Source organism: Dreissena polymorpha, chromosome 7 (assembly GCF_020536995.1).
Source record: "Dreissena polymorpha isolate Duluth1 chromosome 7, UMN_Dpol_1.0, whole genome shotgun sequence".
NCBI classification, from domain to species: domain Eukaryota; kingdom Metazoa; phylum Mollusca; class Bivalvia; order Myida; family Dreissenidae; genus Dreissena; species Dreissena polymorpha.
Window position 1 is genome coordinate 55,959,830 of NC_068361.1, and position 138,552 is coordinate 56,098,381.

General features: G+C 35.2%; 5 protein-coding genes across 5 annotated transcripts in view; 3 read left to right on the forward strand and 2 right to left on the reverse strand.

The window, feature by feature from the left end:
• LOC127839720 (uncharacterized) overlaps window positions 1–11,265 on the forward strand; it is a 121,052-nt gene extending 109,787 nt beyond the window's left edge. The window contains exons 3-6 of the mRNA XM_052368104.1: window positions 6,604–6,766; window positions 7,595–7,709; window positions 10,520–10,667; window positions 11,076–11,265. Coding sequence (XP_052224064.1) covers window positions 6,604–6,766; window positions 7,595–7,709; window positions 10,520–10,667; window positions 11,076–11,265 — 616 coding nt within the window. The remainder of the gene's footprint in view (window positions 1–6,603; window positions 6,767–7,594; window positions 7,710–10,519; window positions 10,668–11,075) is intronic.
• A 2,134-nt stretch (window positions 11,266–13,399) lies between these two features.
• On the forward strand, window positions 13,400–18,921 carry LOC127836906 (uncharacterized). Its single transcript, XM_052363554.1, has 6 exons — window positions 13,400–13,696; window positions 14,112–14,271; window positions 15,486–15,630; window positions 16,529–16,691; window positions 17,279–17,457; window positions 18,812–18,921. Exons 2-5 carry the CDS (start codon window positions 14,125–14,127, stop codon window positions 17,403–17,405), a joined length of 582 nt encoding a protein of 193 aa, XP_052219514.1. The 5' UTR covers window positions 13,400–13,696; window positions 14,112–14,124; the 3' UTR covers window positions 17,406–17,457; window positions 18,812–18,921.
• A 6,234-nt stretch (window positions 18,922–25,155) lies between these two features.
• Window positions 25,156–114,277, reverse strand: LOC127839721 (uncharacterized). Its single transcript, XM_052368105.1, has 9 exons — window positions 113,827–114,277; window positions 107,168–107,313; window positions 101,794–102,461; window positions 101,300–101,458; window positions 99,208–99,332; window positions 96,945–97,048; window positions 94,801–94,877; window positions 29,202–30,186; window positions 25,156–28,325 (listed from the first exon to the last, which is right to left on the reverse strand). The coding sequence occupies exons 3-9, from the start codon at window positions 102,322–102,324 to the stop codon at window positions 25,156–25,158; spliced, it is 5,151 nt and encodes a 1,716-aa protein (XP_052224065.1). The 5' UTR covers window positions 102,325–102,461; window positions 107,168–107,313; window positions 113,827–114,277.
• On the reverse strand, window positions 35,140–60,102 carry LOC127836905 (uncharacterized protein CXorf38-like). The gene is made up of 5 exons (XM_052363553.1): window positions 59,973–60,102; window positions 43,262–43,407; window positions 37,720–38,387; window positions 37,226–37,384; window positions 35,140–35,307 (listed from the first exon to the last, which is right to left on the reverse strand). The coding sequence occupies exons 3-5, from the start codon at window positions 38,248–38,250 to the stop codon at window positions 35,299–35,301; spliced, it is 699 nt and encodes a 232-aa protein (XP_052219513.1). The 5' UTR covers window positions 38,251–38,387; window positions 43,262–43,407; window positions 59,973–60,102; the 3' UTR covers window positions 35,140–35,298.
• LOC127836908 (WD repeat-containing protein 37-like) lies at window positions 81,650–87,008 on the forward strand. Its single transcript, XM_052363555.1, has 3 exons — window positions 81,650–81,885; window positions 83,084–83,198; window positions 84,551–87,008. Exons 1-3 carry the CDS (start codon window positions 81,839–81,841, stop codon window positions 84,671–84,673), a joined length of 285 nt encoding a protein of 94 aa, XP_052219515.1. The 5' UTR covers window positions 81,650–81,838; the 3' UTR covers window positions 84,674–87,008.
• Window positions 114,278–138,552: the final 24,275 nt, after the last annotated feature.

Here is a 138,552-nt window from a genome sequence, read left to right on the forward strand (position 1 = left end):
GTGAACAGATTAAAGACCATATGCAAATTGATGTTTGCCTTCTAGTAAATTGAATTAAAGTGTTGTGTTTTAGCGAAAAACGCTTACAAATATTTCTCCACACGAACTGTGGAATTCACATTAAAGAGAAACACTTGTTTCCTTAAGAGTATTTTTATTAGAAATGCATGCACAGTCTTTCACAAGCATACGACATACGAATATTATACGTTGTACATAACTTATAAGTGAATATATAACTATGTGATACTCCTGTAATAGACGTATCTCGGAATATGTTGGAGTTTGGAAACGCCACTTATCCCTCAAAATCCGACGGTAAAAACAAAGGTGACCCATTAAAGACACTTTAAAAATCACGAACAATATAAACCGTTATTTGTTAAGAAATAACCATTTTTACATGAAGTGGGTCAGCATTATTTGTAACTGGGAATGAGTTTTTTTTTTTATTTGCAAATATTAACAGCATTATGGGACAATCCTATTGTAATATTATATATTCATTTTTGAAACTTGCACGATGCATACTACACCGTTACGTCATTTTTAAGTATTGCATATTCATTTTCCAGATCAATTTGGTTGGAATCTATCAGTGACTTGGTATTTAGTTGTCAGATTTATTACCCGACCTCTATCATTGACTTAATATTTATAACTGTGACGCTTAAACCATTATTTTGTATACTCTATTGGCAATGGACTTCTCTATGTCAATTTTATATTTTGTTCTTTCATATTGTATAAATAAATTATGTACTTGGAATGTGCTTTATGTTCCAGATCAATTAGGATGGCATCTATCATTGACTTGCAACTTAAGTCTGCCACGAATTCTTCAACGTGTTTGCTCCTAATGACTCCGACATCAACATAATGCCGGACTTTGGCAAGGATATTTTATTTGATGATACGGCTTTGATTAAATCGGTACGAACTCTGTTGCGTCTGGTTTATTCGCACCGTTTTGTCACGTTCGATTGGTCATTGTCGGCTCGGATATTGTTTAACTGTGCGACGGGTACGGGAAATATTCTCAAACGTACCCGGCAAATTAAGACTGTACCCGAGTTTTTTTCCCGACCGAAATCCGTAGTCGCACAACGCGCTACGGAATACAAATCAAAGAACATTGTGCGTTGTTGTTAAAGAAACCAACATTTTTTTGTAAAATAAATTCATTACGTTTGTTTTAAGCAATGATTGAACAATTGACTTAATACATCGGTAGAAAAATTGGTAAGCATGCGAAGAAGTACCGGTGTTAACGTATTATTAATTGAACATCGTGGGCGTTATGCATTTGCGTGATTGCGTTGTACATTATCATGCGCAATCCGGACAGACTTATCTGGGACGATACTTTTCATCTAAACTGGATTTTCGCAACTAAAATACTTTCTTACAAAGAAAAAAAAAATAAAATGATTTTCATAAGTAAAATATTTTTTTTAAACACAAAATATCATAAAAGTGGAATTTGTTGTCAATGTTAAGCCTATGCGGACTGCACAGGCTTACCTGGGACGACACTTTACGCACATGCAATAAGCCCAGTTTTCCCAGAACGAGGCTCAATAACTTTGTTTGTAGGTATTTTGGGCCCACACGATCGAGGACGAAACGGTGTTTATCCCCAGGATGGGAACCATTCCCAACTACCCAGCAAAGGCGGGCATACTGAAGTTTTACCTCGTTGGATCCGATGGTATACGCTTATTATAAGAAATCAAACATACGCAAAGCAACAAAAATAGTTGATATTAAATGCGTATTATTGCATAAACTATATCTATAATGCCCTCTGGTGGGGTGCAGAAACTTGGCAAAAGGAGAGCTTGAGCGGGAAAAATCGTTTATTAACAAGGAGATTCGCGTGCCGTTCAAGTCCTCGTTATGTGTTTTTCATATCCATAAACTGGTCCACGCGCAGTTACTTCCCTTAGTAATGGCTCACTGTCCATGAATATCCATAAACTTATTATGAACTGTGTTGATAACTCCAGACTTCGACCACTTTCTAAGCATAGAAAAATTAGTTGGAACAAAATAAGATAGACCAGTACGAGTCGAAAGAAACATCTATGAAAACAATGACTTATTCTGACGATATATTTAGCTTTTTAGCTTTTATTGTATATTTCGTGTTTGCGGATTTCACAGGCTTAGCTGGGACGACGCTTTACGAACTTAAGGCACACATTTTGTATTTATATCAAGGCCATGTGCCTAAATCCAACTGATATTAATAAACATTTAAACCAGATTGGGAATATTCATTTGTCTATATTGAACGATTATGATCAAAGGGGGGACAACGAGCTAATCTCACAAAATGTTTGAAGTTTAAATAATTCAAATCTTCCATGAATTGTTGTAGTGTACGTGTCGAACAATAAGGTTCGAGCCCGTGTTGTGCAGCCTAACATCCCGGTACAGGACGGGGTCATCCACGTTATCGACGATCTGCTTTTCTCTGTGTACAGAAACTTGCGGCAAACAATCGAGCATCAGCAAAAGATAAGGTAGTGTATAACCTATCTTAATATAATATATAATTGGGCTGTGTATAACCTTAAAGCGCACATTGCAATTTATTTATAAATGTGCAAAGAAACCGGGTTTACTTACCGAGAATCTCGTTCTGTTAAAATTTGACTAAATGCATATTCGGAAAGAGTCGGCTTAGATCAATCGGGGAAGACACTCTCCGCTTAAAAAATCCATTAAAGCGGGGTGTGTGGCCCCTGAGTAGCCTTTTATAGGCACAGGCTTTTGCACAGGCTAAATAAGGACGATTATTTACGCACATGCATTAAGCCAAGTTTTCCCAAACGCGGCAAATATATGTTATCTAAAAAATATTTGAAACAATCAATATTCATGACTTTGTTAACCAAACGAATCACATTTTTCGTGTGGCGCGTTTAAACCATAGTGAAAAATAACTATTTATGAAAGATTGAAGGTTAAAGGTGCCGTATAGTCTGCTTCGATATTTATCTTTAGTCGACTTCGACATTAAAGTGATATTATGTGCATTTTTAACTATTGAATTGATCTGTAAAGAATTAACAGGTCAAAAGAGTAAGTTAAAATGTGGTAACTGACGAATTATCTGTAACTCATCTTGCTACCAGTTGTTTATTAAAAATATATTTTTTATATTCGATATTTTACATGACTCACCCAGTCTTCTACGGCGAAATGATCCGTAAAACAAAATTGTGTCTTTGTGTCGTATAATCGAATATGCACTAAAATTAAAATCAAACAAAAATACGGTTGAAATTCAAATGCATTGTTTTTCTCTTTCCGGGATATTGTTTAAGTATGTTGATGCTGCATTAACAAATAAACGTGTTTATGAAGTGAAAACAACAAAAATAAACAACGGTTGCGATAGACACCTATAAACTGTTAGATGCCCATAATATCACTTTAACACCGCGATCACTGGGATTTAAGTCGTCCGTTAACATATGCCGCACAAGTCAGCCACGCCACACCTGGATGGAGAGGAGCAAGCGTGGGATTAATTTTTTGCTCAGAAAAATCCAGTGCGGGATTCGAACCAGGGACCTTCCAATCCCAAGACCAGCATCCCACCACTAGACCACTGTCCCCATGATAATATTATATGATTATCAAAAATAAAATCCGCTAAACATTAAAAGATATAAAACAATTTATATTGCAGTTTTATACAAGGCAATCTTCTCAGTCTGGACGCAGAATTCGTGACCAAACTCAAGGATAAAACACGCAAGATGACGCTGTTCCTGCCAACAGACGACGCTTTTGCAAAGCTTCCCCAAAATAAGCAATATTCTATAGACAATAATGGAACTCAAGTTTCTCGGGTGAGTTATGTTAGTTTATATTCCACAAATAGAAAAATGTCATCTTTCATAAAAGTAACGAACAAAACCTTTCATTTAATATGAATTAATGTGGATATATATGCGTTCATGATTGTGAATGACTTTTCATTCTCTTTAGAAATCGTTGTATCAACTTTTTATTCACAATTAACATTTTGTACACAAAAAGAAACATTCAATATTCATGGACCTTTATGCATTAAGCGTTCAAATGTTTAAAGGAACAAGTTCACATATTAAACTGAATTGTATATAACGTCCGCGCTATCTTTTTACATGGTTTTTGATAGATGTCTGATTTATCTAATAGTTTTAGTTTTACTTTAACAGTTGGGTGCAAGTTAATTTGAATGTATTTTAACCTACGGTAGAAAAAGATTGCCAAATGTTAACATTTGTTTTAACGCATACTCACGTGCTATTATATGTATTTAATCAAACAAACGATAAGTGAAAATGCACAACACATTAAGAAACATTGTATGAGCAGAGTGTATACATCTTATTGACATTATATTAACTGACGAATTATCTGATCACACCAAACATTATCGGTATGCTTTTCTTTTAGTTATTCCGGGACCACCTAATTATGTATGCAGAGCGGGACATGGATTCTTTCCAAGACGGGGAAACATTCACGACCGCAGACGGCGCAATATTGACCGTGAAGAAGATTCAAAATGGTATAGTGCTGAGCCTCGTCCTGGGAAAACGGGGCTTATTGCATGAGCGTAAAGTGCCGTCAGAGGTAAGCCTGCGCAGTCGCACTGGCTAATCAGGAACGACACTTTCCGCTTATATGTACTTTTTCTATTAAACAATGTATCTTCTTTAAAAAAATTCAAATTAATACGGAAGTTGTTTCATAGATTATCCTGTGCGGACTGCATGGCTAATCTGGGACGACACTTAACGCACATGCATTAAGCCCATTTCTGTATACACATTATTTCGTATCTAAGAATGTTCACGTATTTTTACAAATTTCCATGTGTAAAGAGCTGTTATTGTCATTGCTTTTGAAAGGATATATTCTGTTTAATTTCGCACAGAACTGTACATTGTATTATAATTGACTGAAGGAAAAACAACACCAGACGCAACAACAGTTACAGCTGATAGAAACGTATTGGGAATTTGATTTGGTTGCAATTAAACTGTTTTCATTTATTATAGTTAGGCATTTCCTACATGAAATAATAAAAGCTTGACGGACTTGTTTACTTACATACTGATTTACGAAGTATTTTTTGAACCGGTATTTAAAAAGAATGCACTGTCTAACAATTAACGTGTGTTGCGTATGCTGAATAAATAGGATCGTCTTAAAACTGTTATCAGATATCATTTTCTTACAAGGATGCCGTTGCGTGGTGGATATTGGTCTCGCCTTGCGACCGGGAAGTCACGAGTATGATCTTCACTTTATAAGCATTATTTAGCTCTCCACTAAAGTCCCCAAACTACTGGATTTATCCAGGAATTTATAAGAGAGCGTTTCAATATTCGTGAGACTTACTAAGCACTCTAGCTAAAATAAATAGGTTAACACTAAAACTCATTATCTCCTCCACTCTCCTAGTCGTGTACGTGGAAGGCGGCGGAGTCCGCGCCAAGGTGACGACGCCGGATATCGGCTGCACCAACGGCGTCATACATCTCGTGAACAGTGTGCTCTTCTAGCGTGACTTCACCATCTGGGACGCAGTCATGGGCAACAACCAGCTGAGGTCAGTGCTTTATTTGCGAAATGAATCGCCCAATTGATGCAAACATGTACCATGTGCCTTCTAATTTCAACGACACATGGTACATTTGTGCACCAATTTGGCGGTATGCGCTGTAAGCATGTGTTACGTTTCCAGTGTTGTACATTTGCGTTCTTATTTGCGTTTAGGTGTACGCTATTAACGCTCGATTGGTTATTGTCGGCTCGGGTACTACTAACAAGTACCCAGGGTACTCTTAAGTATACTACAATGTTCCACTGGTACGGAAAATATACTCAACAGTTCCCGGGAATACTAACAAAAGGTTGTTGTCGGCTCATTTTTTTTAAATTATTATTTTCATATTAATGTCAATATTATGAAAAATGGCCTCTATATTATCGAAGTTTATACTCAATAAAGCATGTCGAGGAATGTTTTTTTTGCGGAATGTTCAACTACATCGGATCGTTTGCGGGAATTAAACTCGGGTGCAGTCTTATATTGACCGGCTACGTTTAAGTATATTTTCCGTACCCGGGGTACATTGGTGTATACTTAAGAGAACCCGGGGAACTTATTAGTAGTACTCGAGCCGACATTGACTAATCGAGCACTATTAACTTGTGTTGTGTTTGTGTGCTGTAATATCCAAGAGAATATCTCGTTGCTAAGTGTTCTGAAATTGTGAGCAGCATAAAAACGTTTGAAACTTCCTAGGGCTTGCATCGACCGTTCCAAGGCGATGACTTCAGTTTTATTCACGTGTTTTTGTGTGTATGGCTTGTTATTGTCCCTTGTCCAAAACATTTATTTGCTGTGTCAGATAGTTTTGAAATCGGTTAATTGCCTTAAATAAAGGAAACCATGTGTCGATATGCTTTTTTTCCTGCTGGTACAGTTTCTTCGAAGCTAAGCATACCGTACGTAAACTAAATATTGAGATTTAGTCACTTAATGTCTATTGATTCCATAGAATAAATAATACTGACTGTGTGTTATAGCAATATGAAGCAATTGATTAGCAAGAACCAGGACCTAATTGCGACCTTAGGCGCTACAAGAAACGGACCAATGACGGTGTTCCTGATAAGCGACGCTGCCTTGAATAATCTCCCCAGCGACACGTTCGAACATTTTACGTCAAACTACAATTTGATAGTCGAAGTAAGAACGCATAGATGTTGTATTGTTTGAGTATTGTATTCCACTGGGCAATATTGCAATCAGTTTTCTGGGTGAACAAGCGTAATTTAAGGTTAAGGTAAAACTGTTCATGAGTGATGCATTTCGCTTACATGTTTTTTTTTTAACCGATTGAAACAATACAACAGTTTTCGAAATATATACTTTTACTTCTGTTGTTTAGTTTATTTGCTATAATATAAATGGAGCACGCCTGTACATTTCTGTACTGCATATTGTCACTTATGATGGGTTACAATAGCAAACATACATTAAAGACGATGCATCTATTTAAATAAAATGGCCACTTATTCAGCCACAGTGCAATCAGTTTGTGTATGGAAGATAAAACATGAGGCATTATAATAATGTTCATCTTTTTGTTACCCAGCCAGAATAATCTCTACAATGGGGTTTCAACCCGAGACCCCCCCCCCCCCTGGTACTAAATCAGGCAGACACTACCGCATCGCTTTAAAGCTAGCTCATATAGCAAGGCAGTTTAAGTTCTCCTTATTCCTGACCCTACTGCACACTCCCCCTCCATTTAAGAAATTCTTCCAAGAATTTCCTACCGCCACGACATCTGAGGGAGATCTGACACACATTGTTGGTTTTTACGTTGGGCACCAATGTAAATCAGCCAGAAAAATCCTAACCACAATCGGAATTGAACCAGGGACATCCCGGTTCTTAATTTGGCAGACACTCTATCACATCTGTATAAAAGCTTGATTATATAGCAAGGCAATATACGCACTCCTTATACCTAATCATACTACAGTTTGACATGTTTTTTCTCTGATTTAGGCGCTGCATGGATCGATTGCACAAGGGGTTATCCTGAGCTTCACCCTAATAACGGGCGAGATTGATGTCTCTACGTTAGCGAGCATAACTATCACACTGCATCATACCGAGACAGGTATTGTCTTAAACATAGCACCATATAAACAGTTTTCCAATACTCAGATATACCATGCAAATTAGCTGGTATATCATTGTAAATGATTTAGGGCATTACATATTAAACACATTTTACATGAGTGTTATAACGTCAAATGGCTTTATTTTGAAAACCTTTGTAGTATTCGAGTCATTTTTCGAAAATAAAGATTTCCAATGTATAAAGTTTGAAAGAAACATCTATTTAGCAAATGTTGTGCTACAAGCAAATCTTAAAATGTATTTGACTCAATGTAACGTTCTTGTCAATTTAAGGTTTGTACATTTTCGGGTTTACTTATTGGATGATACTGACTAACGCACACATCGGCTATTGAGAATGTCATTGAATTTATATCTATTGTCAATGGTATTGATATTATGGTAATTGAAAAATTGAATTGAAATTATTGCTTTTGACCACGTCATGGAAATTATGGCTTTTGAGCGTGTCATTGAAATTATCATGGGTGTTGAGCATGTCATTGAAATTATCATGGCTATTGAGCAGTTCCTTGATTATCAAGGCTATTTAGTATGTCAAAGAAATTATCATGGCTATTTAGCATGTCATTGAAATTATGGCTATTGAGCATGTCATTGAAATTATCATGGCTTTTGAGCATGCCATTGAAATTATCATGGCTATTGAGCATGCCATTGAAATTATTATTGCTATTGAGCATGCAATTGAACTAATGGGAATTTGCAATATCATTTATATTATAACTTTTGACAATGGCATTGAACATATGGCTTTTGCCAATAGAATTGAAGTTATTGCTATTGGGCAGGTCATCGAAATTATGGCTATTGCCCATGTCATTGAAAATACTGATATAACTGAGCATGCATTTGATACTATGGCTATTCAGCATGTCATTGACATTATTGCACTTTTCAATATCATTGGTATTATAGCAATTGACAATGGTATTGAACTTGGCTATTGTCAAGGACATTGAAATTATGGTTATTGACAATCAAATTCGAATTATGGCTATTGACAATGAAATTGAAATTATGGCTATTGACAATTAAACTGAATTATGGCTGTTGGCAATGAAATTGAATTATGGCTATTGACAATGAAATTGAAATTTTGGCTATTGACAATGAAACTGAAATTATGGATATTGACAATAAAATCGAAATTATGGCTATTGAGCCTGCCATTGAAATTTTGGCGATTGAGAATGCCATTGAAAAATTATGGCTATTGAGAATGTCATTGAAATTATGGCCGCTGAGCATGTCATTGAAATAATGGCTATTAGGCATATAATTGAAATTATGGCTGCTGAGCATGTCTTTGAAATTCTGGCTGTTGAGCATGTCATTGAAATTATGGCTATTGAGCATGTCATTGAAATTATGGCTGTTGAGCATGACATTGCAATTATGACTATTGAGCATGTCATTAAAATTATGGCTGTTGAGGATGTTATTGAAATTATGGCTGTTGAGCATGTCATTATAATTATGGCTGTTGAGCATGTCATTGAAATTATGGCTGTTGAGCATGCCATTGAAATTACTGCTGTTGACCATGTCGTTGAAATTATGGCTATTGAGCATGTCATTGAAATAATGGCTGTTGACCATGTCGTTGAAAGTATGGCTATAGAACATTTACAATGTAATTGAAATTATGGCTCATGAACATGTCATTGAAATTATGGCTTTTGGTTATATCATTAAAGCGGGTATATACGATTTTTTATATGTTTTTAATTGTAATATATTGATAAAATATGTTACAATAACATAAAATGGGCAAGAAAAATTATACATTAAAGCCGAATTTCATAAAATGCAGCAAAGACAAATTAGCGCCCCGAGCCGATTGTGACGTAAATATTTTCCTACAATAACCGAAGCATTCGTCTTTGTATTAGGATCGGAGTTAGTGTTCGTGTGTCGTATGAATATATATCGTTGCAGGAATTCAAATAAACCGTTACACTAAGTTTAGATTCACATCGTACATGTATGGTATACATGCTGGCGAATTCGGCTGTACAGCCGTTTTCAATTTCAGAATTAAATATCTGGCTTATTTCGCATTTTTCGACATATGTTCTTCTTAACTTTTATTTTAATTTATATTGTAATATATATATAATAAGTTTTTTACACATTTTATATAAATTCATAAATATTTGACAAAATCGTATATACCCGCTTTAATATTATAGCGATTGGGCATGTTATTGAAATTATGGCTATTGGCAATATCATTGATATTATGGTTTTTAGTAATTTCATTGATATTATAGCTATTGCCAACGGTATTGAAAGTATGGCTATTGAAAAATGGAATTGAAATTATTGCTATTAAGCATGTCATTGAACGTATGTCTTTTTAGCTTGCCATTGAAATTATGGCTATGGGCAATATAATTGATATTATAGCTATTTACAATGACATTGAAAGTATGGCTATTGACAATGGTATTGAAATTATGGCTGTTTACAATGGCAATGACATTATGGCCATTGACAATGGCATTGAAATTATGGCTATTGACACTGTAACTGAAAGTATGGCTATAGGCAATATCATTGATATTATAGCTATCGACAATAGCATTGAAATTATTGCTTTGACAATTTCATTGATAATTTAGCTATTGACAATGGCTTTGAAATTATGGCTATTGACAATAACATTGCAAGTATGGCTGTTAAAAGTGGTATTGCAATTATGGCTGTTGAAAAGGGCATTAAACTTCTATGATCTCATTTTGTCAATTTCAATTGTTGACTGGTTTTCAATTGTCCTTCCAGGTTTGTACATAGTCGGAAGTCGGATTCGCGCTGATGTAGTGATCGAGGACATCTTGTGTTCTAACGGCGTCTTACATATCACCGACAAACTACTACACCTTCCGACCAGGAACATTGTGGACGAAATGGCGGTGCAACCTGGCCTTGGGTAAGCTATCAATGTATAAAACAATAAGAGCAATTGTGACTACAATGTTTTCGATAATCAATGTACAAATATGATGGTAAACAATCCATTTTAAAAACGCACGGGTTACGTATTCATGATCGTGTGATCATTACATCAGTGAGGCTATTGTATCTTATATATTGTATCGAAATGAAACTGTTCTGATTAACTTTGGTAGCGTTTTTGAAGTCAAGTAGTTTAAATGTAGCGTTAGTCAGTAATGATATCTATACTACGGGCGTTATTAATATGGCATTGCCTTAAAACTAAAAATGCGAGTTGATTGTAGTATTACTGAAAGTATCGAAAAGTACCAGTACGCTTTCTTTTAATTTGATAAAAAGTTAAAAACAGAAGTATGTAACAACATTTGGTATTTTTCTTTAGGGTTATGACTGGAATTCTCGATGCCATTCCGTCTCTGAAACAAATTCTGAAGGACACGAGTAAAACATTCACCATGTTCGTGCCCAGTGACGACGCGTTCACACTGCTACCCGCCCATCGGGCTCAGAAGCTGCAAGACCCCTTCTTACTGCAACTATTCGAATACTTATTACATATTTCACTATATTAATCAATGGAATATTTGTGTAATATCTTTGCAAAAGCGTATTGTTGAGCTTAAATTTAGACTTCATAGCTGTAATTATGGATTTTTCACTGCAATTTGTTTTCCAAAACAACTATTTAACCAACATAAAATGATCTGAACAAAATACGAGTGAATATATAAATCTTTGTAATCATACAACGCATCGTAATTACTTCTGCGCATTATGTGTCTGTTAAAACCCATAGACACTCAAACTCAACGAATATTTCGTGAATATATTTCCAAAATGAAAAGTTAACACATACAAAATCAATGTCTCTTATAGCAATTGCCAACATTTCAACGCTAGATGTGGTCTGGTAACATAAATTTAACAAGATACAAAGTGATTTTTTGGGGGGAAAACATATTCAACACCTGTTTCATGAACCATTTTATTGTTCGTGTGTCGTATGAAAACATATCGTAGATGATAAATTTAAAATTTAAAAAATAATAGAAACGCACAGTTTGTATCTCGTTAAATCTATGTTGGCATACCACATCTAGCTTTGAAATGTTAGCTATTGCTATAAAGAAAACTGATTGTGTATGGGTTAACTTTATTTGACGAAATCTTTCGAGGAATATTTGTTGATTATTAGTATTTATGTAACTTTAAATATTTTATATAATATTCAAGTAAGTGAATCATTACATCATCCATAAGAGGTTTATATGTTGGGTTCTCTACAAAAAAGACTCTGTTGCATATAGATGCATTGAGTCTCGCTTTGGGAAAACGGGAGTTAATGCATATGCGTAAAGTATTTTCCCAGATTAGCTCGTGCACAGGCTTATCAGGGAAGACACTTTTCGCTGTTATGCTATTTTTCGTTAAGAGAAGTTTCTTCGTAGAGCGAAAATCAAGTTCAGACGTAAAGTTTCGTGCCTGATAAGCATGTGAGGACTTCAAAGGCTAATATTGGTTGACACTTTACGCACATACATTTAACCCCGTATTATGCTTTTATTTCAGATACTAGTAGTTCGCTCACATGTTATTTTCGGCTCTTCATTATTCCTGGAGCAGTTCCGTGTTTACTCGAAATTTTCATCTCTGACAGGCGATCCGCTCTTTGTTCTACGTGAACAGGAGAAAGGTAATACCATGTGTACGAAATTGTTTATGGCTTATCACCAGTAAAACATTGCATATGTTTCATTAGTTTGAGCTATAGTGCATATACATACAAACATTAATATCAAGTTACTTTATGGATTTTTGTGTTTATCAAGTTTAGTCAGCAACTCAATACCTTAAGTTTGTAAGACTTAAGCTCTTAACCGGACTTGAATTAAGTAACTTGTATATCTGACCTCCCAAATACGGCAACTGAATTTATGGAAATGTCACAAATTTATTGATTAATATAAATATAAGCACATAGCAAATTGCATACTTCATTAGCACAATCACAGAAATGAGTGTAAAAAAGAACATTTATTTTGTCATCATGCAAACACTGGAAAGAGCCAACAACTTACCCTGGTTAAAATAATGTCTGAGTGAGCTATAGGTTTGCCATTTAGGCCAGCATTGGTTTTTAACGAGTGCTTGTATTTCTCATCTTCCAGTTTTCGCGGTCAGTAGCAATGTCCGTGGGGCTGTCATCAGGTCCGACATCCGGTGCAGTAACGGGATCATCCACGTGCTGGACACGCTGCTGCAGTTCCCCTTCTAGACCGTCGCTGAAACAATTGAGATAACCAACAACCTCTTGTACGCCATTTATACTTTAAAGTTTTCTATGTTAGTAAGCTCGATAACACCGGAAGCATATAGCTTATTGAACAAAATATTGAGTCGTTTTCACGGGGTTCACTATTTCTTGGGCTCAATTTGTCGTTGTCGGCTCGGATACTACTTAAAAGTAAACTTGGTACTCTTAAGTATATCACAATGTAGTTACCCGGGTACTTTTAATTCTTCTACTATGTATTAATAAGGCTACTCTTTAGTATACTACAATGTAGTAACCCGGGTTTTGTTGAGTATGCTAGGAAAGACATGTGTCTATCTAGGTTTAATGGTTTAATTACTAAATTCATGGTGTTTACGTTGAAATGAGACTCAAAGTCCTTAGCTATCCGTTATACACCAATCGACTGTAGTTACCCGGGTTTTGTTAAGTATACTACAATGTAGTAACCCCGTTACAGAAATATGCATACAATCATTCGGCAAGACTCCATGGAAATTTGTAGTTAATTTTCCTTACCGCGGGTACTTTGCAGTGTACTTAAGAGTGCCCGGAGTACTCATACGTAGTACCTTTGGCGACTATGACCATTCGAGCATTACTAGGTTTCTTTGAAGAACGCCCCTAGCGCTGAGATCGAACCCGGAAACTTCGGATCGCTAGGTCGACATCACGCCATCGCGATACTTCAGGAGTCTTTTTCTATTTAAGTATGCGTTTTTGATTGTCGAATACTTTTATACAATTATTAAGAAATGCATCGATGGACGGATAATGAGCTTATGAGCTCTGCAAGAACCTAAAAGTTTTTAAAATGTTCCTTCTTCTCAGTCTTACGCCTTAAACCTAAATTTTTATTTAGTCTTACGACAGTTTTCTTCAGATTTATCGGTAGTCTTAAGACCATTATCATTATATATATATATATATATATATATATATATATATATATATATATATATATATATATATATATATATATATATATATATATATATATATATATATATATATATATATATATATAGGTAAACTTAAGTTTTATTTTTACAATTTAGTCTAATTCTTTGTCTCAAGTCTAGAAGTTGGTTGGGGAATACGGGGCATGGTTTGAAATCATTTCAGGCCTTTCCATGACATGATAATGAATGTCGATGACCTCAACACGTGGTCCAACTCGCACGACACGAATCTCACTCTGCTGATTCCCAGTGCGAAATTAATAGCAAGTCTCTCAAACTTCCATAGAAGTTACATAAGCGCGGAACCAGATATGGATAAAAAGGTAGGTTAAAATACACTAGACATTTGCGCGGTTAGTTGAAACATATATTTCAGCTCTGTTTAATCGAAAGCCTTAGAGTTACTAAGACACTTTCGAGTCCGTTTTATTTGTGCATCCAGTACATGATGTCTTTGAGTCGATTTCGATAACACTTTCTGAGTTGGAATCGAAGCCGGGACCCCCTGATCGCTAGGTGGATATCAACCTTCGCGCATAGATTTGACTTGAACCACCATAAGCTTGATCAAATCCCTGCCTTCATAACCAACCACGTGATGATAGCCGAATAACGTGGCTTAATAATTTCCCCGTTGTTATTTTTACTTTTTATATATATTTTTTTAATTAAAATCCTTAATTCTGCACTATTTTCAAACGAAAATGATACTACCTTTTATAATATAATACTTAAAACAATCCACTCGAATCTGGATGGAGTTTCACATGATGTCAGATATTGTATGTGAGAGAATGGAGCGACAACGATGCGTGGAGTTTGGGAGGAAATAACTTCGCGCTGATGAATAGCAAGTTCCAAAGAACCCAATACAAATTACATAAACGCGATATCGGACATAGGCATACTTGAAGTTTACCTACATATATGTACTAAAAAAGAAATAAGTTGATATTTTCTCCAAACGAATGTATTACAAAGGATATGAAAACAATATTTATATGCATGATTTAAAATATGATCTCTCGTGAATTAAAATCGATAATCCACTGAATCCAACAAATATCCTCTATGTCATAACCTTATAGGTATTGGGATCATTGTCGTATAGATTATGTGCATGTTGTGTAATTGCATAGTCACTTATAAATGTATCATTAACTGAATGGTTAAAACTGTTTGAAACCGTTTAAAACTGTTTTTAATCATTCATAAAGCTGTTTTATTCCAGTATATTGAAATATATTGTTGCTGTGTGTCCTTAGGACCATTTCAGATTTGCATAGCGGATTTACCTTAATCCATGTGCGTTGTCTTCCGAGATAAGCCTGTGCAGTCTACATAAGGGATTAGGGACGAATCTTTGCGCTTTAACTGGATTTTCGCTAAGCAGAGAAGTCCTTTAAAAGAAAATTACAAAAAAAAGCGGAAAGTATTGTCCCTGCCTGTGAAAACTGTACAGCCTTATGTGGGACGACATTACTTTACGCAGATGCGAATCGGCAAAATAATATAACGTTATGTTTTGCTTTAACAGTTATTCAACAGCCACGCACTGCCATCTATCACGTTAAATCAAGCGTACATGGACGCTATGTTTAGTGGCAGTCGAGTTTTCTACACAGAGAATCGCTACGATACGACCTTTACCTTTGTAAATGTGGACCCTACCAATAGAACGGGTAAATAGATATGCTTTATACGTGAAAAAGGCAATATGACATTCATTCCACATATAACGCAATATAACAAAATATATAACCGGTTCGTGGTGGGGCATGTTACATCATATGGAAAATTTAAGATACAGCAACATTTTGCTTTGATAATAAAACACGTTCGAAAGCAATTGGAGGTAAAAAAATCTAACCTTTATCTCTCTTAGACCAGAGATTGGGTTCTTTTGGAGAAAAATTGTAAATTATAGTTTAATGACATGGATTAAAAAGTGTAATTTAAAATTTGAAAAGTGTTTTCGAATACGTTTAAAAATTGTATTTTATATGCTCCACATATGAAGATCGGAATACACCCACAAGATGAGTAAACATACACACACACAGTTTATTAAATCTAGGTGACTTAATCAGTATTAAACAATAATACATTTTTTTTAAAGATGTGAATTGTATATTCCTAATGAGAACGCCAAAAATAAAGAAAAATATGTATACATGCATACAATTTAAACGGTAGCCTATACAATTATTTGATATCAAACATAGTTTTCAACTTCAACGATTTTTTGTTATCGTCGTTATAAAACTATTGCTTGTATTTACTTCATGAAGTATTTAGAAAATAAACACTTAGGGTGGTTATTAAGTCAATAAATGTTATGAGTATGTTGTATAATGAGTTTTTTTTTGTTTTTAATAACTTTCGAAACAAATTACTTCTGTTGATATTTACTTCACTACGAACGTGGTTTATATTGTAGTTCTTATATCATAAATAACTTGCACTATGCACACGATTTCACAGAAATTACTTCTTTTGATATCGGCTTCACGAAGAATGTGGTTTATAGTGTAGTTAATGTTTTTTTTTAAATTACTTACCTTTCGTACGCTTTGACAGAAGTTACTTCGGTTGATATCGGGTTCACGAATCTCAGACAGTCTTTCGACCTGGTGCGTGACGGGATCGCGTGCAGTAACGGCATTATCTACGTCATCGACGGCTTCCTGAACTTCCCGCTGAATGACGCTCACTTTGAGTTGACACATCAACCGGATATAAGGTTTTTCCAACAATATTCAGTTAGAGATCTTTCATGCATTCAACCGAGGAATTTTTGGCATTATCGTCATCATCGTCATCGCCATCATCATAAAAAATAAGCTTTATCATGACAAACATCACTTTAATCAGCTAATATATTATTTTCGTCAGGGAGATTAGATAATACTTTTACTACTTATTATAAAAATCATAGCAAAAACCACGCCCATTAACACCATCCGCATCAATAATATAATGAATCCAATCTTTGTATACGTTTCATGCACTCTGATGACATTAGGTAACATCATCGTTTCTATCATTATAAAATGATATCATGTTTTGTGCGCCCGGTTCTGTGATAACGGGGATTAAATGAGGTAAAGTGTAATCCCATATTTAGCCGTGCAAACTGCAGGGACGACACTTTCCTCTAAACTTGATTCTCGCTAATAAGATAATTTGAACGAAAAATACCATAACAGCGGAAAGTTTCCTTCCTGATAAGCCCATGCGGGCTGCACAAGCTAATTTGGGACGATGTTTTACGTACACGCATTAATCCCCGATGTCCGAAATTGAGGCTAATTTATATTTATATTTCAGTCTTGGAAGCGATCAGCTTCTAAAGCTCATACCGAGCGACTCCGGTATCGATCTGACGTCCTTGAAGACTATGTACACGGTGTTCGTTCCCTCGGACTCCTCGCTGGACCCCCCAGCATCTCAGTAGGCCAGAACTGGAGTACATCAACGCGAACCTCACAAAGGAGGCGAAGATGGCTGTAAGATTGTTTTGTTAAACATGCCGCGTCATGCGAAAATGGGTCATATGTCATATGCGGCCAGCGTATCGCCAGACCAATCTGCGCTCTCGCATATGGAAGAAGATCTATTTTCGCAGACGCCATTTGTTTTTTCTTCTTGATAACGTACCCGTAATAGGAACTCTCACTGAGGGCAATTTTTAAAATTCCCAAACGCCGAAAAATTCCCCCCAAAAAGAAGAGAAATTACGTCAGTGTCGTTTCAAAAGCATACTATCTACAAATAAACAGATACGATGAGCACTAAAATTGAACATTTCAGCAACAAGAACATGTATTATTTAGATTGGTTTTTGCAAGCAATTAAGGCGACCCATAATTCCCAAACAAGATTTCACGATGCTAATTGTTCCAAATACAGTTTTTTCACGATATTTTTTCCTAATAGGCTAAAAAACGTTGCTGTAAGAGAGTATCGAAATACGAGGCGCGTCAGGCGATAATGGGTCTTATGGCGTATGCGGCCAGCGCAGCTTCAGGCAATCTGCGACGTCACAAAGGGCAGAATACCCATTTTAGCACGAAGCGGGCTCATATTGTAAAAATGAATATTTCAGAAATAATTTCAGGAGAGTAATTGCTGTAACCGTCGGCTAGTTTTATTGTACGATACTGGTAATAAATAACATAAAATATTTGTTAAATGATTACAGATGAGATCCTGTTGGATCATGTTGATCAAAAATGCCTCGCGTATGGTATTATCTTACCATTCAGGCGCAATATCATCTCAGATAACACAGCATCAAAATGCTTAGCTAGGAATAAAACTTAGTTTGTATGAGCGTTTATTGGCCGATAATTTACTTATTCCCAATCTAACATGACCTGAAACTAGACATTACCTTACCTGGCACTAGATTAAACACTAGACCTAACACTTGACCTGACATTAGACCTGACGCTTGATCTAACACTATACACAGCACCTGATCTTACACTGGACCTTGCACTAGACAATCCGGTAAACCTAGCACAAGACCTGATGACATGATAAAAACTTGACACAAGACATTACACTTAACCTGACATTAGATTTTGCATTTGAATTAAGGACCTTATTAAACTTCAAACGTGTTTTATAGAGCTTGTATTGACTATTGCCAACATACACAATATTTCACCGTTATTCACTATATCGTTTTTCATTTTGTATAGATTTAAAACAATACACTATTTTTCATCGCATCATATTAAAAAGACGAATATTATAAATGTATATCATTTAAAACATATATAACATATAAAGGACAAATACCTTAAACAACATATTATTTGTTTACATGTCATTTTCGTTTTATTGTTTGACCAGATCGTTCGCCGCCATATCGTCCCCAACCAAAAGGTGGATTCCGACAGCATCATCGACGGCTCCTTCAGCGCTTACGCAAGCAGCAGAAATATCACAGTGATAGCCAGAACTGACGGTACGTTGACTTTATATGACACCCATACATGTAGCTAGATCTGACAGTCAGTGACCATATCCCAGTGATAGCTAGAACTGTCGTTGAGTGACCTTAGCCCAGTGATAACTAGAACTGACAGTAAGTTGACTTTACATTGTATATCACATCGATAGCTAGAACTGTCGGTGTGTTGTCTTTAAATCACACCAATACATGTAGCTAGAACTGAAAGTAACTGTTTAAATGATGGTGAGTGGCCATATCACAGTGAAAGCTAGAACTGACGGTGAGTGACCATATCACAGTGATATTTAGAACTGACGGTGAGTGACCACATCCCAGTACTAGCTTAAACTGACGGTGAGTGACCATATTCCAGTGATAGCTAGAACTGATAGTGAGTTACTATCCCAGAGATTGCTGGAACTGACGGTGAATGACCATATAGCAGTGATAGCTAGAACTGACGGTTAGTGACCATATCAAAGTGATAGCTAGAACTGGCGGTCAATGAACATATCACATTTATTGCTAGAACTGATAGTGAGTGACAATATCCCAGTGATTGCTAGAACTGACGTTGAGTGACCATTTCACAGTGATATATAGAACTGATGGTGAGTGACCATATCCCAGTGATTGCTAGAACTGATAGTGAGTGACCATATCCCAGTGATAGCTAGAACTGACAGGGGCTAGGCTTATTGATCGTCGTATGGCATTACATTGATCCACTATTCTGGAAGAACGTACTTAGTACCTACATCCATAATTACTTTATTTCTTTCATTCTTTTAAATTCGTAATACAATTGAAGTCTTTTACTTTAAGAAGACGTATTATAACAAAATCTATATTTGAAGACTAAATTATTTAGTTGTGAACATAAAACTCATGAATTGAAAAAAGGAAATCGGACAAACCTATTTTAGTTGGTTTTATATCCGCATATAAAATCGCCCCCTAGGTGCAAAACGGTGCCATTTAACTAAGAAGGCATATGGTTCCTTTTAGCACCAATTGCGCGAAATGTTATATCGGATATACAATTTATTTAAAGCTATCTACTTTCAGGCTTTTATCTTCGATGGGAGGACATCGAAGCCAAGATCGTCAAACCAAACATTTTAGCCATAAACGCAATAATTCACGTGGTGGATCGTTTCCTCATGACGTCACCGTACCAGACCACCACACTTCCGCCACCGACTACTCAAAAACATATATCATCCGGTCATACTTTCCACGACTCAGTTCACGCCAATTTTACCTCATTAAATAATCAGTGCGCGTATTTTATTTGTCTCGTGTGTTTTCAAGTTGTCGCATATTTGAATGTATGTAGATGATGGCGGTGAAAAACGTTATGATTGTTTTCGTTTTTTTCTTTGAAATATGTTGTGTTATATGATGTATAACTGAGTATGTAAGATACTTAAAACTGTTCACGCGCCCTTTATTTCAATAAACGATTGATTGTTTATTTTTGTTTGCTTGTTTATTTTTATTTGCTGAACACGTGTTCTTAATGTGTTGCGATGAAACCGTCTTCCATTCCCTCGAATAGTTAGGGTTGTGTTTTAATACATGTTTTCAATTACTTAATAACGAGCAATGCATGATCATCATGAATCATTTTTTTCAGATTATTTTTTATTATGACATGTTAAACTGTTGTAACGATTTTAGTTATATAATATTAATGTTATTAACCGATTACCGAATTTTTGGCATTCGCGAACTTCCAAACGAATTCCTCAAAAACCCTTCATTTACCTCTGATATATCGACAATGTACCCCAGACTCACAGTTCCTAAGTGTACGGTAAAGTTTCCTTTATGATGTATCTTCTTGTGTATCTAATACAACTATAATTGAAGATAGCTTTGTAATTTTTCCCACAATTGACCGAATTGTTAACGCGAGAACCAATAATAACGATGGATTGAACACTTGAATGCCTAAACGCTTCAAATAAGTTATTGGCAATCGTCAACAGTCCGACGTCTGTGTACATAAGCATGACACATACTATGATCATAATAGAATGAGGCGTGCTCTGTGAAAAGGGGGTTAAATGCATGCGCGCAAAGTGACGTTCCAGATTAGCTTGTGAGGACTGCACAGGCTAATCAGGGACGACACTTTCCGCCTAATTTAGATTTTTGCTTAGAAGATACTTTCTTAAAACGATAAATATCCTTAAGCGAAAAGTGTCTTCCCTGATTAGCCTGTGCGGACTGCACAGGCTAATCTGGGACGACACTTTACGCACATGCATTAAACGCCATTTTCACAGAGCGAGGCTTATATGTGTAATATTATCTGTATGCAACTATGTGCCGGGCGTCGCTTGAAGTTTGCGAAGTTTGAAGCTCGCATATAATAGAACATATTTCAGCCTATTGGGCTTTGTATGCCCGCGGTAACGCGCTTGAAACCTTTAAGGTAGCGCACCTCTAATGATTTCCCGCGATTTCTTCGAAGGTTGAAGAGCCTACTATTAGGTGCCGTAGCCTAGTGGTTAAGGCGATAGACTAGAAATCTTTTGGGATATTCTCGCGCAGGTTCGAATCCTGCCGACGACGTATACTTTTTTGCGACGCGTTTTATTTATTATCTAACGTAATTTGATTTAATATGGCATATAAGCTATATTTATTGTTAAATATGTTGCAATTTTTATGTACATTCTTCAATTATTAAAATTAAAACAACGTTATGGCGAAATTGGATGATTTACTGTTGAAAATACGAACCATGCATGTTGCATTTTTATTTTTATTTCAAAAAGTAAACGGTAAATCTGTCTAGTTCTTGGTATTTTTGCTGTATATAGTGTTTCTATAAAAGCTAAGTTTAAAATATGACTTAAATGATACTATTTTGAATTTTATGACACTTTGTTTTTAACCGACCCAATTTTTACTTGGCTGAAATCACTTACATTTCATGGCGCTCTTCCATAGATAAAAATTTGTAAAAAATAAATGTCTGTAAAAGAATACTTATTTCATCTTGTTTAAACTTTAAACACCTTTACAGCATCTGTACACACCAACTGCATGCCCATATTTGGAAATTTGAATGAATTATGGAACTTTTATATACGCCAGGGGTGAAAATAAACTGGACAATGCCGAGCGTGGGGGTGGTTTTGAAAAAATCGGTATATTTTTTTTATAAACATGGAAAGCCTACCTACAAATTTGCATGTAGTTCAGTGAAATGATGCTGATTAAGAAATAATTAATTAGATTATATTTGGATATGTGCCCATTAGAGGTGCGCTACCTTAATTGGAAGAAACATTTCGAAGTTCATAGAAATTCACATTTAAACGGCTCTTGGTAACAAATTAATAATGGACCGACAAGCCCTGACGGCAATATTACCGCTACTGACGTAATACCTAATTTACGGTTATTCGGTCTTTAGTGTGATAAACTTCTCATGGTTTCTTTTGTGTCTTCAACATATTTGCCACTTCTATTGTTTTATCGATACCCCAATTTTTACTTCACAGTGAAATGCATTGAAGCCTTTCGATTCAACAGCATACAATATTTAATTGTCTTTTCTTCTATCCCATATGATGCTTACTTACTTGGTCCAGTGATTTATGCTTTAGGCATGATACTATAATATATTAATGTATAAGTAATAACATAGTTATTAGATAGTTGAATACGATCATAACAATTACTTAGATGCTGCAAGAGCAATAACTTCGTTAGTTTTATTTTTTAATTAAGAATCAGCGTTGAGCATTCAATGAACATAAACGATGTTAAGTACCAAATTTTGTTTCTGGAAATTATTTGTTAAATGGAACGTATATAAAGGAACCGACTGCTGAAGTATAAACCTAAATATGCATCGAGCCTCAAATAACTATCTTAACAATAGGGGGAAGAACTCTGTAAAATAGGGATATAGCCCTGTAAAACAGGGGAGAGAACTCTGCTTAATACGCGATATTACTATGTAAAACATGGGATTGAACTCTGTAAGGTAGGGATGTAAATATGTCAATCAAGGGATATTACTGTGTAAAAAAAGTATCCTAAATAATGTAGTATCGCTCGTGTCGAATAATAAATTAACATATTAGGGGTTCGAAAATGAATCACAGAAATATTGCTCTACCTTAAAATGAAAACAGAATCGGACCACACAGACGATCATGAGCTAAGAATAGCAACAGCATAAACAATGATTAATCATTAAATTAAATAGTATCATCATGTATTATCAGGAAGGGTATTATAACAGGCAAAACAAAACTTACAAGTTAGAAGAAGTAAAAAGACGTCATGGCACTGCACTTGTAAAGTATTGTTTTGAAGAATTGCAGATTTTAAGGTGTAATCAAATAAAAAATTATGTACTGAGCAATCTTTCCAGTACAAAAAAGTAAAATTTTGCCTGGATTTGTTCTTTGTTTAAATTGTCCGTAAATTATAAATGTTTAAATAAATAAGACCGTTTGAGAATTAAACATAGTTTAATGTTATAGACATAAAGAGATTAAAGTCTTACACATTATTAAGAATATTTGACGAATCTTACGTAGACTTTTGTATAGTAAGAGTAAAGAAAATTGTGACGTACCCATACATACATACGAATTTAGGGTCGTACAAATTAATTAGAATTCTTGCATTTTTTACCCTGTTTTAATCATTATTAAGAGGAAAAAACTGAGGACGGAAGAAACAAATATGAATATGTGTTTTTGTTTTAAATAGAAATTGATGCATTATTAGAATAAAGACTTTCTTCAGACGAACAAGAGCTGTGTTTGTGAAACACAATGCCCCCTACTGCACCGCTTTGAAGCAATATATTTGACCTTGATGGATGACCTTGACCTTTCACCACACAAAATGCGCAGCTCCATGAGATACACATGCATGCCAAGTATCCAGTTGCTATCTTTAATATTGCAAAAGTTATGACCAAGGTTAAAGTTTTTGGACAGACACACACACAATGACAGACAGACAGGCCCAAAACAATATACCCCCGATCATTCGATCCGGAGGCATACACAGTTTCATAGAAGCAGAACGTGTTGTCCCTTATTAGCCTGTGCGGACAGCACATGCTTACCTGGGACTACACTTTACGCACATGCATTTAGCCTAGTTTTCCCAGAAAGAGGTTCATTAAGTGACAACTTCTATCGATAGCTGGTGTCCCAATATCTAAGGAAACATATTCCTTAAATGTTGGATTTTTTTGTTTCCCAAAGATACTCAAAATTGCAATCAAATTAGATGCTAGCAATTGGTAAACATACGTTGAGGTTTTCAACACTATGTTAATCACTTGATTAAATTCAACTTTGCACGTACAGCAAACAACACGTATTTTCTGGTGATTAAAACAAAATTACTAAGCATTTAATAATTATTGTTGCAACTATATGGATTACAAACGGATATAATTATAGTTTATGCTTAACAAGTAAAGTTAGCATCAGTAGTTTGCGTGTGCTATCTATTGAAAGGTTTTGACAAAGTTTTTGGGGGCGTTGACAGAGTACATTGGAACCATTAATCAAACAAAATACTAGTTCCTTCTTTTTGTCACTGTATTTTAGTTTGGTTACTGATACGTTAACATATGTTCCATACCTTTGGTTTGCAAAGCATGGGTAACGCTGGTGATGACAGCTACAGAATAGTGGACACCGGTGGTGGTTTGGGAACAGGAAGTGGCGACAGACGGATGTTTACTTCATACGTACTTAATCGGTGGCCAACAGCATTTGGGCCAGACTTACCAGACATAAGGATGGTTATCAGGCATCAGTTTAAGGTTTACAAGGCAGACAGGCAGTCATTAGCTCTATTCATTATCATCATAATACAACACACATTTGCGCCAGTATTATCATAATAAACATCATCACCATCACATGCAGCAGCTTCAACAACAGCAACATTGTCATTGTTGCCGTATTCGTTACTGTTGCAATAACATTTGCACAAACTTATTCATCATTTGCCATCAGTATTCTTCTGTTCTTATTAGTATTATCAATCTCAGAAAATCATCGTTAGAGACACAGCAAATATTTAAAACATTCGAAATCATTAAAACATTAAAAACCAAACTTAAAAAAAATATGATTACAATATCCACAATGAACATGTCAATATTATTGTCTTGCACATGTATCACTTACACAAGAACATGTAAATATAAATGTCTTGCCACATGTAACACTTTACTAGGTCAAGGTTGGATCTTAATCTTAAGTCGCATTGATATGCGACTGAGGCCGTCAATCTGACTGCGAGGGAAATGAAGTCGTCCAAGAAAGTCTTTACAAAATTCATTATCAACAATCTCATCAACAAGATCATCATCAACAACACTGCCACGTGCAGACCATTGATTGGCGGAAGGTGCCCAGTCATATATTCGAAATCGTTCCACATCAACATGCTGCATAGTTTCGAGTTCTTGTTGGATGGGTATGTATTCCTCTGATGGAATTTTATGTCTCATATTTGTGTCCTTGAAATGAACACAAACGAATTCCACTCTACACTCAAGTGAGTGAGTCCGTGCAGACAGCTTGTTCACCAGGTGGCGAAGTTCTGATGGATGCAATGTTTCAAAACAGACAGTCACATGATTCAATGACAGAGGAAGCTGTAGGTCGATATATGCTGTCAAATGCAATCTAAGCGTTTCCAGCTGTGAGAGGGTTGCTAGTGACCGTGGCAATGACGATACATGATTAATCTTCAAACCCGAAACCCTACTCGAAATGCTCAGATTCTTGACACTCAGACCGAGCAGAGTCTCCCATAGACCAGGGCTATCGTAATTTAAATTTAATGTACATGTACACGTATTGTTTAAATCCGTTGTTATATATACGGATGTATCAGGTGACTTGCTGACGTTGAGTGAGGTTATGTAACAGGAGAAAATATCACACTTCACACTATGATCGAATTTAAACAGTGTGGTGAGCAGACTGCGTAGCCAGGTGGAGGAACACGTTACATTAATCAAATTAATGCGTTTTATGGAGGGCAGCACTGGAGTATAGTCTGCACACAGCACTGGATCAGCACCGTTTAGAAGACACCATGTATGAATGTCTTTCTTGTCACATCTGTTGAAATCAAATTCATGCAAACCAGTAACCTCAAGTTTTTGATTGTTATTAATGAGTAGTTGCTTCGGTAACACTTGCACTCTTTTGCTGATTGTTCTTGAATTTATGTTTTCAAACATTGACAAATCTAGTTCTTTATAAGCTGTGTTTATTTCAATACATTTCAGATTCTTAAAATGAGTAATAGAATGTGGTAGTAAAGTTACTCCTTCTCCGAGTACAATTGATTCTATGTCAATGTGTTCATAATGTGACATGTCAAGCGCTTCACATTTACAACCCATATCCATTGTTAGATATTTCAACTTCTTCGAACCCGCAAGTGCATTTGGTAGCACGGTTATATCACCATTAAGTTCCAACTGTTCTATGTGTTCATAATGTGACAAGTCAAGCGCTTCACATTTACAATCCTCATCCATTGTTAGATATTTCAACTTCTTCAAACCCACAAGTGCATTTGGTAGCACGGTTATATCACCCTTGAGCTCCAACTGTTCCAGGTTGTGACACGCCGATAAGTCGAATTCCAAACAAGATGCAGACGATATGACTTCTTTCTGCTTCGCTCTGGTAGAGGGGTCGGCATAATCACGTGCAGCTAATGAGACGGATCTAGGTCCCTGACAAAGATAAGTCGACGCGTCTTGTGAACGTATTATTACAGGGCTGTTTATTAAACTGGTAACATGTAAAGATCGAGCCCGTGGAGCGTTCAGTGCAAAGATGTTGATCCAATCTTCAGTATTACTTTCAAAAAAGTCAAAGTGACTCAGATGTACGTCTATTGGAGTGTTCTTGTTTGCCACAGCCTCCCTATAACCTGAGAGGATGACTCTTTGGAAAGCATAGCGATAATACCCATGACCAACATCGTTGGCCTGATTCATCAGTGCAGATAGTTTATTAGCTGCCAAGATGTTGAAACCACAAAGGAATTTGAAAACTTGAGAAATATCCATATAAAAATCCCTATTACTTTTGAGATATTCGTAAATAACGTTATCAATCACGTCAGTATTGTTGGAGATGTGAAGAGCAGCAAAGAACTCTTGAACAGTCTTGTGGACAAACGAGCTTGTATTATCATAACATTTTTTACTTTTTCTTTTGGATATTAATCCTGAATGTAGTGCGAACTGCTTTGTACTTTCAGACAAATGAGCCGAAAGATTAATGTCGCTGAACACTAGTGATATTTCTTTTTCATTTGAAAACAAAAATGAAAACGCAGCTTTGGCTATAACATCTATATGTTCCATGTTTGGTTTAACATACTTCGTGCGAGAAAAGCAGTTTACTGGTGATGGGTAGTATTGATCGAAATAACTCATTTGTGGGTTAGCTTTTTTACATAAGTTTTCAAGCAAGGTGGTAAACAATTCACACCTTGACGATCCGGTAAGACCTTCAGCCATATCATCTACCCAAGTACAGAGGACAAGCGTGTGTAGCATGGGCGAAGATGATATCGACTCAAGGTTACGACTCTCCAGAAAGTTCTGAAACTTCTTCAAAGTTTTGTTAAGATCCTTTATTTCATCAAGAAGATGTCGCAGTATCCTTTCACTGAATCCCTCAGAATCAATTACTCCGTAAACTTCCATCAATATGTCTATTTGAGAATTCTTGATACGTTCGTCCGCGAGTTTCCATGGTCTAGAAGTTGTGAGCAAAATGCAATGATCCTTAGGAATTCCGTCCATAGATGGCAGAGCTTCTTTACCAGCCCACTCATCCAGACCGTCTTGAACGACGAGGTACATCACATTTCTCATTATGTTTAGGACCAGATTATTCGCACTTTCCCATTCGTCTGCCGCGTAGATTTTGTAGATGAGCTGTGTTTGTATCATGTGTGTTACATGTGTCTGTTCTCTCGAATCGCGCAACGAAATGAAAAAGAGAAACTTGAATTCATGAAGGGTTTCAACATCACTGAAAGCCGTTTGTTCTTTTGTAGATTCAGTTGATGGCTCATGCATGTTACACCAATCGTCAACTAATTTGGAAGCAAAAGTTGTCTTGCCGCTGCCTGGCTCGCCTTGTAAATATGTACGTCTAGATAAATGATCACCTCTATGAAAGCAATCTCTGTATGTTAATATTTGTTCTTGTTGTGTGCGTCTCCCATCATTCTCAATCTTCATCTTGTGTATTTTTGGAGTGGCATAGATGTCTTGTACGTGCTTATCAAGACTAGGATCCAAAGTAGACAGAGGCACGTAGCAAACGGTATCACGGTAATGGTTCACCAATCGCAATAGAAGATCTGAAATAGTAATACTTCTTAATAAAAACAAATAACCTGCGTGTTTCTATGCAGTAACCATATACTAATTTTTTTTAAAAGAAAACACCGCATAAAAGGTGCATGTCTATGAATAATACGATATTGTATTTTCAAATATAAGATAATAGTTATTACAATTGTTGAATAAATTTGTCTCCTTTTATAAATGTTTAATAAAAAACTTCTTTGGAATCCCGAATCTAGTTTGTTCTTTCGTGCGCAAAAAAGAACAAGTAGAAAAGTCTTTTTTAAGTTATTTCACATAAAGTACCACGTATAGCATGATCCCTACCAATTTGCTGTAGTGTATATAATAAAATGTAGTACATGTACGTATTTATTTCTATTATTGAGTTCGAAGAGGACAGAAGGCGTGTATCGAAAATGTATCATGCAGTTTAAATTTCTAATTAAAAACGGTCTAATCCGCATAAAAATGTACCCAGATGAATATATTCGTGAACATATATGCATTATTGGAATACATGTACTTTTTTTGCAGAAATACAGATACACATACCCATAAAAAGCACTTTCGCTGGTTTATGCACTCCGTCCTGAGGGTATATCATGAAGGCAATTATCAAAGGAGATCAACTTAATGAAAAGCCTATTCCATGGTAGTTTTGAAGACTGACGGACAGAATGAAGGACAGACTGGCCATATGACAGACAGATCCACTATGAATCCAAGTGACCCATCTCTAGTTATGAGGATGATTTATAAACCCAAGTTCAAACGTTTGAGTGCTAATGTTAGTCTGTTTGGTAATTCATGCTTATTCAAGTGTGCAAATTGGTTATAACGAAAGATTATATATATTTTGCCAAATAAAACTTAATTAAATTACAAACCTGCTACGCCTCGCTCGTATTCGTCTAGCTCCTTTTCATTCGCTGCTTGATTTATGCGGTTGATGCTTTCTTGTGTCTTGTTTTCAATGCTCTGTTCTCCAGCCTGTGTTTTGTTTTCAATGCTTTGTTCTCCAGTCTGTGTTTTGTTTTCAATGCTTTGTTCTCCAGCCAGTGTCTTGTTTTCAATGCTCTGTTCTCCAGCATGTGTCTTGTTTTCAATGCTTTGTTCTCCAGCCTGTGTTATGTTTTCAATGCGTTGTTCTCCAGACTGTGTCTTGTTTTCAATGCTTTGTTCTCCAGCCTGTGTTTTGTGTTCAATGCTTTGTTCTCCAGCCTGTGTCTTGTTTTTGATGCATTGTTCTCCAGTCTGTGTCTTGTTTTCAATGCTTTGTTCTCCAGCCTGTGTCTTGTTTTCAATACTTTGTTCTCCAGCCTGTGTCTTGTTTTCAATGCTTTGTTCTCCAGCCTGTGTCTTGTTTTCAATGCTTTGTTCTCCAGCCTGTGTCTTGTTTTCAATGCTCTGTTCTGCAGCCTGTGTCTTGTTTTCAATGCTCTGTTTTCCAGCCTGTGTCTTGTATTCAATGCTTTGTTCTCCAGTCTGTGTCTTGTTTTCAATGCTTTGTTCTCCAGCCTGTGTCTTGTTTTCAATGCGTTGTTCTCCAGCCTGAGTCTTGTTTTCAATGCTTTGTTCTCCAGCCTGTGTCTGGTTTTCAATGCTTTGTTCTCCAGCCTGTGTCTTGTTTTCAATGCTCTGTTCTCCAGCCTGTGTCTTGTTTTCAATGCTTTGATCTCCAGCCTGTGCCTTGTTTTTAAGGCGTTGTTCTCCAGCCAGTATTTTAGCCTCTAAGGTATTCAAACCTTCTTTCAGGGTCCTTTCAGCATCTTCAGAAAAACGTTCTCCGGCCTCTTTTGCTTGTGTGAGGGTTTGATTGGCTTCTTCTAACAACTTGCCCAAATCATCAAGTGAAAGACGATCATTCTGCAACTACATACAGTATTTGCATTTGTAGACTTTTCAACGCAGATTCGCATTTTTGTGATATCAAAATCCATTATTATATAATCTGTGTTTGTATATTATACAATAGACCAAGTAGAGACAAGTTTGCAGGGCAGAAAAACATATGAACAAGTGTTCCACAGACGGAGACATATGCCCCCCAAATAGGGCTTGAACTAGTGACCCCAATTTCAATAGGGGCCATCTACTGCCCAATGCCAATGCGCATGTGAAGTATCAAGCAAATCGGTCAATTTGTTGATGAGTTATTGATCGGAAACAATTTTCACACTAATTGTGACAGTGACCATGACCTTTGACCTCGTGACCGTAATTTCGATAGGGGTCATCTTCTATCCAAGGCCAATGCGCATGGGAAGTATCAAGCCGGTCGATTTGTTGACAAGTTATTTATCAGAATCGCTTTTCCAATTTTTTGTGCCAGTGACCATGACTTTTGACCTAGTGACCCAAATTTCAGGTTTTCTACTGCCTCTACACAAAAAATTAGGGCAGAAGTAGGGCAAGATTTTAGCAAAAGTAGGGCAAAATAGGGATTTTTACTGTTAAAAGTAGGGCTAAATAAGAAAATTATTACCATTTTTCAGCTGGAATTACCGTTAAATTGATACATAACCTAATCCATCTGATGCTGTGAGAATGCCTTGTTCTGCCCATCCTTGAAATACAGGCACCTGAAATTTTTATTTCTCAATTAACATCAATTTACACAATGAAATACAATAATGAACATGACATTCAAAACATACACTGTTAATCTTATAAAGCAAAGTACAAAAGCCCTTAGTATTAACCCTTTCCTCCATGAATATGTACCAAAATACACCTACTATGAATATATAAGTATTCTTGCTCTAGTACTAAAACAAAGAATTTTCTCATCACAGGCAATAGTGAAGAATTATATTTTTATTATAATTGTATAAGCAAACAGAGACCAAGGTCTATTCCATTTGCAAAGGTGTCTAAATAAGTATACATGGAGTAAAGGGTTAAGTACAGTAGAATTGCAATAACTTGAGCTGGCGATTTCTCGAAAACTGGTGATAACTCGAGCATTATAGGAAGTCCATAACATTTTCCTTTAATTTCTATATAAATACCCGCAATAACTCAAGCATGCAATTTTCGATAACTACATGATGTGTGCTGGTCCCTGAAAGGCATTTCACACCTAATTAATTGGCAATTATTAGAAGACGCTTTTTCGTCTGGTCGGTTCTAAAAATAATCGAGTTGTGAGAACAACGCAATCAAGCAGACAAAAGACGCTTGATTAGGTGTGAAGTTAGTCGCAGTTTGAGAAACATTGCAAATTGTCATCCTTTGAGATGCGCATGTACGTACCTCGTGTGCTATTTTATATATGCTACATTTACATTGAACATTCTTTGATTATATTTGTGCTATGTGAGTATGTTGATTAAATTAAATTAATAAACGATCATTCTTATTGTTTAGTTTAGTATACTGCAACCTTAAGCAATTTATAAAGCCTTTTTTTCCAAGCACGTCTTACATGTAAATAAAGCGTTTGCGGCTAGAAGTTAAGCATAACCAACCGAAACATTGAAAACAAATAATACCATGGATTACTCGAAACCTGCGATTACTCAAGCATCAAGGTCAGTGTTACCTCGAGTTATCGCAGTTTTACTGTAAAATTAGTTTCAAAGCATACATGTTAGTAAGTGTAAGAGCTAAATAGATACTACATAAGCATAAGTATTGGCATGTACCATTGTGTGTTGTATCCATGATCATAAGCAGTTAGAAAACATAATTGATTGCATGGTTACATTTATGCAAAAAGTATGCAAAAAATAACACAAGCTCAGCATTTATTATTTACATAAAAAGCAATCTACAACACAATGAGGTGAAATAGGATATGCACGCTTCAATACACTGGCCAAACATTTAAGTAATATATTCAGTTAGTTATAGGCCTCCAACATTTACATGAACCATATTATATGCCTGAGATACTGCATCTTTGTGTTTCTGGCCCTGGGCATGGTTCAGTGTTTGTGTTGCACCAGTATTTACACACTGTATAGTTTTCTTACAAAGAAAACAGTAACCAGCAAAGTCAGAGGAAGAGTCCTTTTCACATCAAGTATTTAGTTGATGTCCATTAAAAGTCTGTTTTCCAAAGCCAGGAAGCGTTAAATTTTGTTTTTCCATGTGGCATTATGGCTGGTTAGTATTGACTAGCATGCAGGAAAACTAATGGATCTAATACCTGTAAAGACAGTTAGCTAAATAAACATGCACAAGCAGATAAGCTACAAGATGCTAGTGTACTGATGTCAACAACATCTGTTCGCAAGTTGATATTTTTGCTATTAATAGCAAGATCACCTGTTCGCTAATTAATTCAATAAGAAACATACTGGATTAATCAGAAAACCAACCATGATCTTCTGTAAAAATCACAAAATAATCAGTTCCCTAAATCATCTTCATTCAAGTCACTTGAAATAATATTGACAAGTACACTAAGCACCTGCAACAATGATTAAGAGTGGTAATGAGTAATTTTTATGTTAGTGAAACTGACTAGCTATAGTACTAAAATGGACATTGTATGGATCTAAGTTGTTAGTACAGTCCACTCTCGTTATCTCGACATTGGATATCTCGATACTCTCGATATGTCGAAGTAAGCTAAATGTCCCAACTTTTTTCCTTCTTTATCTATATAAATAAACATCGCATATCTTGATGTTCGTTATGTCGAATAATTCGATATCTCAATATAAAATTTTGTCCCGAGTCCTGATTTTACATGTATTTACTGTGGTTAATCTCGAAGTGCGAATAACTGTCCCAGTGTTGGCAAAAGGTTAGACATTTTTTCTTTGATACTTCACCGTCCCACTTCGCCCGGCTGCTCCTGATACTGTGAGGTAGAAAATTGATCCGTTAATTGCATCAATGATCAAACGTGTGTAATGTCCTCAGCCATTAGCAATTGAGTAAGGCCTGTCACTTTAACTGTCACTTTAACATCAATTAACTGCAATTAATACACAGCCTGCCGAAAGGCCGATAGACTAATAATCGATTGAACTTTGCATTTCAAACTACAAAATGTACATGTACATTTCAGTATTCCGGAAAGTGACTTACGCATGTTCAGATAGAAAACCCGCGTCTTGATTGGACGTTAATTGCATCATAACTTTTATAGCAACATTACCGGATGTTTACTTGACAGTTTAGAAAAATTATAACCGCATGTGTTCATGCAATTCTGTAATACTTAAAACGTCATTTTAAGCATTAAAATAGCAAAATTAATCGTGCCTCGTAAAAACGTGTATATATCAGGTAGAGAGTATTATGCCACACGGTGACGGCTTAAGTTAGACCACTTAGCAGGTATTTAGATGTTAAAAACAAGGTAAATTTTCGTCTTTGAAAACGCCTAATCGGATATCTCGAACTCTCGTTATCTTGATATTTTATCTTGTTCCCGCGGACTTCGAGATAACATGAGCGGACTGAATGTCACTGCTGCAACATAGTATTAACACAAAGCAAATCAAGGCTGGTCAAAGCAGTTGGTAAATGCAGTGTCTTATTGAAAACTACAAATGCCACGGTGTTAATCAAATTTGAATCAATTTATTAATTTTAAAGTAGATGTGTGTCCATTGGACACAGATGCCCCTACAATTTGGCTCTGTCACAAAGATTCATATCGTTTGCTTTATTAGGGGCCATAACTTCATAGATATCTGATACACTTGCATCAAAATACTCAGGTGTACAAGTTCACATGCTGACAACTATTTACAGAAGAAAGATGGCTCTAGCAGTTATACTTTTGAGTTCTGCGCCACACAAACTTTGGGCTATGGACAGCCAGATGGATGGACAGACAAACAATGGCAAATCACCAACTCCCTTTTTTGTGGGGTCATACAAAATTATTTATGATTAATATGACACTTAGGACAAGATGTGTTTGTGAAACACAATGTCCCCCTATATGATGTTTGACCTTGTAGGATGACCTTGACCTTGACCCTTCACCACTCGAAATGTGCAGCTCCTTGAGATACACACGCATTTCAAATATAAAATTGCTAGCTTCAATATTGCAGAAGTGACATTACATGCGCAATTTTGACCCATATATTTGACCTTGAAGGATGACCTTGACCTTTCACCACTTAAAATGTGCAGCTCCATGAGATACACATGCATGCCAAATATCAAGTTTCTATCTTCAATATCGCAAAAGTATTCATTAAATAAGCGATTTGGGCCACATATATTTGACCTCTGACCTTGAAGATTGACCTTGACCTTTCACCACTCAAAATGTGCAGCTCCATGAGATACACATGCATGCCAAATATCAAGTTGCTATTTTCAATATTGCAAAAGTATTCATAAAATGAGCGATTTTGGCCACATATATTTGACCTCTGACCTTGAAGGATGACCTTGACCTTTCACCACTCAAAATGTGCAGTTTCATGAGATACACATGCAAGCCAAATATGAAGTTGCTATCTTCAAAATAGCAAAAGTTATTGCAAAATGTTAAAGTTGGCGCAAACAGACATACAGACAGACCAACGAACAGACAGGGAAAAAACAATATGTCCCCCACTACTATATATACTTTTCATATAGACTTACATGTATTTTGTTAGAAAGGAAAGCAGCATCTGCAATTTCGAATTTAACCCATAAGGTTTAAAACACAGCATGGCATTTGTGGGTTCCCTCAGCTAGTAGCATCATTGTGAAAAAAAGAAACTTGGTAGTGAGTGTAAAGTCTAGATGAATCGTGCATATCTTTCACCTCTATTTCAAGAAGCACATATGTTATGATTAAATAGAACATACATGTATTTTCACAGTGTAAAAAGAAATCATCTTACCTAAAGACCAGTATTTCTGTACTGACTAGCCAAGGAGCCATGGTGCTTTCAAGGATGGACATCAAAAGGTGATCCGCCAAACACATCTGAACTGATTCATAATGAATCAAAATTCTGCAAAATATCTAAAGAAGAATCATGTACCCCGGTAAGCCTTCATTTTACATTTTATTTATTTTACCTGCAAAATGAAAAAGTAGGGATAATAGGGCTATTTTTGAAAAAAGTATGGAAAAAAGGGTTAAGAACAAAAAGTAGGGAAAAGTAGGGACCAGTAGAAAGCCTGCAAATTTCAATAGGGGCCATCTACCGTTCAAGGCCAGTGCACATGTGAAGTATCAAGTCAATCGGTGAATCAGTTGACGAGTTATTGATGGGAAACGATGTTCACACTAAGTGTGATAGTGACCTTGACCTTTAACCCAGTGACCCCAATTTCAATAGGGGTCATCTTCTTTTCAAGGCCAATGCACATGTGAAGTATTAAGCCAATCGGTCAATTTGTTGACGAGTTATTGATCTGCAACGATTTTCACACTTAGTGTGATTGTGACCTTAACCTTTGACCTAGTGACCCCAATTTCAATAGGGGTCATCTACTCTCAAAGGCCAATAGCCAATGGGTCAATGCGTTGACGAGTTATGGATCTGAAACGAACTGGTCTACAGAGATTCAGACTGCTCTACCGACAGACAGACCGACCAACATCCAGCAAAACAATAAACCCCTTCTTCTTGGACGAGGGGCATAAAATTCCCATATTGACAATTATTAAATGCATATATGCGTTCGTTTTAATAAAGCCTTAATTTGTTCTATTAATTATTTACTGTCGTGTTATTATATGATTCCAATATCTCCGTTCAATAATGTGATTTTCAATATCTTTGACCAAACAGGTTGAATATTTCAAAGTTGTTAATGTGCTTCATTATATTGATATTTGATGACAGTCAGATTGCCTTGTAGGTCAAATTAATTGGTTCTAGTTCACTCAACGATTTTGATTGTATGTCCAGTGATATTCATTAAAGCAGTGTTTACAGTGCTCCAGCTAGGATTTTAAAAGAGCAGGGGGGCTATTTTGTCACAAGGGCACTTTCGAGTGCGCAGTCCTTTGTCAAAAGGGCACTTTTGAGCGTGCGGTCTTAGCTGGAATGCTCCCTGTTGCATATTAATTTATATATAATGAATAATTGTAAGAATATATAATTTCCATTATTATTAAACCGTGCTTATAAATGTTTACAATGAGAAATAAATTGATAACAATAAAATACGAGTTTATAAATTATAAAAATGTCTAAAAAATTATAAACAAGGGACAAAATTGTCACAAAACCAGGTTTTCATTGTGAAAAAAAAATCTGATAAAGGGAGAAAACTCAAACTGAACTTTTGAAATGAACAAACAAAATTAACCCCCTTTGTAAGTTTGTTTTAAAAAAAATCTATTTTTAGTCGTGGCGACCTTGACATTGGAGATATTGACGTGATTCTTTCGTGCGACACACCGTCCCATGATGGTGAACAAATGGGCCAAATGATTTTAAAATCTCACAATGAATGACATAGTTATGGCCAGGACAAGCTCATTTATGGCCTTTTTTGACCTTTGAACTCAAAGTGAGACCTTGAACTTGGAGATATCGACGTTATTATTTCGCGCGACACACCGTCCAATGATGGTGAACAAATGTGCCAAATGATTTTAAAATCTGACACTGAACGACATAGTTATTGCCCGGACAAGCTTGTTCCGCCCGCCCGCCAGCCCGCCAGCCAGCCAGCCAGCCCGCCCGCATTCGCCAATCTAATAACCAGTTTTTTCCTTCGGAAAACCTGGTTAATAAAAGGGCAAGCCGTTGCCTTCGAAGGGCAGGGCAGGGCTTAGGGAGGGCAGGGCACTCTTCCATTTAGGCCTAGCTGGAGCACTGGTGTTTATATTTCGATTGAAAATAATTCAAGTGCAATTTTCTAATGATACAACCAAACATCTTGTACATGTAGTACACATATTCCTGGGGCCATTGCAAGCATTCTTTATATTATATACGTCTTCATAAAGAGACAAACAACACAAATACAATAAATTTACATCACTGATTTTCCTGCGCGCTTCTGTTGCTGAGGAATCATGCAATAAGCGGACTGGATCAGCAAGTAGGGTGGTCAGTGTCAGAAAGAAGTACTGCAGATCAGCATCTGTAACCTTGCAGTCCGCAGTGTGGCGTACATCTCGGCCTATTTGACGGACCTAGAGGGAAAAAGGATCCCTGTGACGTTAAGGACCCCTACAGTGAGAATGGATCGCTGTGATGTTAAGGACCAAGAAAAGAAGAATTGAGGTAAACCTTTACACACATGGACTGTCAGCGTCGAAGTGAAGACATGTGATTGTAAAAATGCTTAAATATACATAGACTATTTTAACTAAGACTTGTATATTTGATGCATTTAGAAATAATTGCATGACATACATAGCGTCATAACACATAGAAATATACATATGAACAATTCATGAGTTAACAAACTAACTTTGTTAAACTAGACACATATTCAGTCTTTTAGACTGGTACATTTAAAGATTACCTTCTCAAGCGGGCATCGCTTATCAGGTGGAGGTGGACACAGGCATGCGGCGGAGAGACATGTCTGGAAATGCGTGCAGTTCAACATGATGCTTACCACACCATTGAAGTCAGATTCTTGCACAGAGGATACACTGCTATATCCATCCCTTGGGAGGTAGCATTTTCCGATTTCCCACGGATCCATTGCCCATCTTTCAGCTTTAGTGTTTGCCCAACTAGGCCCATTAAATCTGTGTAACAATGTGATATTTTGTTTCACTTTATCACATGTTTGGCATGACTTTGGTTGTTGTGAAATGTGGAAAGAACAATTATTTCTTTTCCTCTTTTTACACACGTCCTGAGTTGGACACGGTATAAGGTTTTGAATAAAGCATTGTCCACAACTTCTACCAACTATTGTTTGGACGTTTAACAATTCCGTCACAACAAAGTCAGTCAATCCATCCTTTGTCAAATTGAGGGCAATGCACGCTTTGAACCAGTTATTGGTCTGCTTATCGGTGAAGATGTTGGTGTCGGCAGCCATCCTCAGGAGACTAAATGAACCATTCAGTAGAGAGTTAGTTTGTGGACAACCGAGGAGAAGATAGTATTATGGCACGTCGTAAATGTTCTTGTATGTGAGCATCCTCTGATCATGTTATCTTGGTTGCTTTATTTGTCCTATAATTTAATAAGTATATTTTACAAAACTTAGATCATCTGTTCAAAGAATCAAACCAACTGAAACGTAAAGCATATCATTCTTAATTTTCTTAACTAGATAAATAACTAAAGTTTAGTTAATAAACAATAATTTCTAACAATAGATGGTATGGGGCACTCTGAGGAAATTGATGTAGTAATCCAGAATAAACAAGTGGGCACTGATGGCCCTGTATCGCTCCACTGCTGAAAAAAGGCTGAAACAAATATTCTCTGCATGTGCAAATACTAAAATATAGGCCCTATTTAAGCACATGTACACTTTTGTGACCCCTGGGCTTGGTCAAAATTAACCCCAGGGGCATAATTTGAGCAAACTTTGTAGAGGACTACTATATCTCACTACATGTGCATACAAAATATGGTAGCCCTAGGTCATAGAGTTAAGGACAAGAATATTTTTAAAGTTTTCACAAAATAACAAGATATAAGCGTATATAATGTTCAATTTTGTGACCCGCGGGTCAGGGTCAAATTTGACCCAAAGGGCATAATTTGAACAACCTTGGTAGAGGACTATAAGATAATACTGCATACCAAATTTGGTAGCCATAGTCTCAATGATTTTCAATAAGAAGATTTTTAAAGATTTCACAAAATAGGCGCTTTTTATGCGTTAATTCAATTTTGTGACCCCCAGGGCAGGATCAAAGTTGACACCAGAGGCATTATTTGAACAAATTTGGTAGAGATTTATTAGATGTTACTTTATACCAAATTTGGTAGCCCTAAGGCCAATGGTTATGGACAAGAATATTTTTAAAGTTTTCACAAAATAGGCCCCGTATAAGCGTATGTTCAGTTTTGTGACCCCCGGGCAGGGTCAAATTTGATCCCAGGGGCAGTATTTAAACAAACTTGGTAGAGAACTGTTAGATGTCACTACATGCCAAATTTGGTAGCCCTCCTTATGGTTAAGGACAAGAGAATTTTTAAAGTTTTCACAAAATAGGCACTATATAAGCATATAATCGATTTTGTGGCCCCCGGGGCAGAGTCAAATTTGACTCCTGGGGCATAATTTGAAGAAACTAAGTGGAGGACTATACAATGTCACTACATACCAAATTGTGTAGCCCTAGGCCTAATGGTTATGGACAAGATTTTTTTTAAGTTTTCACAAAATAGGCAATATATAAGCATATGTTCAGTTTTGTGACCCCTGGAGAAGGTTCAAATTTGACCCCAGGGATAACATTTGAACAAATTTGGTAGAGGACTATAAGATGTCATTGTCACTACATACCAAATTTGATAGCCCTAGGCTGGATGGTTATGCAGGACAGAAAGATTTTTGAAGTTTTCACAAAATAGGCCTTATATAAGCATATGTTCCATTTTTTGATCCCCTGGGGCAGGGTCAAATTTGACCCCAGGGGCATAATTTGACCAAATTTGACCCTAGGGGCATAATTTGAACAAACTTGGTAGAGAAATATAAGATTTCTTTACATACCCAAATTTGGTAGCCCTAGGCACAATGTTTATGGACAAGAAGATTTTGAATGTTTTCACAAAATAGGCCTTATATAAGCGTATGTTCAATATTGTGACCCTCGGGGCAGGGTCAAATTTGACCCCAGGAGCATAATTTGAACGAACTTGGTAGAGAACTAAAAGATGTCACTACATACCAAATTTGGTAGCCCTACACCCAATGGTTATTGAAAAGAAGTTTTTGAAAGTTTAAAAAAAATAAGACCTTTATAAGCATATATTCAATTTTGCGACCCCGGGGCAGTTTCAAATTTGACCCTAGGGGCATAATTTAAACAAACTAAGAAGAGAACTATTACATGTCACTACATACCAAATTTGGTAGCCCTATGCATTACAGTTATGGACAAGAACATTTTAAAAGTTTTCACAAAATAAGCCTTACTTATATTAGCATATGTTCAATTTTGTGACCCTCGGGGCAGGGTCAAATTTAACCCCAGGGGCATAATTTGAAGACATTTGGTAGAGGACTATTAGATGTCTCTACATACTAAATTTGATAGCCCTAGTTCTAATGGTTATGGACGAGACTCAGAGGTTTTTGAAAGTTTTCACAAAATAGGCCTTAAGTAGGCATATGTTCAATTTTGTGACCCCTGGAGCAGGGTCAAATTTGACCCCAGGGGCATAATTTGAAGAAATTTGGTAGAGGACTATTAGATGTCTCTACATACCAAATTTGATAGACCTAGGCCAAATGGTTATGGACGAGAAGATTTTGAAAGTTTTCACAAAATAGGCCTGATATAAGCATGTGTTCAATTTTGTTACACCCGGGGCAGGGTCAAATTTGACCCCAAGGGCATATTTTGAAGAAATTTGGTAGAGGACTATTAGATGTCTCTACATACCAAAATTGATAGCCCTAGGCCCAATGGTTATGGACGAGAAAATTTTGAAAGTTTTCAAAAATAGGCCTTATATAAGCACATGTTAAATTTTGTGACCCCCGGGGAAGGGTCAAATTTGACCCCAGGGGAATAATTTGAACAAACTTGTAGAGAAATATAAGATGTCTCTACATACCAAATTTGATTGACCTAGGCCCAATGGTTATGGACGAGAAGATTTTTAAAGTTTTCAAAAATAGGCCTTATATAAGCATATGTTCAATTTTGTGACCCCGGGGCAGGGTCAAATTTGACCCCAGAGGCATAATTTGAAAAAAATAGGTAGAAGACTATAAGTTGTCTCTACATACCAAATTTGATAGCCCTAGGCACAATGGTTATGGATGAGAAGATTTTGAAAGTTTTCACAAAATAGGCCTTATATAAGCATATGTTCAATGTTGTGACCCCCGGGGCAGTTTCAAATTTGACCCTAGGGGCATAATTTGAATAAATTTGTAGAGGACTATTAGATGTCTTTACCAAATTTGATAGCCCTAGGCCCAATGGTTATGGATGAGGAGATTTTGAAAGTTTTCACAAAAAAGGCCTTATATAAGCATATGTTCAATTTTGTTACCCACGGGGCAGGGTCAAATTTGACCCCAGGGGACTAATTTGAAGAAATTTGGTAGAGGACTATAAATGTCTCTACATACCAAATTTGATAGCCCTAGGCCAAATGGCTATGGACGAGAAGATTTTGAAAGTTTTCACAAAATAGGCCTTATACAAGAATATGTTCAATTTTGTTACCCCGGGGCAGGGTCAAATTTGATCCCAGGGGCAATATTTTAAGAAATTTGGTAGAGGGCTATTAGATGTCTCTACATACCAAATTTGATAGACCTAGACCCAATTGTTATGGACGAGAAGAGTTTGAAGTTTTCACAAAATAGGCCTTATATAACCAGATGTTCAATTTTGTGACCCCCTGGGCAGGGTCAAATTTGACCCCAGGGGCATAATTTGAAGAAATTTGGTAGAGGACTATAAGATGTCTCTACATACCAAAGTTCATAGCGCTAGGTCCAATGGTTATGGAAAAGAAGATTTTGAAAGTTTTCACAAAATAGGCCTTATAATAGCATATGTTCAATTTTGTGACCCCTGGGGCAGGGTCAAATTCCACCCCAGGAGCATTATTTGAAGAAATTTGGTAGAGTATTATTAGATGTCTCTACATACAAAATTTGATAGCCCTAGGCCCAATGGTTACGGACGAGAAGATTTTGAAAGTTTTCACAAAATAAGCCTTTAATAAGCATATGTTCAATTTTGTGACCCACAGGGCAGGGTCAAATTTGACCCCAGAGGCATAATTTGAAGAAATTTGGTTAAGGACTATTAGACGTCTCTACAAACCAAATTTGATAGCCCTAGGCCCAATGATTATGGACGAGAAGATTTTTAAAGTTTTCACAAAATAGGCCTTATATAAGCAAATTTTTATTTTTGTGACCCCCGGGGTAGGGTCAAATTTGATCCCAGGGTCATAATTTGAACAAATTTGAAAAAGGTTCACCCCAGGAACATTCCTGTGAAATTTCATCAGAATTGGACCAGTAGTTTAGGAGAAGAAGATGTTTTGTGGAAAAGTTAATGCACGCACGCACGACGGACACAGGACCATGACATAAGCCCCACTGGCCTCTGGCCAGTGGAGCTAATAAACACGTGGACCAGAAGACTGGCAGGCTTCCAGTGGAGTCCAGGGTGACGTCTTGGCCAGGTGCTAGACCGGTTGCCCCCAAAACTTCTGGATAAAAGCACTTTAAAGGGACAAGAAATGCACTATAATTGTTTCAAATCCGAAAAATATTTTGTTTGCGTCTATCCATTATCCTCTTTTCATATGCTCATTGTTAGAAACAACAACCACAAAAACTAAATACATATCGTCAACCAATCAAAAACCTATGGCCATTATTGTTCACCGTGGCTGAAAACGGGCATATCAGTCCATAGATTAAGAGTGACCCTAGTCTGATTTTAGTAATGAGTAACACGAGCTGATTGTTATTTACTGTTTTCCTAAAGGATCGGATTTAATGTCCGTAAGTTATGCCCAGAAAGTCTTAAAATAGAATTGATTTTAAAATTGCCTCGAAACCAGACGCCAAGGACCAACAAAGGAGTTTATTTTTAGTTATCTGTTAAACAGCTGTTTAACTGGCCCCAATAGTACCCGCAGCTATCTACATGACTAAGCGTTATGTGTTTTAGAGAAGCAAATTTCAAAGATTCTCTAGACTTAAAATAAAAAATCACTTAGCACCCCAACCCCAATTATCTCATCAATTCTGAATGAATTGGGAAATCAAACTCGGTTGCTTAAACAAATCTTGTTTACCAATATTCATAAAAAGAGAGATAATGCCTTACACTTTTGAACACATATCATTTAAATGAATTATATACGTAAAAATTCAAAATATTCACCTTGGAAATAACAATTATGTTCTCGTCGGCAGGTTATTATTTGTTGTTGTTGCGCATGCGGGGACACTTTACAGTTTCTCAGGCCCCCGTATCAGGCTCATGGGTCTCGGTTTGAGATGGCTTGTGTACACCAATAGTGTTAACACCTAAAACCAAACCAAGCACTGTTTCATTTCAATTTAAAGTTTCATTTATATTGCACTAAAATATGACTCGAATGTGTTAACAGTGTTTCACTATGATTTTAATAGCCATATAAGGAAAAATTCCCCGCCCCATGGCTGCCATGTTTTTTTTTACGAACCATAACCGTTTTCAAACTCAGCTGAGCTATCATTAGAACACATGTTCTGACCAAGTTTCATAACGATGCGAAATTAAATGTGATTTTTAGAGTGTCAAAAAGGATTAACTAAAGCCATATGAAAAATGCCCTGCCCCAAGGCAGTCATGTTATCCAACGGAATGGATAGATGTTTTACAAACAACCGAAACAATTTGCAAACTCATCCAAGATATTGTTGGGACACATGGTCTGGCCAAGTTTCATAAAGATTGGACTATCTAGAGTTCTGGAGACAGAGACACATGCCCCCTAAACAGGGCTTGTAACTAGTGACCCAAATTTCGATACGGGTCATTTACTGTCCAAGGCATATGCACATGTGAAGTATCATGCCAAATCGGTCAATGTGTTGACAAGTTATTGATCGGAAACGATTGTCACACTAATTGTAACAGTGATCTTGATCTTTGACCTAGTGACTCCAATGATAGTGACCCATCATTTGAACTACCGTTTTGACTAAGTTTCATGAAGATTGGCCACAAAACATCGAGAGTATTAACAAGGATTTACTATAGCATTATTAGGAAAACTGTCACACCTCCTGACAGTCATGTTTTTCAACCACCTGGAACTGTAATCGAACTTTTCCAAGATATCATTGGGACACATGTTCTGACCATGTTTCATAAAGATAACACAATAAATGTGGCCTCTAGAGTGTTAAAGAAGTTTTGTTAATGACGCAAACGAGACAAAAGGCGATCGCAAAAGCTCACCATGAGCACGTTGTGCTCAGTTGAGCTAATAACTAAACGCCCCGCCAATTTGCGGCCATGTTTTTCACCCACCCAGAACTATTTTGGTACTCATCCAACACATTTTGACGATGCACAACAGACAAATGGTCATTTAATCATGTTTTTTTTATATTGTGACAGTAATGCTTTTATAATTATGTTTTGTTAAATAATTATTATCGTTTTTTTTATCATTTCTGATTTTGCAGAAGCATGGGCTAAGCATTGTACATGTATAGGAAGTGTCAAGCATCTGGGTCCTAGGACAGTGTATGAGAGTCAGGGCGGGGTGAACAATTGCTGCTGTGTAAAACTTTTGCGTCCCCACTACTCCCACCAGCCAACATCCAAGCTGAAATAAACAATCCGGAAAAGTGACAAGCAAGCAACAAGACTCATATTTAACGTATAATCAACTTCATTTGGATAATTTAATAAAGAAATAGATCAGTTTAGGAAACAAAGAGAACAAAAGGAGAATAGTTTAATTTTAATATAAAATAAATTCATAAATTATAGTCAAGCTTTAAGTTCTTTTATATTAACCTTAAATTAATACTTGATTGAGGAGCATAAATAAAATTGCAGTTTAAGGCAAAATATATGAACTTGTAAATAAACAAGAGATGTGTTTGTCAGAAACACAATGCCCCCTATTGCGCCGCTTTAAAGCCATATATTTGACATTTGACCTTGAAGGATGACCTTGACCTTTCACCACTCAAAATGTACAGCTCTATGAGATACAAATGTATGCCAAATATCAAGTTGCTATCTTCAATATTGCAAAAGTTCTGGGCAGTGTTAAAGTTTTCGGACATTTCAAATGCTATATTCCACCCTACCAGAGGCATTAAACTTGTCTATATAAGGGCCTGAAATCTGTCACATTTCTATACTGAATTTCTTCTGAATGGTAGCAGTTGAAATCGACTAATATATTTTCTCTATTAGCTTATTACATAACTTCCCACTTGATATTCAAACATGAAATGTTTATTTAGAAAATGTTAAATTACGGGCAAAGGCCGATATGTACTTTTCAACAAAAAAATCTGCATCGGCCTGAAATGTTACAAAGATTCAATAGTGAATATCTCCGAGACTTTTCACCTTAAAATAAAGAAGTTGTACATTTTTATATTACCTTTAAAATGATATGTAAAATGAGAATAATAAAAAGAAAAAACAATACTGTTTAAGCGAAAGGCAGATATGTCCTTTTCAATAAGAAAATCTGCATTGTTCTGACATGTTACAAAGAATCGCATATGAATACATGCATCTCTCAGACTATGCACGTTAAAATCATTAAGTTGTCTTTGCCTTGTAAATTTGTATATTACCTTTAAACTGATACATACATCAGAAGTATTTATATACAAGCAATAAAGTTTTATGCAAAGTCTGAAATGTACATTTCAATAAATAAATCCAGGGCCCTCGTTTGGCCGTTTATGGGGGCCTAAATTCGACCTCATTCCCCCTAAAAATAGTATACTTTTCCCCCTATTTCAGCTAAAAAAATCCCCCCATTGTTTTTGCTTTTTTACTTATATCCCTATTTCGCCAGCTGGTATCGTGCTATTAACCTTTGGTTAAATTTACATTTATGTAAATTACATTGAAACATAGTAAATAAGTGTTGAATGGTTGGTGAAAAGATTACCACCTTGAAAATAGGTTTTTGTTAAGCCGAGATTTCTGATTGGATATTCCAAATTCAAGATTTGTATACAATAAATAGCCTGAAAACTGTCATTGCAGGGTAGTTCTGGCTAACATAACTTTAAATGTCGCTTATAATGGTTTTTGACTGGCCCGACTATAAAGTATGGACCAACCCCATTAGGTAAGTCAACCAGAAATTCCCGACAAGTTGACAGTTAACAAAGACCGGTTTAAAACAGCTTTTAAATGCAGTTATTTGCCCAAATTAACCACTTGATCGGAAAGATTGATACTTTTCACATTTAACTGATATATTCTTTCACAGAATACTTTCTTAAACATTTGAAATTAATCTTTACTAGTCTAACATATCAAGAAAACCAGCGATGCGACAGACATTTTTTAAATGAGAATCTCCCGCGATTTCACGGTCATATGACATTACTACTATTTTTAGTAACATACCATGTGCTCAAGTGTTTTCAAATTCAGAATGACATTTCCCGGTATTTTCAATTATTCTTGCTTGTTTTGTAAACAAATTGTGGTGTAAATACAAACGCAAAGTAAAAATGATTTTAAATTACCTGATTCACTTTGAAATCAGTCTTTTAATAAACCAGACATTTGTTGTTAATAAAAAATAATAATATATAGTTCAGAAAACAAAAGTAATGTTTACAATTTCAGCAAAAAATGTCAAGGTCGATCTGTAAGTATCCAAATGAAAACTCGTCTACTGAGAAAGCGACAATGGTGTCAAAATTGTATATTACAGGCTGATGAGAGTTATTGTCATCTATTGTAAGATGCATTGAAACATTTGAACCTTAAAATATGCCCCCATGCAGTAATTAATATTCATTCACCAATATATGTAGAAATGTATCCAAGAAAATGAACTGTCTTTGATTTATAGCGTGACATAAATATGTTACGAATTCATATTCTGAATTGATTGCATTTATGTTACCATATATGATATAACATTTAATTTTGATTGGGCAAGTCGTTATATATGTGGGGCGAGTCGTTATATAAGTGGGGCGAATCGTTATAAAACATGAGGTGAGTCTTTATGGGGCGAGTCGTTAAGGGGGTGAGTAATAACATTACCTTTCAATACTATATAAACTGTTCGCTAAAGTTTCTTGATCTATTTGCAGGGGAAATTAATTTCTTGTGAAACAATGTCAACAGACCATGTATGTAGTATGAAACAAAACTTATAAATAAACCATTATGTGTTACATAGGAACACTATATGAACCATTCATAAAGAGAGGAAATATTTGATGAATTACACATGTTTTTGTTGCATTTTTGAGCAGCAAAACGATGGTGACTGTGTCCTACTGTACAAACTTTTTTTCCAGAATAACTGCCTCAAGTGAGATATTTATTACGTTATTTCCTACAATCTCTGCAACCACGGCTCTAAAAGAACCAACGACTCAACAAGAACCTACCATATCTAAAATTATCTTCCACAATCCCCAAGAAGGAAGTTGTTGATAAGATGAAACAATGAGATTGTTTACTCCTTAAGAAAGATTTCATTTGAAGTGATTCAATTGTATGTATCACTGAAGTATAAACTATTTGTGTTTTGCTAATTTTTCAAAGTTAATATATAAATCTAATATAACGAATTATTATTTTACATTACCCCACCCACTACTTTTCATTTCACTTAGTAAAATGTCATCGACTATAAACTCGACTCAGATCCATAGGGACCGTTAAGTAAAAATATTATGTTATACTACATATATATACAAGGGATACAACTGTGAAAATTCCTGCACACAACCATGGTGTAAACAATAGCGAAAATTTTGCTTCCAAATGCAATAAATACACCAATTAAACTGTATTACAACAGCCAAGACATTTATCTTTCAGAAAATAATACACTTGGCAATAAAGTTCAAGCTTTTCATTGAACTAAGAGAGAAAGTTTCATTCAAAATGCTCAAAAATCCTTACTTGGACACAGGTGTGCACAGCTGAAAACTGAGAATTCTAGAAGTAATTTTCGTATTCCTTTGTTATAAAGCTCTTTTGCTGGTACATATTCCTTGGATAGTTTTTTTTCATAGTGAAATAGAACATAGTTACTATTTAGTGAGCATATTTTGCTAGAAATTCATATCAATCTGCTTCAATTTCACAATGACAATGTTTTACTTTCATTTTGGATATTTCACATGTATTTCTAACATGCGATTTGATTGGTTGAAATTCCACTGCAGTAATAAATCCAGCCATTCACGTTCCACGTAACATTACCTGACAAATTGCATACAAATCTTTGAAGATGGTAGAAATGTAAACAAATTTAATATTTACGGTGTTTTACATATATGCAGTTACATGCAATTATGGAAGGTGTCTACTTTGATTAATAAAGTGTCTATGGATAATAAAACAAGGTAAAATTTGCTCAACTTCTCTGTAATTATTAAATTATGAAACAAAATGTGACAAAATGGGTGTGCACACCTGTGTCGCATTTCGAAAATTTTACCGTTTTTCATGAAACTTTCGTTTCAAACACAACTATGAACACTTTTACTGCTATACACGTAGTTATTATCTGATAGATAAATGTCTGAGCTGTTGTTATACAGTTTTTTTTATGTAAGTATTGCTTTTGGAAGCGATTTTTTTGCTATTGTTCAGACCATGATGTTGTGCAGGAAATTTGACAGTTGTATCCCTTGTATATATGTATATAGTATAATAGAGTATTTTTTACCTAACGATCCCTGTGCTCAGATCAAACAAAAACATCTTAAGAAACAAATGCTTCATTTAGAAAGGATTCTACCGTAACCAAACATGTCAAAGTGCGTGTGTTTTGTGTAAAAATGCTAAATAAAACACTTGATAACAAACCCTTGAAAGCGAAAGTTGGAAATTGAAAATGATAGGTTACATTCCACAATTTCGTTAGAGTATGGAGGTTTCATCCTAATACAGTTTTGTACACTGATATTCGTGTTCAAAGGGCGTACTTAGTGATTTCGTCTCAGTTATAATACATAGAATTTGTCGTAGAGGTGTGAATGATAGGTGAAAACTATTAAGCAACGTCAGCATCTGTAAGTGTAAAAGCTTAACACCCAATTAATGTATTTGAAGATTATTTATTCATAATAAGTATACAGTACATGCGTATTTTAATGCATTTCAAGCGATGTTGTATTGAGTTTTTTTTTGTACATTTTATGTTAACTTATTCATGATCCATGTGTTTTTTAAATGCATTTGAAGCGATTTATAACGATTTATCTTACATTTTATATATAATACATTTACAATATTGATAAAAAAACTGACCCACGGACGTAGAATTGTTATATATGCAAACAAATCACTTACAATACATGCAAAAGTGCACAATATTAAAATTTAACGCACAAATATAACGGTTTAAAACAGCATACTATTCACACATATATCTCTTACATTATTGTGATTGTATTTAGGATTTGTCAGAAGACTTTATGGTCGTCATCGAGGATAGGGTCGTGCGTATTCTGGTCCAAGTGGCTATATGTCCGCAGTAATTGTGATTGTTATCTCGTCGTCCTAATACTTTTCGATATTTCAATAATATTGACCATTGGAACACTTCTTCGCAATAAACCACGATTAACATATTTGAACACATGTATATTTATTTGATAGTAACATTAGATTGTAGAGTAAGATTTGTTAGACCGTTGCAAGCTTGTGAATTCAATTTACACTTAATGTATTCATTGTTTTCGTTTTTTTTTGTTTACTTTAAAAGTACAGAATGAGGGTGTTCATAACGAGTTCAAAAACTATTGTTTGTACAATATTGTATTCTGGAAATTAAGGGTGCAAGTTATTATATCAAACAATGAAACGGTCCCAAGTAAAATATGTCTCAAATATTAAATCGCTATTTAAAATTCATGTGCTTAAAAGCCTATTGATAACAATTGCCCATTATTTACTTTGCCAACGTATTAATTCAACTATTTATCATGGTGGTGTCATTTAGTGTTTATGATTATGTAAGAATAATAACATTTAAACAGTGAAAGACCCACTTATCATCTGAAAAAATGATGTTGGTGGTGGAGGTGTTTTATAATCCTCATGACTTGTAAGATTCCTCGTGAATACCTAAAATAATGATGTCCTGTGGCTGTTGTGTCTGAACTTTATCATGGCAAGCTGATACTAATTGCAAGTGCAACTGCAAGACCTACTGATTGACTGAACTAATGATTTTGGTGGTGGTGATGGTAGTGTCGTATAATTGGCATGGCCAGCTGATAATTATTTCCCACGAGAAAGTGGTGTTTTCTAATACTTTGAATGATCAGCTGATACTATTTGCCCATGAACAATGCAAGATCAAGTATTTGTCTGAAATAAAAATGTTTGTGGTTACTGTGTTTGATAATTTGCATGACCAGCGGATACTAAATGCCCGTGAAAAGTTTGAAGAGCAAGAACAATTATTTATCTTATATAATGATGGTGGTGGCGATGATGTATTTTATTTGGCAAGGCCAGTTGATACTTATTGCCGATAAGAAGTACAAGACCAATTATTTGTCTTAAATAATAGTGTTTGTGGTGGTAGTGTCTTATAGGTGGCATGACCAATGGATACAAGGTGACCGGGAGTAGTGAAAGTAGAAGTATATATCTGAAATAATGATGTTGGTGATTTTTGTGTCTTACATTTGGCATGACTACCTGATAATTATTGCCCGTGAGAAGTGCAAGACCAATTTCATGTCCGAAATAATGATGTTGGTAGTGGCTCTCTCTTATATATGACGTGACCAGCTGATACTTATTGCCCACGAGAAGTGTAATACTAATTATGTGTTTAAAATAATGATGGTGATGATTGTCTCTTGTATTTGGCATGTCCAGTTGGTACGTATTGTCAATGAGAAGTGCAATACTAATTATGTGTTTGAAATAATGTTGGTGGTGATTGTCTCTTGTATTGGCATGTTCAGCTGATACGTATTGTCAATGAGAAGTCCAGTCTTCCCAGAACGAGGCTCATATGACATTAAGACATTTATTTGTTCTTGTTCTCTAAACATTAAACGTAATGCTTAAACGAAAGCCTGTGTATTGTGACAATTTTACTGTCAGTGCTTGTTAACTTTTTCAAAGGGGTAAGCATGGAATATTTGAAGATTTTTGTTTTCGATTTTATTTTTGTTATGTTATATATACGTACATGTGTAAACAATACTTATACACACATAATATACACGGTACTCATGAATTGTATGCATACTGATGGATGTTAATAAGCAATGTTGATGGATAACATATTAAATTGTCAATAGCAATATAATATGCTCGTTAAAAATCTTCATGAAATGCCTGGAGAATTGCAAAATATTCAATTTAACGAACTATGTGTTACGGTATCTAGTCACTTCGGCATTTGGCTACTTTGGCATCGTAAAAAAGTGCTACTTCGGGACTTGGGTTTGACCAGTTCGGCATTCACAGTTAGTCACTTCGGCACTGGTATATTATAACATATTTAATTGATGTTCAATCAGTTTGCAAAGTATTTACACAAATCGCGTTGCCAATTAAAGTAGGTGTGATGTATTTTTCCTCAGTTGTCCAGATCAAAGCTTATAATAGCAGTTCATTAAAAGGCCAGTTAATTGATACATACAAGAGTTTGGTATAAATAGATATCAGCACTTCGAAAAATTGCGTGTGTTTTGTGTATAAGATAGATTTTATATGTGATGGAATTCTTTGTATTAGCGTACTTTTTATGTATATATTTTAGTTTGGGTTTATTTTTTTGTTATTCCATAAAATTGTTTTACAATTACTTTTTCTTTCTAACTTATTTGTGACTAGATGTGATTTTAGATATAAATATATTATTATGGTTTTTGCTATATCGAGTATTTATGACTCACTAGTGTTTGCATTCAAAAAGTAAAGACCCATTATATTGTTCTAGTATTTTATGACAAAACAATGTTTAGTGTGTTATGCTGCATGTCTGCCTTTAATAATATTGTAATGGGCCCCCTTAGGATTAGGGTGTGAATAATAGTTGTATTATAAACAAAATTCGTTAATTACGGTCAACACGTCACTCTATCAACTGCTCGCGGCATAGTAATCTCGCTAAGTACCATATTTGGTGTAGTATTTTTTTATCAATTGATCCTTAAATATAAACTGATATAAATATAAATTATGTGTTTCTGCTATAACGATCGACGTAATTTTGCCGACATGTTTTGAATTTTAATTTCAAGACGATTTCACTTCTTTGTGTATCTGTTTTTACTATCAAAAACAATTGCCTAAAATGCTAGTTATTCGTAAATGAGGCTTCTGCTATATTTCCAAGATGTAAATAATATTCCTCTATACGTTATTTGTGTTATTGTTTATGCATCATATGCATTATGCATCGAAAATGCTTCATTGATTTGATAAAAATTGGGAACTGTTTATTTGTATGCAAAATCATTAAAATTCTTAAAAGTGTGTTTTGCTTTATTGTCTGTCCTTTTGAAATATATCTGTTGGTAAGAATATTGCAATGTTCATGCCCATTGTTATCTGTGTTTGCCATGTATGTTTTTAAGTATAAGCTTTGAGCGAGTGCATCGTATTGGCGCAAGGCAATGCGGAAACCAATCACATCCTCGTTCAATTGTCGCCAAATTCTCACTATTTAAGGACAGAGAAACCGTGCGAAAATGTAGCCGGAACCTTAGGGGAACCAAATACTATGTGAGTGACCAGTTTCCAGAGGACGTTGCCGACCGACGCAGAAGCTTGATGCCTGCCTTCCGGAAAGCACGCGCTAATGGCAAGAGGGCTTGGCTCAGCTATGATAAACTGTACATGGACGGTGTTCCGGTGCAGCCTGACAGCGCAACAACCAACAACAGCAACAGCGGTAGCAGCAAGTAGGAACTTCCGGAGGCTGAATTAAAATTTCTCTCTTGGAACGTTCAAGAACTTACAAATATTAAACTTAGTGAATATGACTTTGTAAACTATATTCGTAAATTTGATATTATTTTATTGTTTGAAACATGGGCAAATAACTCTTCTTGTTATGATATTGTTGGCTATAAATGTTACCTTTTTAAAAGTAAATTTCATAACAAAAAATCTAAACGATGTAGTGGCGGAATAGCAATTAATGTTAAGAAATCCATGGGAATTTCTATTGTTAAAAGATATCATGATGGCATTGTGTGGCTTAAATTAGATAAGGTATTTTTTATCTTACCAAATGATATTAATCAACTTCAAAAAAATAGCAAAGTTTGTTTAAGCGGGCGATTGGAACGCTCGAGTAGGAAATAAGCGAGCTTTTATTGTTTGTGACCGCACAGTTAATCCCTTAAATGACCAGTCTAACGCAAGTGACTCTCAACTTCCACGGAATTCAATGGATTCGCAATCTGATTGTTTTGACAAGAAGCTTCTTGACATGTGCATATCGCTCTCATTGGGGACAGCAAACGGTAGATAAAAGAATGATAGTTTAGGAGCTTTTACGTTCGTGAATTAACGTGGTTCTAGTGTCATTGACTACTTGTTACTACGTGAAGAAAACTTAAATCTTATAACATGTTTTAATGTTGACTCTTACTCAGTATGGTCAGATCATTGTCCACTACTATTTAAAGTAATAATTTAATTTAATGCTCGTGTTTATTAATGTTTTGCTTATCTATTCATACGTCAACAATATAAAAACAAAAGATTAAAAGAAATCGTAAGTCTTAGACACTCGAAGCCTAGAGATTGTTGGAAGCTTTTTAGCAAAAATAAAAACAGCATTAGTGATTCATTGTCCGTTGATGATTTTTATAAGTATTTTTCCTCTCTTCAGAACGATTTAAAAGGCGTAAATAATACACAAGCGTAACAATGTTTCAATTTGTATAATTTTAATACTGACAACGGCAGATTTGAAGAGCTAGATTGTCCAATTACTATAGAAGAAGTAGAGAAGGCAGTTCATCGACTCAAACGCAATAAATCGTGTGGCGTTGACTATTTGATAAACGAATATTTCATCGAAAATTTTGATATACTGTCATAACATCTGTTAAGAATCTTTAATTCTATATTGAATTCAGGTCATTTCCCTACAGAGTGGTCCAAAGGTTTCATTGTGCATGTTTTAAGAAGAATGTCCCGGACGACGTGCGTAATTATAGGGGCATAACTCTGGTGAGCTGTCTGTCTTACGAGCATTCTTAATAGTCGAATTAATAATTGGATTTAAATCCCAAAAGAATTGTAAGTTCAAATATGAGATATTTAGGTACAGTCCAACCTGCCCTAGCGACCGCCTGTTAATAGCGACCAACAGTCAATAACGACCACACCGATTTCCTCCCGAACGATTTCACTATATATTGCACCTGCGAATAAAGCCCACCTGTGAACAAAGACCAACGACCACCCTTTTACATTCCCAAATCTCCATTTTGATAGCTTACAACGACCACTGCAATCATAAAAATCAGCAATTTCGCACCTTTCAAAAAACAAAATGACAGCAAGGACGCTGCGTAGTCACGTGATACAGATCTTACTAGTGGACTCGTCGGTCGCTATGGAGATTTTTGCAAGTGACAGTTTATTGCACTCGATAGCAGTTGTTTGTTTATTTAACATGCATTTCTAATTGATAGTCGTCTGCTTCTTTTATGCATTTGACAGTTTGTCAAAAGTGTAAAAATTTGCCTTTGTATTTAAGTGACTCGCGATAAATGTACTAATTGCCGAAAATATCAAAGACAAAATTGGGGCTTTCATAAACTCATTAAGGAAATTAACGGTTTCAAATCATTTACGATGCCTATTAAAGACAAACATTTTGATAGTCATTCTCTTCTTAAATTTCTCCGTAATAAGACGTTCATAGATTATAGAAAAGTTAATTGTCAGTTCAAGTTAACCATCATGGCTTCCAAGCGTGAGTTCTTGACGTTGCAAGAACGCGTTAAGGTCATTAGTTTGTTAGATAAAGGACACAGTTGTAGACGAGTGGCTAGTGATCTTGGTGTAGGAAAAACTCAAATTCAGAGCATTTTAAAGCGCAAACATGAGATTATGGACGAATTCGAAGAGAACGTAAACTGTGAAAGTAAACGCCTTAAGCGTGAGTCGGAATTCGCGTCAGTGAATGACTTAGTGCATAAGTGGTTTGTTGACGATGTTTTCAGTCTTATATAAATATCAGATGTCATTTATTGTCCATTATTGTCAACTTTACTGGTTGTGTAGTAGTGATTCATGTATTTCATGTATAAATGTTTGCTATGTTATGTGTATTTTGTACTTTGTAGAATTACATGTGCATGTGCGTATACATGTATGTCAATAGTTATTTATACAGTGTATGATAAATTAAATAAATAATAAAAACATAAGGGAATAGAAACACAACTTGTAATAAATATACAAATGTAAAACAAAACTGTGTTTTCAATCCTTTATTTCATTATACATGCATAAGTATTCAAACATTTAAACAATAGAGCACATACATAGATAAGGTACCTGTTAAAAAACTACTAGCATATTTTGCAAAGTTTTGATCGACCCTGCGAGTAAAGACCACCTGTGAACAAAGACCACAACGATCAAATCCCTTGAGTGGTCTTTATTGACAGGTTGGACTGTATATAAATCCCATTGAAGGGAGTGCAGTGTCCAAGAACGAAAACGATTGCACCACAACCATTAACTATTGACCTGCGGATAAATGACAAGCAATACAAAATACACAATTGCGGTGATGTAAATTAACTTAAATGAATGCTTATTTATTTTATGCCTTCCGGTGATTTATACAGAAATATCAGTGAAATAAACTGTTATTTCAATGTTTTAAACAGTGAAAAAAAACGGTGAAAATATCGATATGTTTCGCTGTTTTTCTGGGAAATTCGATATTCCACCGAATCCAACAAATATCCTCTATATATCCATCATCTTCAAAAGCATCGTCAAACCAGTACTTTCAGTACTTTGATTTTCACCGCGGCGTTAGCTTTACTCGGCATCGTAACTTGATGATTTTTTGTCTTTTTTATACTTAAAGTAACATTACTACTCAAAATCAACGACAATTTCGTACAATGTTTCTTAAAATAAACTTAACCAATTAAAAATCAGTGTTTATTATGGCAATTTTCGAAATTTCAACGCCAGATGTGATCTGGTCAAAGAGATACGAATGCTCGTTGTTTTTCCATTTTAATTTTCCGCACTAATTTTAACACTAACATGGTGTTCGTGTGTCGTAGGAATAGATATATTCGCAGGATATTCAAGTGGAATTATTTGTGGTCACAAATAACTAAAAGCGAGCATTTTGTATCTACACAAATCTATGTAATCATACCACATCTAGCGTTAATTTGTGGCTATGGCTAAATGAAACACTGTTTGTTTAGGTGTTAACTTTATTTTACGAAATACTTTACGAAATTTTCGTTGATTTTGAGCGTTATAGAGACTTTAATGACGATCAAGCGTGATATTTTGTGTTGTCAGAGCGCAAACATTGGAATACAAAACAAGTGCGGTCACCTTCATTTCCAAAAATAGCGTAAATATTTGGTAAGTAGGTCGGTCAACCTCTTAAAATAAACAGATTTTCTTTTATTTATAAGGTGTTCGATTACATACAGTCTTTCAATTCACCATGCAACATAACTTGAATCTTTATACTTAAAACACATTAAATCTGATATGATCGAATGTTGCAGAAAAGACCAAACACTCATGAAATACCAACACAACTTTAGGGTCGGCAACAATGCATTACCTTTTAAACGTTGTTTGTGTTCATTCATCGTTATACACTATAAAAAATGTTTTGACCATATTTCTAGAGTGTTAACACGCTTTGTGTATTTGACCTCGTCAAATGAGCATATAAAAATGGTTCTTAATTGATAAAACATCTACTTGACATTTGTTAGCTGTTTTTATCATACTACAATAAAAGCTCTCATAGAATCGACAGCATGCTAGCAATATACCAACTTACAGCAAGTTAAGTTTAAATGCATTTTCGTAACAAAGAAACAACAAATATTTGTTTGAATGTTGTTCAATATTTCAGTTTCTGTTAATTTCTTGATCTTTTACAAAAGAAAATTAACACAAACTTGTGTAACAAACACTACCATGGAATATTGCTACATTCTTGTAGACGACCGCATTGATGGAGATCAATTTAATTTAATCACTTCATATTTTTATCATGATAAAAATATGGATACAGTGAGATTCTATTTCAATAATATTTAATTAAACTTACAGATGAGGCTTTCATTCACTTCATATCATTACATGAACAATCAAATTTTGTAAATCACATGACGTGCATAGAAAGGTTAAATGTTAGGACGTCCACAGGACGTTTGGGTTATCGTCCTCATTTATCTTAAATGAGGTCAGATTGATTACATTTTATAATCATCTCAAACTAAGATAGTTACAATAGAGGAATTAATTTATCAGCTAAGTTTCATACATCATCATCAATCATCCTCATCATCATCATCATCATCATCATCATCATCATCATCATCATCATCATCATCATCATCATCATCATCAATATCATCATCATCACCAACAGCACCACCACCAGCACCACCATCATCATCATCATCATCATCATCATCATTATTATCATCATCATCATCATCATCATCATCATCGTCGTCGTCGTCGTCATCATCATCATCATCATCATCAGCATCATCATCATCACCAACACAACCACCAACACCACCATCATCATCATCACCACCACCACAATCATCATTATCATTATCATCATCACTACCACCATCACCATCATCATCATCATCATCATCATCGTAAGCAACAATTATCATCAACAAAAGCAACGTCAATATCACACTAGATTATTTTTTTTGCAATGGTTGTACTCATCCTCATAAAAATGCAACTTCAACCCGTGTTGTTAGTTTGCAATTAAGCCAACATTACACGCTAAACTAATACGAGCTGTATATCCGAAATATTGTTTAATAGACCAGAACCATTTTAGAACTCAATGGAAATATCAATAACATATGACTGGAACCATGTTTGATCTCGGGTCCAATATCATTAACACAATGAGACAGTATTTATCTCGGAAGATATCGTAAGGCAACCGTTCTGATCAAGTTTCATGAACATTGGACTAAAAAGTGATTTGTAGAGTGTTTACATTATTTCACTTTAGCCATTTCAGGAAAACTACCCGCCTTCCTGGTGGCCTTGTTTTTTAACCAACCGGACACATTTTCAAACTCGGTCAATATATAATAATACCAGATCTTGTGACCAAGTGTTTATGAAGATTGGCATAAGTTTGAATTGTAAATTGTTAACACGTTTCTACTGTAGCCATATACAGAAAAGTGCAACATCCGTGTTGGCAATATTTGCAACGTTCCGAAACCATTTTCAAGTTTAGCCTAGATATCATTATATCAAATGATCTGACCAAGTTTTATAAAAAAAAATAACTATAAATGTGACTTAAATAATGTAAGCACCGTTTTACTATAGCCAAATACGGAAAACTACCCCGCCCCCTGACGGCAATATTTTTAATCTAACCGAAACGAAAACGATGTTCAATTTCAGATGAGATATCATTATAACAAATGCCTTGACAAAGGTTCACCAATGTTTTACTATAACAATATAAGGAAAACTGCCACACACACTGGCGGCTTTGTTGTTTTTTTAAATCCACATACCGCCATACTTTGCACCTTCATATTGAATATTCACCACTGAAAGTGACATAGTTTGTGTGATATATATTAAAACGGACTATGATTTTCATGATAGTAGTATTATAATGTAACTCGCTGCGATTAAACAACAGCATATCGTGCAACAAATGGCACATTTATAGATAAGCGTTACTTTTGTTGTACATATGAAGAATGCTGTATTTGATGAATTTATTGGATATAGAATAAACATATATGTTGGTTGTACAATAAATTTTAATATGGCTAAAACAATTGTTAAGGTGATAGACAGAAGGATGAGGTTGTATGGATACGACCATTTAAGTAACACTTCTGTCTTTTTAGTGAAATTAAAAAAGATCAATTTAATAAGGGAATGGCAACCTTAAAGTCGAGCTAATGGTAGTGGTTATGACTCCTATTACAACATTATATATATATATATGACTATTCATTGAATGATAATAGGAAGAGTGATGAAGATATTTTTGATGAGAAAATTGATGAAGACAAATAGGAAAATGCAGATACAGAAACAACAATGCTTTCGGGGAAGCGAAAGTAGGGAAAATGATCATAAATAGTATCAAGCATTCTGGTTTAGTATAATATTCCAGCTTAGGTGGGCTACACTTTATTTTAACACATTGAAACTATATGTATAATTATTATTTCAAAATGTATTGGATTGATTGATTAATTGACTTGATTGATTGTCCTAACTTCTTTCGTGAACAATATTAACAAATCGTGTTTATGATCGATACGAGAATACAATGGTGGCCATGTACTTATGTAGTTAAACCCTACTTTACACGAGATTTGTTTTCCTTTTAGTGGAATCCAGGCATGGCTTTTTCAATTTATAATAAATACATTGTGCGAAATATTCCTTGAATTCCTTGTGAATCCTTTATATAGACAGATGCCGAGTATGAAACAAAAATAAAAACAAAGGAAACAAAAAGAAAAACAAAGTATAAACGCGCCTTAATATAACATCTAAATTGAAGCAAACGCTCTATCTAGCAATATAAAAAGTTGTACATTCATGTATCTGATAATTTAACGGAATACGCATGGTATTCGTTTGACAATAACACATGAATAACTGATTGTATACGTACCTCAGTATTGATCCGTAATGTTACGCTTGTACCAGAAACGCCTCTTAGTCCGTTCAATGTCGTCTTTTTCACGTGACGTGCGAACTTTGACTCCAACAATTGTACCGCGTGAAATGATAACGTTAACAGTAACACGTTCATTAGGCCGATGTATTCGTGATATATCAAATATCTCCGGGAGTCGCCGTAATCTTGATGTACGGTTACATTACACTAAAGCATTTTGTAATCATCCGTGGTCTCTAGGTAGTGCCTATTTCTAAATAGATCATTTTATCTTCTGTCTTAAAAGCAATTTAGCGATAGCACCCATTCTTTTTGCCGGTATTTTCCTGATCCTTTGTGAGTCTGTTACATTTCGATATTTTATTGGGTACTTCATTGAAAGATGAACGTTTCGGGAGCGTTTATTGAAGTACGGGGCTTTTGTCGAAATCTCACTACCGAAATCCTGTTTTCCGATATTGCCTGCAATTAATCGAATTCTACTTTCTTAAATATTGTAAGAAGGTATAATGTTAGTGCAATAATCTGAAGAGGACAGAGTTATCATTATATCAGACTTACACAATTAGATCAATAGGAAAGGCAAGAACAATATTATTTTATTGGTATATGTATAATGGGACCTTATTTGAATCGGAATACGTGTAATCATACCTTATGTAATTAATCGTTTGCTGATCCAGAGTGGTCTATTAATAGTGCTCAATTTATCGTTGTCGGCTCAGGTACTACTTGAAAGTACCCCGGATTCTCTTAAGTTTATTACAATGTACCCCAAGAAAATAAAGGCAATGGCCGAAGTGTGGGGTACTGTTTAGAATATTGCGCAGTAAACGTAAGAATACGCCATGTAGGTATAAATAATACGTGGGCCGACAATGTGAGCCTTAGTTGCAGCTTGGTGTACTTGTTCATTTAAATCATAGAAACTTGAATAGACTATGACACACTTTTAAAATGGCGCAGATTTTGAAATACTTTCAGAAACGAAACATACCCCTTTTATTGAATGTTTCGTTTCAAGGAAGTTTTTTTAGCAAAAATCCAGTTCAGGCGGAAAATGTCACACCCGCATTAAGCCCGGTTTTACCATAAAACTAAAAACATAATATAAATACTACTTATACATTATGATGAAATACTGTTAATAAATTTCACAGTTGTTTGCACTTTGGATCGCTGTAAATTAATATAGCCTAATTACTGGAAAACTGGGTTTATTGCATGTGCTAAGAGTAACGTCCTATATTATCCTATGCACAAGGTGCCTGTACCACGTGACTTTTCTTTGCTATGCGTGGGAAAATCGGATGTCAACAAACCATCACTTCAGGTAACGTTTTTGATAATTTCGGAGTGTGTGCTTAAGAATGCAATAATGCTATGTGTGGGCACGTTTTTGAAATGCTATGTGTGGTACACAAACTAAACTAGAGAATCAAAAGATTGACATAAACATCAATAATATTTTAAGTCTGTCTAATTAACAAAAGTTGGTAAATAAAACATTGTTGGTACTGTTTTGCGTGCTTAAAATATGATAATCACGACGTTCATGTTACTCAAAATTATCATGATTGTCGATAATTTATATTAATATTTTTTACTTGTAGAAAGCCATTTGTTTGGGAACAGTGTGGAAGAGAGGTCAAAACACAGTCGGGAATCTCCAAACACAAAGCCACCAACGCACGGGAAGGAAAAGATTTCTGTTGCGGCAAACCTTTTCTTGTGAGTTTCTATAAAATTGATTGTTACAAAATGTTATATTTTCAGTGAATTTTTACTTCCAACTAAGGCACTTGTTTAATACACAAAATTGTAAGATTGTTTGTGCAAGGTGTCATGTGAATATAATTGTACACAATTACAAAACGTGTTATTGAACTTATGTTAGTGTGCTTTTCATCAGGAATGTGTAAACATATTAGACCGTAACGAGAGTTATTAAATAAGCATAATGAGATAATACAGCATTATTTAAACAAATAGACAAAAGAATCAATAACTAATTTTTCTTATCTTATATATCACGCATGACATTTATTTATTTATTTATTTTTTTAAAGTTTTACAGTTTATTTCATGTGTATTTTGTTCTTTTCAAGGAGATTAAAGTATTTTTGGAAGCACCTTCAAGAGACGTACTGATATATTGATCAATGAAAAGTTGTCATATAAAGTTAATGTTCAAAGGTTAAAAAAACTGTTTGTTTTGTTACCAGATGGTGCAAGTATTGCAGTGAAAGAAAACAATCAAAGTAAACATTAAATACACATTTGACAACTCAACAAATTGAACAACATATATTGTTTATTACTTAGTGGGTGGTAACAAGATCTTGCAGCCCCTTTCATGACCAGGTCGAATTAGTATTTGCATTAAACATATTACACTATTTTCAGTTATTCAGATTTCAGTTGAAATTGAGTTTATGAATTATTAATACATTAAAATATGTTTGTTGGTATAATAAACCCTCAACGCAAAGACTTTTTTGCGATGATCATTTGTTACGTGTTAATTAGATCATTTATATGTTTGTATAGCAAGATTCGTTACTTTGCGAATACTGATGTACTTCTTTATGTACTCGGTTCTTTAATTTCTATTGTAACCTGTACATGCTGGTTATAAAGCAATGTTATTATTAATGAAGTGTTAATTTTGATATACTAAAGATATTCATATGGAGATGCTATTGGAAACTGAATGAACTTAATAGACCACAAACAGTCATCATTGGATTTATATTGTTATTTGTTATGAAACAATTGTTTTATTAACATAAATACTCAGATTTTATATTCATCTTATCAATTGCATTAAAACATATATACAAAACACATTAATATACACAAATATCAATACATACACTTTGTTTTGATTATGCCAAAAAACATAGTAATTCGTATGTTTGCATAGTTAGTTGAAATATCTTTCCGTAAACATCACAGAATGAAGCTGGGTCCGTCTCTGTCACTGTGTTTTTGATAATTAACCTGCCGCATAACACCTTCCGTGTGGTTTGATGGTGTTCATCTAATTATAACACAGCTTCGCGCCTTGAAGCGTTACAAACCTTCGACTAATCCTTGTCAAGTCTGAAAAACAACAGAAGTAAAACCCATTTTAAAGCAAGTGCTTTTACTTTCTGTGTCATTCATTTATAAAAAAGGACCGAATTTAATAATCAGGCAGAAATATCAATCATGATATTTATTTAAAAACAATAAGTAAAAAAAAGAAGAAAATATTATAGTTCAACATAACGTTTGTTAAAAAGACGATTGGTTAGATAACAATAACGCAGTGTATTTTATTTAAAATTTATGTTTAATTAAACATAAATTGTTTAAACATTACACAATTACTTCAGTATTCCATCGTGTAACATTTGGTTAATTTGATATATTTTCAGTACAAACTGAGGTATATGTTTTAGATTCTTACAAAACTGTGTTCAGATTAAATGAAAAACTGACGGGAAAATTCTTGAATACCACACATAGCATTTCAAAAATGTGTCCCACACATAGCATTATTGCATTTTTATACAAAGACTCCGAATCAGATGTATATGCGCAAACATACAAAATATGTAGCTTCTCTTTGAAGAATTACAACGTCCGCCCTATTTTTAAACCTTCAACAATGTTATAATGTACGTTTTTGTTGGTTGAATGACAAATATACTACACATAGCATTTCACTTTGTGTGTTTCAAACACGCGGTTGCACTTTTTGGAAAAAATACTTAATTAATTTTGCGCAAATTCAACACAGTTGTGTATTTTGACAATGACCGGGCTCTCGTCTTTTTTTGTTATAAAAATGGTTTTGAATTGATGAAGAAATTATCAGAAACGTGCCTGAAGCGATGGTTTGTTGACATCCGATTGCCCCACACATAGCCGAAAAAGTCACGTGGTTCAGGCACCTTGATGCAGTTCAAACAGGTTTATCAAGGGCGACATTTGCCGCTTTAATGGAATGTTTCGTTCAAAGCATTGTTTTTAGCAAAATCTAGTTAACGCAGAAATTGTCGTCCCTGATTAGCCAGTATGGACTGCACATACTGTTCAGGGGCGACACTTTATGCACATGTATTCAACCCGGTTTTACCAGAACGGGGCTCAGTGGGAACTCACGGGCCGCCTCACTTAGTTAAAGTCACGTTCATTAACATGCTCGTTGTCGACACATTTTTGGCGACACATAATAACCCCACCTAATGTACAATATAAAGTAAGCTTTATCATATATATCTACATCGAAATTTTGTCGGCTTGTGAGAAAATCCAATTGGTTTATAACCGAATGCTTTTGCCATCTTGAGTTTTGAGTACATGACCCAAATATATCTGGTACATGGCAGAGTTGTAGTAACATAAGCAATTAAAATATTCGCCTGCAAATCCACGTGATTTGATATCGCATGCTTGTGCGATGTAAACATTAGGATCAAGCTATATGTACCTGGCACAAATATATCGGTTTCTTGGCAGAGTAGTAGTTACGCAAGTAATTTAAGTGTGTGTCTTCTTAAAACTCACGTGATCACATGCTTTTGTGACGTTAAACATTAGGTTAAGGTTATACGCACATGACCCAAATATATCGGGTATATGACGGAGTATGAGCTACGTAAGTCATTTTAACAATCGTATTAAACGAAATGCTAAAACTAACATCGGGAAATATTGTACAATACTGTTTGACGTAAAAATAATAAGTCAACACAACGCGTGGACAAATGCACGCAAACACTGTGACAGGTCTGTGAACGTACAAGACTGGTATCATTTCAAAGATGAACCGGTCCTCTTCCGATAACCGCATTAAAAAGGCATGGCATGTGACTTTCAAGAAAATTCAGACACCGGCAACACGGGTTTGATAGGGAAATCCGACCAAACATCATACCAGAATTAAAACGTCCGAAAAGTTGATATCATACATAACCGAAAAGGGCGTTTCTATGGTTGATTCATTGATTTTATACTAGTAAGGGAGGTGGAACTCTTTAGAATCATTGTCGTCATCATCGTCGTCGATGTTGCCCCCACTCGTCGTGTGTGTCACAATGTTTTAGAAGTATTTCAAACATTATGGGAAAACCGGGCTTAATGCAGATGTGACACTTTCTGCCCGAACTGGATTTCTGCTAAGATAAACTTCCTTTTAACGAAAAATCCAATAAAAGCGGAAAGTTTCGTCCCTGAATTGTGTTAAGCCCCGTTTCCCATAGCGAGGCTATTATAAGTTTTGATAGATTTATCAAACAGACACAGAGTTGGACGATTAACATAGAACATTCGAAAATTGTTTAGATGTTCACATTATTTTACAATTACTGCATCTTAATTACGTAATAAGACAATAATATAACGAAGTACATAATTTTCTTTCCGGTAGTTAATAGTATTTTTCGATGACGTGATGTAAGTTGAAGGGTGCATCTCTTTACATTTGCATGTAAATATGAATGATTTAATAACCCAGAATCTGTCTTATAATTATGTTTGGAATTATCCACCTGTTTATATGTGAAGTTGAATGATCTGATGTTGATAATTAACTACCATATACAAAATAAACAAACAAAAATGCGCAACATTGATTTTACGTCCTGCACTTTTCGAAGGGCGCTAATTTTGTAGAAACGACGAAAACACAATCCTCGTCAGTTTTCTCCGTTTTTAAATCGTTTGAATATAGAAAGACCAGTATAACAAAATCACAGGTAACTCATTCCCTTTACAAATTACAAAATATTACTCAAAAGGTTAAATAAAAAGAAATCCCTTAAAGGGAATAACGACATTAAAAGCTTTGAAAAGTATTTTAATAGTGGCTTAAAGACTTGTCAACGTAGAATGCTATCGTGAGGCTGTCCGGTTAGCAAAATAGCCGGTGCACGCGCTTTTCACGTAGGCGACCGAATCAATGCCCTCTTTCGGCGCCGGTGAGTAAATTTGTTACTGATGGGATTCAATTATCACACTTATTGTTATAGTGACCATGACCTTCGCCCTAGTTACCCCAATTTCAATAGGGGTTATCTACTGTCCAAGTCCACTGCACATGGGAAGTATCAAGCCAATTCGTCAATTCGTTGACGAGTTATTGATCGGAAACAATTTTCACGCTTATTGTGATTGTGACCTTGAACTTTGGCCAAGTGACCCCAATTTCGATAGGGGTCATCTTACCTTCAAAAGCCAATGCACATGGGAAGTATCAAGCCAATACGTCAATTCGTTGAGGAGATATTGATCTCAAACAAACTGGTTTACCGACAGACAGACCGACCAACCGACCGACATCCAGCAAAACAATATACCTCCTCTTCTTCGAAGGGGGGCATTAAAGGGGCAGGGGGGGCCTTGGAAGGGCAGGGCGGGGCGCACTTAAATTTAGGCTTAGCTGCACCACTGGTCAGTGCTCAAGCTAGGATTTGAAAAGGGCAAGGGGGAGGGGTCTATTTTGTCAAATGGGTACTTTCGTGCGCGCAATATTTTGTCAAATTTAAACTTTCGAGCCGGCAGTCGTATTCCGAATGGCCATGTTGCATATTAATATTTATAGTATTAATAATTGTTAGAATATATTATCTCCATTATTATAAAAACATGCAAATAAAATGTATGAGGAGTTTATTATTAACAATGTAATATAAGATTTATGAATTAAAATATGTCTAAATAAATACAAGAGGCCCCAAAGGGCCCTGAGTCGCTCACATAAGAGACTACGATGGAAATAAATAAAGATTAAAACTCTTCAGCAAATATTTCAAATTATTGGTATGAGAAGACTGACTTAAAAAATAAGGTGTTCCAAAGTATTCACAATAGGCCTATATAGAAAATTACCCCACCCAACCTGGTGGCCATGTTTTTAATACCCAGATTAAAAAAAAAATATATATAAGGAAAATGCTTCTTACATACATATAGAGAAAACTGCCCCATCCCCTGGCGGCCATGTTTTTCAACTGATCACGACCATTTTCAAACTCATCCGACATATCAATAAAACCAATGTTTTGACCAAGTTTCATGATGATTGGCCAAAAAATGTGACTTTGAGAGTGTTCACAAGCTTTTTTAGTATATAAATTTAAGGAAAATTACCCCCACCCCCCCCCCCGGCGGTCATGTTACTAGATGGATCAAAACCATTTTTTAACTCAACCTTCGTATCCAGTTAAAAAATGTTCTGACCAAATGTCATGAAGATTGGGCAAAAACAGTGTCTTCTAGACTGTTCACATGTTTTCTTATATACATATAGAGAAAACTGCCCCACCCCCTGGCGGCCATGTTTTTTCACTGATCACGACTATTTTCAAACTAAACCAAGATATCCATAAAACCAATGTTTTGACCAACTTTCATGATGATTGGACAAACAAATGTGACTTCTAGAGTGTTCACAAGCTTTTTTACTATATAAATACAAGAGGGCCTGAAAGGCCCAAAGTCGCTCACCTGAGATAAAACGAAATGACCTGTTCTTTGCAGCCCAAGATATCAATAGAACAATGTTCTAACCAAGTTTCATGAAGAATGAACAACAAATGGCCCCATGGCGGAAATGTTTTTCAACAGACTGGAACCATTTTTGAACTCGTCCAAGATATTATTGGGACAAATCTTCTGAAAAAGTTTCATGAAGATCCAACAATAAATGTGGCATCTACAGTGTTAACAACGAAAATATTCATGACGCACAACGGAAGACAGACAATTGACAAAAGGTGATCACAAAAGTTCACCATGAGCAAAAAATATTGTGCTCATAAAGAGTGTCACCATGTGTGAAGATCAGCAAGTGTCATTCAGATTGAACTAAAAATGTGACTACAAGTATTCACAATGTTTTACTATAAACAACTGTTGTAGTGTGGTCTCGTTTGCTTACGCAAGTGAACCGGTCATGGGACGGTTTCGAGTTATGTAACTGTGTGAGCACTTATGTAATACGGAAATATTTATCGAGTCTAATTAAAGAACGCTTATTTCTAACACACTTACTGGTTGTAATTCAATTATCTAAAGGCGTCCAGTCAGATTCGCCTGAATACACTCAAAGACTTAATCTATAAGTGAAAACCAAAGCAGCTTTAATGAAAATAACTAACTTTAGGCTAACGAATCTATGCATCGTTACAAATGAACAAATACAGCAAATACCTTAATGAATGAAAAAAGAAGTTCACAATCTGTCAAAAAAACTGATATAAATATTAGTTACTGTTAGTCTAGAAGTTGCTTCAAAATTTTGTTTATAAAATAAGTCTCACTTAATCTAAAGAACACAATTTATGGAGAGTGGAAAACTCCAGTGACTCAAATGAAAAAAATAAAAAGAATTTACAAAAGTTATTTCAGTCAAAAGAGTCTTTCTAATTTAGAAAATGCCAAATAACAAGGTTGCAATGGAAACAGTTTCATTGCACAGTAGTCTGCTAAATACACCAAAACACAGTAGGTTAACTTGGCTTATCAGTAAAGATCAAAGATAAGGCTCTACAGTGCATCAGTACATGTACAGTTATTTTATGACATAGGTTTATTAAATTGCATGCAAACTACTGTCTTTATGTACACCATATTTTATGAAAGAAGTCCCAGGTTTATACAAGGCAGTTAACTATTACTTAACTGTTAGAAAGTATGTACAGGTTATCTTTCTTTAACATTATGGCTTATCACAACTAGACTGTTCAAATGCTTTCACTATATACAATAATATAGAGAAAACTGCCCCACCCCCTGGCGGCCATGTTTTTCCACCTATCTGGACTATTTTCGAACTCAACCGTCATATCCAGAAAACACATGTTCTGACCAAATTTCATAAAGATTGGACCAAAAATGTGACTTTTAGAGTGTTCACATGTTTTCACTATACATGTAGAGAAAAGTGCCCCGCCCCCTGGCGGCCATGTTTTTTCACCGATCTGAACCATTTTCAAACTTGTCCAAGATATCAATAAAACCAATGTTTTGACCAAGTTTCATGATGATTGGGCACAAATTGTGACTTCTAGAGTGTTCACAAGGTTTCTCCATATAAGGAATACTGCCCCGCCGCCTGGCGGCCATGTTTTTCAACGGACCGGAACCATCCTGTAAACCTGTGCCCCCCTAACAAACAAAAAACAATAACAACAAAACATACATACCAAAATACCATATACATATTGACAAATCTTAGAATAAAAACTATAAACAGTCGAAACATGACGGTCAGAAGTCGCGGGTCCGACATTATAAGCTTAAAATTCAGCCTACGACGTTGATGGACCTCACACACTTTGAAATACGCACACATGCCTTCGTAAGACGCAGTTAGAATTTGAACACTGGAGCAAAAAGAAACACACACACATATGTGATTTTTGTTTCAAAATGTCCGAGGAAAAAATGTTTTGAAAGGTTGTCCTTGTTATAGTATAAGCATAATTACTATGAAAGTCGTTATCAAAGGAATGAACCGAAGTTCCCCTATATGCATTGTCACTTTTTTAAACATAACTGAAATGTTATAAATTTATGTTCGAACGCCACTGGACAAAAATGGCATAACATATGTTTTATTTGTTAAGTCTATTCATCATCAAGTAATTATAAGTAGACATTTCATCACGATGGCCATTCGGATACTTTGATAACGTTTTGATAACGGATGGCACATCGATAACAGGGAAAAACATACTTCACGCGCGAATCATAAGTTCCTCATTTTTTAAAATTTTATATCCTTAATATTAGTTTTTGAAACACGGTGCATGATGGAATTGATGAACAGTATATTATGTGGTGTTGCAAAGTATGAATTTTAAGGAAGAATAGTAGATATTTGTCAAAATGAGTAAAGTCCATCAGCAAACAGGGAAACATGCTTAGGCGTTAAATAACAAACTCATAGACAACTCATTCCCTTCACAAAATACGATATAGTACTCAAAAAATAATACACTTGATAAAGAAACCTCTAAAAGGGGAATCACGATACCAAAGGCCTAACAACGTATTTAAGTGATTGCTTAAAGACTTGTCAACGCAGAATGCCGTCGTGAGGCTTTCCGGTAAGCTAAATAATCGGCGCATGCGCTTTTCACGTAGGCGACCGGATGTAGTGCAAATCTTACAACACAAACTTTATACAGTCGAAACACGATGCCAAAGCTCGAAGTCGCGGGTCCGACATTTTAAGCTAAAATGGCCGCTATTATTAATGCAGCCTTAGACGCTTATGGACCTCACACACTTTGAAATCGCACACATGCCGCAGTTAGAATTTGAACACTGAAACACACACATATTTATTTTTTTCAAAATGTCGGAGTTAAATATGTTTTGATTGTTTTCCTTGTTATATGATAAGCATAATTACTATATAAGTTTTTTATGAAATAAATGAACCGAAACATTGTCACATTTTCAACAGATACTGGAATGTTATACATTATCTTCGTGTTCGAACGTCACTGGAAACGAGTACAAAAAATGACATTTCAAATGTTTATCTGCTTAGTCTATTTATCATCAAGTAATTGTAAGTAGACACTGTATAACGCTGGTGATGCAGCTACTTCGATAACGGATGGCACTTTGATAACGTAGAAAAACAAAAAACCGCAAACAACATCCAATTTTGTCTTGTATTTAAATGTATATCCTTAACATCAATTTTTGAGACAACGTACATTGTGAAGTTGATAAATGGTATATCCTATGGTATTGTGAAGGGGACATTTTATGAACGAATATTAGATATTTGCCAAAATGAGTATATTCAATCTGAAAACATATTTCAACAAGATAAACATTCTTGGAAATATTGCTGTACAGTGCTTGCTATTCCAGCATGAAGGGTAATTATTGTGTTTGGAATACTGATATTTTGATAGTACTCAATGATATATGAACAAAGATGAGCAAGTTTTATTAAGTGGTAGGAATGACATTGTGTACACTTTGATTCCCTATAAAGGGCTAGTCGGCAAACGGGGACAAGAAATGGGCACTCTAATATCCGAGTTGTATCTTCTACTTAAAATGAGTTTATTAATATTGTTACTAGTCTTACCAAAGGTGTTTGTTTTTCCAGAAGGTAGAGTAACGAATGTGCTTAAAATACTGAAAAGGTGCTAGCATTCAATGACATATGAACGAAGATAGAGAATAGTTTAATTGGTGATATGCATGCTGGTGTAGACACGTTGATTCCCGATAATGAAACCGTCGGATAACGGAGACTTTTAACGAATTCTGCACTATGATATGTTCTAGAAAGTCGAGAGTACCAGTGTAGTACAAAGGAAGCGGAAATCGAGATGATTTAACGCTTAAATGTTCAGATTTTAATCATCAAAATGTCGTGTCTTAATTTAATATGCCATAAAAACATGCTCATATTCCAAACGGATTAGAAAAATGAAGCAAATGTTCGGTTTCGTTTTTAATGTACGTCATAACAGAAATTTCTTATTGTTACCGGCTTACTATTACAGTGTTCAACAGCTTGTTTCGCATTTTCGGTTCACTTAAACTAGTGTGTTATACCTCTTTAAAGTGTCGGGTAATCGGTTACAGAAGTGCCATTGTCATTAAGATGATCGGCTAAAGCATTTTGTAACATCAATAGACATATCAATGCTTTATTGCGAATTGACTAAACGTTCCACATTTATTTCTAAAAGTTTTTATTTTGTTTAAATATGTACTTAATATCCAGTTCATGCTGATGGAATTTTATCGGTATTTCTACATACAATAAACCGTTCTTCCGTGATTTGCATTCTTCGCAATACGGAGTGCAATACCCTTAATCGGCAAAACATTGTTTCGTGTCTGATAAAAGTTGTGGGAGATACGGTAATTAACGTCAGCGTTTACTACTCTATCATTCGTGATGCAAGTTGTTAAAACACGTTTAACTTTGCAATGCATATGCAAATTGCGTCTTTTATATCAGAAATAGTTTGTAATCGAATAAATTTTCATTTTGAATCGTTTTGCGATAGCGCATTTTGAAGCCGTGCGTAAATTATCAAGAAAGTGTGATGCAAAATCTTATAACCACCGTGTTACGTACAATCTTTGGTTATAATGTTTAAAGTTGTATATGTCTCAATTTTGACCTTATTACAAAACATAAGGGCTAAATTGTTGTTTTCAACATATCGAGTGAAACTTAAAAGTGAAAGATGTGAACAAAACTGGTTTCACTTTGGCAAACTTGTTTCTAAAGTGTTCACAAACATGTCTATAACGGCCGTTCACAGTGTTCGTTACCAAGTTTTAACTCATGTCCATGTACAATCTCATACTGGAATGTCAGCAGAGCCTACAAACCAAAAGCGAACCAAGGTTCAGCTTGACCATATTTAGGGTTAAGTCAAGTAAATATGGTGGACAGTAGAAGTGGATAGTTTGATTATTGTCTCTACTGTGATTAAGCTATTTGGTAACATTTTAATGTATTGAATCTCGGGTTTTAATCAAACGTGAATCGCCTATAAAATATAGAATTTAATTTTATGCGACGATATGCTTATTAATTTATTGACGCAAAACAAGCTTTTATACATACATTCTTCCATTTTTATCAAGTTTTCCATACTGCTTTTAGTGCCTTATATTGGATATAATAACCTGTTCACAATCTGACGGACGACGGGGTCATGAAAATAGCATTTTTTAGAATCATCAGTTAAAGGATATATAGTTCCAACACAAATTCATCTAACGTCGTGTATGGTCGATCACAAAACGTTTTATGTATATATAATATTGTACATGTGAGTGTTATAAATTCATGGTATACAAGTTATCTTTTTTTTATAAGGTTCCTACCTTATGAATGTTAATATATTCACATTGACAGTGGTATATCATTGTTTACATAAAAGTTTTTCTGTGTGGTCAAAGATTCTAATTTTAGTCATGTGTTTGCGCATATTTCTGTCAATTTAAACTAATTAGTTCCGTGTTCATAAAACTGCATCGTCTCCATTCCCCTCTTTCTCATTAAACTACGCCTGTACCTCATCATCAATTTATTCCTCCATCTCTTCTCCCCCTCATCATGTTAATCAACATCATCATCAACACAAGAATTATTATAATCGTTGTCTAACTAATTCTCCTTTTCATCGTTGTCATTGTCTTTATCATACTAATCATTATCACCACCATCATCACCGTAGTTATCATCACTTCCGCCATCATTTTGTATCGCTATAAAATAACCACAATAATAAGTATTACATTGGTTGAAATTACTTTCCAATGCTGTGTTGTTGTATCACACTTACTCATGAAATTGATCACTTTAACCGCCTTTTATTTGTTGGTCGATTCTTACACCTTTGTCTTATTTTGAAAAAAATTCCTTGTAAACAACGTTTGAAAATTTCTTCAAAAAGTGACCAATCAATTGGAATCAATAAGTACATAAGTGATGAATTAGTGCAAAACGAGCTTATTGCGAAACGGGCGGTTATTTCTTTTTAGCATTGCAATAAGACACTGCAAACCGTTTTGCAATATTATTTGATTTCTGGGCTAAATACGCTAAATCATGAAAGTTTTAAGATAACTGTTTATATACATTCTGTGTCTGTGTATCAAATTTACTCATGACATTGGTAAATTTCAATGTCTGTTAATGTTTGGTCGAATCTTATACCACTGTCTTAATATATACAAACTCCCTAAATACGACATTTGACTATTTCATTTTAGCGTTTCAAATCAATTTGAATCAATAAGTTCATGTGTAATGAGTTTATTCCAAAACGAGATAAGTGCAAAACGGGTTGTTATAAAAATGCACATTGCAATAAAACACTGCAACGCGTTTTGCAATAAAAGTTTGCACGTCTGGGTATTCTTCACTTAATTCCCAAATTGGTGAACATAACTTCATATATACATTCAGCCTTGTTTTATCATATTGACCATAGAGACGACTTTTGAAACTTCCTTTATACCGTTTCAAATCAATATAAAACAATTAGTATATATGTGATGATTTTATTGCAAAACAGGTTGTTACACAAAATTCACATTGCGATAAGACATTTCAACACGTTTCTCAATAAATATTTCATGTTTGCGTTATCTTAACATAAGTACTAAATTGTTTAAAATCACTTTCGATACACATTCTGTGTTTTTATCGTATTAAATCTCGTATTAGATCTCGAAATTCGGCACATTTCATGCATTTTTATTTTAAATCTAAACTCACAGTTTTGTCTATTTTTTGAATGAATTGTATTTAAAGAGGCCTTTTCACAGATTATGGCATATTTTGAAAATTGTCGTTAATTGCTATATATTGATAAATGGAAACATTGGATCTTAAAAGCTCCAGTAAAAATTCAAGAATAAAATTAAAAAAAGGAAAAAAAGTGACCGGTACCAGGGCTCGAACCAGTGACCTCCGGAGTCCTGGAGATAGTCTGAAGGAAAATCGCATAGGCCCTCTCGGCTATTCCGCCGGGTATATACAGTGAAAGTATTGTATACCTTATATAAGCAATCTTCGTAGTTTCGTTAATTTAAACGACAACAACATAATTCTCCAAATTATTCAATCGTTTCGCGTTGCAACGCTTTACAATTTTTAGGTTTTCAAATCGTCAAAAGATACATAAAATGGCTATATTGGACTATGGTAAATGTTCAGTAATACTGTTTCCTCACAAATATCATAACTAAAACGAAAATTTGCGAATCTGAAACAACTTTTTTCAATTTTGTCAATTTACCAAACCGTGAAAAGATCCCTTTAAATACAACACTTGAAAATTCCTTTTAACTCTTCGAATCCACTTGAATTAATTAATACAAGAGTGATGATTTTATTGCAAAACGTTTTTATTGCATAACGGGTTGTAATACAATTTTCACATTGCAATAAGAAACTCCAACCCGTTTTGCAAATACATGTGCGATGATTTTATTGCAAAAACAGATTATTGTAAAAAATCAAATTGCAATAAGACACTCCAATCCGTTTTGCAATAAATTTATTGCAAAACGGGTGTATTGCACAATGTGTTGTAACATGCCTTAACAATTGCTTCTCCGTGTGTCAAGTTATTGACCGAAATAATTGCGCTAGTGTTGAACATATTAATATTTATCGTGGCTATTCATAACAAATGCCAATTATTTATTTTGACAACTTATTGATTCAAATTATTAGCATGTTTGGTATTCTGTAGTGTCTATGTCTATATAAGAATTACTACATGTCATAAGTGTTAGACCAACTTATCACATGAAAAAAGATTTTGTTGGTGGTCTTATATTTCACATGGTTTCCAAAAAATTACCATATGATGAATACATCTTTTTAGTACCATATGATGAAAACATACTTTAAATAGCATATGATGAATTAATTCTTTAAGTACCACATGATGAATGCATCTTTTAAGTACCATATGATAAATACATTCTTTAAGTACTATATGATAAATACATCATTTAAATGCCATATGGTGAATATTTCCTTAAAGTACAATTTGATGAAAACTTCCATTAAGTACCATATGATGAATACATCCTTAAAGTACCATATGATGAATACATCCTTTAATTACCATATGATGAATGCATCCTTTAAGAACCATATGATGAATACATAATTTAAGTACCATATGATGAATATATAGAGAATACGAAGTTTGAGTCAAATACTTAATACGTTTATTCAGCAAGGTTTAGAATACCTAAACCACAAGCCTTTGCGAATGGCTGAAGGGTCTGGTTGCTGTGCCGAGCAAATTCACTTATTGGTATTCAGCACTTACCTGGAATTCTATTTATCCCATCATTTTTGCATTTTGCTTTCTTCGTGTGTTAACAAAGAGAGACTTAACCCGAAATTGAAACATCATATGACGTGACGTATATTTATAAATTGTTGGTGTTTCTCAACAGTGTTGAAACCCCCCAAAACATTATCAGATGGGATTGTTATTGCAATCATGTGTGCTGCAGGATGGGATAAATTGAGCCTCGATATGGAAAAACTGGGCTTAATGCATGTGCGTATAGTCATCCCAGATTAGCATACGCAGTCTGCACAGGGTAATCATGGACGACACTTTCCTCTTTTATGGCATTTTTTCTTTAAAGGAAGTCTATTTGTAGCTTAAATCCAGTTAAGGCGTAAAGTATCAGCCCCGTTTAAGCGTTTTCTGCACAGGCTAATCTGTGACGACACTTTACCACATGCACAAACCCCAGGGATTTAAAAATACTAAGTCGTGTTTTTATGCATATCGATATACCAAGAGTTTGGTTAACTAATGCTAGATTATATATTCTTTATATTAAATCGATAAAAAACCTATTAACACTTCCTTGATGTGTCTGAATTTGTATGCGGAATCTAATATTCTCATGTTTCCTCTGCACTAAATATGACAAGGATTTTATTTAAATCTCAATATCTGTGCAGTATGAAATTAATGTAAGTAGTATTCGTTTCCAGTGATGTTGATATATACACTGTTTGTGACCCTATCACCGGTTCTTAGCTTATACTAGAAAAGTGCTGACTTATGCTAGATTAAAGAAATAAATATTGCCACTATATTTATTGTAAATCATTGGATGTAAGTTGATACAGTTATTAATTTAGAAATGTTTAAATATGAATTTAGCTTTAACTTCTATATACAAATTTTCTCACGAATTTTTTTTTTTAAACGAATCGCTTTGCGACAATGCCTCACCATTTTTCATAGCTGACGTCATCTGATCGACATATATGCTTTAAACTGGTTTGAGAACGTGGCAGGGAATGTGAATTTGAGCCTTGTTCTGGGAATATTGGATCAAATGCATGTGCGTAAAATGTCATCTCATATTAGCTTGTGCAGTCCACACAGGCTATCAGGGGGACACTTTCCGCCTTAAACTGGATTTTTCGTTTAGAAGAGACTTTCTTGATACGAAAAATTCCATAGAAACGGAAAGTGTCCTCCCTAATTAGCCTGTGCAGACTGCACAAGCTTATCTGGGATGACACTTCACGCATATGCATTAAGCCCAGTTTTACAGAAAGAGGCTCATGAAGTGACAACTGCTTGCGATAAATGGTGCCCCAATATCTAAGGATAAAAAATGCCTTAAATGTTGGATTTTTTTGTTACCTAATATATTGTGTTTTTAAATACTCAAGATGGCAATCAAATAAGATGCTAGCAATGTGTAGACATAAGTTATAGTTTTCAACACTATGCATATCACTTGATACAATTCAACTTTGTACTTACAGCAAACAACACCTATTTTCTTGTGATTTGTATTTATTGACGAAATGATGATAGCAATAATGCTTTCATAGAATTAAAACAAAATTACTAAGCATTTTATAATTGTTGTTGCAACTATACGGATTCAAAACGGATATAATAATAATTAATACAACTCACAAATAAAGTTAGAACCAGTAGTTGGCGTGCGCTATCTATTGAAACGTAATGACAACGTATTAGTGGGCGTAGACAATCTAAATTGGAACCATTAATAAAAACAATAGTTACTTCTCTTAGTCACTGTATTTTAGTTTGGTTATTGATATGTAAACGTAATGTTCGATAAATTTGATTTGCAAAGCATGGATAACGTTGGCGATGACGACTACATAATAGAGGGAAACGGTGGTGGTGGTTTGGGAGCCGGACGTGGCAGAAGAGGCAGGAGCTATTGCAGAAACGACCAGGACGGGAGCGGGCCAGGCAGGATTTTGGTTAAAAGTCAGAAGAGCGATAAAGATTACCAGGCAAAAGAAAGGCTACCATCCAGACAGGTGGTTGCCAGGTAGGAGGGCGGTTTACCTGTAGACGGGCGGTTGCAAGGCACATGGATGTTTTCCAGAAAAACTGGCGGTTGCCAGGCATATAATTTGTTACCAGACAGACAGGCGGTTGCCAGGCATGAGATTGGTTGCCAGACAGACGGATGTTTACTTAACACGTACTTAATTGGTGGTCAACGGCAGTTGGACCAGAATTACCAGACATAAGTGGTTATCAGGAAAATGGGTGGTTTCCCTTAGGCGCTAGGTTGTCAATTTGCGGTTGCGATTAGAAGGGCAGTTACCATACCGGTGGATGGTGATCAGAAGGGAGGGCGGTTAACATGAAGAAAGGCGGCCATATGGCAGGCGGGAAGGCTGAGGCAGAATTGCGTTGCTCAATTATCAGGAAGTTGTGCTTATAACCAGCAAAAGAGCAGGTATCAAACAGGTTGAAGGTTACAATGCAGACAGGCGGTCATTAGGTATATTTATTTTTTATCATAATAAAAAACCCAGTTGCATCAATATTATCATCACATACCTCATCACCATTACCTGCAGCAGCTTCAACAACAGCAACACCGTCACTGTTGCCGTATTCGTTATTGTTGCAATATCATTTGCACAAACTTATTCATCTTTTACCATCAGTATTTTTCTGTTCTTCATAGTATCATCCATGTCAAAATAACCATCGTCAGATACAACAACAACATCATTTAAAACAACTGAAATTATTGTATTTGCATCAGACATTACAAACAAAATTAAACACAAATAATAGGTTTTCAATTTACACAATCAACATTTAAAGATTATTTAATGTCACATCATACCACTTTACTAGGTCAAGGTTGGATCTTAAGAACAGTTAATCTTAAGTCGAATTGATATGCGACTGAGGCCGTCCCTATTTGTACTGTAAAAGTCTGCACAAAATTGTTCATCAACGATCTCATCACCATGATCACCATCATCAACAACCATCATCAACAACACTGTCACGTTCAGACCATTCAGAGGTGGAAGTTGTCCAGTCATATATTCGAAATCGTTTCACATCAACATGCTGCATATCTTCGAGTTCTTGTTGGATGGGGATGTATTCCTCTGGTGGAATGATATGCATTATGCCTGTGTCCATGTAATAACCACAACATAATTCGAATCTACACTCAAGTGAGTGAGTCCATGCAGACAGCTTGTTCACCAGCTGGCGAAGTTCTGATGGATTCAATGTATCAAAACAGACAGTAACATGATCCAATGACAGAGGAAGCAGTAGGTCGATACATGCAGATAAATGCATTCTAAGCGTTTCCAGCTGTGAGAGTTGTGCTAGTGACCGCGACAATGACGATACATGATAAGCTTTCAACTTCCGAAAATAATTACTCCCATTCGAAAGACTCAGATTCGTTACACTCAGACCGAGCAGTGTCTCCCATAGACCAGGACAATCTTGTGCGACATCGAATTGACATGTATTGTTTAAATCAGTTGTTTTACATACGTTTATACATGACTCGCCGTATTCATTCCATACATGCGATACAAAAATGTATGTCACAGTCCTCCAGCTCATATACATGCTTTAAACTAGGCTTTACATGATCGAGTGAAGTTATGTCACAGGCCTCCAGAGAACACTTCACCCTATGATCAAGTGTAAACAGTGTGGTGATCAGACTGCTTAGCCAGGCTGAGGAACACGTTACACCAGACAGTACATTGAATGTACACGTATTGTTTAAATCCGTTGTTATTCTTGCGTCTGTACAAGTTGACTTGCTGACTTTGAGTGAAGTTAATCTAAAAATAGATTAAATTCGACACAATTTATCAGACTTTTTTAAAAATTGAAAACCTGGTTTTGTGACAATTTTGTTGTATGCATGGGCCCTATGGTAGAGATTTTGTGTGCATCAAGTTTCCATTGGTAGGGATTTATTTGGTGCAAATAAGAGCTATCAAGCCATGCTTGGTTGTAAATGAGGGCCCTCAGGGAGGGATATGGTGTTAATTAGGCCCTATTGGAGTGCCTAGTGGCCAAGATTAGGTATACATGAGGACCCAGAGGCCAGGATTTGGTACACATCATGACATGAGGGCCTAGTGGCTGAGATTTGGTATACACCAGGGCTTAGAGGCTGAAATTTGGAACACTTAAGGAGCTAGAAGCTGAAATTTTGTGTATATGAGAGGCCAGTGGCCGAGACTGTGTATACAAGTACACCTGGGCCTAGAGGCAGGGATCTCGTGCAAATTAGCCAGAGAAGCCGAAATTGTGTACGTTTTAGGGCCAAGGGGAAGAGATTTGGTCTCCATAAGGACTCAGTGGCACGGATGTGATATGCATCAGTGCTGAGTGGCAGAGATTTTATATAAATGAAGGCCCAGTGCAAGAGATATGATCCACATGTATACAGTCAGGCATAACATTTTGTCAATGTTTATGATGCAATTGTATAATTATCTAGTTCTCTTGAACACTTATAAGTGTTCAGAATTACTGAATTCAAAATTAATACCGTAATACCCAAATTAATGGTGATTTTGTTGTTAAATAATTCTTTTAATTAAACAGTTTATCCTAAGTTTTATGTTCTATCCAACTATTCGTTACTTAAAGTGTGTTGAACTTTTTTTTTAGAAAACAGATCAACCCACCACTCTCCGCACCCCACTGCGCGAGTTGATTGGACATCACAGTGTGGTGATTGCTGCTGATTGGTTGAAAGGCCATCTTTTCTAACGCAGAAAATGGGGCAAACTTGACTGTTCTGAAAGGTAAATCCAGACTGGACGTACACTTTTTAGTCTTCAAAAATACTCATTATCAGAGGCTTTTTATCAAATGTAATCTCTTTAAATGTATTTTCGAACAAAACTTCAATATTTGAAGTATATATACATATATACATGTAATATATAATCTAACCTTAAACCTATACTATGAAGGAAAACAATGCATTTAAGAAAAAAATAGATTAATACAAAGATTTGTCATCATAGGTTTTGAAAATCAGGACCATGTATGCCCTCTTTCTTTTAATACGTCATTTATTTGGAGTTCAATTCCATACAGGCCACGACCAGGAACTTACAGACCTAAGGGCCCACCCCTGTCAAGACCTTGTGGTGACCTCATCCAAGGACACAACCTTCAGACTGTGGGACGTCAGGGACCCTAACATGCCTGCCACAGTGTTCCAGGGCCACAATCAGTAGGGACTACTATATTTGAACCTCGCTCTATGAAAACAAGGCTTAATATGGGCTGATAATTGATAGGCTATGTTTTAGCTTTGCTCTATGAAAACAAGGCTAAATATGGGCTGATATTTTATAGGCTATATTTGAGTCTTGCTCTATGAAAACAAGGCTAAATATGGGCTGATATTTGATAGGCTATATTTGAGCCTCGCTCTATGAAAACAAGATGAAATATAGACTGATAATTGATAGGCCTTATTATCATATAATGATACCTGTGAAAATATGTACATTTTTTAAACCTCCTGGTACGGGTGGCATAAAGCAGATGCACCGTCCGTCCGCCGGCATTCCATTTTTTGGATGATTTTTATGTAACCCTGACAGATATTGAACTGATTTTGGTATGTGTGTCTAATTACAGATGAAGTGTGAGTTTCGTTCCGGTTCATGCATTTCTGGCGTAGTTATGGGCCTTGGACTGATGAATTTTCGCTATAATAACTGTATTTCGAAGAAATGTACATTTTTAGAATAAATTTTTATCAACAACATTTGATTTGCTATTCTTGACCAGTAACAGCAACATTTGATTTGTTATTCTAGACCAGTATCAACAACATTTGGTATGTTATTCTAGACCAGTAACAACACCATTTGGTATGTTATTCTAGACCAGTATCAACACCATTTGGTATGTTATTCTAGACCAGTTACAACGGCAGCCTTTGCTGGTAATGAGAAGGTGGTTTCGGGCAGCGATGATCGTACAGTGAAAGTCTGGGATCTGAAGAACATGCGGTCACCCAAAGCCACCATCCGTACTGACTCATCTGTGAACAGGTTAGCGTCAATTGAGCCTCTTTCCACGATAGTTGGTCTTAATTTATGTGCATGCAGTGTCGTTCTAGAGTAGCCTTTACAGTCTGCACAGGCAAATAAGGGACGGCACTCTTGGCTATTCTCGTATGATTTGTTTTAAGAAAGTATCTTCTTAGCAAACATCCAGTTTAGGCGGAAAGTGTCGTCACAGATTACCCTGTGTGGTATACACAGGCTTGGGACAACACTTTATGCAATTGGATATATCCCAGTTTTCTCAGAACGAGCCTTGATTGACCACTTGCTTCTTTTCAGTATATGGATCTAATCGCGCAATTACTGGAAAACAAAAGAAATTTTCAGAATAGAATTTTCGTGGATTTTTTGCGAGTCGTGTCAAAACCACAAACTCAAATGTCCGAAAAATGGCCATACGTAAATACCACATTGAAAACAAATCTTCAGTATTGGCTGGCATTTGAGTGAATGGTAAATAACAGAATATGCATGCTTAGTCCAACAAGTTTACTTTATGTAATGAAAAGACAACCCTTAATAATGTGAAAAAAGTTGACAACACAAATTATGACTGAGATTTTGTAGAAGATATAAATAAATGCTTTAAAGTTAATGTTAAAAAGCGCTTGGTGAGAATGGAATATATACTTAACTGTGCGCTGTGTATGAACCTAGAGGACTTCCTTGATTTGCTCCAGAGGCATTAAACGGCATCCTGTGTGCAGACAATTCATTATTTATGATCACCATATCTGATTCCGGTATATGGCACATATGATTGCGGTGGTTTGTATTTTAATCAGTAAGATATCCATAAGAAACTATGTCAGCAAAATTAAAAAATAAATAAGTGAAAAAAAATCAACAAACCATTACATATATGTGTCAATGGGTTTACTACCTTTATTACTTTAAAGAATGATGATTTCTCACTAATATTTATTTTAACATTAATGATTTTACAGTAATAACAGTCAAAATGATGGCAGTGCATTTAAGTTACATACAGTTAAAGTCATTGAAAAATGCACATTATTGCCCTGCAAATTATTTTTAAAAAACTTGTTGATTTTGGCGGGCTATAAATAGTGTATCCCCCTTACTCTTAAGAACAGAATGGATAATGTTAAACACAAAATCAGTATTTAAAAAAAACAGATTTGAAGTAAAGGCTGTACAGAGTTTTGTCGGAACATTTCAGATTGTGTGTTTCGCAGTCACAGAACATGATAGCCATCCCACACGATAACAGACACATACGACTTTTTGACATCAATGGAAACAGAATTGGAAGACTACCGCGCAGCAGCAGAACTGTAAGTCGTGACTGGGATAGAGAATGGATTCTTACATGTAACTGGTGGAAAAATGATAATCGTCACCATCATCATCATCATAATCATCACCACCACCATCACCAACATCAACCCCACACTATTGTCGTCGTTGTCGTCATCATCATCATCATCATCATCATCATCAGTACTATAATGTCATGTCAAACAAAATGTATGTGATCATTTAGATATTAATTTTAAAGTCACGCCCAGCTAAGATATTTAAAGGCGTATAACATGGATATCAGGTATAATTACTCACGGACTCTAGATTACAATATCAATATACACTCCGTGAATTACTCAATAATTATTATTTTACCAATTTGATGCACGTTTATTGTTACTATTTTGGTTTGTTGAATACTGTAAACGTATAGAAATTAGTCGGTATGAAATTTCGTGGTGTAATAAAATACAACTAATTTGTTGACACGTAATTTCGTGGATTTCAAATAAAAAACAACTAATTTGTTGATATGTAATTTCGTGGATTTCAAATTTTCGGGGAAGACCGACCGTCATAATAATTAAACTTTTATTAAAAACCCAGAGTTATAACGAAGCATTATCTGCTAATCTGTGTTGACAGCAAGACTTGAGGTTAATGTGCACTGAAGCATGAAAGTGTTGCCGATAATTGTCGATAAGAGCGATAAAGTGGTACACTTGTTCGTCCCGCTCGCTAATTGCCATCAATGCTGTTTTGACAATATTTGTAATTCTCAGCGCAATCGGTCCCAAAGTAGTAACAATTGAGTAATAAGGTCCCCAACATAAAACCGTTATCTCTCTCGTCTCTTTTAACTTTAATTGGCACTAATTTACATACGTGATAAATCTGAAAACTGCGTAAAAAATGATATTTTATATTAACACACTACTTGTTATTCATACTAAGTAATCATTAACATCGTAGTGCTTATCATACTAATTAATCATAAACATCTTAGTTTAAACATATATAATTTACGCCAAATGAGTGGAAAATAACAACACCATTTTTATTTCAGAAATATTTTAATTAGTCAAGATATGGTGTAATGTGACGTACTGAAGTGAAGTAACTATAACAAAAAACAAATATCTCGGATTACCGACAACAAAAGACAATGTCGGAAATGACATACGGAAATAACCTATTTCGGATTAAAATGTATAAATAATCGCTGGTACTTGAATTCGTGGTTCAGCAGACCAACGAAATCCACGAAAATTCGTACCACACGAAATTTAATGATTTTATAGTTTTTGGGTAGTGAGGCTTTAGAAATAGGATATCAGCAAATAACTACCTTTGAATTCTCATAAAAGCCATGGCTCTTTTGTAGGGCCACTCAAAAATGGTGTGCAGTGTAGCCTGGGCCGAGGACAACCCGGTGTGTAACCTTTTCTCATGCGGTTTCGACAGACAGGTCCTAGGTTGGAGCATCAATGTCCAGATCAAGGAATGAAAAGAGTCAGTCATGGATCGTTCTGAATAAACATTAGCCTAGTTCATGGAAAACTGGGCTTAATGCATGGGACAGCACTCTCCGCCTAAACTGGATTTTTGCTAAAGAGATGCTTTCTTCAAACGAAAAAATACAAACAAGTGGAAAGTGTTGTCTCTGATAAGCCTGTGCAGATTTCTCAGGCTAATCTGTAGAGCTGTAACGATTCAGATCGATGCATCGAAAAACCGATTCAAGGCCGCCAATTCGATTTCGATACCAATACAGCCAATTTCTGTTCGATTCACTGCAATCCCGATTGATCCGCATTTTAAACCTTACCTTCCAAATCCGTCATCTCAACGTTCTTGTCATTTGTAATACATCTTGTGATTGGTCAATAGCCAATATGTCATCCAATGAATGAATGAATAACATGCTGAGCATTACATCAACCGGTAAAATGGCTTCTTCAACCACGCCGAAAGACCCACGTCAAAATTAAAATCAAAAGTATGGGAACAATTCGTGTTTCGCGAAGGTTCTGATGCAAAGGCAACTTGCAAAACGTGTTTTGTTGACGTAAGTTATCCACATGGTTTGTTTACTTAACTGTGTGCATTCTGTTAAGAAATCAAAAAGAAGTTGTTTATTTACTAACATGTTTTTTTCTTCTGATAAACACGTGATACATTTAGCATTCTATGTTATTTAAGAACAACTCAACAGAAAGTTTTGTTCAAAAATTTTGTTACTTATAAAACAATGTTGCGTTTTCATATTTTATAAAATATAAAATTTATAAAAAATTAAACACTTTAAATGTACAGCATAATAAGTTAATAACAAATACCATACATATTATTTCATGCTCTGGACAAACCAAACATGAAATAGTTTGCAAAATAAGCAGGAAATAGTTTAATTTGAATCGAATCGAAAATAATCGAATCAGACCATTTCGTATCGAAATCGAATCGAATGATGGGTGAATTGTTACAGCTCTGGGGCGACACATGCATTAAGCCCAATGTTCCCTTAAGAAGGCTCATATTATCTGGAGAAATTAAAATGTTCTTGTTCTAAATACATTTTATTCCATGCTTACATGGAAGAGTGTGTTTTCAATACCAAACTATGAAAAGATTTGTTTTCTGTCATTGCCTGTCACCAAATTCAAGGTAGATCTAGAAAATATTTTTAAGTTTTTTTCTCAATTTAATTTGGTAATGTTATAGCTAGGTATTTAGTTGTATAGAATGTATGAATATAAATAGGTGTTAATAAGTAGTGTTGGTGGATGTTACATTGAATTGTCAATAATTATGTTATGTTTATTTGAAAAATTTATTGTGCATGTAAGAAAAAAATGAATATATTAAACGCAAAGAATACCATTTCATGCACAAATATGTTCTAGTACTGCATGATTAATACATAGAAAATACTGATTGAATATATTTAGTAAGGCATAGCACAACTAAACCACCTGTCTTAGTTCAAACTTATTTATTTAAGCTGGATTGCATTGAAAGACTAAGGCTTATTGAAACGCTGTCGAGTATGTTCCCTGGGTATAACCAGTACATGTTGTCTTTGAAAGAGATCTAAAGAAAGCCCCCACAATGGGGATCAAACACGCGAGCCTTGGCAGGTGGTTCAGGTTTCAGTGCCATAATGCCTAGCAAATGAATCTGTAGTCAATCACTATCCCATTATTGTTTGGCAATGTCCTATTTTAATCATTATGTTGATTTATTAAAAAGGCCTATCCAAACAACTTCGAATACGAACTAAGGGTGTCCAAATTTTTCTGCTAGGTCAACATTGTCATCTTTTGTCTGTACTAAATCTGACTGGGGTTTTGTTTAAATACTCTATATTTGTGCAACATGAAATTGTTGCTTGTTGTATTAGTTTCCAGTGGTGTCGCAACATAAATTGTTTGTTTTATCCATTCCATGCTTATGCCAGAAAAGTGCTGACTCATGCCAAAGATAAAGAAATAATTATTGCATCCATATTTATTGTAAATAATTGATTTTAATTAAAACAGTTATGAATTTCATTTGTGAGTATTTTCCCGTCTAAAAAATGTATGTAAGTGTATTTAATATACTTTAAAAAGATCATAAATTTAGACATGTTTAATAGATGTATTTAGCTTAATGTTTTATTTGCTTTCTGTTGATCAATTTTAACCGTTTGTTGTTTATAAAACCAGAGGCGTATGTTATCTTTGATAATACATGTAATGCTTTCAATGTATGAATATACGATAAACTAATAAGTTATAGCGAAACTCCACGAACTTCTGGAACACCCCTCGTATATGTTAAGTAAATAAATGATTTTTGTTTACATGCAAATTGCATCTAATCTTATCATAACTGAATCTCATGGATTAATATGATTATTTTCCAATTTTCTGAAGAAAGAAAACATTTTAAACGAATTGCTTTGCGACGATGGCATTCTAGTTTGCAGAGCAGAGGTCTTCTGATCGATAAATGTGCGAAAAACCAGTTTAAAATCGTGGCAGTGAATGCGAATTTGAGCCTTGTTCTGGAAATATAGGGTCAAATGCATGTGCGTAAAATGTCATCTCTGATTAGTTTGTGCAGTCCACACAGGCTAATCAGGGACGACACTTTCCGCCTAAACTGGATTTTTGTTAATAAGAGACTTTCTTCAAACAAACAAGAGCTGTGTTTGTGAAACACAATGCCCCCTACTGCACCGCTTTGAAGCAATATATTTGACCTTGATGGATGACCTTGACCTTTCACCACTCAAAATGCGCAGCTCCATGAGATACACATGCATGCCAAGTATCCAGTTGCTATCTTTAATATTGCAAAAGTTATGACAAAGGTTCAAGTTTTCGGACAAACACACAGACAATGAAAGACAGACAGGCCAAAAACAATATATCCCCGATTATTCGATCCGGGCGCATACAAAATTTCATAGAAGCAGAACGTGTTGTCCCTAATTAGCCTGTGCGGACAGCACATGCTTACCTGGGACTACACTTTGCGCACATGCATTTAGACCAGTTTTCCAAGAAAGAGGTTCATTAAGTGACAACTGCTGGCGATAGCTGGTGTCCAAATATCTAAGGAAACATATTCCTAAAATGTTGGATTTTTTTTTCTTCCCAAAGATACTCAAAACTGCAATCAAATTAGATGCTAGAAATTGTTAAAAATAAGTTGAAGTTTTCAACACTATGTTAATCATTTGATTAAATTCAACTTTGCACGTACAGCAAACAACACGTATTTTCTTGTGATTTGTATGTATTGACAAAATGATGATAGCAGTAATGCTTTTATAGAATTAAACAAAATTACTAAGCATTTAATAATTATTTTTGCAACTATACGGATTCGAAACGGATATAATAATAGTTAATGCTTAACAAATAAAGTTAGCACCAGTAGTTGGCGTGTGCCATCTTTTGAAAGGTTTTGTCAAAGTTTTAGTGTGCGTTGACCGAGTACATTGGAAACATTAATCAAACAAAATACTAGTTCCTTCTTTTTGTCACTGTATTTTAGTTTGATTTCTGATAAGTTAACATATGTTCGATACCTTTGGTTTGCAAAGCATAGGTAACGCTGGTGATGACAGCTTCAGAATAGAGGACAATGGTGTTGGTTTGGGAACAGGAAGTGGCGACAGAAGGATGTTTACTTAATACGTACTTAATCGGTGGCCAACAGCAGTTGGGCCAGACTTACCAGACATAAGGATGGTTATCACGCATCAGGTTGAGGTTTACAAGGCAGACAGGCAGTCATTAGCTTTATTCATTATCATCATAATACAATACACATTTGCGTCAGTATTATCATAATAAACATCATCACCATCACATGCAGCAGCTTCAACAACAGCAACATTATCACTGTTGCCGTATTCGTTATTGTTGCAATATCATTTGCACAAACTTATTCAGCATTTGCCATCAGTATTCTTCTGTTCTTATTAGTATTATCAATATCAGAAAATTATCGTTAGAGACACAACAAACATTTAAAACATTTGAAATCATTTGATTTGCATCAGACATTAAAAACCAAACTTAAAAAAAAATATGATTACAATTTGCACAATGAACATGTAAATATTATTGTCTTGCACATGTATCACTTACACAAGAATATGTAAATATAAATGTCTTGCCACATGTAACACTTTACTAGGTCAAGGTTGGATCTTAATCTTAAGTCGCATTGATATGCGACTGAGGCCGTCAATCTGACTGCGAGGGAAACCAATATGAAGTAGTCTAAGAAAGTCTTTACAAAATTCATTATCAACAATCTCATCAACAAGATCACCATCAACAACACTGTCACGTGCAGACCATTGATTGGTGGAACGTGCCCAGTCATATATTCGAAACCGTTCCACATCAACATGCTGCATAGTTTCGAGTTCTTGTTGGATGGCTATGTATTCCTCTGATGGAATTATATGTTTCACATTTGTGTCCTTGAAATGACCACAAACGAATTCCACTCTACACTCAAGTGAGTGAGTCCATGCAGACAGCTTGTTCACCAGCTGGCGAAGTTCTGATGGATGCAATGTTTCAAAACAGACAGTCACATGATTCAATGACAGAGGAAGCTGTAGGTCGATATATGCAATTAAATTCATTCTAAGCGTGTCCAGCTGTGAGAGGGTTGCTAGTGACCGTGACAATGACGATACATGATTGATAATTTTCAATCCATAAGACAAATAATCCCGACACAAAATACTCAGATTCTTGACACTCAGACCGAGCAGAGTCTCCCATAGACTAGGGCTATCGACAGACGGATTGAATGTACACGTATTGTTTAAATCCGTTGTTATTCTTGCGTCTGTAAAAGGTGACTTGCTGACTTTGAGAGAAGTTATGTCACAACGGTACATACCACACTCCACCCTATGATCGAGTGTCAACAGTGTGGTGATCAGACTGCGTAGCCAGGTAGAGGAACACGTTACATGTAACAATTCAATGTGTTTTATGGAGGGCAGTACTGGAGTATAGTCTGCACACAGTACTGGATCAGCACCGTTCAAAAGACACCATGTATGAATGTCTTTCTTGTCACATCTGTTGAAATCAAATTCATGTAAACCAATAAACTTAAGTTTTTGATTGTTATTAATGAGAAGTTGCTTCGGTAACACTTGCACTTTATTGCTGATTGTTATCGAATTTAAGTTTTCAAACATTGACAAATCTAGTTCTTTATAAGCTGTGCATATTTTAATACATTTCAGATTCTTATAATGAATAATAGAGTGTGGTAGTAAAGTTACTCTATTTCCAAGATCAATTGATTCTATGTGTTCATAATGTGACATGTCAAGCGCTTCACATTTACAACCCATATTCATTGTTAGATATTTCAACTTCTTCAAACCCGCAAGTGTATTTGGTAGCACGGTTATATCACCATTGAGCTCCAACTGTTCTATGTGTTCATAATGTGACATGTCAAGCGCTTCACATTTACAACCAAAATCCATTGTTAGATATTTCAACTTCTTCAAGCTCGCAAGTGCATTTGGTAGCACGGATACACGATGCTCGAGCTGCAACTGTTCCAAGTTGTGACAGGCTGATAAGTCAAACTCCAAACAAGACGCAGACGATCTGACTTCTTTCTGATTTGCTCTCCTACAGGGGTCGGCATAATCACGTGCAGGTAATGAAACGTGTACCTGACAAAGAGAAGACGAAGCGAAAACATTTAAAGATCGAGCCCGTGGAGCGTTCAGTGCAAAGATGTTGATCAAATCTTCAGTATTACTTTCAAAAAAGTCAAAGTGACTCAGATGTAGGCCTATTGGAGTGTTCTTGTTTGCCACAGCCTCCCTATAACCTAAAAGGATGACGCTTTGGAAACCATAGTGATCAAACCCATGACGAACATCGACGCACTGATTCATCAGTGCAGACAGTTTATTAGCTGCCAAGATGTTGAAGCCACAAAGAAATATGAAAACTTGAGAAATATCCAGAAAAGAATCCCTATTACTTTTGAGATATTCGCAAATAACGTTATCAATCACGTCTGTATTGTTGGAGATGTGAAGAGCAGCAAAGTACTCTTGAACAGTCTTGTGGACAAACGAGCTTGTATTATCATAACATTTTTTACTTTTTCTTTTGGATATTAATCCTGAATGTAGTGCGAACTGCTTTGTACTTTCAGACAAATGAGCCGAAAGATTAATGTCGCTGAACACTAGTGATATTTCTTTTTCATTTGAAAACAAAAATGAAAACGCAGCTTTGGCTATAACATCTATATGTTCCATGTTTGGTCTAACGTAATTCGTGCGATAAAAGCATTTTACTGGTGATGGGTGGTATTGATCAAAATAACTCATTTGTGGGTTAGCTTTTTTACATAAGTTTTCAAGCAAAGTGGTGTACAATTCACACCTTGACGCTCCGGTAAGACTCTCAGCCATATCATCTACCCATGTACAGAGGACAAGCGTGTGTAGCATGGGCGAAGATGATATCGACTCAAGGTTACGACTCTTCAGAAAGTTCTGAAACTTCTTCACAGTTTCGTTAAGATCCTTTGTTTCATCAAGAAGATGTCGCAGTATCCTTTTACTGAATCCCTCAGAATCAATTACTCCGTAAACTTCCATCAATATGTCTATTTGAGAATTCTTGATACGTTCGTCCGCGAGTTTCCATGGTCTAGAAGTTGTGAGCACAATGCAATGATCCTTAGGAACTCCGTCCATAGATGGCAGAGCTTCTTTACCAGACCACTCATCCATACCGTCTTGAACGACGAGGTACATCACATTTCTCATTATGTTTAGGACCAGATTATTCGCACTTTCCCATTCGTCTGCCGCGTAGATTTTGTAGATGAGCTGTGTTTGTATCATGTGTGTTACATGTTTCTGTTCTCTCGAATCGCGCAACGAAATGAAAAAGAGAAACTTGAATTCATGAAGGGTATCAACATCACCAAACGCCGTTTGTTCTTTTGATTCTGTCGAGGGCTCATGCACGTTACACCAGTCGTGAACTAACTTGGAAGCAAAACTTGTCTTGCCGCTGCCTGGCTCGCCTTGTAAATATGTACGTCTAGATAAATGATCACCTCTATAAAAGCAATCTCTGTATGTTAATATTTGTTCTTGTTGTGTGCGTCTCCCATCATTCTCTATCTTCATCCTGTGTATTTTTGGAGTGGCATAAACGTCTTGTACGTGCTTATCGAGACTAGGATCCAAAGTAGACAGAGGCACGTAGCAAACGGTATCACGGTAATGGTTCACCAATCGCTTTAGAAGATCTGAAATAGTAATACTTCTTAATAAAAACAAATAACCTGCATGTTTCTATGCAGTAACCATATACTAATTTTTTTTTAAAGAAAACACCGCATAAAAGGTGCATGTCTATGAATAATACGATATTGTATTTTCAAATATAAGATAATAGTTATTACAATTGTTGAATAAATTTGTCTCCTTTTATAAATGTTAAGTAAAAAACTTTTTTGGAATCCCTAATCTAGTTTGTTCTTTCGTGCGCAAAAAAGAACTAGTAGAAAAGTCTTTTTTAAGTTATTTCACATAAAGAACCGCTTATAGCCTGATCCCTACCGATTTGCTGTAGTGTATATAATACACTTCTAAAATGTAGTACGTATTTATTTCTATTATTGAGTTGGAAGCCGACAGAAGGCATGTATCGAAAATGAAATGTATCATGCAATTTTAATTTCTAATTAAAAACGGTCTAATCCGCATAAAAATGTACCCAGATGAATATATTTGTGAACGTATATGCATTATTCGAATACATGTAATTTTTCGCAGAAATACAGATACACATACCCATAAAAAGCACTTTCGCTGGTTTTATGCACTCCGTCCTGAGGGTATATCGTGAAGGCAATTATCAAAGGAGATCAACTTAATGAAAAGCCTATTCCATGGTAGTTTTAAAGACTGACGGACAGAATGAAGGACAGACTGGCCATATGACAGACAGATCCACTATGAATCCAAGTGACCCATCTCTAGTTATATGAGGATGGTTTATTAACCCAAGTTCAAACGTTTGAGTGCTAATGTTTGTCTGTTTGGTAATTCATGCTTATTCAAGTGTGCAAATTGGTTATAACGAAGGTTATATATATTTTGTCAAATAAAACTTGTTTAAATTACAAACCTGCTACGCCTTGCTCGTATTCGTCTAGCTCCTTTTCATTCGCTGCTTGATTTATGCGGTTGATGCTTTCTTGTGTCTTATTTTTAATGAGTTGTTCTCCAGCCTGTGTTTTGTTTTCAATGCTTTGTTCTCCAGCCTGTGTTTTGTTTTCAATGCGTTGTTCCCCAGTCTGGGTTTTGTTTTCAATGCTTTGTTCTCCAGCCTGGGTTTTGTTTTCAATGCTTTGTTCTCCAGCCTGTGCCTTGTTTTTAAGGCGTTGTTCTCCAGCCAGTATTTTAGCCTCTAAGGTATTCAAACCTTCTTTCAGGGTCCTTACAGCCTCTTTAGAAAAATGTTCTCCGGCCTCTTTTGCTTGTGTGAGGGTTTGATTGGCTTCTTTCAACAACTTGCCCAAATCATCAAGTGAAAGACGATCATTCTGCAACTACATACAGTATTTGCATTTGTAGACTTTTAAACACAGATTCGCAGTTTTGTGATATCAAAATCCATTATTATATAATCTGTGTTTGTATATTATACAATAGACCAAGTAGAGACAAGTTTGCAGGGCAGAAAACCATATAAACAAGTGTTCCACGGACGGAGACATATGCCCCCCAAATAGGACTTGAACTAGTGACCCCAATTTCAATAGGGGCCATCTACTGCCCAATGCCAATGCGCATGTGAAGTATCAAGCAAATCGGTCAATTTGTTGATGAGTTATTGATCGGAAACAATTTTCACACTTATTGTGACAGTGACCATGACTTTTGACCTAGTGACCCTAATTTCGATAGGGGTCATCTACTATCCAAGGCCAATGCGCATGGGAAGTATCAAGCCGGTCGATTTGTTAACAAGTTATTGATCAGAATCGCTGTTCCAATTTTTTGTGCCAGTGACCATGACTTTTGACCTAGTGACCCAAATTACAGGCTTTCTACTGCCTCTCCACAAAAAAGTAGGGCAAAAGTGGGGCAAGATTTTAGCAAAAAGTAGGGCAAAATAGGGATTTTTACTGTTAAAAAGTAGGGCTAAATAAGACAAGGGCTGTTTGTAAAACATGCATGCCCCCCATATGAACTGTCCGTTGTAGTGGCAGCCATTGTGTGAATACGTTTTTTGTCACTGTGACCTTGACCTTTGACCTAGTGACCTGAAAATCAATAGGGGTCATCTGCGAGTCACGATCAATGTACCTATTAAGTGTCATGATCCTAGGCAAAAGCGTTCTTGAGTTATCATCCGAAAATGATTTTACTATTTTGGGTCATCATGACCTTGAACTTTGACCTTGTGACCTCAAAATCAATAGGGGTCATCTGCGAGTCATGATCAATCTACCTATGAAGTTTCATGATCCTAGGCGTGTGCGTTCTTGAGTTATCATCTGAAAACCATTTTACTATTTTGGGTCACCGTGACCTTGACCTTTGACCTAGTGACCTCAAAATCAATAGGGGTCATCTGCGAGTCATGATCAATCTACCCATAAAGTTTCATGATCCTAGGTGTATGTGTTCTTGAGTTATCATCCGGAAACCATTTAACTATTTCGGGTCACCATGACCTTGACCTTTTACCTAGTGACCTCAAAATCAAAAGTGGTCATCTGCGAGTCATGATCAATCTTCCCATGAAGTTTCATGATCCTAGGCGTATGCGTTCTTGAGTTATCACCCGGAAACCATTTTACTATTTTGGGTCATCATGACCTTGACCTTTGACCTAGTGACCTCAAAATCAATAGGGGTCATCTGCAAGTCATGATCAATGTACCTATGAAGTTTCATGATCCTAGGCCCAAGCGTTCTTGAGTTATCGTCTGACAACCACCTGGTGGACGGACCGACCGACAGACCGACATGAGCAAAGCAATATACCCCCTTTTCTTCGAAGAGGGACATAAAAATCATTACCATTTTTCAGCTGGAATTACCGTTAAATTGATACATAACCTAGCCCATCTGATGCTGTGAGAATGCCTTGTTCTGCCCATCCTTGAAATAAAGGCACCTGAAATTTTTATTTCTCAACATCAATTTACACAATGAAATACAATAATGAACATGACATTCAAAACATACACTGTTAATCTTATAAAGCAAAGTACAAAAGCCCTTAGTATTAACCCTTTCCTCCATGAATATGTACCAAAATACACCCACTATGAATATATAAGTATTCTTGCACTAGTACTAAAACAAAGAATTTTCTCATCACAGGCAATAGTGAAGAATTATATTTTTATTATAATTGTATAAGCAAACAGAGACCAAGGTCTATTCTGTTTGCAAAGGTGTTAAAATAAGTATACCTGGAGTAAAGGGTTAAGTACAGTAGAATTGCAATAACTTGAGCTGGCGATATCTCGAAAACTGGTGATAACTCGAGCATTAAAGGAAGTCCATAACATTTTCCTTTAATTTCTATATAAAAATACCCGCAATAACTCAAACATGCAATTTTTGATAACTCCAGGATGTGTGCTGGTCCCTGAAAGGCATTTCACACCTAATTAACTGGCAATTATTAGAAGACGCTTTTTCGTCTGGTCGGTGCTAAAAATAATCGAGTTGTGAGAACAACGCAATCAAGCAGACAAAAAAACGCTTGATTAGTGTGAAGTTAGTCGCAGTTTGAGAAACACTGCAAATTGTCATCCTTTAAGATGCGCATGTACGTACCTTGTGTGCTATTTTATATATGCTACATGAACATTGAACATTCTTTGATTATATTTGTGCTATGTGAGTATGTTGATTAAATTTATAAAGCCTTTCTTTTTCCAAGCACGTCTTACATGTAAATAAAGCGTTTGCGGCTAGAAGTTAAGCATAACCAACCGAAACATTAAAAACAAATAATACCATGGATTACTCGAAACCTGCGATTACTCAAGCATCAAGGTCAGTGTTACCTCGAATTATCGCAGTTTTACTGTAAAATTAGTTTCAAAGCATACATGTTAGTAAGTGTAAGAGCTAAACAGATACTACATAAGCATAAGTATTGGCATGTACCATTGTGTGTTGTATCCATGATCATAAGCAGTTAGAAAACATAATTGATTGCAAGGTTACATTTATGCAAAAATATGAAAAAATACCACAAGCTCAGCATTTAATATACACATAAAAAGCAATCTACAACACAATGAGGTGGAATAGGATATGCACGCTTCAATACACTGGCCAAACATTTAAGTAATATACTCAGTTAGTTATAGGCCTACAATATTTACATGAACCATATTATATGCCTGAGATAATGCATCTTTGTGTTTCTGGCCCTGGGCATGGTTCAGTGTTTGTGTTGCACCAGTATTTCCACACTGTATAGTTTTCTTACAAAGAAAACAGTAACCAGCAAAGTCAAAGGAGGAGTCCTTTTCACACCAAGTATTTAGTTGATGTCCATTAAAAGTCTGTTTTCCAAAGCCAGGAAGCATTAAATTTTGTTATTCCATGTGGCATTATGGCTGGTTAGTATTGACTAGCATGCAGGAAAACTAATGGATCTAATACCTGTAAAGACAGCTAGCTAAATAAACATGCACAAGCAGATAAGCTACAAGATGCTAGTGTACTGATGTCAACAACATATGTTCGCAAGTTGATATATTTGCTATTAATAGCAAGATCACCTGTTCGCTAATTAACTCAATAAGAAACATACTGGATTAATCAGAAAACCAACCATGATCTTCTGTAAAAATCACAAAATAATCAGTTCCCTAAATCATCCACATTTAAGTCACTTGAAATAATATTGACAAGTACACTAAGCACCTGCAACAATGATTAAGAGTGGTAATGAGTAATTTTTATGTTAGTGAAACTGACTAGCTATAGTACTAAAATGGACATTGTATGGATCTAAGTTGTTAGTACAGTCAACTCTCGTTATCTCGACATTGGATATCTCGATACTCTCGATATGTCGAAGTAAGCTAAATGTCCCAACTTTTTTCCTTCTTTATCTATATAAATAAACATCGCATATCTTGATGTTCGTTATGTCGAATAATTCGATATCTCAATATAAAATTTTGTCCCGAGTCCCGATTTTACATGTATTTACTGTGGTTAATCTCGAAGTGCGAATAACTGTCCCAGTGTTGGCAAAAGGTGAGACATTTTTTCTTTGATACTTCACCGTCCCACTTCGCCCGGCTGCTCCTGATACTGTGAGGTAGAAAATTGATCCGTTAATTGCATCAATGATCACACGTGTGTAATGTCCTCAGCCATTAGCAATTGAGTAAGGCCTGTCACTTTAACTGTCACTTTAACATCAATTAACTGCAATTAATACACAGCCTGCCGAAAGGCCGATAGACTAATAATCGATTGAACTTTGCATTTCAAACTACAAAATGTACATGTACATTTCAGTATTCCGGAACGTGACTTACGCATGTTCAGATAGAAAACCCGCGTCTTGATTGGACGTCAATTGCATCATAACTTTTATAGCAACATTACCGGATGTTTACTTGACAGTTTAGAAAAATTATAACCGCATGTGTTCATGCAATTCTGTAATACTTTAAACGTCATTTTAAGCATTAAAATAGCAAAATTAATCGTGCCTCGTAAAAACGTGTATGTATCAGGTAGAGAGTATTATGCCACACGGTGACGGCTTAAGTTAGACCACTTAGCAGGTATTTAGATGTTAAAAACAAGGTAAATTTTCGTCTTTGAAAACGCCTAATCGGATATCTCGAACTCTCGTTATCTTGATATTTTATCTTGTTACCGCGGACTTCGAGATAACATGAGCGGACTGAATGTCACTGCTGCAACATAGTATTAACACAAAGCAAATCAAGGCTGGTCAAAGCAGTTGGTAAATGCAGTGTCTTATACCAAACTACAAATGCCACGGTGTTAATCAAATTTTAATCAATTTATTAATTTTAAAGTAGATGTGTGTCCATAGGACACAGATGCCCCTACAATTTGGCTCTGTCACAAAGATTCATATCGTTTGCTTTATTAGGGGCCATAACTTCATAGATATCTGATACACTTGCATCAAAATACTCAGGTATACAAGTTCACATGCTGACAACTATTTACAGAAAGATGGCTCTAGCAGTTATACTTTTGAGTTCTGCGGCACACAAACTTTGGGCTATGGACAGCCAGATGGATGGACAGACAAACAATAGCAAATCACCAACTCCCTTTTTTGTGGGGTCATACAAAATTATTTATGATTAATATGACACTTAGGACAAGATGTGTTTGTGAAACACAATGTCCCCCTATATGATGTTTGACCTTGTAGGATGACCTTGACCTTGACCTTTCACTACTCGAAATGTGCAGCTCCTTGAGATACACACGCATTTCAAATATAAAATTGCTAGCTTCAATATTGCAGAAGTGACATTACATGCGCAATTTTGACCCATATATTTGACCTTGAAGGATGACCTTGACCTTTCACCACTTAAAATGTGCAGCTCCATGAGATACACATGCATGCCAAATATCAAGTTGCTATCTTCAATATCGCAAAAGTATTCATAAAATAAGCGATTTGGGCCACATATATTTGACCTCTGACCTTGAAGAATGACCTTGACCTTTCACCACTCAAAATGTGCAGCTCCATGAGATACACATGCATGCCAAATATCAAGTTTCTATCTTCAATATCGCAAAAGTATTCATAAAATAAGCGATTTGGGCCACATATATTTGACCTCTGACCTTGAAGGATGACCTTCACCTTTCACCACTTAAAATGTGCAGCTCCATGAGATACACATGCATGCCAAATATCAAGTTGCTATTTTCAATATTGCAAAAGTATTCATAAAATGAGCGATTTTGGCCACATATATTTGACCTCTGACCTTGAAGGATGACCTTGACCTTTCACCACTCAAAATGTGCAGCTTCATGAGATACACATGCATGCCAAATATGAAGTTGCTATCTTCAATATAGCAAAAGTTATTGCAAAATGTTAAGGTTGGCGCAAACAGACATACAGACAGACCAACGAACAGACAGGGCAAAAACAATATGTCCGCCACTACTATAGTGGGGGACATAAAAAGCAAGCTTTACATATAAACTCACATGTATTTTGTTAGAAAGGAAAGCAGCATCTGCAATTTCGAATTTAACCCATAAGGTTTAAAACACAGCATGGCATTTGTGGGTTCCCTCAGCTAGTAGCATCATTGTGAAAAAAAGAAACTTGGTAGTGAGTGTAAAGTCTAGATGAATCGTGCATATCTTTCACCTCTATTTCAAGAAGCACATATGTTATGATTAAATAGAACATACATGTATTTTCACAGTGTAAAAAGAAATCATCTTACCTAAAGACCAGTATTTCTGTACTGACTAGCCAAGGAGCCATGGTGCTTTCAAGGATGGACATCAAAAGGTGATCCCCCAAACACATCTGAACTGATTCATAATGAATCAAAATTCTGCAAAATATCTAAAGAAGAATCATGTACCCCGGTAAGCCTTCATTTTACATTTTATTTATTTTACCTGCAAAATGAAAAAGTAGGGATAATAGGGTTATTTTTGAAAAAAGTAGGGAAAAAAGGTTAAGAACAAAAAGTAGCGAAAAGTAGGGACCAGTAGAAAGCCTGCAAATTTCAATAGGGGCCATCTACCGTTCAAGGCCAATGCACATGTGAAGTATCAAGTCAATCGGTGAATCAGTTGACGAGTTATTGATGGGAAACGATGTTCACACTTAGTGTGATAGTGACCTTGACCTTTAACCCAGTGACCCCAATTTCAATAGGGGTCATCTTCTTTTCAAGGCCAATGCACATGTGAAGTATTAAGCAAATCGGTCAATTTGTTGACGAGTTATTGATCTGCAACGATTTTCACACTTAGTGTGATTGTGACCTTAACCTTTGACCTAGTGACCCCAATTTCAATAGGGGTCATCTACTCTCAAAGGCCAATAGCCAATCGGTCAATGCGTTGACGAGTTATGGATCTGAAACGAACTGGTATACAGAGATTCAGACTGCTCTACCGACAGACAGACCGACCAACATCCAGCAAAACAATAAACCCCTTCTTCTTGGACGAGGGGCATACAATTCCCATATTGACAATTATTAAATGCATATATGCGTCCGTTTTAATAAAGCCTTAATTTGTTCTATTAATTATTTACTGTCGTGTTATTATATGATTCCAATATCTCCGTTCAATAATGTGATTTTCAATATCTTTGACCAAACAGATTGAATATTTCAAAGTTGTTAATGTGCTTCATTATATTGATATTTGATGACAGTTAGATTGCCTTGTAGGTCCAATTTATTGGTTCTAGTTCACTCAACGATTTTGATTGTATGTCCAGTGATATTCATCAAAGCAGTGTTTACAGTGCTCCAGCTAGGATTTTAAAAGAGCAGGGGGGCTATTTTGTCACAAGGGCACTTTCGAGTGCGCAGTCCTTTGTCAAAAGGGCACTTTTGAGCGTGCGGTCTAAGCTGGAATGCTCCCTGTTGCATATTAATTTATATATAATGAATAATTGTAAGAATATATAATTTCCATTATTATTAAACCGTGCTTATAAATGTTTACAATGAGAAATAAATTGATAACAATAAAATACGAGTTTATAAATTATAAAAATGTCTAAAAAATTATAAACAAGGGACAAAATTGTCACAAAACCAGGTTTTCATTGTGAAAAAAAATCTGATAAAGGGAGAAAACTCAAACTGAACTTTTGAAATGAACAAACAAAATTAACCCCCTTTGTAAGTTTGTTTTAAAAAAAATCTATTTTTAGTCGTGGCGACCTTGACATTGGAGATATTGACGTGATTCTTTCGTGCGACACACCGTCCCATGATGGTGAACAAATGTGCCAAATGATTTTAAAATCTCACAATGAATGACATAGTTATGGCCAGGACAAGCTCATTTATGGCCATTTTTGACCTTTGAACTCAAAGTGAGACCTTGACCTTGGAGATATCGACGTAATTATTTCGCGCGACACACCGTCCAATGATGGTGAACAAATGTGCCAAATGATTTTAAAATCTGACAATGAACAACATAGTTATTTCCCGGACAAGCTTGTTCCGCCCGCCCGCCAGCCCGCCAGCCAGCCAGCCCGCCCGCATTCGCAAATCTAATAACCAGTTTTTTCCTCGGAAAACCTGGTTAATAAAAGGGCAAGCCGTTGCCTTGGAAGGGCAGGGCAGGGCTTAGGGAGGGCAGGGCACTCTTCCATTTAGGCCTAGCTGGAGCACTGGTGTTTATATTTCGATTGAAAATAATTCAAGTGCAATTTTCTAATGATACAACCAAACATCTTGTACATGTAGTACACATATTCCTGGGGCCATTGCAAGCATTCTTTATATTATATACGTCTTTATAAAGAGACAAACAACACAAATACAATAAATTTACATCACTGATTTTCCTGCGCGCTTCTGTTGCTGAGGAATCATGCAATAAGCGGACTGGATCAGCAAGTAGGGTGGTCAGTGTCAGAAAGAAGTACTGCAGATCAGCATCTGTAACCTTGCAGTCCGCAGTGTGGCGTACATCTCGGCCTATTTGACGGACCTAGAGGGAAAAAGGATCCCTGTGACGTTAAGGACCCCTAGAGTGAGAATGGATCGCTGTGATGTTAAGGACCAAGAAAAGAAGAATTGAGGTAAACCTTTACACACATGGACTGTCAGCGTCGAAGTGAAGACATGTGATTGTAAAAATGCTTAAATATACATAGACTATTTTAACTAAGACTTGTATATTTGATGCATTTAGAAATAATTGCATGACATACATAGCGTCATAACACATAGAAATATACATATGAACAATTCATGAGTTAACAAACTAACTTTGTTAAACTAGACACATATTCAGTCTTTTAGACTGGTACATTTAAAGATTACCTTCTCAAGCGGGCATCGCTTATCAGGTGGAGGTGGACACAGGCATGCGGCGGAGAGACATGTCTGGAAATGCGTGCAGTTCAACATGATGCTTACCACACCATTGAAGTCAGATTCTTGCACAGAGGATACACTGCTATATCCATCCCTTGGGAGGTAGCATTTTCCGATTTCCCACGGATCCATTGCCCATCTTTCAGCTTTAGTGTTTGCCCAACTGGGCCCATTAAATCTGTGTAACAATGTGATATTTTGTTTCACTTTATCACATGTTTGGCATGACTTTGGTTGTTGTGAATTGTGGAAAGAACAATTATTTCCTTTCCTCTTTTTACACACGTCCTGAGTTGGACACGGTATAAGGTTTTGAATAAAGCATTGTCCACAACTTCTACCAACTATTGTTTGGACGTTTAACAATTCCGTCACAACAAAGTCAGTCAATCCATCCTTTGTCAAATTGAGGGCAATGCACGCTTTGAACCAGTTATTGGTCTGCTTATCGGTGAAGATGTTGGTGTCGGCAGCCATCCTCAGGAGACTAAATGAACCATTCAGTAGAGAGTTAGTTTGTGGACAACCGAGGAGAAGATGGTATTATGGCACGTCGTAAATGTTCTTGTCTGTGAGCATCCTCTGATCATGTTATCTTGGTTTCTTTATTTGTCCTATAATTTAATAAGTATATTTTACAAAACTTAGATCGTCTGTTCAAAGAATCAAACCAACTGAAACGTAAAGCATATCATTCTTAATTTTCTTAACTAGATAAATAACTAAAGTTTAGTTAATAAACAATAATTTCCAACAATAGATGGTATGGGGCACTCTGAGGAAATTGATGTAGTAATCCAGAATAAACAAGTGGGCACTGATGGCCCTGTATCGCTCCACTGCTGAAAAAAGGCTGAAACAAATATTCTCTGCATGTGCAAATACTAAAATATAGGCCCTATTTAAGCACATGTACACTTTTGTGACCCCTGGGCTTGGTCAAAATTAACCCCAGGGGCATAATTTGAGCAAACTTTGTAGAGGACTACTATATCTCACTACATGTACATACAAAATATGGTAGCCCTAGGTCATAGAGTTAAGGACAAGAATATTTTTAAAGTTTTCACAAAATAACAAGATATAAGCGTATATAATGTTCAATTTTGTGACCCGCGGGTAAGGTTCAAATTTGACCCAAAGGGCATAATTTGAACAACCTTGGTAGAGGACTATAAGATAATACTGCATACCAAATTTGGTAGCCATAGTCTCAATGGTTTTCAATAAGATTTTTAAAGATTTCACAAAATAGGCGCTTTATATGCGTTAATTCAATTTTGTGACCCCCAGGGCAGGATCAAAGTTGACACCAGAGGCATTATTTGAACAAATTTGGTAGAGATTTATTAGATGTCACTTTATACCAAATTTGGTAGCCCTAAGGCCAATGGTTATGGACAAGAATATTTTTAAAGTTTTCACAAAATAGGCCCCGTATAAGCGTATGTTCAGTTTTGTGACCCCCGGGCAGGGTCAAATTTGACCCCAGGGGCATTATTTGAACAAACTTGGTAGAGAACTGTTAGATGTCACTACATGCCAAATTTTGTAGCCCTCCTTATGGTTAAGAACAAGAGAATTTTTAAAGTTTTCACAAAATAGGCACTATATAAGCATATAATCGATTTTGTGGCCCCCGGGGCAGAGTCAAATTTGACTCCTGGGGCATAATTTGAAGAAACTAAGTGGAGGACTATACAATGTCACTACATACCAAATTGTGTAGCCCTAGGCCTAATGGTTATGGACAAGATTTTTTTAAGTTTTCACAAAATAGGCAATATATAAGCATATGTTCAGTTTTGTGACCCCTGGAGAAGGTTCAAATTTGACCCCAGGGATAACATTTGAACAAATTTGGTAGAGGACTATAAGATGTCATTGTCACTACATACCAAATTTGATAGCCCTAGGCTGGATGGTTGTGCAGGACAGAAAGATTTTTGAAGTTTTCACAAAATAGGCCTTATATAAGCATATGTTCCATTTTTTGATCCCCTGGGGCAGGGTCAAATTTGACCCCAGGGGCATAATTTGACCAAATTTGACCCTAGGGGCATAATTTGAACAAACTTGGTAGAGAAATATAAGATTTCTCTACATACCCAAATTTGGTAGCCCTAGGCACAATGTTTATGGACAAGAAGATTTTGAAAGTTTTCACAAAATAGGCCTTATATAAGCGTATGTTCAATATTGTGACCCTCGGGGCAGGGTCAAATTTGACCCCAGGGGCATAATTTGAACGAACTTGGTAGAGAACTATAAGATGTCACTACATACCAAATTTGGTAGCCCTACACCCAATGGTTATGGAAAAGAAGTTTTTGAAAGTTTTCAAAAAATAAGACCTTTATAAGCATATATTCAATTTTGTGACCCCGGGGCAGTTTCAAATTTGACCCTTGGGGCATAATTTGAACAAACTAAGAAGAGAACTATTACATGTCACTACATACCAAATTTGGTAGCCCTATGCCATACAGTTATGGACAAGAACATTTTAAAAGTTTTCACAAAATAAGCCTTACTTATATTAGCATATGTTCAATTTTGTGACCATCGGGGCAGGGTCAAATTTAACCCCAGGGGCATAATTTGAAGACATTTGGTAGAGGACTATTAGATGTCTCTACATACTAAATTTGATAGCCCTAGTTCCAATGGTTATGGACGAGACTCAGAGGTTTTTGAAAGTTTTCACAAAACAGGCCTTATATAGGCATATGTTCAATTTTGTGACCCCTGGAGCAGGGTCAAATTTGACCCCAGGGGCATAATTTGAAGAAATTTGGTAGAGGACTATTAGATGTCTCTACATACCAAATTTGATAGACCTAGGCCAAATGGTTATGGACGAGAAGATTTTGAAAGTTTTCACAAAATAGGCCTGATATAAGCATGTGTTCAATTTTGTTACACCCGGGGCAGGGTCAAATTTGACCCCAAGGGCATATTTTGAAGAAATTTAATAGAGGACTATTAGATGTCTCTACATACCAAAATTGATAGCCCTAGGCCCAATGGTTATGGACGAGAAGATTTTTAAAGTTTTCAAAAATAGGCCTTATATAAGCATATGTTCAATTTTGTGACCCCGGGGCAAGGTCAAATTTGACCCCAGAGGCATAATTTGAAAAATATTGGTAGAAGACTATAAGTTGTCTCTACATACCAAATTTGATAGCCCTAGGCACAATGGTTATGGATGAGAAGATTTTGAAAGTTTTCACAAAATAGGCCTTATATAAGCATATGTTCAATGTTAAGACCCCCGGGGCAGGGTCAAATTTGACCCTAGGGGCATAATTTGAATAAATTTGTAGAGGACTATTAGATGTCTTTACCAAATTTGATAGCCCTAGGCCCAATGGTTATGGATGAGGAGATTTTGAAAGTTTTCACAAAAAAGGCCTGATATAAGCATATGTTCAATTTTGTTACCCACAGGGCAGGGTCAAATTTGACCCCAGGGGACTAATTTGAAGAAATTTGGTAGAGGACTATAAATGTCTCTACATACCAAATTTGATAGCCCTAGGCCCAATGGCTATGGACGAGAAGATTTTGAAAGTTTTCACAAAATAGGCCTTATACAAGAATATGTTCAATTTTGTGACCCCAGGGCAGGGTCAAATTTGATCCCAGTGGCAATATTTAAAGAAATTTGGTAGAGGGCTATTAGATGTCTCTACATACCAAGTTTGATAGACCTAGGCCCAATTGTTATGGACGAGAAGAGTTTGAAGTTTTCACAAAATAGGCCTTATATAACCAGATGTTCAATTTTGTGACCCCCTGGGCAGGGTCAAATTTGACCCCAGGGGCATAATTTGAAGAAATTTGGTAGAGGACTATTAGATGTCTCTACATACCAAAGTTCATAGCGCTAGGTCCAATGGTTATGGAAAAGAAGATTTTGAAAGTTTTCACAAAATAGGCCTTATAATAGCATATGTTCAATTTTGTGACCCCTGGGACAGGGTCAAATTCAACCCCAGGAGCATAATTTGAAGAAATTTGGTAGAGTATTATTAGATGTCTCTACATACAAAATTTGATAGCCCTAGGCCCAATGGTTACGGACGAGAAGATTTTGAAAGTTTTCACAAAATAAGCCTTTAATAAGCATATGTTCAATTTTGTGACCCACAGGGCAGGGTCAAATTTGACCCCAGAGGCATAATTTGAAGAAATTTGGTAAAGGACTATTAGACGTCTCTACAAACCAAATTTGATAGCCCTAGGCCCAATGATTATGGACGAGAAGATTTTGAAAGTTTTCACAAAATAGGCCTTATATAAGCAAATTTTTATTTTTGTGACCCCCGGGGTAGGGTCAAATTTGATCCCAGGGTCATAATTTGAACAAATTTGAAAAAGGTTCACCCCAGGAACATTCCTGTGAAATTTCATCAGAATTGGACCAGTAGTTTAGGAGAAGAAGATGTTTTGTGGAAAAGTTAATGCACGCACGCACGGACGCACGCACGACGGACACAGGACCATGACATAAGCCCCACTGGCCTCTGGCCAGTGGAGCTAATAAACACGTGGACCAGAAGACTGGCAGGCTTCCAGTGGAGTCCAGGGTGACGTCTTGGCCAGGTGCTAGACCGGTTGCCCCCAAAACTTCTGGATAAAAGCACTTTAAAGGGACAAGAAATGCACTATAATTGTTTCAAATCCGAAAAATATTTTGTTTGCGTCTATCCATTATCCTCTTTTCATATGCCCATTGTTAGAAACAACAACCGCAAAAACTAAATACATATTGTCAACCAATCAAAAAACTATGGCCATTATTGTTCACCGTGGCTGAAAACGGGCATATCAGTCCATAGATTAAGAGTGACCCTAGTCTGATTTTAGTAATGAGTAACACGAGCTGATTGTTATTTACTGTTTTCCTAAAGGATCGGATTTTATGTCCGTAAGTTATGCCCAGAAAGTCTAAAAATAGAATTGATTTTAAAATTGCCTCGAAACCAGACGTCAAGGACCGACAAAGGAGTTTATTTTCAGTTATCTGTTAAACAGCTGTTTAACTCGCCCCAATAGTACCCGCAGCTATCTATATGACTAAGCGTATGTGTTTTAGAGAAGCAAATTTCAAAGATTCTCTAGACTTAAAATAAAAAATCACTTAGCACACCAACCCCAATTATCTCATCAATTCTGAACGAATTGGGAAATCAAACTCTGTTGCTTAAACAAATCTTGTTTATCAATATTCAAAATAAGAGAGATAATGCCTTACACTTTTGAACACATATCATTTAAATGAATTATATACGTAAAAACTCAAAATATTCACCTTGGAAATAACAATTATGTTCTTGCCGGCAGGTTATTATTTGTTGTTGTTGCGCATGCGGGGGCACTTTACAGTTTCTCAGGCCCACGTCTCAGGCTCATGGGTCTCGATTTAAGATGGCTTGTGTACATCAATAGTGTTAACATCTAAAAACAAACCAAACACTGTTTCATTTCAATTTCAAGTTTCATTTATATTGCACTAAAAATGTTACTCGAATGTGTTAACAGTGTTTCACTATGATTATAATAGCTATATAAAAAAAATTCCTCGCCCCATGGCTGCCATGTTTTTTAACGAACCATAACCATTTTCAAACTCAGCTGAGCTATCATTAGAACACATGTTCTGACCAAGCAGGGTTGGCATATTGACCGGTCTATTGAGTATTGACCGGGCCGGCGGTCAATACTGGTCATATCTAGTCAATACTGGTCGATTGAAAAATGTAGCATTTAAACATTACAAAGGAGCCATTTTGTATTAAATCAATAATTATTCTGTAATTGATAAACTTTTTTCTGAGTTATTTATTGTAAAAAAAAATCTTTAAAGCTGTAAAAAGTTACTTCTTTATTATTTATGGAAACAGCCTTCGATACATAAGGACTAAGGCAATATCTTTATCTCAGTGTATCACATCTGTTACTAAAGTATTATTACTATTGTAGGTACCATAGCATTTCACTTATCTATTGATGTATCTATTTGATAAGCAGATGGACAAACAGAACTCTTGTGTATTCTAGCGTTATAAATCTGGCCTCTTAGTTGGTAATAAAATGCATGCAGTGTTATGTCTCTGATATTGACAATTAAGCAAATCTGCCCTTAGGCTATTTCATATCACTCACACAAGAAGATTACATTGTACTTGCTATTAATTTAATAGTTACTTCTAACTTGTTTCCTTTCTATATTAAGACGGTTTTTTTCCCTTTCATATTAAAAAGTTCAATTGGTATTCAAATGAATAAACAATCAAAGTTCTTGATTTTGCCAACAAATAATGTTTTCCAGTTGTGGGTCTACTCTTCTTTTCAATTATTTTTTTTCTTTTAATAATTATTTCTTATTATGTTTTTTGTCTTATATCAATAAAAAAAAATTTTTTTCATTTTTTTGTTTTAAAAGTATTTAGAGAAATCAATGCAAGAATACATGACAAGTAAGGATTGTGTCAAAAAGGTGCCATTTAAGGCTCTATTATGAGTTTTGGGTGCCCCAACCTGTATAGGTGAGAAGACTGTTAGAAGACTGTGGGGACAGTGGGGTATGAGGAACAACTCATACACAGTAATTGACAGGTTCTTGTTGAATCAAGCACAGAATTATCTGAGCATCATAATTCATTAGAATTGAAAAAAAGTTCAATCAACCAGAAAAATCAAATTGACCAACTTTGACTTATTTGCAAAATTTTGAGAGATTGGCCTACAAATTGCATGAACATGTATAAAATAGTGGGTATTAATAGCTTAAGACATTATTGGCAACATGTCTGTTTAATTTATATTATCAATATTGTTTAATTAGGCATGGAATATAAATTAAAATTGGGGGTGAAGTTCAATCGACCAGTATTGACCAGTAATGACCACTTCGGGAGTATTGACCAGGGCGGTTTTAAGCGGTAAAAACCGCCTGTTAAAACCGGGAGCGGTCGATTGGTGCCAACCCTGTGACCAAGTGTCAAAAAGGTTTTACTAAAGCCATATGAAAAATGCCCTGCCCCAAGGCAGTCATGTTTACCAACGGAATGGATCTAGGTTTTACAAACAACCGAAACAATTTGCAAACTCATCCAAGATATTGGTGGGGCACATGGTCTGGACATGCACTATCTAGAGTTCTGAAGACGGAGAGACATGCCCCCTAAACAGGGCTTGTAACTAGTGACCCAAATTTTGATACGGGTCATTTACTGTCCAAGGCAAATGCACATGTGAAGTATCAAGCCAATCGGTCAATGTGTTGATCAGAAATGATTGTCAAACTAATTTTAACAGTGATCTTGATCTTTGACCTAGTGACCCCAATGATAGTGACCCATCATTAGAGCTACCGCTTGACTAAGTTTCATGAAGATTGGCCACAAAACATCGAGAGTATTTACAAGGATTTACTATTAGAAAAACTGTCACACCTCCTGACAATCATGTTTTTCAACCACCTGGAACCATTATCAAACTTGTCCAAGATATCATTGGGACACATGTTCTGACCATGTTTCATAAAGATTACACAATAAATGTGACCTCTAGAGTGTTAAAGAAGTTGTGTTAATGACGCAAAAGAGACAAAAGGCGATCACAAAAGCTCACCATGAGCACGTTGTGCTCAGTTGAGCTTATAACAAAACGCCCCACCCATTTGCGGCCATGTTTTTCATCCACCCAAAACTGTTTTGGTACTCATCCAACACATTTTGACAATGCACAACAAACAAATAATCATCTTATCATGTTTTTTATATTGTGACAGTAATGCTTTTACAAGCCACTCGAGTGATACAAACTCTTGGAAAAATTGACTAGCGTAATATTCTGTAAAGATCAGTTTAGGAAACAAAGAGAACAAAAGGAGAACAGTTTAACTTTAATATAAAATAAATTCATAAATTATATTCCAGCCTTAAGTTTTTTTTATATTAACCTTAAAATAATACTTGATTGAGGAGCATTAATCAAATTACAGTTTAAGGCAAAGGGCAGATATGAACTTGTAAATAAACAAGAGATGTGTTTGTCAGAAACACAATGCCCCCATATTGCGCCGCTTTGAAGCCATATATTGGACCTTTAACCTTGAAGGATGACCTTGACTTTTCACCACTCAAAATGTGCAGCTTCATGAGATACAAATGTATGCCAAATATCAAGTTGCTATCTTCAATATTGCAAAAGTTCTGAGAAATGTTAAAGTTTTCGGACGGATCAACTGACATACTGACTGACGGACATTTCAAATGCTATATTCCACCCTACCAGAGGCATAAAAAGTGTCTATGTAAGGGCCTGAAATCTGTCACATTTCTATACTGAATTTCCTGTGAATGGCAGCAGTTGAAATCGACTTATATATTTTCTCTATTAGCTTATTACATAACTTCCCACATGATATTCAAACATGAAATGTTTATTAAGAAAATGTCAAGTTACGGGCAAAGGACGATAGTACTTTTCAATAAGAAAATCTGCATCGGCCTGAAATGTTACAAAGATTCCATAGTAAATATCTCCGAGACTATTCACCTTAAAATAAAGAAGTTGTACATTTTTATATTACCTTTAAAATGATATGTAAAATGAGAATTATAAAAAAAACAATAATGTATAAGCAGAAGGCAGATACATGTATGTCCTTTTCAATAAGAAAATCTGCGTTGTTCTGACATGTTACAAAGAATCGCTTATGAATATCTCTCAGACTATGCACGTTAAAATCATTAAGTTTTCTTTGCCTTGTAAATTTGTATATTACCTTTAAGCTGATACATACATCAGAAGTATTTATAAAAAAGCAATAAAGTTTTATGCAAAGTCTGAAATGAATTTTTCATTAAATAAATCCAGGGCCCTCGTTTGACCGATTTTGGAGGCGTAAATTCGGCCTCATTCCCCCTAAAAATAGTATACTTTTCCCACTATTTCAGCTAAAAAATTCCCCCCATCCAAAATTTGTTGTATTTTTTTTTTTACTTTTATCCCTATGTTGCCAGCTGGTATCGTGCTATTAAGATCAATTGACCTTATCGCAACATCCGGGCACTTGCGTCAGTTAGAGTTACATTCTCCTTGACGACAGTGAAAACAAAAGCGCTGTCGCCATTTTATTTGCATTGAAATATTTAACACTGCTCACAATTTTCTACAGTTAAGGCACATCTTCGCGACCATTTTTCAGAATAAAAATACCCAGAAATAGAAATTCTTTCATAATAAATTTAATTTCATGAACGAACACAAATAAGGATGAAAACAAACAACCAATAAATTTTAAATATATGCAACATATAGTAGCTGATTTGAACCTCTAAATTTGTTACCTTATTACCTTGTTACGTATTAAATAAATTCTCATGATAAAAGTTATTGTTTTTATTTAATTCACACCAATTTCGACACTTTTTGTTTCCCCATGTTAGGTAATTGAATGCCCCTTTCTTCATCACAAACCGATTATCTCGTTATGATCGGAGACTGTCCAGACAAAGAAAACACGGTGTCATAAAGCCAGCTGGGGACCTATACTTGGGGCTCTGCATAAACCACATGTGGTCATTAAACACAATTTATGATACCTCTATGTCATCTCTTGTCATACTGAGCAGTCATTTAAGCCAAATTTTTAATGCCGAAATAATTGAATATACAGTTGCTTTATAAAACACGTTGACACCTTAAATAAACATTTAATTAAATTAAATGCAATATTTTTCATTTGATTGTTTGCATCAGTCTTAAAATCGTGTAAGCCTTTGTATTCTGTTGTTTAATTGCCCTTTTGTTTTGCATAATCCGATTATCTCGTTTTGATCAAATATTGTCCAAACTTAACTGAGAAAAAGGTGTCATAAACCACACTGGGTGGTCCAGACAGTGTCATTTAACACGATTGATGCCACCATGTCTCCTCTTTCTGGTAGTATTAAGCAGTCATTTGGATGAATAATTAACGCCGATGTACTTAACAGTTGCTTAAATTAGATATGTGACATATGGTCAAATATAAAGTCATGTCCAATTTAGATTATCAGAAATTTACACCGTAAAGATACTAGCCCCATTAATTTATTAAAGTATTTAATAATTATAAAATTTACGTAAAAAACAAGTAACGTATTTAGCGTGTATCAGTTAATTAAAAAGACGTCATTCCGTATTAAGATTTAATGTTACGACAATAAACGATCAACATCATAAAAAAGAAATTACGTTTGACAGCAACGGGGGTAAATAATGTTTGAAAAACAAATATTTATACAGATATATGTGTGTTAATTTTAATATTTGTCACTCGTACTCATGACAATGAACACAACTAAGGCTTTCAGTAAGTCATGTACCAGATGTCCCTACGTATTTTACAGCTTCACATTAGCATGATAAATTGACATAGTAGAAATATAATTATAATGTTCGAAGATGAATGAACCCTGAAAAGAACGACAATACTCATTACATCAACATCTACAAGGATACTCCCATTATTACAGAATAAACGAATTTACCCGGTGTCTCAGTGAGAAAGCTAATCATGAATGTCGCCGTACTCGATCATTGGCCACTTGGTCGGGTCATTTTTCCAACATCCAGCTTGCAATTTGTACGGATCATTAAGTCCAATTAGTTTTATTTTCTGATCATATCGGGCTTTCGAAGTGCAATCTAACCCTTCATAATAGTAAAAAGACATTTTAAACACCAATTACAGGACATTTAATTACCTATCGACTTCCCAATAGGAATGCAATTGACGAAATATCAGCAGAGGTGCTCAATCAGCGTGGTAAATCCAGGGTTTTTTTTTACTAAGAAAGTGACGCCGATATTCGGCGTCTTCCCCTACCAGAATTTTTCCCCTAAAAATACCATTTCCCCTCCAAAAATATAATTTTTCACCAAAATATAATATTTTACCCTCAAAGAATTTTTTTTTTCTTTTGGGAAGTCGACGCTTATCCAATTTGTACCATGTACAACGATCTCTCTCTCTCTCCCGACGAACACTCAAATCTGGGAATCCCAGTGATTCTATATATAGCTCTTAAATTACGTCATGGAAACCGGGCAACTAATCGTATTAATCATGTGACTATTTTACTGGATTTCGGTCTTGCGCGAGAAGGGTGTTTCGTCAATTAATTACCGGAAACCAGTCGAATTTTCATCCGGGTTATGTGAAAGCCAAGATATAAACGTTAAAACAGAAAAAGTCTCACAATTGGCGTTCATACACGAACAAAATAAAACGTTCGGACTCTGAAAATATTAATTGCGTTGACGTATTTTTTAAGAATGAATCATCAAAAACCGTTGAAACCCAGCAGGATTCGGAGGTACATGTAATCAACATCGATTAATACTGTCGGATTATTGTGAAAGTGAAAGTAGACAATCGGCAGCTGCCGCACCTTTCCCTTCCAATACTGTAGCAGATCTAAATCGTCAACCCATTCATCATGAAATTGAAATCACAATATTGACATCGTTCCCCGGCCCAAGTTGAAAACATTTCCCATTATTAGATCTACCCCTGCAACTTTATTTAGGACTTTGACTTTAATATCATACTTGTTCATGTGTTTAAGAACAAAAAGGTCAGAGACATGACTCTTTTTCTAAAAAAAAACCTGAAGTCTGTAGGTCAGTTATAGACATTGAAATGAACAGTTTTTATTTTTTCCCCAAATATGTCTCTTTCGCGCTCGATTTTCCCCTTTTACTCAGCGTCCAGCGTCTTCCCCTTTTTCTAAAAAAAACCCCTGAAATCGACTGTATCTAGGGCATTGTTTTCACCGTCGCTAAGGGACTGCCCCTTTTGTGACGTCATCGCGATAAGGTCAATTCTTGGGGACTGTGGAAGATAATTTTAAATATGGTAGGTTCTTGTTGAGTCGTTCTTTTTTTTGAGCAGTGGTTGGTTTTAGAGCATACATGCCAGCCGTCCCGATCTCGGCGGGACAGTCCTGCTTTTGGGCTCTTGTCCCGGCATCCCGATATGAGATGATTTGTTCAGACATTTGTTAAAAACGATGTAAGGTCTATAAGTTCCCAATAAAATTCGCTTTTCAGGTGAATATAGAAAGATTTATTAGAAAGATTTCATTTGAAGTAATTCAATTTTATGTATCACTGAAGTATAAACTATTTGTGTTGTGCTAATTTTTCAAAGTTTATATATAAAGCTTATATAACGAATTATTATTTTACATTACCCCACCCACTACTTTTCATTTTAGAAAGTAAAATGTCATCGACTATAAACTCGACTTAGATCAAACAAAAACATCTTAAGAAACAAATGCTTCTTAAAGAAAGATTTCTACCGTAACCAAATATGTCAAAGTGCGTGTGTTTTGTGTAAAAATGCTAAATAAACACTTGATAACAAACCCTTGAAAGCGAAAGTTGGAAATTGAAGATGATAGGTTACATTCCACAATTTCGTTAGGAGTATGGAGGTTTCATCCTACTACAGTTTTGTACACTGATATTTGTGTTCAAAGGGCGTACTTAGTCGTATCAGTAATAATACATAGAATGTGTCGTAGAGGTGTGAATGATAGGTGAAAACTATAAAGCAACTTCAGCATCTGTAAGTGTCAAAGCTAAACACACAATTTATGTATTTGAAGATTATTTATTCATAATAAGTATACAGTACATGGGTATTTTAACGCACTTCAAGCGATGTTGTATTGAGTTTTTTTGTATATTTTATGTTTACTTATTTATGGTCCATGTGTTTTTTTAAATGCATTTGAAGCGATTTATAGTGCGATTTATCTTACATTTTATATTTAATACATTTACAATATTGATAAAATAAACTGACCCACGGACGTAGAATTGTAATATATGCAAACAAATCACTTACAATACATGCAAAAGTGCACAATATTAAAATTTAACGCACAAATATAACGGTATAAAACAACATACTATTCACACACATATCTATTACATAATTTTATTTTATTTAGGATTTGTCAGAAGACTTCATGGTCGTCATCGAGGATAGGGTCGTGCGTATTCTGGTCCAAGTCCTGCAATGTGGCTATATGTCCGCAGTAATTGTGGTTGTTATCTCGTCGTCCTAATACTTTTCGATACTTCAATAATATTGACCATTGGAACACTACTCCGCAAAAACATCACGATTAACATATGTGAACATATGTATATTCATTTGATAGTAACATAAGATTTTAGAGTAGGTATTGTTAGACCGCTGCAAGCTTGTGAATACAATTTACACTTAATGTATTCATTGTTTTCGTTTTTTTGTTAACTTTAAAAGTACAGAATGAGCAGGCCCGTACCCAGGCACTGGGCCCAGGAGCCCGGCCCCCCCCCCAGCTGGCTGTCGAGTTATGATTTTTTAATAATGGGTTTACTGCAAATTTTCTCACATGAAAGGGCCTACAGTACAATTCCCTGCAATACAAATGTGCAGATGTGTTTTATTGCCCCTGATACACAAGGGGATTAGCGCTAATTTACTCGCCAGTGGAGATAAGCCCCAAGGCAATGTTTTCTTATCACCTTGTACACACATCCCTGATCTGTCAATTACCCATTGTGCTCAATGCTTCATCTTTTGATGGTGGGTGTAACACGTCTTTTGATTGGACAAGGAAAGAGAAACCGCGAATGGATGGAACTGATACAGAAGGTCGTATGTCTGAACGATAATAGTGATTTCTCGTTTGAATTCAAACCTCCCCTAGAGTCATAGCTTATTAAACATTTCTGTGAAAACGGTGTTGTAGATGATAAACATTTTATAATGAATTTACTTTGAAATTTAAATAGAGGAGGTTTGATTTCAAAGAGAAAATACTAGTATGTTATATGTCAGTTACTGACATATAACCATAGTAGTATTTTCTCTTTGAAATCAAACCTCCTCTACAGTCATACTTTATGTTACATTTCATAATAAAGATTTTTTAGTTTCAAAGGTGTTTTTATATTCTTTATAAAGTGTAATACATTTCTGAAATCTAAAACTTTAAACTTGTGTATGAATTTCACACCAAGGGGTCGTTGATAATGCATGTCACGCTTTTTTTTTTACCATTTTTACCCCGGCATGTCACAAACTGTTACAAAATCTTGGACCCCCCTCCATTAAAGTACGTCAAAAACTCACACTTTCGAACATTCTTTTTAAATCAATACTTAATTTAAATTTAATCTAAAACTCAATTCATTATAAAACCGTATTAAAATTTCACTTACCGGTAAAAGAACTTTCACATTAAAGGCTTTTATAACTGTAGGGTTGTTACGATGAGCAGTAGGAATATTTATCCACGTGTTAACCTCTAATAAAAACGAAATTAAAATTTAGATTTTCTTTCAACCCTTTACTAACTAAAAATGGAACAGTCCAATTATTTCGTCATTGAAATCTGTGTGGAGGTTGTGCCAATTGAATAAGCCGGCCCAGCCAAGTTGCCTATTAAACATTCGAACAACAGAATCAGGAGATACGCAATTCGTCTTATTTTGACATAAAACTAATTCAAATGTTTCACAAAATTTTGAAAATTATTTTTAAATTCTACTAAAGAAATAATAAATAAATTATACATTTTTTTAAACAAATGTGTGACATCACACATGGCCTGACTCCCCTCCCCCATGGCACAAACTGTCACTTTCTTACTCACCCTTCCCCCCACCTGGAGCGTGACATACTTTATGGACGGCCAGTAATGGTTAAAGCTTTAGACTTCAGAAAGGTGCTGATTTACTTGTTATATATCCATAAATTTATAACACAACATATGTTTCTATATGCATTAAAATTCACATTGAACAGTGCCTAATAAAAAATATCTATTCGGGAGGGGCATCCCTTCCCGCACCCTCCCTATTTGGGCCCCCCCAGTCAACATTTCCTGGGTACGGCCCTGATGAGGGTGTTCGTAACGAGTGCAAAAACTATTGTTTGTACAATATTGTATTCTGGACATTAAGGGTGCAAGTAATTATATCAAACAATGAAAACTATCCCAAGTAAATCGCTGTTTAAAATTCATGTGCTTAAATGCCTATTGTTAACAATAGCCCATTATTTACTTTGTCAACTTATTGATTTAACTAATTATCATGGTGGTGTCGTGTATCGTTTATGACTAAGTAAGAATAATAACATTTTAACAGTGAAAGACCCACTTATCATCTGAAAAAATGATGTTGTTGGTGGAGGTGTCTTATAATCCTCATGACTTGTGCGATTCCTCAAGAACACCTAAAATAATGAAGCTCTGTGGCTGTTGTGTCTGATATTTATCATGGCAAGCTGATACTAATTGCCAGTGCAGCTGCAAGACCTACTGATTGACTGAACTAATGATTTTGGTGGTCTTATATTATATATTGCTATAAACGTCGTCTCATGGAATATTGAGGGATTAACTATTTCAAAACGGAGTGATTTGAAATTCACCTCATTCCTGTGCCAACATGACATTATTTGCCTAACAGAGTCATGGACTAACATTACAATAAATCTATTATTAACCTCAATGGTTATAGTAGACCAATACACTCATATAGACGCTACCAACATCGCAGAGCGAAACGTTCCAGCGGCGGGATTATTATATACATAAAAGACACTATACGAAAAGGAGTTTCATTAGTAAGAAATGATTTAGATTGTATAGTATGGCTTAAACTTGATAAAACATATTTTAAAAATGATTCCGATATATATTTAGCAGTTATATATATTCCACCAGAAAATTCAGTTGTTCATGATATGTATGAGGAAGATTTATTCTCAAAATTAGAATCAGATGTTACATTTTTCAATAATAGAGGCAAAGTATTTATTACTGGCGATGCAAACGCCAGGACCGGACATAAGGCCGATTTTATTGTCAATGATCGAAACCTTTGTGATATTGATTTTTTAGAAATAGACACTCCACTCCAACGGTCAGCCTGTGACCGAGGCTCAAACAGATTCGGTGACTATCTACTAGATTTATGTAAATCTACTAATATCAGAATAGTAAATGGTAGACTTTTTAAAGATAAAGGCATCGGTAAATTAACTTGCTATACAAATAATGGGGAAAGTACAGTCGACTACCTCTTAACATCATACAATATAAAGAAGTGAAACTCCAGCTAAGCATTTTAAAGATATAGCCGACTTTAAAGTCCACGATTTTAACGAATTTTCCAACCATGCCCCACTGACATTTGCTCTGAACGCGAACAATTTGAGTGATAACGGTGAAAATAATCCGCGCATACACTTTGCGTGGAAATCGGAGTTTAAAGACCAGTTTTTACAAGATATAGCGGGTGGGGTCCAAGATTTAGAGCACAGTTTGCAATCAGGCGTTGACTCACGCTGCGACCCAGATCTATTGGTATCGATATTCACTAACTTTATTAATACACGCGGTGAACCGTATTTCAAACGAGTTAGTAATACGAAAAATCAGTGTTTCTTATCAGAAGACAAGATCAAACAACGCTGGTTTAATGATGAATGCAAACAAAAGCGGGCGGACTATTTAAGAACAGTTTATGAATATAATTTACAAAAAAATGAAAATTCGAGGGCTGCAATGCTTGCTTCGAAGAAAGATTATAAGTATTTTTGTAGACAAACTAAATCAAGGTATAAACATGCACAAGGCAGGCAAATGAATGACTTGAGTCGTAAAGCGCCACGCGAATTTTGGAAATTATTTAAGCAGAAATCACCAGCTTCGAACGCGGAAAATGTATCGATTCACGAATTTTATGAATACTTTAGAACTTTATCTTCTGACACTGATGTCAATGCTAACAGTAATGAATATGACGAATTCTTACAAGAATTCGATCGTATTGAAAACAAGCCCAGCTCATATCCGGAACTTGATAAACCTTTTTCATTAGAAGAAATTAAAAAAGGGATAAAGCGTCTTAATTCTAACAAAGCGGCCTCACATGACAATATTATTTACGAATATTTCAAAGAAACAATCGATTTTATAGCCAGACCTTTAGAAATATTATTTAACTACATTTTAGATACTAAACTATTCCCAAAAAGCTGGTCGACCGGAGTGATTTTACCAATTTATAAACGCGGAAATGTTTCCGACCCTAACAATTACAGGGGCATCACGCTGATAAGCTGCTTTGCTAAACTGTTCACTGGAATAATAAATGAACGTTTAAAATCTTGGGCAGAATCATATGATATCATAACGGATGCACAATTTGGTTTTAAACCGAATTGTAGCACAGCCGACGCAATTTTTATTCTCAATGCCTTAATCGAAAAACAGCTGCATAATAAACATAAACTCTTTTGTTGCTATATCGATTACCGGAAAGCATATGCCGTCATAAATAGGGGGCAGCTCTGGTACAAAATGATTCGATCAGGAGTTGATGGCAAGCTAATGGCTATTATTCGTTCGATGTACAATGAGGTGAAACTACAAGTTAAACACATGAGTTCCCTTTCTGACTTATTTAGTAGCAACGTTGGACTATTGCAAGGGGAAATAACATCGCCGATCATGTTCTCACTTTTTGTGAATGATATAGAATTCAGTCTTCAAAACGGTTTAAACGCTGGTATAACACTTGATCAATTATCGGTTTATCTACTCCTATTTGCGGACGATGCAGTTATTTTCTCCGAAACCAAAGAAGGCTTACAGCAATCTTTAGACAACCTAGAAATTTATTGTAATAAGTGGAACTTAAGTGTAATTTTTTTTTTCTTTCTTTCTTTTTTTTTTTCTTTTTTTTTTTTTTTTTTTATTCATTTTAAAGCATATATTGTATACATACATGTTTTATTCATTTGCAAACAATGGTTTTAACAAAGTATACATAAACTATGCCTGATAAAGTTTTTAGAAAAAAAAATAAATCTTGGTGTGAATAATACTAAAAAAAAAAAAATGAAAAGAAAAATACATGGAAAAGCAAAACTTACATAAGAGTGATTAGTATATAAGTGGACAAGCATTATGAGAATTTAATTCGATTCCATTTTTGTTCAAAGATCTGCAAAGTGTCATTACTGAGGGCTATTTCTTTCTCAATCTGGATTTTGAGTTTAAGACTATGGATAAAACAATTAAAATTTGGTATTTGTTTCCTGTATTTCATGTGAAAGATAAAATATTTCATCAATATAAGAATAAAATTCACAATATTATTACCATGTATTGATTTTAATGAGTTAATTCCGAAACTAACACTTAATAAGGATAGTTTAACGTTTAGCTGTTGTTGTTCAAGAAAGGATGCTAATTGATTCCAAATAGGCTGGATGTGTTTGCACTCCCAAAATAGATGTTCTATAGTTTCGATGTTTTCACCGCAGAAGTCACATAAATTGGAGTTAGATAATTTGCATTTGAAGAGATATTTGTTTGTAGCTATAATTCTATGGACGTATTTATATTGAAAATTTCTCAGTGTGCTCTCAATAGTTGCTTTATATGGCATGATAAATATGTGTTTCCAATTAAGTTCTTGATCTCGAAAAAGGACCTGCCATTTATTTTGGGTTTTGGAGTTTTCTGTAGGTTTTTTTATTTGTAGTGTGTAAAATATTTTATTCGTTTTCTTTTGTCTTGAAAGTATGTTTTCTACGAATGTTGTTTGAGTACATGGTGTGTTATTTGTATTGATTTTAGATTTGATATGTTTGGTTATGTTTATGATTAATGTGTAGTACTTCAGGAAATCACTTGAAGGTATTCCGTATATGTAACATATATTATCAAAAGAGTAGAAGTCCTTAATTCTGTCGTCGTATAATTGGTCGACATATTTAATGTTTCGTTCAAACCAATGTTTATAGAAAAACGTGTTATTGTTTGAAGTTATGTCTTTATTGTTCCATAAAATAATTTTACTGTTGGTTTGGTAGTCTAGGTTATGAGTAACATTACTCCATGCTGATAGAACATTAGATAGAAATATGTTTTCGTTGGCAAATTCATGTAAGATATTATTGCTGATGTTACATTCAAACAGTAAGGAATCACCATATTTTTTTTTTAATTTTCTGGTAGAATAATTTCCATTTACTCGTATTGGTACTATCTAGGTATCTTTTAACCCAGCTGCATTTGATTGCATTCAAGAATGAGTCAATGTTCGTTAAGTGGATACCTCCATTTTCTACGGGTTGAATTAACTGAGTTCGTTTAATTTTGTCAGGTTTATCGTCCCATATGAAATTAAATATTGCTGAATTAATATCGTTAATAATATCATTTGGTGGATTTGGGAGAACTGTTAATACATAAATTAATTTAGGAAGTGCAAATGTTTTCAATACTGTGTTTTTTCCGATAAGTGTTAGTTTACGGTGGTGCCATGATTTTAAGCAATTTTTAAAATTCTGTAATTTAGGCAGTATGTTTTTTAGAACTGTATCGTTTTCATTGTTTGTAAATGTAATTCCTAACGTAGTGGCTTCATCGGATGTCCAATTAAATTTCATTTCTTTTTTATGATGAACATTACTTTGTTTTAATTTACCTACTCGTAGCACAGTACATTTACTTTTGTTAAGTTTAAGACCCGATGTCATTCCGAAAAGGGTTAGCGACTCTATAAGGTTATGGAAAGAGTCATAATTGTCATTTAAAAAATAAGTTGCATCGTCGGCGAATAGAGACTGTTTAATTTCTTCGTCAGGTTCTAGCGATATGCCATTTATTTGTTTATTTGATTGGATGTGATGTGATAGATACTCGATACATATAATAAATAGCGATGATGAAAGTGGACACCCTTGTCGAACCCCTCGTTCAATGTTAAAGCTGTTTGAGAAGAAGCCATTGTTAGTAACTATACTATTAATGTCGGTATAGAACAGTTTTACCCATTTGATGAGACTTTCACCGAAGTTCATATTTTCTAAGCAAGCGAACATATACGAATGATCAAGCGAATCGAATGCCTTTTCAAAGTCTGCAAAAAAAATTAGACCAGAATTATTTGAGTTGTTGAAATAGTTAATACATTCTTGTATAAGACGAACGTTCTCACCAATGTAACGTCCTTTTATGAAACCGGATTGAGATCTTGAAATGATTGATGGTAATATTTTTTTAATTCTGTTTGCTATACTTTTAGCTGCTATTTTATAATCATTATTCAGTAAGTTAATCGGGCGCCAGTTTGACAGGGATTCTAAGTTTTTTCCAGGTTTTGGAATGAGTGAAATTATACTTTGTTTTTGAAGCATGGTTAGACCTCCGTTGTTGAATGAATAATTCAGTGAATTAGTTAAATGTGTTTTAATATCGTTCCAAAATATTTTATAAAACTCGGTAGTGATGCCATCAGATCCCGGACTTTTGTTATTTTGCATTTCTTTAAGAGCTAATCCACATTCATATTCAGTTAGTAATCCGTCACATACTTGTTTTTCTTCTTCATTTAAAGCATAATGCGTATTTTTAAAGAGGGTGTTATTTTCAACATTATTTCGTTTATAGAGCGTTTCGAAAAATAGACGTTGTTCTTCTAGTATTTGACTTCTATTTGTTATGTCTTTGCCATTGACCACAAGTTTGTGTATAGTTTTTTGTTCGCTTCTACGTTTTTCAATATTTGCAAAGTATTTTGTATTTTTTTCATTGTGTTCAACATGCTGTGCCCGTGCTCGAAGTATTATGCCATTGAGGTGTGTGTGATAAATTCCTTCTAATATTTGTTTTTTTGAAGCAATTTCATTTTCAATGGCGGTGGTATCGTTTGTGTTTGTTTCATGCAACTGTTTTTCAAGTGCTTCAATGACTTTTATGGTTTCATTTTCAAGTTTGTGTGTTTGTTTTTTTTTAAATGACGTGTATCTTTTTGTTGTGTTACGTATATTTCCTTTGATTATTTCCCATAAGGTGTTTGGATTTGCATCTTTGTTATATTGAACAGTATTGGTGATTTCCTGTTTTATTTGTGTTTGATATTGTGTATCTAATAGTATGCTATTATTAAGTTTAAAGTATCCTATGCCTCTTTCAGGTTGTAATTCATGCAGTTTAAGTTCAACTATCGAGTGATCAGTCATAAATCCTGGTTTTATGTTGCATGTGTCGATAATATTGCAAAGTGACTCAGATACTAGAAAATAGTCTAATCTGCAAAATATTGTTGGTTTTGTGTTTGAGTGCCAGGTGAATTTTCTTTCATTCGGATTAACTGTACGCCATATGTCTATTAAATTGTAGTTTTCAATTATGTTATTTAAAATGTTTCTATTGTTTGAGTGTGTATAAAGATTTCCATTTCTTTTATCTAATAATGGGTTAAGAACAACATTAAAATCACCTCCGACTATAATGTTTTTGTCTTGGTTATATATTATATAGGATTGTAATGTTTCGTAAAATTTCGATTCATCTGTGTTCGGGCCGTAAACGTTTATTAATGTTAATTGTGTTTCGTGTATTGTTATGTCTATACTTGCTTGCCTGCCAATTATTATTTCGTTAAAGTTATCTACTGTTATTCCTGTATTACTTTTGATCAGAAAAGCGATGCCTTGTTTATTTGTATGTTGTCCGCTAAGATAAATATCTCCGTCCCATTCACTTTTCAATGTTTGTGCTAAGGTATGTGTTAGGTGACTTTCCTGTAAAAGACATATATTTTTTTTTTTTCGTCTAACCATTTGAAAATTTTAGTGCGTTTGTCTTTGTTATTTAGCCCTTTTACATTTAGAGTACATATATTAATACTCATACAAAAGGAGAGTTAAGTAAATTGCAATCTTTTGTGCGCCTGTCCACTTGGTTACTGTCCTAAGACATCGAATTGGGGTAAACATGCTAGATGAAAGATATTTTCTACTATACACCAAAAAATGAGTTGAAAACAAAAATGAACAAAGATATTTTCTACTATAGACCAAGAAATAAGTTGAAAAGAAACAAAATGAGCAAAAAAACATCCTAGATGAAAGATATTTTCTACTATACACCAAAAAATAAGTTGAACACAAAGATGAACAAAGATATTTTCCGTTTAACACCAAGAAATAAGTTGAAAATAAAAAAAGAGAACAAATAAACATGAGATAATAATACATGTATATTTGGCTAGACAGTTAACAGGGATCTGCCTATTAGAAATACGGTCAATTAATTTTAAACATTATTTAGTGCATTTTGATAGTGATATTAAAGCACTCGTTACGCAAGTGTAGAACTCGAACATAAGTACAATGTAGTTCATGTTTTGCAATTATAAAAATTAAAAGGGTGCCATATTACTCTATATGTTTGTTTTGAATGCACTGCAGCATTTATATACACATAGGCTCTTATATTTCTATATACCCATACACAAACACAGCTATATATACATACATGCATTCAGATTTGCATACACATACACACATGTGCATATATACATATCCATAAATCACACAAATAAACTAATTTTAATTAATTAGCAATAAGAACAGCCTGTGCGATACACCTTTATTAGTTTAAAGATGTACCAAGGCCACTGTTCATCGAATTGGAAAAAAAATTAAAAAAAGACAACAAGGAGCCTTAAAACGAAAGAAAACGAAAGCAGAAAAGCTTCTTGATGTCTTGGTCTAAAATGAGCATTTTGACAAACGTAACTGTAAGCATGACACAAGACCTTCATTTTACACACGTACTCGTTTACATACACTAAAATATCATTATAATCTGTATGCATGCCTTTTTGCACACATACATACATACACATACGAGCATACACACACACATATATACACGCATACAAATGCACTTACACATATGCGTTTATATTTCTATATATACATACACCCACACACCTATATATATAAATATATATATATGAATTCAGATTTGCATAAACATACACACATGTGCATATATACATAACCATAAATCACGCAAGGAGAACTAATTGAAATTAATTCACAATAGTAACAGCCCATGCGATACATCTTTATTATACCACTAATGAAGTTTAATTAAAACTGACCTAAATCTGCGAGATCGCGCATTGTTATTACAAACTTAAGTGTCTCAAAATCATTTATTAACAGCAGACTATTAATTTGACACAAGGAACATAACGGTAAAAAAGTTGTTTTTATATCGGGATTAGTAGAGTTCTGAATATATTTTATTGCTGTTATTTTTTTATATTTTTTAACGAAACATTCTCAAAGAATACGTTATTTATATTAATATGGTTTTATTGCGAAATTGTTGAGATTCAGATGAGTAAAACAGTTAAAAATAAAACTATCGAGACAGTCTCTTTCGAGGCGTACACAAAGAGATATGCAAACAATGACAAGTTTTACATCAGTTTTTCTACCACAATATCAGCGACACATAAATTCCAGTTCACTATAAAGCGATATACTCGAGGAGCACGTGCATTATAACTTACTACAACTGTTCGATATCATGGGCAGACAAAAATCGTAGTATAGAGACCGAAACAAATCAGGTTACAATAATTTTAAACTGGTTTTAACAATAAAAAATGAGTTGATGATGTTTGTTGTATTAATATAGTATACACTTGTTATTGATGTTATTGATGAGTGCACGCACGAAATACCCCGGTATTCGTTTACATAGGGGGTTTGAGGAATACAGACGGCTTGAACCTATTTCGGCCACGGCAAGTCGAGCCAGTGTTGGTAATCATCCCATTCAACATGATGCACAACGTCCCTTGTGTCTTTATACGAAATGTACCCGTTTCTGGACCACACACTTTTCACCTCATCTTTCATTTTACGATTGACACTCATAAATACCTCGAGATTTAAGGGTGTGAGGTCTTCGCGCACAAAAAGGTTTTGAGAACGAAGCACTTTACCTTGCCTCAGGATTCTGTTTCTGGTTATTCTCGATTTAAAACGTGCAATAATATCCTTCTTGCCAGCTGGACCCTTCTTTAACCTATGGGCTATATCTATGTCCTCTGTGGTAAGATTCTCGTTGGCAATGCTATTTATTTTTGCGACTATTATTTTGGTTGTCTCTTCTGCCGTTTCAAAGCTGGACTCACTTTCTATATTGACTTGCTCGACACCACTAATGATAATGTTGTTGCTCCTGCTGTATTGGTTTGATTCATTTTCTACTTTTCTTCGATTATCATCATAGTTTCCAATCTCACTTTTTAATTTCTCATTTTCTTCTGTCTGATGGTTTACTTCCGATTTCAAAGTTTTGATCTCGGTCTTTAACTTATCGTTTTCTACTTCCCTATCAAAAATTCTCGATTCTAGAACTTCTAGTTGCTTTGTAAGGGATTTCAGAAAGCCCTCTTTAACTTTTTCAAAGAGCTCAGTGACGAGATTTTTTAGCCTTTCTTCATCTCGCTCAACTATGTCTTTTACTTTCTCATTCATTTTACTTACTGATCTATCGACATTGGAAACTATGTTCGATAACTTAGATTAATTGCTTTTTAATTTCAGATATTTCGTTTGAACGTAATTTATCATCATTTGGATTCTCATGTTTGGACGATTTTGGCACAACATTACTGTCTAGCTGGTCAGCTTTCAATTCACTATCAATCTCACTCACACTCCCAGTAGAATTAACTTCCTTTTTACGTTTCTTGTCCGGTTTACTCATTTCGGATATTGGTGAGAAACTGTTTTTATTTTGGGCACTTTTTTATTTGGGCAGTATACATTGAACACCTCGACGTGACCCTTGCTTATAAATACAATCCATTGACTAAACTCGGTTAGGCTTGATTGAACATGTCACCAAAGATGGCGGTGTCCATAAAAAGTTCGAAAAACATAACACAATACTTGAATCATCGACCGCTCATCAGCCTGCTAACTGTCTAGACGGTTTTAAAGCAATTTTCACATACTCACACTTTGAGACCTTTTTTGTGTTAGTCCAAAAACTTGAAATGGAACGTGAAAACACTGTTTTACCTCACTCAATTAATTCCACCTATTATTCACACCATTTTAAAAACACGTCCACCATTCTTGACCCGGAAGCGAAAAAAAAAAAAAAAAAAAAAAAAATGTAAATATTGATAAAACAAAGATAATGGTTTTTCGAAAGGGTGGTGTCTTGAACAAAAATTATAAATGGACATTCAAAGGCAATGAAATTGAAATAGTTAGTAACTTTAGCTATTTAGGTATCGTCTTATCTAGTGGCGGATCATACATACCAGCCACAAACACCTTGTATGGTAAAGCGTCAAGAGCAATGAATAGATTGTTTTCTATAACAAAGGAGATGGTAGTCCCAATAAATATCATGTTCAAGTTATTCGATTCATATGTTGCGTCAATTTGGAATTATAATTGTGAAGTATGGGGGTTTATAACTGCCGATAATATTGAACGTGTTCACAGAAAATTCTGTAAAAGATTATTAAATGTAAAGATGTCAACTAATTCATTGTCATTGTATGCGGAAGTCGGTCGTTTCCCTCTAATCATTGGACGCTATTTAAGAATTGTTAAATATTTTCTAAAACTATATCAAACAAAACAAAGTAACTGTATTTTACACACTGTTATAAATATGCAAAGATCGGAAATTGTTCAAAGAAATAATACAGTGAATTGGTCATCAAAAGTTCGCGATATACTTAACCATTCAGGATTTGGAGATGTATGGTTATTCCCAGAATCTATTAATATCGACAAATTCATCCCTTTATTAAAAATAAGATTGCGAGATCAATATGTAGCTGAATGGAGGACTAACATTGATTCGTCAACATCGTTATATATGTATAAAGAATTGAAACCTACATTCGAAAGGTCATCGTATTTAGATTTAATTGAAAACAAAAAACATAGAAGGATTATTGCCAAAATGCGTCTCTCATCTCATAAATTGTTAATTGAAACAGACAGACATCATTATATTGACAGGAACGAAAGAATATGCCCCTTGTGTAGCTGTAACGATATCGAAGATGAGTACCATTTCATACTAATATGTCCGTTATACCTAGAAGAAAGAATCAAATATATCCCAGAATTCTATTACAAGCGACCTAGTATGTTCAAATTTATTAAACTCCTTAATAGTAGTAAGAAAACGACACTTAGAAAGTTAGCCATCTATTGTATATCATGTTTCAAAAAAAGAGATAACACTTTGTTTATTATCACATGATTGTTAAGAAGAACTATAGCTTATACTAACAATTGAGTGTACTTTGCTTGGTACATGTTGTTTGTTAACCATAGATGTATCAAATGTGGTTATGTTTTTATATGTATTCCATGTCACATTATAACTTGCAATTAGAGCACTCTCACTCTCCAGTGATGAGTGATTTATGAATTGATGAATGTAATTTATACAATGTTATTATTTATATTCATCACGCATGTCTGTAACATTATCATGTATTTGTATATGACGATAAGCTTGTTATGCTTAAGTCAAAATAAAAATTCTGTTCTGTTCTGTTCTATATTTGGCATGACCAGCTGATAATTATTTCCCACGAGAAGGTGGTATTTTCTAATACTTTGAATGACCAGCTGATACTATTTACCAATGAACAGTGCGAGACCAAGTATTTGTCTGAAATAAAAATGTTTGTGGTTACTGTGTTATATATTTTGCAAGATCATTTTATAAGACAAATTATTTATCTTATATAATGATGGTGGTGGTGATGGTGTATTTTATTTGGCAAGGCCAGTTGATACTTATTGCCGATAAGAAGTACAAGACTATTTTGTCTTAAATAATAGTGTTTGTGGTGGTAGTGTCTTATAGGTGGCATGACCAATGGATACAAGGTGCCCGGGAGTAGTGCAAGTAGAAATATATATCTGAAATAATGATGTTGGTGTTTTTTGCGTCTTACATTTGGCATGACTACCTGATAATTATTGCCCGTGAGAAGTGCAAGACCAGTTTCATGTCTGAAATAATGATGTTGGTGGTGGCTCTCTCTTATGTTTGACGTGACCAGCTGATACTTATTGCCCACGAGACGTGCACTACTAATTATGTGTTTGAAATAAGGATGGTGGTTATTGTCTCTTGTATTTGGCATGTCCAGCTGATACGTATTGTCAATGAGAAGTCCAGTCTTTCCAGAACGAGGCTTATATGACCTTAAGATATTTATTTGTTCTTGTTCTCTAAACATTAAACGTAATGCTTAAACGAAAGCCTGTGTATTGTGACAATTTTACTGTCAGTGCTTGTAAACGTATTCAAAGGGGTAAGCATGGAATATTTGAAGATTTTTGTTTTCAATTTTGTTTTTGTTATGTTATATGTATGTACATGTGTAAACAATACGTATACACAAATAATATACACGGTACTCATATACTGTACGCATACTGGTGGATGTTAATAAGCAATGTTGACATATAAAATTGTCAATAGCAATATAATATGCTCTTTAAAAAATCTTCATGAAATGCCCGGAGATTGCAAAATATTCAATTTAATGAACTAGGTGTTACGGTATCTAGTCACTTCGGCATTTGGTTACTTAGGCATCGTAAAAAAAGTGCCACTGCGGCACTCGGGTGTGACCAGTTCGGCATTCACAGTTAGTCAATTCGGCACTGGTATATTATAACATATTTAATTGGTGTTCAATCAGTTTGCAAAGTATTTACACAAATCACGTTACCAATTAAAGTAGGTGTGATGTATTTTTCCACAGTTGTCCAGATCAAAACTTATAATAGCAGTTCATTAAAAGTCCAGTTAATTGATACATACAAGAGTTTGGTATAATAAGATATTAGCACTTCGAAAAATTGCGTGTTTTTTTGAATTTACTAGATTTTATATGTGATGGAATTCTTTTTATTTGCGTTCTATTTATTAATTTACTTTTGTTTGGGTTTATTTTTTTGTTATTACATAAAATTGTTTTACAATTACTTTTCCTTCTAACTTATTTGTGACTAGATGTGATTTTAGATATAAATATATGATTATTGTTTTTGCAATATGGAGTATTTATGACTCACTAGTGTTTGCATTCAAAAAGTAAAGACCCATCATATTGTTCTAGTATTTTATGTTAATAATTCGTAAATGAAGCTTCTGCTAGATTTCCAAGATGAAAATAATATTCCTCTATACGTAGTTTGTGTTATTTTGTATGCATCATATGCATTATGCATCGAAAATGCTTCATTGATTTGATAAAAATTGTGAACTGTTTATCTGTATGTAAAATCATTAACATTCTTAAAAGTGTGTTTTACTTCATTGTCTGTCCTTTTGAAATATATCTGTTGGTAAAAATATTGCAATGTTCAAGCCCATTGTTATCTATGTTTGCCATGTATATTTTTTAAGTATAAGCTTTGAGTGAGTACATCGTATTGACGCAATGCAAAGCGGAAACCAATCACATCCACGTTCAATTGTCGCCAAATTCTCACTATTTTAGGACAGAGAAACCGTGCGAAAATGTAGCCGGAACCTTAGGGGAACCAATTACTATGTGAGTGAACAGTTTCCAAAGGACGTTGCCGACAGACGCAGAAGCTTGATGCCTGCCTTTCGGAAAGCACGCGCTGATGGCAAGAGGGTTTGGCTCAGCTATGACACACTGTACATAGACGGTGTTTCGGTGCGGTCTGACAGCGCAACAACCAACAACAGCAACAGCGGTAGCAGCAAGTAGGGACTTCCGGAGGCTGAATTAAAATTTCTCTCTTGGAACGTTCAAGGACTTACAAATACTAAACTTAGTGATGATGACTTTGTAAACTATATTCGTAAATTTGATATTATTTTATTGTTTGAAACATGGGCAAATAACTCTTCTTGTTATGACATTGTTGGCTATAAATGTTACCTTTTTAACAGGAAATTTCCTTTAAAAAAATCTGAACGATGTAGTGGCGGAATAGCAATTTATGTTAAGCAATCCATGGCGATGGGTATTTCTATTGTTAAAAGTTATCATGATGCCATTGTGTGGCTTCAATTAGATAATGTATTTTTTCATCTTACCAAATTAATGTATTTTTCATCTTACCAAATGATATTAATCAACTTCAATCAAATGGTAAAGTTTTTTTAGCGGGCGATTGGAACGCTCTGTAGGAAATAAGCGAGATTTTAATGTTTGTGACCGCACAGTTAATCCCTTTAATGACCAGTCTTACGAAAGTGTCTCTCAAATTACACGGAATTCAATGGATTCGCAATCTAATTGTTTTGACAAGAAGCTTCTTGACATGTGCACATCGCTCTTATTTAGGATAGCTAACGGTAGATTAAACAATGATAGTTAAGACGCTTTTACGTTCATGAATTCACGTGGTTCTAGTGTCATTGACTACTTGTTACTACGTGAAGAAATCTTTAATCTTATAACACGTTTTAATGTTGACTCTTACTCAGTATGGTCAGATCATTGTCCACTACTATTTAAAGTAACGTTACTTCTCAAAATCAACGAACATTTCGTACAATTGTTCGTAAAATAGACTTAACCAATTAAACATCAGTGTTCCTTATGGCAATCGCCGAAATTTCAACGCCAGATGTGTTCGTGTGTCGTATGAATAGATATATTCGCGGAAATTAATTTTGGCCACAAATAAATAAAAACGAGCATTTTGTATCTACAAAAATCTATGTAATGGTACCACATCTAGCGTTGAAATGTTGGCTATTGCTATACGGAACACTGATTGTTAAGGTGTAAAACTTTATTTTACGAAATACTTAACGAAATTTTCGTTGATTTTTAGCGTTATAGAGACTTTAAAAAGTGTAATACTGTAATATCGAGAAGTGTTAATGAATGTTGTACAACACGCATTATCTGGTTGGATCAGAATCGTGACGAATTTCGACAAAAATAAATCTCAAATTTACATATGTTAAACAGTACTATCAATGGTATCGATTGTACTAACGTTGACAGCATTGATTAATGCGTGGCGAGATTCTCAAAAGTACTCAGTGCATCTGGTGAGGCTTTATTTGCTAAGACTGTTTAAAGTGGGCAATCTTCTTAAAAAAATACGTCCTTTATAAGAGTAGACTGGTTTGACAACGAATTTCGCCTAGCAAAATCCGCATATTTCAATGCTCTAGCGGAATACAATAAAAGTAGATCAGATAGCGATAGACTTATTATGATAAATAAGAAAACAACATGCAAACGTGCTGTTAAATTGAAGCCTCAACAATATAAAAACAAAAGATTAAAAGAAATCGTAAGTCTTAGACACTCGAAGCCTAGAGATTTTTGGAAGCTTTTTAGCAAAAATAAAAACAGCATTAGTGATTCATTGTCCGTTGATGATTTTTATGAGTATTTTTCCTCTCTCCAGAACGATTTAAAAAGCGTAAATAATACCCAAGCGTAACAATTTTGCAATTTTTATAATTTAAATACTGACAATGGCAGATTTGAAGAGCTAGATTGTCCAATTACTATAGAAGAAGTAGTGAAGGCAGTTCATCGGCTCAAACGCAATAAATCGTGTGGCGTTGACTATTTGATAAACGAATACTTCAACGAAAGTTTTGATATTACTATCACAACATCTGTTAAAGATATTAAATGCTATATTGAATTCAGGTCATTTTCCTACACAGTGGTCCAAAGGTTTCATTGTGTCTGTTTTTAAGAAGAATGACCCGGACGACGTGCGTAATTATAGGGGCATAACTCTGGCGAGCTGTCTGTCTAAACTTTTTACGAGCATTCTTAATAGTCGACTAAATAATTGGATTGAAATCCCAAAAGAATTGTAAGTTCAAATATAAGATATTTAGGTAAATAAATCTCATTGAAGGGAGTGCAGTGTCCAAGAACAAAAACGATTGCACCACAACCATTAACTATTGACCTGCGGATAAATGACAAGCAATAAAAAATACACAATTGCGGTGATGTAGATTAACTTAAATGGATGCTTATTTATTTTATGCTTTCCGGTGATTTATACAAAAATATCAGTGAAATAAACTGGTATTTCACTGTTTTAAACAGTGAAAAAAAAGTGAAAATATCGATATGTTTCGCTGTTTTTCTGGGAAAATCGATATTCCACCGAATCCAACAAATATCCTTTATATATCAATCCTCTTCAAAAGCATCGTCAAACCAGTACTTTCAGTACTTTGATTTTCACCGCGGCGCTAGCTTTACTCGGCATCGTAACTTGATGATTTTTTGTCTGTTTTTATACTTAAAGTACTATTACTACTCAAAATCAACGACAATTTCGTACAATTTTTCTTAAAATAAACTTAACCAATTAAAAATCAGTGTTTATTATGGCAATCTTCGAAATTTCAACGCCAGATGTGGTCTGGTCAAATAGATACAAATGTTCGTTGTTTTTTCATTTTAATATTACGCAACGATATCTAGTCATACGACACACGAACACTAACATGGTGTGCGTGTGTCTTAGGAATAGATATATTCGCAGGATATTCAAGTGGAATTAATTGTGGTCACAAATAAATAAAAACGAGCATTTTGTATCTACACAAATCTATGTAATAATACCACATCTAGCGTTGAAATTGTGGCTATAGCTAAATGGAACACGGATTGTTTAGGTGTTAACTTTATTTTACGAAATACTTAACGAAATTATCGTTGATTTTGAGCGTTATAGAGACTAATGACGTTCGAGTGTGATATTTTGTGTTGTCAGAGCGCACACATTGGAATACAAAACACGTGCGGTCACCTAAATTTCCAAAAATAGTGTAAATATTTGGTAAGCGGTTCGGTCAACATCTTAAAATAAAAAGTTATTCTTTTATTTAAAAGGTGTTCGATTACATACAGTCTTTCAATTCACCATGCAACATAACTTGAATTTTTACCTTCAAAACAAACTAAATCTGATCTAAATCTAAATATGATGGATGTGCAAAAAAGACCAAACACTCAGCATGAAATACCAACACAACTTAAGGGTCGGCAACAATGCATTACCTTTTAAACGTTGTTTGTGTTCATTCATCGTTATACTATGCAAAAATTAAAATAAGTGAAGTAACGATGTTTTAATAAAAACAGCGCGGTGTGAAATGTTTCTGTAACAACGCTTCTGATCGGATCTTTCGTTTTAGACCGACGAATCGTCAGCGATGTTGAGAACTCGGTACATCTTTAAAACGATATTCACCAGTCGTGAAGTCAATTAAACGCTACACACTATAATTATATAAATATTATATTTATATGTTTTGCATTGTTAAAAATTATAAAAATTAATAAACACATATACATATATACAGGACAGAGCTAGTATACACTACTTAACAGTACCGTACTTAATCCCCTGAGTAAGACATTATTATGGACTAAATCTAGTCATTTACACATTATATAATAGTATCGTATCACATATCATAGCTGTTTACTAAACATAATATTTACAGACATTTATCACTGACCCATCATCAATGTTTTCCAGAAGTTTATCTGTTACACCCTTTTAAATAAAATGTTTATTTGCACTTTGCAAAGACGGAATCATCATTATTTACACCTGTACACCGGTAGAGTATCCACACATCACACCTGTCACAATTTTAGGGAGCATACAAATACTCTACACAGTCAACTTGCATGAACGTCAAGATCGTAGAATACAACATATACTTTTATCGGAAAAAGCGCGGCAAAAAGATGCTTCTACGGAAGTAGTGTACATCTGTATGATTGATCAATTACATGTCAACTTATAAGGTTAAAATATCATGTACGTATCGATACAAGCAGACAAAGTTATTTTCTATTGCACATTTAAAACATATAAGACAAACTTACCTTAAAGGGATCTTTTCACGGTTTGATAAATTGACAAAATTGAAAAAAAGTTGTTTCAGATTCGCAAATTTTCATTTTAGTTATGGTATTTGTGAGGTAACAGTATTACTGAACATTTACCATAGTCCAATATAGCCATTATATATATATCTTTCGACGATTTGAAAACCTAAAAAATATAAAGCGTTGCAACGCAAAACGATTGAATAATTTGGAGAGTTCTGTTGTTGTCGTTTAAATTTACGAAACTTCGAAGATTTCTTATATAAAGTATAAAATACTTAAACTGTGTTTACCCGGCGGAATAGCCGAGAGGGCTTATGCGTTTTTACTTCAGACTAACTTCAGGACTCCGGGGGTCACTGGTTCGAGCCCTGATACCGGCTACTTTTTTTCCGTTTTTTAATTTTATTCTTGATTTTTGTTACTGGAGCTTTTAAGATCCAATGATAACATTTATCAATATAAAGCATTTAATGCCAAACTTCAAAATATGCCAAAATCTGTGAAAAGGCCACTTTAAAGCTCTTTTGTATACAAAATATTTAAAACGTAAAACGTTTGTGGTTTAATCGTTAGTGTGCAATTGTCGTGTAGTTGTAACTGTTCTAAGAAATTTTAAACTTGAAAGGGTGATACACTAATGGATAAGTCATGCCTGTGCTTGTCAAAGCAAGTCTATACGCTTACACCAGCTGTTTCAAAAGGAGGTTGTTGTTAAATGTATCGATTGGGCCTAGTTCAAGTTGTAGCTATAATATTTAACTGACAAAATGCATTACATTTGTTAATATCTTTCCGTGTAAACATTTGTTTCAATTTTGTTTCTAAATTATGTCTGAATAATATATTTATATGATAGAACATGCATTTTCAAACGTCTGTGTTGTTGTTATAAATTGTGTTTTATTGATTATGGACTATGCTTTGAAAACAATGTACATGCTCGGTCTTAACGTGGTTACAAAGATGCCTCAAGCAAACAAATCTTCACGACCATTGTTTAGAACAAAAAACACCAACAACATAAATCGAACTTGTTTCAGACTAACTTTGATTAACATTATTAAAACAAATAATGATGAAAACAACAACTAATCGACTCAATGCACACACAACATAATATTTAACTGAAACCTTCAAATGCCCGGAAACAATATCCACGTTGTGCATTAAATTAATGGTCGTGATTCATGCAAATGTCTTTATGTCTTAATGTTATTGCCTGCGCAATTCTGTTCGTATGAGAATTGTTAGTGTGATGTATTTTTACCTCTTTATTCAGCATACGCTGATTATTACAGTATGATCAAATACTGTCAATAGAGTCACTAACTATCACAAGGTATCTTAAATCGCAAATGGCAGACACATGACAGGCCATTTAACTCAATGAATGGTGAATCCATATCTTCTTTCGGTTGTAGTTATGAGCAGTCCTTTCATGGTTTTATTTTAACGCCAAAACATAGATCAGATCTGGTCGAGACTGCAATAAATGAGACGGATTGCGGTGGTCGAAAACTTGTCTATGGCTTAGGCCTTTGACATCCAAAAGTAATGACATTGATTAAGGTCTTACATTCAAGAATAATACATTATGCAATACTGTTTCATCGGCATTCCATGTATTCGGACTATTCATTTAAATAGACATGTTCAATAATACCAGTGATGAAAAAGCACCAATGTTCCTGTTATCGGTCGAGGCAATATAACAATACCTCAACCTCCCAATACAGTATATTGAAAGCAGTTTTTCCCTCAAATAACATACATAAATCTAGTGTAAATTTGTGTCTTAGATAGCAGGATGATAGTTTATATAACAGTTGTCAGGGGCAGATGGGCTGATTTTCAAACAGATACAAATGGCTAACATTTAAGTATTTTGCACAAATGCCTGACATAACTGTTTCGATACTTGAATATATACACGGTCTAGCATATCCAGATTCTACTTTAACAAAGAAGTAATACATGTCGTAATTTTTAACATTCTGAAAATATTTCAATTATTTTAAACGTCCCACAAAGCGTAAATTCACTTTAACTGGCATGCACGTTTTACTTTTATCGATGTTAAATGATGATACATTATCAACAGACATGCATTTAGAGTTAGCGTATATGTATATTATATGTATATTAATACGCTATATTTCTTTCATGTGAACATTGTTCTGTTATTTTTCAATCGAACACAAAAGCTTACAACATGTGAAACGTAAATCTGTGAATTACATCATTTAACATTTGAAATTTAGATTGTGCGTTATTTCTTGCTAACACAGTCGGTTTTCTTTATCTGTATATACCTTTAACGCATTAAAAAAGAAGCATAGCATAGACAATTGATTATATGATGAGTAATTTGATACAATTTAAGAAAATCCATGTCAAGGAAGTTATATATTTACCGTCGCGCTGTAATGGTAATTAAGAACAAAATATATTGTATTTAACCAGCCTTAACCTCCATCGTCATGGCGTTCGTTCAATGTTATCTCAAGAATCAGGAAGTTAATACATGCAATTGCCTTTAGTCAAGCAAGTCGCATTCTGAATTACGGTACACCTGTGTTCGACTTAACGTAAACAGGTAATATTTTATCCCCAAAACTGAGGAAATAAACTGACATGGCTGTTACTCATTGTGCAAACATGTGCGTATCAGCAAACACATCTAGGCATGTAATATGAGTAAGATGTACCTGAAAAAATGGTTCAACACTAACAACAGACGCCAGACTTGTATTGAAGTTGCTTTCAACACGCTATATTGAGTAATGATACGCACGTTTTTGCAATTCTTTACATATCATAGTCTAACCCGAGGGCTAGATTTTAACTTTTTAGCCACTTGATTTTTTTTTGCGAATGACTTAATGACTAACTCGCACAACCGTCATTTCACAAAGCAATGTCAGTAAATGGAAGTGAAATAATCTGAATTTGTCCTTAAAACCTTTTTTGTCAAATTTGTTTTTAAAACTGATTTCTTCTGTATAAAACAGTAATTTTAGTATATAATTTTGTAAAAACATCAATTACGAACGATTAAACTGTTGTGTTGTGTTATAATTATTTCGATAATAGATTCAAAATATAAATTGAAATAACTTCGTGCATTAAATCGAATTATGTAAAGCCACGTTAAGCAATATAGCTCGTGTTATATTCACGTATTGTTTAAAACCTAATGAATGCATACTTAATATCTCTATATTTTAAGGTATGGTACAACTGCGGAATGGCAGCAACTCAATGAAGTCAACGAACTCACGAAACACCGACCAGCTGTCTGCTAATTAATACACCGTTACTAGTAACCATGTGTCGAACGATTAAATATCCGTCAATACTAAGCACTGGAAAATTGTTACGTAATAATTCTAGCATCGATTTCATTAACTTCGAATCCCGTAAATATGATATTTCGCGTAATTGATATACTTTTGTGTCCATTATGTTTGTGATGTTGTTTATTTGTCTCTTTATACAATCGATACAAAAAACACCAATCAGAGCATAATATGAAAATATACTTGTATCAATAAAATGGTTTATACACGCTAGTATAATAAAACTATCAGTATTGTTAGTTATATTAACACAATGTAAATGACGTAAACCTATTAAATTTCCAAGAAGCTAGACAGTAATTAAAGATCATATTTTCAAACCCTTTGCAGTATGCACTGTTTTCAAGCTGTATTTGCCATATTTCAAGAACACACGATGCATGAGGCAGGATATGATCTATGTGTATGCTAATCACTAAGCAATTTCAAACGACTGTGCACTGTCTAAAGTATATATTATGTTTTGTTCTGTATTCATATTGATCACCTATTGATGTAGGCA

Bases quoted from the DNA above. Each gene is read 5' to 3' on its own strand.
- LOC127836906 (XM_052363554.1), top strand. From the start codon at position 14,125: ATGATAATGAATGTCGATGACCTCAACACGTGGTCCAACTCGCACGAC. The intron at 14,272-15,485 runs GTAGGTTAAAAT...TTGCTTTAACAG, and splicing joins AACCAGATATGGATAAAAAG to TTATTCAACAGCCACGCACT. The intron at 16,692-17,278 runs GTTTTTCCAACA...TTTATATTTCAG, and splicing joins ACACATCAACCGGATATAAG to TCTTGGAAGCGATCAGCTTC.
- LOC127836905 (XM_052363553.1), bottom strand. From the start codon at position 38,250: ATGGCTGCCGACACCAACATCTTCACCGATAAGCAGACCAATAACTGG. The intron at 37,385-37,719 runs GTAATCTTTAAA...TTTTCCCTCTAG, and splicing joins AGCGATGCCCGCTTGAGAAG to GTCCGTCAAATAGGCCGAGA.
- LOC127836908 (XM_052363555.1), top strand. From the start codon at position 81,839: ATGCGGTCACCCAAAGCCACCATCCGTACTGACTCATCTGTGAACAG. The intron at 81,886-83,083 runs GTTAGCGTCAAT...GGAACATTTCAG, and splicing joins ACTGACTCATCTGTGAACAG to ATTGTGTGTTTCGCAGTCAC. The intron at 83,199-84,550 runs GTAAGTCGTGAC...GCTCTTTTGTAG, and splicing joins TACCGCGCAGCAGCAGAACT to GGCCACTCAAAAATGGTGTG.
- LOC127839721 (XM_052368105.1), bottom strand. From the start codon at position 102,324: ATGGCTGCCGACACCAACATCTTCACCGATAAGCAGACCAATAACTGG. The intron at 97,049-99,207 runs GTAAGATGATTT...TCTACCTCACAG, and splicing joins ACAGAAATACTGGTCTTTAG to TATCAGGAGCAGCCGGGCGA. The intron at 94,878-96,944 runs GTAAATACATGT...TAAAAATTTCAG, and splicing joins GCACTTCGAGATTAACCACA to GTGCCTTTATTTCAAGGATG.